Below are 102,500 nucleotides of genomic sequence, written 5' to 3'. Positions count from 1 at the left end.
AGCTCTGCTCTCTGTCTGCCCATCTGGAGACATGTGTTTCAAATCAGAACCTGCACTGCTAAAATGATCCCTATTCTACTATCATCGCTTTTAATGACATCTCACAAGACGTGAATGCAACGTGGATTCGAACAGTTGCAGTAAAGCAGCTGGGTACTTCTGTGTGGAAATCAACTGCCTTTCCAAAAATATTAATAATAATTCTTGTCAGTAGTATTTTTTATTGGTAACATTATAATAAAACTGTGAAAGTGGCAGCGTGACTCTGTGCTACATGCTGGTCAGACAGTTTCTAGAATCACTTGGAAGCGTGAGGAGAGATTTGCTGAATATCCCTCAACAGTGTTTTCCAAAATCACACCACGCCAGTTGGTCAACAGAGGACGATTCTGTTCGCCGACGGCAGGCGCGTTCATCGCCACGGAGACAAGCATTAGAGACACGCCGGCCAAGCGCACATTTGGAACTGGGCGCTTGTAACCCGGTCTCCATGGTGATTGTTTTAGTGCTCGTGTGAACTACCCCCTCTGTGTTCTCCTGTTCTCTGATCTGTGATCTTTTCATAATCGCTAATTATGATTTATCATCTCTTCCAGGTCGTTTTTCTTTTGAGACGTGATTTAAGACAAGCAAACACTTGAGCCAGTGCTGATTCCATTAAAGGTAGGGCGTGTCTGCTGGAGATATTGGAGAAGTAGCTAAAACACTTGTTATGTGAATTATGATTTTCTCTGGTCTCTAATCCTTTGGTCTTCTCAGAACATTGCACACATGTCCAAGGCTTCTGCGCAAGATTATTTATGTTGTCCAGTCCTCTAAAACTATGATCTGGCAGTGTTTGTTTCCAAGGTGAGGCAGAAAAAGGTGTCAGAATTCTCATTTAGATCTCTGGGTCCATCTGCTGGACAACCACAAACTTGCAGCTCTGGCACTGAGATCCTGAAATTCACGAGTGGCTGGAGGTGTGTGGTGTTTCACAACCTAGAAGTGGTGTTTCATGACCTACAAGTGGTGTTTCATGACCTACAAGTGGTGTTTCACAAGGCCTACTGGCTGCTTTAAAAGATCCTAAAGAACTGTGTCCTCCACACTGAGATGAACTGTGGGGATATAAGCTTTGTTTAAACGATGCACTGCCACTCACATACACAATCCCTGCATAGTACACAATAGCACACACACAAGAGTCAACTAAGAGACAGCAAACCCCTCATATACACAGACACACACACACACAGACACACACAGACACAGACACACACAGACACACGTCTCCCTCCGAGAAGGACAGAAGACGCCAGGAGTAATGTGAGGCATGTGTGTCAGAGGCAGTCTAAACACTCGCTATGTCACGCCCGCATGGATCCCAATCTGGCAGTACTACTGTGATCACAGTGTGTGTGTGTGTCTCCTGTGAGTGTGTGTCCTCCTCACTGTATGTATTACAGTGTGTGTGTGTGTGTGTCTCCTGTGAGTGTGTGTCCTCCTCACTGTATGTACTACAGTGTGTGTGTGTGTGTGTCTCCTGTGAGTGTGTGTCCTCCTCACTGTATGTATTACAGTGTGTGTGTGTGTTTCCTTTGGAGCGAGACTTAGTTCTTAACACACACACACTCTGCGGACTGGGAAACACTGATGTTTTCCTGGCCACACAGGAGAACTGCTGACCACTGTCTGCTGGGTTGTCTGAACGTCACACACGACTCTCCTGCTTAACAGCTGACCCCGTGTCAGTTCATCTAAACTGAGTTCCACGAAGACTAACAAACAAGGCTGCTCTAGAATCAGTCACCTCACTCAGAATTGCAGAGCACACATGAAACCACAGGCGGTACATTACTCTTTGGGCTAACAATGTTTCCTGACTGAGAGACTTGGAAATACTCCCCAGCGCTTGTTAGTGTAGCGGCGCATCGCCACGGGCCTCCAGGACTGATGCATTGTGGGCGTGATTCTACGGCCGGGGTTCATGGAGTTGATCCGAAACACAAGCGCCAACCCTCCCAACCTGAAGCTAATGATGATGATGAATCACATCAGTTAGCAACCATTTCATTCACCGATACCTCTCACAGATGGGAAGACACGCACTCACAAGACCAAGAACAGAGAAGTCTTGAATTTACCGAATCATGTTCGCCGGACAAACGGTGATTTATCAAGACACTTCCAAAAACGGCTGAAAGGGACCAGATGTTGAGAGGAACAGAACGAACTCAGACAGCTGGACACTTCAGTCCTCCGACACACGTGTGTAAAATACATGCGTCAGAAAGAAAACGAACGTTAAAACCTGAAGCGGCCTGTGTGTAAACATCTTATCAGGCTTCCACGACATGCTACAATGTTGCTCCACAACGTCCCGACTTTGTTTCAACAATGTAAAAAAACATTCGCATTGTGTAATAGAAAAATAAACCTTAAGCTTTTCACCTGGTGCGAAAGTCTTAATTAAAACATGAACTTGTATTTACATACCGCATTCCTCGCTAAGTCACAGGTGGAGGAGTAATCCATCTGCTTGTTTGACATGCTCAAATGGTTGTGGTGAAATCGCCGCTGACGATAATCACACTGGGTTAAAGATAAAGAGTTATGGTTATTTGAGCAGAGCCATGCAGAAAGTAAACTCTGAAACTATGTTAGTTGGTCTCAATACGTTTCGGTGGGTAAACTAATCAGGGGCCACATCAACAATCGTGCTGTGAGTGCGGGAGGAGCTGACTAAAGCATTTGTCAGATACTTTGTCAGAGTTAATGCAAACAGAGAGTATATTGTAGCCATCTCTCTCTGAAACCTACACTCAGATTAAGCGGCTTCACGCTATTGGCAGGTGTGTATTTCTTCAGGACCAAGCAGAAACAAAGTAAGGTAACAGTTTGACAATAGCACATCAGGCAACCTATTTTCAGCACGTGAACTTTGACTCTTAGCTAAATCGCAGCCAGGACAGGCTGCGATCCATCTTGGAAGTCCATTTTTCAACCCCATGAGGTCCAACTTTTCTTCTTTGTATTTATTAGTTCACCCCCATTTCCCTTCACATCATCCAGGACTGAAACAGGAAGCTCAGATCCATCATGGCCGAGGCGGGGCAACCTTCAGACCGCCTGCTGTTTACAATCCGTCATCCTCCTCCTCGTCACCATCATCATTAACACAGAGCTCGGTCGGATGTGCGTGTTGGAACACTTTGGACTCGTTTCCATCTCGTTCAGTCTCCCCTGAACCAGCCCACGCAGATCTGGAACACTGACACACCATCGCTGGAAGTCACACGTCCTTGGTCGTCCTCAGAGCGCTTGGAGGCGCCAGGTGAAACCAACCAGCTTAGACTGCAAGAAGGGTCAGATAGTTTTCATGCAGTAATGTGATAAGCTACAAGAAATCTGGTGATCACAGGGTGACACTGTTGCACCAGGTGAGTTTTCTCAACAGAGGTTAAACTGTTTTAGACTGCGTGACATTGAGTGACCAATGTCGATTCGATTTGCCAATACCACGTCAGCATTTTATATTAGCAGTCTATACAGTTTTTCCAAGACATAATGAAACATTTATGTAATGTTAGTTTGATTTCAAGCCTTTGCCGTGTCAACTTCACGTTTCCCTTTTCCTCATAGTTTAGTTCAAGATGTCAACACCGACTATATCCAATGATCTCAGATCAGATTTCCCCCTTCCCCTCCTAATCTAAACATTCAAGCATAATCTGATCCAGGACCAGCTCTTGCAGGTTGACGTGAGCTCTGTCTCTGAACAGGACATCTGGCGTCTTATTGTTTTCTGGTCGTCCACACGGTCACACGACTACACTGATGTTATTCTGGATTGATGTTTGCCCACGGGGCTGAGGCTGACATACTGATGACCAGAGCTTCAGTTGTCTACCGCACCATCCCCGTTGATCTGGGAGAGAAATCTGTCAAACACATTTAGGGCCGTAGCTGAATCATTCCTCCCAGCAGGTTGAGGGGCGCTGGTTTTAGGGCGATGGCATGAGGAGGTTCTGTAGTCGCAGTCCGGGTCCAGATCCTGGGGCTGGAGAGATGTGGGGTTTTTTACTGTGGAAATAGGAAACCTTCCTCGAAACCTCTACTTCAAAAAAGACATGCATTTGTTCTTCAGCTTTTGTGACAGACAGGTTTAACTACACAGTTCTACAAAGCCCTAATATATTCCAACATCTTGAGACCCAGGCTGGTTTCAACCTGATTCAGTCCAAATACATTTTCAGACGTGTGGCTTCAAGCTCATGACAGAATCTACATCTGCACACACATGTATCATCTTAAACAACACTTCCAGTCCTTCACTGTACGTCAACGCTTCCAGTCCTTCACTGTACGTCAACGCTTCCAGTCCTTCACTGTACGTCAAAGCTTCTCATCGTATCGTGAGCGCCTCCAGCCTCCTCACACACTGAGTGCAGGTGTGTTCTCCCTGACTATAGAAGTGCTGTCACATGCTTAACTACATACACTGTGTACGGTACCAAAGCCAGTCTCACGAGATATTCAGAGCAGTAATACGGTCATACTGAATTAAATATATGAGTGAGTGAGACTGCATGCTGTGTGTGTGTGTGTAGGGTACAGCTGAGAGCACATGGAGATCCCAACATGTGTTCCAAGGTGACGTCTGTCTCTGTGAAACCTCTACCCCCACTGTCATAGTGTGAGATATGGGGAGGGAGTGTGTGTGTGTGTGTGTGATGCGCTGGGGCCTCTCTACACATGGGACTGCTGTGTCTCCAGCTGTTTCTAATTCCTCCCCATGTGTCTCTCTCAGCATGGGGTAGGATGTGTTCACAACATGCTGTGTGTGTGTGTGTGTGTTGAGAGTGTGTGGGTGTACGTATGTGCATTTGTGCCAAGGAATTTTCCAGAGTATGTGTGGGGGTGTTGGGGTATGTGTAGGGTGTGTGTGTTGGGGTATGTGGGTGTGTGTGTTGGAGTATGTGTAGGGTGTGTGTGTGTTGGGGTGTGTGTAATGAGGTGGGGCTGATGAAGACAGAGGTCCTGACATACAGGCCCCCTCCCGCACCCCGTTTGAGGGGAGATCTCTAAATTGCTGACTTCCTCTCCTCATCGCCCACTTCCTGAGACGGATGAAACAGCGGGATGATGGACTGCCCTCGTTCCCTGACCCCTCCCCCTGTCCCCTGGGTAGGTGGCTGTGAAGAAGAGCAGCTGGCTGTGGTCATCATGTGACACACACACATTACATTTAGCAGATGCTTTATTTATCATTTAGCAGACGCTCTTATCCAGAGCGACTTACAGTAACTACAGGGACATTCCCCCTGAGGCAAGTAGGGTGAAGTGCCTTGCCCAAGGACACAACGTCATTTGGCACTGCGGGGAATCGATCCGGCAACCTTGTGATTACTAGCCCGACTCCCTCACCGCTCAGCAATCTGACACACACACACACGTGAGCCATCCTGGCCTCCTGTTAGGGACTCCTGGTCTGCATCTTCGCCCCAAAGTGTTACATCATCCTGCTGAGGCACGTGAGGAACATCAACACACAAACACACACAGGTGGACTGGAAAGGCTCGATGGGGTTAAAGGAGTGGAGGAACAGACTCTGCCACATCCTGTCGATTGACATTTACTATAACTGATGTCTAATGGAGTCAAACAACCATGGTTACATGGAGAAGGTCAATCACACAGTGCATTCTTGATGTGTGATAAAATAGGACCAGTCTCAGGTATGTGTGGTGTGGTATGGAGTAGGACAGTGTGTTCCGTTATTGACAGAGTTCAGTCTAATGGCTACACCATTCAAATACATTTTAGACAGACAAAACTGTAATATAGTCATATTTATTTAGCCCATACAAAATTAAGACAAATGTAGTTTCACATCAATGAATATATTTAAGAGATCAGTCAGAAGCACGTGCTATTCCAGGATGTTAGACAAACATTCTTAAAAAGTATGAATTTCCAACATCTGTTTACTCATAACCCTGTTCATTAATAAGGCATCTGCATTCGGGCAAGAGGTCATCAAAAATAACACTTCTATGAGATCATCACTGCGGCATGTACAGTAGTATGCATACACACGAAACGATTGCATATTGATGGTAATGGATATTCATGTAAGAGCTGTTATCAAGCAAGAGGAAATTCCATATGTAGTTAATGAGGATGGTAGCATCGAAACGACAGTGACCCCCCTAGTCTCTGTAAATCAAACACACGGCAAGTCCCTGTAAGACCACTGGGTGTAAAATTACGTCACTTTTAGCTCTTTAATTGCTAATATCTTTTTTAGAAAGACCACATTTATCCAATGGCATTGCAAGGCAAGACAATAGGTCCCATCGGCTATGTAAATTTAGTCAAAAGAATAATAATTAGCAAATGTGTTTTTTGGAGAGCTAAAAGTGATGTTGTAATTTTAAACCAGGTCTTGCAGGGTTAAGAGGAATACTCATTAAAGCATCAGCTAACTAATAACATCTGTAAGGTACATTTGCTTCTTGAGGTCAGGTAAGAAAGGACAACTTAGTATTTAGATTTGGAGTTTACACCAGCATCATGTTAGGAACCTCACAGGTGTGAAACCCTGGATGACCACTAGATGGAGTGTTAGTGTAGTCAGACAGCAGACCTGACCTCTCTCAGATGGAAGGCCAAAAAATCTAACCTATTTAAAATAACCAAATGTTCAGTATTTGCTGCATGATCTACAATGTTGGGAATGTTTCATCTCACAGGACATATTTGGAGGGTTAAGTTGTACACCCCAACAATTCTGGAATGTTCCAAAGGTTCTGGAGAACGAATGTGGATGGGAAAATGTTAATGGTATTTGGTCTTCCAAGGTAACTCCAAGACTGTTGATGGTCTTACTGTACACTTACATCTCTAACTGACAGTTATAAGATAGTCAAGATGCAAAATGTGTCAGTTAAAATGTAAAAATAAAATGTCAGTGCTTTATTAATAATCCAGTAAAGTTACATTCTCACTAGCTATAGTCTGGTCAAATATATCTTCTGTTATATATTTTCATCAAAGAACATTGTTCCCCATTTCAAGTTTGATGTTGACTAGTTAATACAAATTCCAGCAATATAATTCAAATATTGTATTACGAAAAAGCTCCCTTTGTGGATTTGACATTACAATGAAATACAATCAAAGAGACGTACTTCTATTCAGTATAACCTGTCGAGGCACTCTGTGGTATTCACACGGTACTGTAAAGAACCACCCAGCATTCACAAGCAGCAGTCGTTACACGCTATAGACCAGTCCACTACCGCACATTACCATGAGCCAGATTGATGCTCCATTAAAAGACGCCCTTGATTCACAGCAGGACGGTTTCCAGTTCAGAGAAAAGCATGCGTCTCCACATTGCTTGGATATAACTCACTGCTGCCAGGGAGGACAGTGGGAGTCAATGTATATTCAGTAGCAGAGAATTCTATAATGATAAAAGCTCCACTCCACAACGTGATCGTGTTTGGATTTACTCTATGGCAGGGTCACACAGGGGGTGTTTGGTCAGCCAAGGCCAATAAGGTCACAGGGTCAAAGTTCACGACTACTATGGGAGTGCAGCAGGCAAGGGGCTCCGTCAGACCGGGGGTTCAGTAAGGGTCCATCCTGATCCTTCTGTGCAGGCAGCAGGTAAACACCATCCCACAGATCTATGACACACACACACAGGGTTGTAAGTGTAAGAGAAAGGGCAATCTCCATGACAGCAAAGAGGAAGCCTGATTGCTGAGAAGGGGGAGGAGTTGGTGGGATGATGGGGTAGTAGTGTTTGGTTACTATGGGAGACACGGTGACATGCGGTCGCCGTAGCAGCAGTGATGGGTTGTGTGTGTATGTGTTTGTGTGTGACTTAACTGCATGCTTGCATGTGAGCATGCGCCTGTTTGGCTGCGTGTGTGTGACAGTGAGCATGCGTGTGCAGGGGTAAAGAACGAGGCAAACACTGAATGCTACCACTCCCTCTGTGGCCCCTGTTGGAAAGATAATCTCCTCACAAATCCTCGTTTAGCCATTTTCCCTCTGAGGAAGTTCCAACAACCTCAAAAGGCTAATCCAGTAATCCATAAATGAGATCATATGATTAGGCTGCAGGAAAGATTAGGATGAAATACTGGATTATGCTGCAGTGGTACAGGGAATAAAAAGAGCAGAAGAGGATTTGTTTGTTACATTTGAGGAGGGAAGGCTTCATGCGAATGACACGTTTGAAAGCAGGACGATAGCCCAGTGTCAGAGTTTGTGTACTCAACTAAGTTTCATAACAGCCACACCTCTTCAACCTGAAACTGGACTTCACTCCTCAGGCTTCATAACTGAGGTAAACTAGTGGACTCAAGTGGCCGCATGACTTCTACCAAATCTGTCACCTAGATACAAATACAGTCCATGTCCTCCTCATAATACTGTCTGGAATTCTGTTGAAGTCCAGGAGGCAGCTGAGGAGAGGAGAGGACATTGGAGGAGTCAAGGACAAACTCAATCCTCAACTGTCAACTGACACAGACACCCTGCCAGCAACCACACCCTGCAGAGGGACAGTCAACTGAACGGTCATTCGTTTATATCCAAATGTAATCGGTAGAAAATGATTTCCCCCCAAAACGACGTGCCATTCAACGAGAGTGTTGCTCAATAATTCAGATAACTGATTACAGAGGAACAGGTTGTCAAGAGAGGGAGAATTGTGTCCATGAATCAAAGCGCTAACAAAGACTGAATCTTACTCTTTTGGTGACTCAGCTCGCTTAAAAAAAGTTTCTATCATTTAAATTCCAATCAATACTTTGTGGGCTTTGAGAAGTGAAACTGGGTCAAGGAGGGGGGGGGGGGACGGTTTGTTTGGATAAGAGGCCGACATATCACATCTCTACTTTATACATTCAGGCCAGGCTTGTTACTTTAGTTATAAACCTTATTTGGGGGCGTGATCAATATTATTTCTTGTCATTGCGTGCCTTTTGTCATTTCCTGGCTATCGCGCACAACAAATCTAAGCTAGTCTACAAAGCTACCAAGGAGCAAGGCAGAAGGAAATAACAAACTCTGGCCAATGAGAGAAGCCCTATTGGTACTGAAAGTGACCCATCACAGCTTCCTCTGCTACGACTGAATCCAGTTTGCTCTACTCATTATTTCTCTGACTTTCCCATCAAAGACAAAGTGAATACTGTTATCAAAGCCTATTGAGCCAGACAGTCATACAGCATTGAGTATGGACACAAGCAAGTTACTGCACAGCTCACTGCAGCGATGGGGTGGCCCTGTGTGAGAGACAGGCAGTGCTTACCACAGAGAGAACACATGCCAACACACGCACAACACCACAACGCAAAGCACAGTCGCAGGGGGTCTGAGCATGCAGACAGGCAATAAAGAACGACAGTTCCCACAATGCACTCCGACCTTGTCCTGTCCCGGTTGAGCAGGGACCAAACAGAGGCTAGCCAATCACACGGCTGAGAAGTCTTCCTCTTCTTTATAGAGCAGATAGATAAAGCAGCCCGTCAACACTGCCCCAGCCAGCTGCAGGAGTGTAGTACCACACACACACACACACACACAGGCAGGCGCACACACAGGCACACACACAGGCACACACACACACACACACAGGCAGGCACACAGGCACACACACACACAGGCAGGCACACAGGCACACACACACACACAGGCAGGCGCACACACAGGCACACACACAGGCGCACACACACACACAGGCAGGCGCACACACACACACACACAGGCAGGCGCACACACAGGCACACACACAGGCACACACACACACACAGGCAGGCGCACACACACACACAGGCAGGCGCACACACAGGCACACACACCAAAGGACAGTTAGTGTGGCACACAGGAGAGGGAGGAAAAACTGAAGGACAACAAAGAAACAGAAAAAAAAACCACACAATTTGATTCAAAAGTTACGACGAGAGGAATACAAGACGAACGGACATTAATAACTGACAGGAAGTGACATACATTAAAGTGAAACCCCAGAGCAGGAAGCCTCTTGAGCATCTAAGATGATATAAACAGGCCATCAGTCAAGACAACCTTAACACACATGGGAACTAAATCAGTTCGATCAAATAAGCTCTCTTAACAGACCTCATTGTGTATTTGGTTATTTTGTGTGTGTAATAATGCATGCAGAGGAACGTTAAGTCACAAACAAAGGATTTCTAAGGGAGTGGTTTCCTGTTAATGAAATGTTTTAGTCCGACATCCCCATGTCAACAGTTACCAGGGTGACACGATCAAATGACTGACTTGCAAGTGGAATTTCATTGGTTGAAGCAGCTGGGCTCTGGGAATACTGGTGGAACACAAAGGTCGGAACTAACATTAAAATGATTGTTTCAGTGGGGGCTACATTGTATGCGACCCCACAAAATCCCCAGTAGGGAGTTTTCAAAGGAAGTGTGGAAGGCCGTCTTCCTGTCACCAGGTGTGGCTGTAACTCCCACATCTTTAGGAAGGCTGTGATATTTCTGACCCTCCACAAACCATCCATGAACAGCAGCATGGCTCCTGTCAGAGGGAGCAACCTTCACCCAGCTGAGCTCTGACAGAGGGAGCAACCTTCACCCAGCTGAGCTCTGTCAGACAGCTGAGCTGGGGATGGGCCACAGGGATCGATACGGCTCGGGAGGTTTACGTGAGACCTTGCTTCACGGAACAGGTCGATGCTAGCTGGAGTGCAACCGTCCCATTTCCTGAATTATTACAAACCTTTTGAGGAGGGAGAGAGAGGGAGATCAAGAGAGAGGGAAGGACAGATAAGGTAGAGACAGAAAGAGAGAAAGAAAGGACAGGGGCAGAGCCTTGCTCGATGGGAGGGAGAAAGTAAACGTTTCCAGACATCTTCAATGGGGCCCAGGAATCATGGCTTAAGAGCTCTGGACTGAAGGTAAATTTAATAACAGACCTGAGTGGAATCAGATAACAGCCCAGAGACAGGAACGGACAGACAGGAGTGCATTCGTGGCGTTCTGCTCTGACCCGTGTCAGGACTGAATGGGTGCATTTTGGGAAATGGAAAGGCCAGTCTCGCTGCGCTTACACAAGCTCTCTCCCTGTCTCTCGCTGATCCCAGGCTTCATTCAGCCGTATGAAGGACAGAGCAGCAGCCATCGTTCAAACTAGAAACCTTGGTGAGCCCCAGCCCGTGCCTGTCCAGGTGTGTGGATGTGGAGGAGGGCCTACCTGCAGACAGGCTACGCCGATGCCCACCGCGCCGATGATCAGCAGGTGATCCGTCAGGAACTGCTCCAGCTTGGTGATACAGCCCCCCTGTAGGACAAAGGTCAGGAGTCCACTTCCACAAAACACATACAATCCCTATTTTGAAGCTATCAGATATAAACCATATCAAAATGACAGCAGGTCAGCTTGACATGCAGTGTGTGTGTGTGTGTGTGTGTATGAAAGGAGAGACGCGACACTGCGGCAAATCAGCTTCAACATAATAAAGGGCTTTCAGCGCTTCAGGGGAGAAAAGTGTGTGTTCCATTAGGTTCAGGCTCTCAGGGGGCAGTTTCTAATGCCAGAGTATGGAGAGAAGGAGAGAGGCAGGGAGAGAGGGAGGGAGAGAGGGGAACAGAGACAGACAAAGAGAGGGAGAGAGGGATAGAAAGAGAGAGAGAGAGAAACTCAGTAACCTCCTAGTTTCCTTTGTGTTGAAGTGCATTCCTCCAGTTGATTCCTACTTGGCTTTTGCTACTCATGTGAGATTCTAGTCCAGGTGAACAGAGCACCTTTCACCTCTAGTCTAGCGTGGGGCGTTTCCACACAGCAGGAGGTAGTGACACATTAACCTGCAGATGTTCCACCTCACTCAACAACAGGAACAAAAACCTTTCAGACGTTTCAGACAGGTGAGGCAAAACTTTGAGAGTGGGGGAGTGAGATGAGACAACTTCTGACGAGTACATATTTGAGCACCGTCCTTAAATCGTGGGCTGGAAGAGTTTTATCGAGGAGAGGTTCACTTTAGTTTCCCCCCTCTAAACGGGCTGAGGAGTGGCGAGTGGGTGAACTGGAGACGTCTGAAAGAGACTACGTCTTCCCCAGTTCTGGGTGTCAGAGATAAAAAGCAGCGACACCTCAAAACCTTTTCTTCATTTCCCCGGAGAGCGTACACTGTTGGAGCCAAGTATCAAGTCAGCCTGGCAAACCCAACGCTGTCTCACTTCTCATCCTACTTACGCGCCAATCTTGTTTGAGTTTTACAAAAACACAAAGGAAAGGGAGAGGTTTACTCAGCGGTACAGACCCAGATGAAACACGATACATTAAAGATTACATTAAAGACTGCTCGTGGTTGAAATAATATCAAACGTCTCTGGTCTGTGATATATTTCATTAAGACACTTCCTCTGCTGTGGAAAAGGCAGATGGCTCTAAAAGCAACTCCACACTGTGATCCGATGGGTTCGGATGAGTTAGGATCCATTAGCAATGACCAGAAAGGTCTTAAACATTAATATCCTGTTCCATCTTAGTAGAGATGTTTCTCTTCAGCCACTGCAGCTCAATGGTAGAGAACATCGATATAGCATCCTTTTATCTTCATAAAGGACACTTGTTGATCTCTCCAAGCATCTATCCCTACATAGGAAGTCAGGTGGCTGAGCGATCAGGGAATCGGGCTAGTTATCAGAAGGTTGCCGGATCAATTCCCGGCCGTGCCAAATGACGTTGTGTCCCTGGGCAAGGCACTTCACCCTACTTGCCTCGGGGGGAATGTCCCTGTACTTACTGTAAGTCGCTCTGGATAAGAGCGTCTGCTAAATGACTAAATGTCATGCATACATCACATCTCCACCTTGTAGATATCAGATATGTATCTATCCATCGTACATTCCTCCACCTTGTAGATATCAGATGTTTATCCATCCATCGTACACACCTCCACTTTGTAGATGTTGGATGTTTATCTACCCATCCATCCATCGTACACACCTCCACCTTGTAGATATCAGATATTTATCCATCCATCGTACACACCTCCACTTTGTAGATGTTGGATGTTTATCTACCCATCCATCCATCGTACACACCTCCACCTTGTAGATATCAGATATTTATCCATCCATCCATCGTACACACCTCCACCTTGTAGATGTTGGATGGGTGGTCTCTCCTTCCACATAGAGGAGTGATGGTCTTACAGCAGCTGTCAGGAACCAGCCTGCCTTCCTTCTCCTGTGAGGTCACGTACACGCTGTGCAGCCAATCATAAGAGTTGTTGCTGCCACAGCACTTGAACTACAGGACAGACCAAAATCTGAATCACTTGTTGAAACAACACAGTCTTTCCTGTAACAAATATAATGTTGGTGGTTCGCATAGTAGGACAGTGATGTGTGCTACAGTGTAGAGATGGTTATGAGGGTCTATGTGAAGGCATTAAAGTTTAATGATTAAACCATTGTGACTTCTGAGGGATTGTGGGAAGTGTAGTCCTTACGTCCTGCTGTAGCCTGTCCACGGCCAGAGTGATGGAGTCCTTCCCAGGCTGAGCGTAGTTCTCCGTCATGGTCTGGTTCAGATTCAGCTTCAGCTCCTCGCTGAGCTGGGAGGGAGAGAGGGGCGACGTGAGAGGATGTGTGTGTCCGTGTGTGTGGTGTGTGTGTCTGTGGCTGTAAAGAGCGAGAACAGATGATATATGAAATCAGGGGTGATTGTGTCACTGAAGGCCTGTGTGTGTGTGTGTATGTTCTTATCTTTAAATGGATCTAATCTGCAGCTCCACTCTATATCCATCAAGATGAATGAGGGCGGTAGACAGAGGATATTGCTACGCTTTTCTTTCTTTTGACTGGAAGTAGAGTGACAGGCAGACGTATCGGAGATAAGAAGGACTCAACTGAGGATCCCTGGAGAGTGAAGTGTGTGGGGGGGTGTGGGGGGGGTGTGTGGGGGGTGTGGGGGGTGTGTGGGGGTGTGTGTGGGGGGGTGTGTGGGGGGGGGTGTGTGTGAGGGGGTGTGGGGTGGTGTCTCGAGAGCTGAGTCACCCAGATACACCAACTAGAACAGTGGTTCCCAACCCTGGTCCTCAGGGACCCCCTGTCCTGCATGTTTTAGATGTTTCCCTGCTCCAACACACCTGATTCAAATGAATGGGTCGTTATCCAGCTCTGCAGAAGCCAGGCTTCTGAGAGGAGAGGAGGTTTCACAGGGTGTGGAGGGGAGGTATGTAGGACAGGGAAGAGAAGAAAGGGTGTGTGACAGTGTGGATCCAAGAGACAGGACAAGCAGATGACTGGAGAAGAGGACGGAATAGCAGAACACAGGGGGAACACAGATGAGATGTGGAGAGAGAATGGTGTAAAATGTGTAATATAAAACAATTGGGTTTTTTCGAGTTGTTCTGTTGTTGCCTACGCCACTCAGCCTCGGTGGCTACGGCCGAACACCACCCGTGGTATATTCCTCAACAACCCCACTCGCACTATATTGCTTTAATATGTGTTGTCCATCTAAATGTAGCTATTTACTTGGGTTGTTTTTGTTTTGATTTGTCGTTTTCTGTTCTTGACACTTTGCTGTTACCACATGTTCCGGAAAATACTGACTGTCGTTCCTTATGTTGTTTTTGAATGGTGTTGTTGATGTATGGTTGTCTGTTGTTGTGCCTCTTGCTTTGGCAATACGGTTGTAATGACTGTCGTGCTAATAAAGCTAAATTGAATTGAAAAATTGAGTTTGGAGGGTGGAGGAGATGAGAGGGCAAACAAGACAACACCAAGGACAGGGAGTGAGAAGGTGGAGATTGACAGAAAGAGAGAGAGAGAGAAAGACATAGGGTCGGGGAGGGGAGAGGGAAAAGAGAGAATATAAAAGGGAAGGTCAAACTAAAATAAAAGGGAGACAAAGAGAATATAACGCGGAGAGGGGGGGAGGGGGAGAAGAGAGAGAGGGAGGGATACAGCTGTGACTCACCCGCTGGTAGTACACATAGGCCAGGACTCCAGCCACCAACTCAATCAGGAAGATCAGCAGCAGGCAGGAGAAGTACTGCAGAGAGAGAGAGAGAGGCAGAGAGAGAGAGAGGCAGAGAGAGAGAGAGGCAGAGAGAGCGAGAGAGGCAGAGAGAGCGAGCGAGCGAGGAGGAAGGGAGGGGGGAGAAAGTGAAATGGTAAATAACTGTAGTATCAACATACAGAACACAGGAAACAGATCAATAGAACCTTTCTTTCCAACGGTCACCCTTCAGAACATCACGACCACGCATCATCGCCCTTTTCGGAAAATGCCAGTTTTATTGTGACATCCTGATTTCAATGTTTCTTCCTCTCACATTGTTTCGCATCCATTACTGGGAGACAGAAGAGGAAAAGCGAGACGGCCTAAGAGTCGCTGACAGACACAAGACGCGTTTTTCAGAGGAGGATGACTTCAAACGGAGAGAATGATGAAGAGATGAACAGATGGAGAGAGAGAAAGGATGGAGAAAGAGGGCTTGATAGTCGATGGCCCTTTTAAGGTGTCGACTGTCAAACGCATCAGGAGTTTGACACGGAACTCATCTCCGTTTCCCTGGGAACAGAATGACAGGGACGCAGAAGGTGAAAGGTCATTCAGACAGTATGTTCTGTCCTCACAGCAGCAGCTCTACAATCACAGCAATATTCATGAATTCATAACAGCTTTGATATGGAGATGATCAAAGATTACTCCACATTCAGGGGTTATTGTGTCGAAGCAATCCAGTATCACACAGCCAACGAACTCGCTCACGATTACATCGACGTAAATTAGATCTGTTAAGTAACATAGAACATAAATGTAATTCTTTATTAAATGGCATCCTTTATGATAAATGACTGTGTGGTCGACACAGGTCAATCAGCGAGCATGACACGGCAAACATTATTAGTATTCTATAAGAGACAGACTCAAAATAACCCATCATCTGAGGGAGTGCCTTAGCTGCCTCATTAGTAAATTACTGCACAGGCCTCATCAACATCCACTATCAAAGCAAAAGGAAAAAAGCCACTGAAGTCATTTTTTCTCTCCTACAAGCGTTTTGTTTTAAAAAAACATGCATCAAAAAAGGCAGGGGGATATTCTGAAAACAGCAGAGCTAACAAGCGCTGCTCGCCCACGCAGCACAACACTGACAGACTAGCGCTTGGCAAGCTCGTCAGATCAAGACCTACAACCTTACACACACACACACACACACACAGAACAAACATTCTGCACTCACACACATTTCAAAACACACACTAAACACAAACACACACACACAGAGTGGCTAATTAGTGAGAGACTGGACAGGAAGTGTTTGACAGCGATGCTTCACAGAGGGACATTGCAGAGGGACATTGCAGAGGGACATTGCAGAGGGACATGAATGAGGGCCATGACAGAGGGACATGACAGAGGGACAGCTGCTCACTGACAGCCTCCTCACATGTAGCCAGGCTGCGCTGGTGGAAAACAAATGATGCTGAAGACTGCTGTCGCACAACAGCAAGGGGAGCAATCATTAGAAGCAACATTAAACGCTACACCAGTTACTGAGACTTATCCAGACATGCATCCAGTTGGCAGGGCTCAAACGCCCACCATCTCAAACTATTCACACCCTTTGGTTCGGTGTCCATTAGACCTTGCTGTACTGGTCTGTTGAAGCTCAAACTCTACATGTAAATACACAGTAGAGTAACCACAAACACACTTCATCTCCATACCCTTATCAACTCCAACAGTATATCCGATCAACTCCCTGATGCATAATTTTAACAGAACACATTTTGTCCTGAATTTATTCCAACCACATCCTCTACCCTTTCCTCCCAACCTCCCCCAACCTTTCTTTCCCCATGCCCCCCTTACCCCATCCCTCCCTCCCCCACCCCTCCCTCCCTCCCCTTCATTTATCACCTAGATGGCCGCTCTATAAATAGTCCTGCCATTGCCCCCCCCTCCCGCCTGCACTCTCCTCTCCTCTGTCTCTTTAAAAGAATGAGGACAGTAAGGGCCTTGTCAGACCATTTGTCAGTTAACAGCAGTTAGCCAGAGGTACTGTGCACGGCCTCCCCAGAGGCTGAGGAACACACTGCAGCAGAGACAGATCTGGCAGAGGAGAGGCCGTCCATGAGACCGGCTTCATTGAGGTTATGAGTCAGGGGGTGTGGAGCGAGGGTTATGAAGGGAGGAGCCAGAGGTAGGGTTTAAATTAGACACGCGTCTTGTGGATAAAGGTGTGCGAGTGTGATTGAGGTGGAACAAACTAAGTCGTTCTGTTATATTAAGACTATACGCTTCCAGGTCATTGAAAGTTCTCGATCTTGTTTAATTCTGTTGAAAGCTAGGCTAAGACTGCAGATGTTCCATTTTCTTTTTTCACAAACACACCTAAACCCCAAAACGTAAGACCCAGGGGCCTTCTGAAACCAGGGAGCTAGAGTAGTCCCCCTGCCCAGGAAGGGCTCTCTCACCGTGGCCAGGCAGCTCCTCTGCTCCCTGATGACAGCACAGCAGCCCAGGAAGCCTGTGACCATGACCAGGACCCCGGCCAGGATGAGGATGTAGGCCGACACAGCGAAGGTGCTGGAGGCCAGCAGACTCAGGTAGTCACTCTTCTCTATCAGGGTCCACACGCCCACGCCCAGCACCGCCACACCCCCCACCTGTAGGGGAGGGAAGGGAGGGAGAGATGTGTGGTTTGGAGGGTAGAGGAGATGAGAGGGCAAACAAGACAACAGCAAGGACAGGGAGTGAGAAGGTGGAGATTGACAGAAAGAGAGAGAAAGAGACAGAGGGTCGGGGAAAGGGAAGAGAGAATATAAAAGGGAAGGTCAAACAAAAATAAAAGGGAGACAAAGAGAATACAATGCCGAGAGCGGGGGAGGGAGAGACAAATAGAGAAATATGACACAACGAGAGCCGGGGATCAAAGTGTTGTCTAGACCGCGATGATTAATCTCTGCAACCAATCCCGGACACACCCCTGGATGTTGCATTGTCCTGGTGGGTTCTTACGCTGTTTTTCCCATCACTGTCAAGGGTGAACGTGCAGGAAATGCCTGAGAGAGTTTCTGCCAGTTATCGTCCCATCCCTTTTCCTTCCCCTGTAACAACACAACAACTGAGTGTTCCAGCCGGCTGGCCTTGGTCACACTGCCAGGAGACGGGCACCAGTCGAGAGCTCAACAGCCCCATTAGATTTGATCCTTAAAATATACTTAAGAGTTTTAGCAGGGATTCTATTTGGGTCGATCTGTGCTTCAATCAAGCTAGGAAAAACAATGGTTAACGATTTGAGGAACATCTTTAATCATTATCAGGGCATTTAATCTGTATGGAGAGGGGGTAAGGGTTCTTCCAGGGTTTCTAAACCAACAACAAAGGGCCAGAGGATGAAGGGCACAGCAAAAGGTCCAAATATCTTCAAACTCTTCATAGTGAGATAAACGCAGCGATCTTCTGGCTATCGTCTTTCCCGACTATTTCTGTATTCCTATTTTCCACCCACTGTTCACTCTTTAAGCTCTCCAGAGCCTTTCTCAGTCCCGCCTCTGTGCCCAGTAGACTGAAGAGTTTTCAGGCCTGAGGGCTCAGTATCCACAGTGTTTCAAACTAACTGTCAAATTAAATATTGAACCAACAAGCCTGCCTGAGAGGAGGCTTCATACAGAGTACCTCACTGCCACAAAGGCAGGACCTAAATAATACATTTAATCTGAGCCAAGTCCATTTTTTACAATCTCTCTGCCTCACTAAATCTCCTCCCTCCTTTCCCTCTCTCTTCTGTTTGGGATGAATCGCTATGCTGATAGGAGAGAATAGACCGCAACGACAGACAGTAATTATTAGGATGGATGCCACAGATATCAAAGGGCACCTGCGCTTCAGGCACGCTGTGTCACACCCCTAGCTGGTACTCACCCAAAACAGGAAGTTGAAGACAAATAGGAGGTACTTGAAGCAGACTGTCATCCAGTCCTCCTGGTTATCTTTGTACGAGGCAGACATCTCCCTGGTCCAAACTCTGGGAAGACAGGAAACAGAACCAAAATGGACAATGGTTGGATGGTTTAAAAAATGTTTGCATAACATAAAAAAATTGAATCCTGTTACCAGCTAACAACGCATTCGGGCAGGTCGCTTGAGGGCTTACAAGAGTTCTTCCAGAAGTTAACTGACATTTGTGAATGACTAACCAAAAAACAGACAGTTTCGAAAGCGAGGAACTGTTTCAACAAACCTCAACAAGGGTGTGGATGGTCGTAAAGGTTTGTTTGGAGAGAAGATAATGACAAGGCCCAGACAGACAGAGACGAGAGCAAACAGAGGAACTCTCAGTTGAAAACGATGGTCCCTCTTTCACACTCTGATAAGCAGCTGTGTCGTTGTGTCAGCCTAGCGAGGCTGATTCCCCTCACACTTACTGCACACTTTGTGCAAAGGTGTCAAGTGTCAAAACAATAGCTTACCGCCGGCGCCAAAAATCATTATTTTTTGTTGCAAGACATCAGGCTACACAACACACACGTTTCACCATCTCCTGACTGACAGACACACTGAAGGCCTTAGATTGACACATCCGACTTGACAACCGCGTTCCAGCTGAGCTTCTAGTCGATTTTTAAATAAGGCCATGTATCTCACTCTCTCAGCTTTCTGTAACTGGACAGTACAACAAACCAGTCTAAGCACCCGTCTACAGGAGGCAGTCAGTCCTGCAGATTAGCTGCCAAACCCTGAAGGACTTGACTCCAATGCATTAAAAAAACGTTTAGGATGATTAGGTATTCTTCTTACTATGCGCATCCACAAACAGAAATCCATTATAGATTGCGGTGGGTCATCTATAAATACTGTTCATAAATCATTAATCAAGTGCACACTTGTGCCACTGTAAACAAAATCCTTGTTGATGCAGAGCACTTCCTGTGCCGCATGCCCACATCAGATCAATCGGCCAATCACTAGGCAGGCAGAGATGCTAGTGGATGCCTAAAGAGGCTTCTGTTTGTTTGTGTTGAAGCTAGGAGCAACAATGACGTCCCGTGAGACGTTCTAAGCAGCTGGTAATTATAGATTAGGATGTCCATCCTAACCAACAGACTATGAACACTTCCCACCATGACACAACACGTGCTTGCTGTTAAATAGAGACAGGACTTCAGCAATATAAAAGTATAATAAAATATTTTTTTTAAGTTATTGGAGATGTCAAAATGAAGCCTTATGTTGGGTCACTGTAGCATGTGGGCTGATCTCGGGGTAGTTTCAGGGCAAGAGGATCTGTAACCTTCCTGTTTTCTCCTGCTACCCCAGCCTGAGCCAGCAAGAGAAGATACCACCATTTCCAAGTCTCAAGACTCGAAAGTTCCACGTAGCCTACTGTAGCCTATTGTTTTTTCTTTCGGTGTAGAGGCCATAATTTATGGTTATGTCAAAACAACCTAATCCATATAATTATTTCTTAAATAAAACTAATATGAAACAATGTTGGGGAGAACATCCGAATGCAGCTCTTGTCGCTTGCATATTGGGAACGAACAACACATTTTAGGCATAATAAACCTGTTCTGCTGTAACATGTTTTTGATCTGACTTGTATAAGGACACTTCTGGTCGTGATGCAGTTCGACGATTCCGACCGCATGCGCTGCTGGGTCGGCTAAATTGATTTCTTACCAACAAAACGTAGCCTACACCGAAATGAGATGGAAATGAGCAGCACTGGGGATGTCGACAGCGTCAAATCTCTCCCTCCGGTGCAGCAAGCAGGAATATCGTTTACAGGCTCTTTCTCGCGGACTTCTACACGGTCGAACTAAAGGACTTTGACCGCAGAAGACTCGCTATAGAACCCCACTGTGCACTTCACAATAATTCGACATCTTTAATTATTATTCGCCTCCAACACATTCTAGGTACACTCGAAGGCCGACCAAAAGAAAAATAAACACCTGCGTTGGTGTTATAAACTCATTGGACAAAAGCCTGTAGGCTATAAAGTTATCGAACTCGTGTTGCTAACAGAAATGTGTAGTTAAAAAAGTGAACATTACGTTCTTACTTACCAGTCCACCGTTTGCGTTTGCAAATAAACGGATAAATAGTCCAGTTACGGTAGTAGCACGGGCTGATTCAATCAAGCTTGTTGCTCCTTGTCTCCAGTCTAGGATGGAGGGTCACTGTGGGGTGAAAAGGAAATGAAACTGCGCGAGGCTTCCCGCCCCCATTGAATTCACTGCAGCGTTTAGGTATCAGTGTCAGTATCAGTGTGTAGCTAACAGATTGATCACATAACTTCTCAAAATGCAAATTACAAGTTAGTAATATATATATTAATATTAGTATAAAAACCTGCAATTATGGCTGTATTTAAATAAGACACATTGTAAATTAGTAACATTTTGACAAATAAACTTAATTAGGCCTATGGCAGGACTTACTTGGGATCTGACTGGAAACAGATTTTGAATTCTGGGAAATGAAAAATATCATGTAGGCCTAGACATTGTATATTCTCACCAAGTGGTCAATGACAATGCAGGCAGTTGTATCATCAAATTGCTCTTTATTATGCAAAGTAATTTGTTGACTGAGTGGCAAACGTTTGACTCCCCAGGCTATTTGACAGTTCAGAGATGACAATAGTTTTTAAAAAGTCATTTATTGACAGACTGCTGAGCGAGTGAAATGTAGGTGGGCTACGCAATGCATGTATAATGCGCAGAGAAAATGCAATCGTGTGAGTGGGAGGCGTAGAGAATGGACTCTTGTTTGGGTTCATAGGTCACTTCCCGTACCGAATTTAGAACCACCCAAGTCGATTAACTCTTGGCGTGGTTTTGCGCCAATCAAAAAAAAAAAAAAATATATATATATATCTTTTCTTTTGTTAAGAGAAAGCAGCAAAATCCTAAATATGCACCTTATTCTAACCATAAATGACTTTCTAAAAAAGGCATAGTTTGCACGGCTTGGAAACCTACGACAATTGCGAGCCCTTTAATCTTTAACGGGCTACTATGAATAGCTGACTGACTACTAACTGCATTTACATTGTCATTTAGCAGACGCTCTTATCCAGAGAGACTTACAGTAAGTACAGGAACATTCTCCCAGAGGCAAGTAGGGTGAAGTGCCTTGCCCAAGGACACAACGTCATTTTGCACTGCTGGGAATCGAACCAACAACCTTCTTAGCCCGACTCCCTAACCGCTCAGCCATCTGACCCCAAACTAGAAAATGCTGTGTCATTTACTCCGTTTGTATTCATATTCACCTTTCAGTTGCAAAAACAAAAACACAGACGGTATGTTGGTGTAACCAGGGTGAAACAGCGTTTTTTAGTTGTGTTGAAATGTCACCAATGCTGATTTAAATGTACCAGTATATGTTTAGGTACATTTGGTAACCTGTTCCTTTGTTGATGTGTTTTTGTACCTGTACTGTAGCTTTAAGAGAAGTCCGTGTTTTGTGACGTGTGTGTGGCGCCAAAGCTCAGAAGGCTTTTTACTGTCTGAGCGGAGGTATGTTGTTGTGTTTCTCGTCATATTTTAGCATATAGGTCGTTTTGTGTACAATGAAAATGTTTAATGTGTAACTAAGTGTGTTGTGAATTAAGTGTGTGAACATGTTACAGCGCTGTTTTGTTAGCTAGCACTTAGTAAATGCACTTTTTGAGAGTTTTTGTTGTGTACATGTGCGTCCGGGTATTACAGTGTTTCCTCTTTATTTGTTTGCTAGGAGGGAATGTTGGTCCCGACTACGACCGTTTATACTATTGACACGTTGGTTTCTTTGGCTCATACAGGTATGAATGTTTTATGTTCTTTATATTATCGATGCTGGTTATGTTTGTGTATATGCAGTGAAGTGCATCTAGTATGTTATTCTATTTATTTTCATATTATTTTATACGTCGGCAGAAGGCTTTTTACTGTCTGAGCGGAGGAGGGAATGTTGGTCCCGACTACGACCGTTTATACTATTGACACGTTGGTTTCTTTGGCTCATACAGAAGCGAATAAATGAGAGAAAGCCAGCCTCCTTTGTGGTCCAGTCTCCCATCCTTCCATTCATCCAACATTCACACCCCCCCAGAACACAACGCAGACGATTACGCCGTTAACGGATGTGCACTTCTATATATTAACACAAGAACTGTTGCACACCCGTTACATTGGTGCCGTGACCTTTCAAGGATTGGTTTAAAGGACGACATCACCTCGTTCGCCGAGGAAGCTGCTGCCACTGGCCCTTTGTGGTACTGAGGTATTTCCGTGGAGAGTGCTCAGGGTTTTATTTTATTTTGAATGGACAATTTATTTTTTTATATAGGCCTATCCACATGTGTCGATGCTGAACGAAGTAGGTGTTTGCACATTGTGGACCTTTTGTACCATCTCAGTGAACTGATTGAGTGCTAAAAAAAAAAAAAAAAAAAGGGCAGTTACAGCACGTTCGTCAATTGTGAAATGTAAAGTACTGATTTGATGCTGTATATATGTTTGCCAATTGATATGCTCTTTTAGTACTGTCATTTCGTGCTCCCAATTTATCCATTGTGATTTCATTGAACAGTTTTTTTTCTTCCATTGTGTTGATAAGGTGGCATTTAATATGGCAGAGGGCAGAACATACTCACTGGGTAGTGGTGCTGAGCGCGTTTCTTTTGAGTGCCAGTTTGGTGTGGGGAGGGGATTTTTGAATCAGCCCTCAGAAACCAGAACACCAGGGCCTGGAGTCACGGCGTTGGGCACCCCCCAGTTGACCTCAACTCGGTATGTAGACCGTGCCATGCCGAGCCACTTCAATCAGAACCCAGACTTAGGTTCGCTCATTACACAGTTAGCTGAAAAGCTGGGTGAGTCCATTACAGCTCAGCTACAGGCTGATAGGAGCACAAACAGCACAAGTATTCCTCTGCCAACAGAGACAACACTGCCTAATGTCAGTGTAGTGCTGCAATCAGCCGCAAAGGAGCCTCCCTTATTCAGGGGTGATGGCTCAGATAAATTTACAGTTCACGAGTGGGAAAATCTCATGACCCTGTATTTAAAGAGACGTGCCATCCCAGTTCACGAGCAATCCCAAGAGATCCTGGCAAAGCTTATGGGCAAAGCAGGAGATGTGGTGAGAGTAAAGCTGCGTAACACATCTATCGATCACGCTACAAATCCACATGTGATTTTTGATACTCTGAAACAACATTTCAGTGAACTATCATACTCAAGCATGCCCCTGTCAGATTTCTATAACACGCTGCCCACACCAGGTGAAGATGCTATGGAGTATTGGGTTAGGCTAAATAAAACGGTGGATGTAGCTGACGAGTGCTTGAAAAGGCAGGGTCGTAGCATTGATGACCCGGGCCATGAGGTCAGCATGATGTTTATCAAACACTGCCCAGACCAGTCTCTCTACAGTGTTTTCAAGTTCGAGTCTGCTGACAAATGGTCGGCCTGTGAAATTCAAGATAGGCTCGATGAGCACATGCAGGATAAGAAATCAAGATCTGCAGCTGCAAGACCACTAAAGCCTAGTGTTGTAGAGCACAGAGCTAATTCGTGCCACGTACCTATACTTGAAGAGGCACCTCTCTTGAACACTGCTGCTCCACCGAGACAGCCTCCAGCCCCTTTGACCACTGCTGGTGTCGACAATGATTGCATGAAGAGTTTGGTAAACCTGTTGGACCGGCTGGTCACAGTGCATACCCAAGTGCCTTCCAACCCCGGCACCCAAGCTGCCATGCCACGCTCTTCCCAGAGAGTGTGCAGGGTCTGTGGGGCTCCTAATCATTCCACTTTGTCACACTGTAATCACGAGAACCTGTGTTTACAGTGCTTGTGTCCCGGTCACTGGAAGAGGGACTGTCCTCAACGGACGAACCAGCACCGCTTTCAGCACAATGGCCGTGCTGGTAACCACAACCAGCAGCCTAACCAGCGCCGCTCTCAGCCTGATGATAGCGCTGGTGGCCAGTCTCAGCAGTTAAACTGTTAAACCCACACCTTGAGGGGCCCGGTGTGGGTTACGTAAATGGAACCCCTTCTGAAACCTGTGACCTAGCTCAGTTATATGAAGAGAGCTGTGCCAATGCACCTAAGGGTACAAAAATAGCCATTCAAGCTACCCAGAGAATCAAAGCTTTCGGAGAGCTGTTTTATGCTCCAGTCCTCGTCAACCACAGTGTGCAGCTTAAAGGCATGTGGGACTCTGGCTCTATGGTATGTAGCATCAGTGAGGAAGCAGTAGAGAAGCTCAGATGTGCTGATGTTTTGCCAGAGAAGCGGTACCCCGAAGAGAACATTGTCTTGATTGGTTGTGGTGGTCTGAAGACCCAGCCTGAGGGCTTTTATGACTTGGAGATGCAGCTGTATGGTGTTCCATGTATTGTATCCACTTTGGTTGTGTCTGGCCAGCAGGATGATCTCATATTGGGCTCGAATATCATCAAATATGTCACTCATGTCCTGAAAGGTGGTGACGAGTACTGGGATCTTGCATCTTTTCATGACCATCAATCTGACCCCGAGATCGGTCACTTCTTGTCCATGTTCACAAATGTCGAGCGCTGGAAGGGGAGCGCAGTCCCTGAAAAGATAGGAACGGTTAAGCTCACCCAGGCTGTGACCCTCCTACCCAAGCATGAACACTTGGTTTGGGGCAGACTCCCTGCTAAGTCGCCTATGTCACCTGGCAGCACTGTTGTCGTGGAGCAGACCAACTCAAAAGCCATGCCACGAGGTGTCCTAGTGGGTCGTCTTGTCACACCTCTCTGGGGTGATAGATGGGTGCCAATGACTGTTGTGAACCCATCTGACAAAGCGATTACACTGAAGAGGAATTGCAAGTTGGCTGATGTGTTCCCGTGCTTGGCAGTCGAGGATCTTGATGTTTTCCAGGGCTCACAGGCAGCTTCGGAGAAAGAGCAACCTGACACTGAGAAACGACAGCATGATGCTTCTTCCGGTGCTAGTCTTTCATCCCAGTCCAGCAAAAGTCTGTCAGAGTTGGGTCTAAGCGACGTCGATGTAGCCTCATGTCAGGTTAGCGAAGCTTGTAGGTCCCAGCTCAAGCAACTGATAACTGACTATCAAGACATCTTCTCCAAGCACTCGCTTGACTGCGGTGAGGTCAAGGGTTACGCACACCGCATCCGTCTCACTGACGATCGCCCGTTTCGCCTACCATACAGGAGAGTCCCTCCAGCCCACTATCAGAAGTTGAGGCAGGCTCTCACTGATATGGAGGAAAAGGGAATCATCAGAAAGTCCACAAGCGAATATGCGTCTCCTTTGGTGATGGTGTGGAAAAAGGATGGTGGGTTGCGGGTTTGCAATGACTTCAGGTGGTTGAATGTCAGAACCATAAAGGATGCACATCCCCTGCCTCACCAGTCAGACTGTCTCGCTGCCCTTGGTGGCAACTGCTTCTTTAGCACGATGGACCTCACCTCTGGCTTCTTCAACATTCCGATGCATGAAGACGACAAGAAGTACACAGCTTTCACGACTCCTCTCGGGCTGCATGAATACAACCGCATGCCACAAGGTCTGTGTAATAGCCCTGCTTCCTTCATGAGGGTGATGACTGGTATCTTTGGGGACATGAACTTCACAAAGCTTCTGTGTTATCTTGATGACCTTCTTGTCTTTGCCCCAACGGAGGAAGAGGCTCTGTCCAGACTCGAAGCGGTGTTTCAGAGGTTGCGGGCGAACAACCTGAAACTGGCTCCTAAAAAGTGCCACCTTCTGCAGAAGCAAGTCCGGTTCCTTGGCCACATCATCAACGGTGGGGGTGTGTCCGTCGATCCAGCCAAGGTGGAAGTAATCAACAGCATGCAGGTACAAGACCTCATGGATACAGATGGATGCACGCCTTCTGTTCGAAGACTCAGATCATTCCTCGGCATGGTGTTCTACTATCAACACTTTATCCCCAACCTGTCTTCCACTGCAAAGCCGCTGTTCGCACTTACAGCTGGTCAGAAGAGGCGAGGGAAGTCAGCTAAGGGTAGAAAGCCCCAATCGGCCTACCGTAAACTCACTGCTGCGGATTGGACAGAGGAATGTGTGAGCGCTTTTGAGCACATGAAGGCCAGGCTGTTGGACTGCGTCATGCTGGCTCATCCGGACTTCGATGAACCATTTATCTTGTCAACAGATGCGTCTTTGGATGGACTTGGTGCGGTACTCTCCCAAGTGCCCCGAGGAGAATCCAAGGCCAGACCGATTGCTTTTGCGAGCAAGACCCTCAGCGCATCACAGCGGAAATATCCAGCTCACAGGCTGGAGTTCATGGCCCTGAAGTGGAGTGTGTGTGAAAAGTTTAGTCACTGGCTGAAGGGTCATAGCTTCACCATTTGGACTGATAATAATCCACTTACCTTCTAACAAAGCCGAAGCTAGACGCATGTGAGATCCGCTGGGTGTCTAAGCTGGCGTCGTACACCTTTGATCTCAAACACTTACCTGGGAAGAAAAATGTGGTGGCAGATGTCTTGAGTCGCGATCCCTTTGCGAGAACCATTGGCCAGAGGCTGCTCAAGGAGCCATATTCCACTCTGACTCAGGAAGCCGATGAGGTGGAAGGGGATTCTGTGCAGGATGTTTTCAGGCTCAGCTGCCAGTCTCAAACCCTCAGACTGGAAAACCATCCACTACCCAGGACGGGGTACGACACAGCCGAGATCAGAGCTCTCTGTCAGGCCCACTGTGCCTGGAATGACACGGCAGAGTCCAGGGCACTCTTCTTGACACAAAAAGTCCAACAACGCTCAAGTGGTCAAGATGCACTGCCCATGTTCTCTGCCCAGGAGCTACAGCTGGCTCAAGAGCAAGATCCAGTTATCTCCAGGGTGTTGCCCTTTGTTTCTGCCAGGAGACGACCGTCTAGGCGAGAAAGGCATGGTGCTGACTCGAAGGTCCTCAGATTGTTGAAGCAATGGGAAAGGCTGGAAGTCCATGATGGAGTTCTGTATCGGGTCTCAAGAGATCCAGTTTCCAAGCAGCGACGATCCCAATATGTGTTGCCTCAGAGTCTAAAGGACAAAGCACTGTCCGGCATCCATGATCTGGCAGGTCATCAGGGCCAGGATCGTACTCTTTCGCTTGCAAGACAGCGTTTCTATTGGCCTGATATGGAAAAGGATGTGAGGGCACATGTAAAATGCTGTCAGAGATGTGTGTTTGGGAAGTCACCGGAACCAGCTGCTCGCGCTCCTCTGGAGAGCATCAAGAGCTCAGCTCCAATGGAGTTAGTGTGCATGGATTTCTGGACTGCCGAAGACAGCAAGCAGCGGTCCGTTGATGTTTTGGTGGTCACCGACCACTACACCAAACTCGCTCATGCCTTCCCTTGTGCCGATCAAACGGCAAAGCAGGTCGCAAGGAAGCTTTGGGATAATGTGTTCTGTGTTTATGGTTTCCCGGCGAGGATACATTCCGACCAGGGCGCCAATTTCGAGAGCAACCTGATTGCGGAGCTCCTCCGTTTGGCTGGTGTTGCAAAATCCCACACGACAGCTTACCATCCGATGGGCAATGGGGGTACCGAGCGATTCAACCGCACCTTGGGCAACATGCTCCGAGCCCTTCCCCTAAAAGAAAAACAGCAATGGCCACAACAAGTCCAGACCCTCACGTTCGCATACAACGCCACCGTCCACGAGACGACGGGTTACGCTCCATTCTTCCTCATGTTTGGGCGTGTCCCTAGGCTGCCGGTGGACGTCATGTTCAGGCGGGTTCTGGACGACCCTGAAGTTGCTGACTACGACACATATGCAAAATCCCTGCTTTCTTGCTTGAAAAGTGCTATGGAGATCGCTCAGAAACATACTTCCTCTGAGCAGCAGCACCAGACCCGACAATACAACAAACGAGCCAAGGGCACCTTCCTGTCAGTGGGAGATCGTGTGTTGGTGTCAAATAAAGGGGGACGAGGAAAGAGGAAGTTAGCCGACAAATGGGAAGATGGAGTGTACACAGTGGTTGGAGTGAATCCAAGTATCCATGTCTACAAAATACAGGATGCCGTGGGACACACAAGAGTTGTGCACAGGAATCTCTTACTGGAAGTGAACTTCTTGCCTCTCTCTGGATTGGACCAAGCCGAGTCTGCTGATGCAACTGATCAGTCGTGGGCTGAAGAGGAGTCTGATAAGGAAGATCGCGTCTCTGATGATGATGAAATGGCTTCAGTGTCTGGAGAATTGACTCAGGGTGAACATGCCCAGGACGTGTCAGATTCCAGAGATGAAGAGGAGCTCTCAATCTCATCACTTGACGACTCACCTGAGTCCGAGTTGGCTGTTGCAGAAGAGCATGCTCAGCCTAGTCCAGCACTCTGTCCTGCTGCTGTTATCAATGACTGTCCATCCATCTCAGTCGCTCCACACAGAGACACAAGGCCAGCCCAGCATGCTGACACCTCAGGTTGCACTGACTCTCATGCACACGCTGAGGATGATGGCATTGTCAGAACACGTGCTGGAAGATTGGTGAAATCAGTGAACAGATTGATAGAATCTATGGTTCAGAAACCATTGTTTGAAAGGTCCAAGTTTTTTATGGACGGCCGTTCCCAGCTGTTTTAAAAGTTGGGCGTGACTAAGTGTTGAAAGTGCTTATGTGATACATTTTCAAAAGGAGCCAACTATGAGGTTTTATAAACCTGCAAATGTCTATGGACTATGTATTTTGGGCCAAATGCTGTGTGACGTACGAGGCGTCACATCAAACTAAGGGGAATCTAGAGATTTGATCAACCTCTTTCTTTCCTGAACCTTGTGTTAAGGTAGCTTTCAAGTTGACTATGTGGACAAGGTCCATTGTTCATTTGTGCCAGGTTGTGTCAGTGCTAGACTTTTTGTACGCCTGTGAAGACATCCTTAAATCAGGATGTTGGTGAATTTCAGGAGGGGTGTATGTAACCAGGGTGAAACAGCGTTTTTTAGTTGTGTTGAAATGTCACCAATGCTGATTTAAATGTACCAGTATATGTTTAGGTACATTTGGTAACCTGTTCCTTTGTTGATGTGTTTTTGTACCTGTACTGTAGCTTTAAGAGAAGTCCGTGTTTTGTGACGTGTGTGTGGCGCCAAAGCTCAGAAGGCTTTTTACTGTCTGAGCGGAGGTATGTTGTTGTGTTTCTCGTCATATTTTAGCATATAGGTCGTTTTGTGTACAATGAAAATGTTTAATGTGTAACTAAGTGTGTTGTGAATTAAGTGTGTGAACATGTTACAGCGCTGTTTTGTTAGCTAGCACTTAGTAAATGCACTTTTTGAGAGTTTTTGTTGTGTACATGTGCGTCCGGGTATTACAGTGTTTCCTCTTTATTTGTTTGCTAGGAGGGAATGTTGGTCCCGACTACGACCGTTTATACTATTGACACGTTGGTTTCTTTGGCTCATACAGGTATGAATGTTTTATGTTCTTTATATTATCGATGCTGGTTATGTTTGTGTATATGCAGTGAAGTGCATCTAGTATGTTATTCTATTTATTTTCATATTATTTTATACGTCGGCAGAAGGCTTTTTACTGTCTGAGCGGAGGAGGGAATGTTGGTCCCGACTACGACCGTTTATACTATTGACACGTTGGTTTCTTTGGCTCATACAGAAGCGAATAAATGAGAGAAAGCCAGCCTCCTTTGTGGTCCAGTCTCCCATCCTTCCATTCATCCAACATTCACACCCCCCCAGAACACAACGCAGACGATTACGCCGTTAACGGATGTGCACTTCTATATATTAACACAAGAACTGTTGCACACCCGTTACATTGGCTCAGTGCTTGCTTCTCCAAACCCATCTCTGTAACCCAATAAGGCCACAGGAACCATTAGGTACTGATGGACTGCTGCATGAATGGGTCTGTGGAGTGGTCCCCTGCTACAGGAACAATCAGTTACCTCAAACCACATTACTGAGAGAGTTAGTGTCCATCATGTCTGGTTTTCACCAGAGGCTAAAAGGAAGGCTGTCCTTGGATGTGATTCTAGGTAGATGCCTAAGCTTATAACTACAGGCAACACCTGTAGCCTATCCTTTAACTTATTTTAATGACCACGACTAGGTCATAGGAAGAACTAGGTGAGACTTTAGATGTCCGAATTCAACACACATTTATTTGCTATATTGGGAAGCTGTTCTGGGCACAACCCACGTCCACAGTGCAACACACAACACGTCTTTTCAGTATTGAGGCATAAAACTGAGAGACAAATGAAGACAGTAGGCCCCTAGCTCTTCAGTGTTTCCCATACAGACTAATTAGTGGCGGTGCGCCCCAGAATAAACACCAGCCGTCACATATTGTTTTTCGTTATAAACATGTTTTTAAGGCCATCTAAAACACGCAGCGTATTCGTTCAGATGCATTTCCTTACCCTGCTTTCCCTCTGTATCTGTCACTCACGCTTCTATCACATACACAGTCACAACACGTTAGCTTGGTACCTACGAACATGTCTTAATCTGCTAGACAAGTTGGTTCCCCATCGTTCTTTTGGTGAGCTGTGTCACGAGCCCACTTACCCGGAGTCATGGAGCCGACCAGCTAAATAGTTATTTAGCACGGAATATGGCTTTTCAATTAACCGCTTTGTTCACCTGGTCTACCATACGAGTTACAGAGGGGATACAGATTATATCATGCCGTTTTTTCACCTGATACGTTTAGCCTACAAACGTTTGAATTATGAAACTAATCTAACTCCATAGGGTACACGTTTGAATTATGAAACTAATCTAACTCCATAGGGTACACGTATCAGGTGAAAAAATTATCATCGGTTTAATAAGATTAACAAGCAATATTTCACCTACATGCTACCAGACGACATTGCTCGTGATCTGAAGGAGACGATGTCCGTCATTATGGAAGGTTGTTGAAGTCCACATAGACACGTTACTGTAATGTGATTGGCTACAATTGGAAGAGACGATCTGATAGGCTGCAGAGGATATCTTTTAGAAAAAATGCATTTGTGAATCTAAGCGCGTCAGGAAAGTTCCAAAAATCCACACGAACGAATGCAGGGATTCACACCAACAAATGCAGGGATTTGTAACTTGTGTTTGCCAGGTTGCAAACGAATGTGTCGTTTATTTGTGAATCGCGTTACACTTGTGAATCACGAAATACATTTGTGAATCGTGTTACATTTGTTTGAATCGTGTTACGTTTGTTGGTTTGAATCGTGTTATGTTTGTATGAATCGTGTTACGTTTGTTTGGATCGTGTTGCGTTTGTTTGTTTGAATTATGAAACTAATCTAACTCCATACACAATACTCCTCCCGACACCCGCCTTACACAGGTGCAGTCACTTAACTAATTATCAGCGCAGCCAATGACTCTGCTCTCCCTAACTTTTAGTGTTAGGGTTAGTATAGTCGTTTATTTATTGCTATCTGTATATTTAGGAATTTCACTTATTAAGCTCAGCATAGATGTAAATTTGTTCCGTGTACTTATATGTTATGTTATGCCAGGTGCTTGCGTTGTCTTGTGTTAAGAATTTCAGTGCCCAGTCTAACCTTGTGTTGTTCTGTGTACCTGACAAATAAAAGAATTGAACTTGAACTAACATCCCCCGTCACTACAATACGTTAACTTGAATTGAAAAGTTAACAGACAAGTTTTCAGACGGTTAAGGTTGTGTATGACAGAACGTAGTTTATTGGGGAGAACATTTCCTACTGCAACGTCACTGTGCGGAAGTGAAACGTAAGGACGAAGCCGCTAGACGATTGTGGTCCATTAAATCAAAATAAAAAGAAGACGGTTGTGGACAGGAGTAGACTTTCAGCTGCTCTACTAAAATCTGTCAACCACTTCAGATTCCTTCATCATATTAATCAATTCGATACCAAAGACTAAACAGCTATTTTAGTTGTAACTTCAGGTATGTGTGCACCATACGTTAACTTGAATCGAAAAGTTAACCCCGTTTCAATGTCTATATAATATTTTTAATTGGTCTGTAATGGTCATTATTTCTGTATGTTTGGGCAGGAATACCATCGTTTCACAAACTTTAGTATGAAGGACGACAATTAGGCAATGTTTCATTTGCTGAAAGTACACGTACAAAATTAAGTTTCACTTTTGATTCGTTTGCAGACATGGCCACAGCCAGCAGTCTTCTGACTGAGGACCAGTTGCTCTGTCTGTCTAGATGTGTTCAGTCAACCTGTGACAATCCCATGTGGACACAACTTCTGCATGACCTGCATTACAAAGTGCTGGGATGGCAAAGACCTGCGCCAGTGTCCCGTGTGTAAAAAATCTTTTGATAGGAGACCGGACCTCTTCACCAACACCTTTATTTCTGAAATGGCTGCCCAGTTCAAGAGGTCATTTCACGTGAAGGACACAGGTTCTGAACAACGTCCGGTCAAGCCGGGTGAGGTTCCTTGTGATGTCTGCACTGGGACGAAGCTGAAGGCGCTGAAGTCCTGCCTGGTGTGTCAGACCTCCTACTGTGAGACTCACCTGGAGCCTCACCAGAGAGTGGCAGCTTTGAAGAAACACAAACTGATCAACCCTGTGGAGAACTTGGAAGAGCGGATGTGTACAAAGCATGACAAAGTGTTGGAGATGTTCTGTAAAAGTGATCAGACTTGTATTTGTGTACTTTGTTTGAACGCTGATCACATGACCCACAAAACTGTCCCTGTTGAAGAAGAGTATGGAGAGAAAATGGCCGAACTTGGAAGGATGATGGCCCGAGTGCAGCAGATGGTGGATGAGCGATCACAAAAGGTTAAAGAGATCAAACACTCAGTGGATCTCAGTAAGAAACAAACTGAGAAATTGATATCGGACAGCGCTGACCTCTTCACTAGTCTAGTGCGATCCATTAAGAAAAACCAGGCTGATCTCACAGCGCTGATTGAGAAAAAGCAGAAAGCACACGAGATGCGAGCTGAAAGGCTCATTCAGGATCTGCAACAGGAAATCACTGAGCTGAATGAGAGAAGTATTGATCTGGAGAAGCTCTCACACACTGAGGACCACCTCCACCTGCTCCAGAGCTTCCCATCCCTGAGCAGCACTCCACATACCAAGGACTGGTCTGACATCAGCGTCCACAGTGATCTGTGCGTGGGGACCCTTAGAAGAGCTTTGTCTGAAATAAAAGAGAGACTGAGTAAAGAGATGGATACAGAAACTAAAAAGTTGTGTGATGCCGAGTTGAAAACTATGCAGAAGTGCTCAGTGGACCTGACTTTTGACCCTGAAACGGCCAATGCTTACGTTGTCTTATCTGAGAATTGTAAGCAAGCCAGAACGACAAACCCAACACAAGTTTGTCCTGATAACCCAAAAAGGTTTGATCGTTGTCTTTGTGTATTATCAAACCAGAGCTTTACATCAGGGAGATCTTACTATGAGGTCCAGGTCAAGAAGAAAAAAGAATGGAGCATAGGAGTGGCAAAGGAAACCATCCAAAGGAAAGAGTCAGTTACTTTGGACCATGATCTTGGATGTTGGACTATATGCCTACAGGAAAACGGCTTTTGTGCTTTCGCAAAACTCCCTGTCTCACTTCCTGTTGAGAAGCCAGAGAAGAAGGGGGTGTTTGTTGATTATGAAGAGGGTCAGGTTACCTTTTACAACATTGAGGCTGCATGCCACATCTACTCCTTCATGAACTGTAGATTCACTGAAAAAATCTATCCATTCTTCTCCCCTCATCTGAATAGAAATGGTGAAAACGCTGCCCCTCTGATCATCTCTCCTGTTATCACACACACTAAGTTTTAGCCAAATACATGTATAGCTCTTTATAGCTCCATAGCATAACATTCTTTGCTTTAGCAAAAGTATTATGTACAGTATGATACCATATTGTTGTAGATGTTTTCACAGCAAAAATGTTATTTCGGCCCAAACCAGAAGATCAGGGAAATGTAAGTGTGGACAAGGAGAAATCATTCCTCTCTTGTTTTATGGGATACAATTAAAAACATATACATCAATGTTTTAAATAAATGCTGTCTGATGTGAACATTTAAAAGATTTGTGTTTGACAATAAATGATTGGTAACCTATGCCCTCCATTTGTTGGTTCTTACAGGCACTTTGTGTGTGTGTGTGTGTGTGTGTGTGTGTGTGTGTGTGTGTGTGTGTGTGTGTGTGTGTGTGTGTGTGTGTGTGTGTGTGTGTGTGTGTGTGTGTCTGTGTGTGTGTGTGTGTGTGTGTGTGTGTGTTTGATTTAGCATAGCTGATAATGCTCATGCATATTTTATGACTTTGTTCATTTCATTTGAAAATATAATTTTGGGGAAAATAAAATGCACGTTTCAGACATGTTCGTCTACTTCAATTGATAGAATGCATTTATTCAGTAGGGGAGAGAGAGAAAGCTTGCTCAGATTTAGAAAATGATTGGATCAATTCATGACTTTGAGAATCTTTGGACGAATGTGGATGCATGGTGGAGATAAATGGGACAAAATGTGAACTCAACATTTTCATCGATTTCTATTATTTTTTCTGAGAGGAATTACGCTCAGCTACATATCATTCTACCCGAAACGATTAGTTGGTGTCCCTTCCAGCCGGCGTTCCGTTCGACAATAAGATCTTGTCATTAGACTATAAGCACGAATGGAGCTTTGATACAAGGACAGACACCGGCGTAGGCTTCAAGGATTCGCCTCCGTGGGGAATCCTGCGAAAGCGTCAAGCGGAGAATCTTATTGGTTGGCCATTGCTCGAGAGCATATTCCGTCCTCTATGGGAAAATCTGGTGGGAAGGTGAAAGAAGGCATCTGGCGCGTGGGAAGTCTAGATTTATAACGTTTTCATCACGACTAGTCTCGGTTGAAATTCTGTGCTTGTTCAATTCCAGTGAAGGCGAAAACATTCAAGTGAGAGAAGTGGGAGCCAAGTTGAACTTTTTAGGCATCCCCCCAAAAATCCGGCGACCCAGAGTCGAGGTTATTGCAACCAGCAGAAGAATGTTAGAATTCGGAGAACCAGTAACCAATGAGCAACAGTAGGAAAAGCAGAAAGATGCTTGCACCAACTGTTGCAGCGAGGGTGAAATTATTTACCATGGACAAAGGATATTTTTATGTTTCAGCGGATGCTCTGCTTATGTAGCAGTGCGCAAAAGACTGGGGACAACTCAGCACATTGGACTCCTCGCAAGTGATGGTCAAGTGTCGATAAGAAACCACTTGCGTAACTTTTTCACAATGGATTACTGGACTTTTGAAATTAACACAAACGTAACACAAAATAAATGTAACAATTTTAGGGTGAACAATAAGTTAAAATACAAAACCAATGAATATCTTTGATATTAAAAGTGTTCCGCTATTGTAATTTTAAATGCCATTGACAACTGAAAGAACTGAAACTGGTTCTAGCTCATCGTAGAAGTGATTATTTAGTGTTTTTTTGTAGCATAATTTTCCTATTAAAAGTTGAAGGAATCTTGTTGGCTCTTATGGGACTAAGGCATTCGCGCTGCTTGCTCTTTCGGAGAAAAATGGCGGATGCAGACAACTCGGAGGTAGGCTACCCTATAAATGATGTAAGAGTGACATTGCTGATAAAGGTTGATCGTTGTGTTCACCATCTGAAACTCAGATTGATGGTTATTCAATCTTTGTTTAGTTTTAGGTTTTAATCTAGTTGATTTTGATGAACTGGTGGATCGGTATCATGCAGGAGTAGCCTAACCTGTGAGTCTCCAAAAACATGAAAATAATTTATATTTTCCAAACCGACCGAAGCGGGGTTTCCTTCATCAATCTAAACAATTGTGTATCATTTTCATTGATTGAATGTTTATACAAAACTAGACGATATTATACCTTTGTATCTTGTGGGACAGCCAAGTCCCCTACAGTATAGTTACGCTGTCCTTGGTTCTGGAACGCACTGAACGCTTAGCCGAACGATTCAAGCCGTCTCATGACCGTCACGCAGGCATGCAATTGAAATGCACGTTTAGTGTTTTGTGCAACGTAATGTCATACACATCTGGAGTTTGGTTACCACGAGACACCTTGCCTTAAATAGAACATTGTGTAACTGCCACTTTTTAGTTGCAATTTTGACTGTATGATGATCCTTCTCTCTCTGTCTCTCTCTCTCTGTCTCTCTCTCTCTGTCTGTCTCTCTCTCTCTCTCTCTCTCTCTCTCTCTCTCTCTCTCTCTCTCTCTCTGTCTCTCTCTCTCTGTCTGTCTGTCTTTCTGTCTCTCTCTCTCTCTCTCTCTCTCTCTCTCTCTCTCTCTCTCTCTCTCTCTCTCTCTCTCTCTCTCTCTCTCTCTCTCTCTCTCTGTCTGTCTGTCTGTCTCTCTCTCTCTCTCTCTCTCTCTCTCTCTCTCTCTCTCTCTCTCTCTCTCTCTCTCTCTCTCTCTCTCTCTCTCTCTCTCTCTCTCTCTCTCTCTCTCTCTCTCTCTCTCTCTCTCTCTCTCTCTCTCTCTCTCTCTCTTTGTAAGATTGCTCCCTCTAAAACCTATCCAGCTGATTCACCTATCAATCTTACACTTTCTCTGTTCTCTCTATCGTCCCCCTCCTGGATTTCAGCGACAGCACCCCGTTTCTACCCCTGTCGTCTCCCTGTCAATCCAGCCTGCTCCGATGCCCAAACCGGTGCCTACCACCCACCCGGTGTCCTGCCCGCCTCACACACCCCACATGGCTGCCCTCCCCACCTACCCTGTCCGGGGAAAGGCGGCCAAGCAGCTAAACCCAGAGGAAATGACATCACGAGACTATTACTTTGACTCCTATGCCCACTTTGGGATCCATGAGGTCAGTCGGGCCAAAGGCCCTGCAGCCGTGAGCTATTCTTGTGTCTGCCGATTTGTGTTTCTTCTGGGATTTCTTTCTGAATAGAATACCGCTTTTTGTCCATTCAGGACTAGCCTAGTATAGATGCAAAATGCCAATCCCTATGCAAAAATAAAATCCGAACTGCATCTAAGGGTGCACATGAAGACTGTACCCGAGTTGTGAGCTTGTGGCATGGGATGAAAAGGAAGGGGAGGGGGGGGTACAGACCTGGTTAGATAAAGTTTATGCCTATGTCTTTATTTAGTATGTGGGTCAGGCTTTTGTCAGCGAGCTAACCAAAGAAGTGTCCTCGTTACAAAAGAGGAAAGACACAAGTGTGACTGGGTTTAAATGGGTTTAGAGAGATGGGAATCAGAGAGTCCCACAAGGCTAGGTGAGACAGACCTGCCGCTGTTTAGAGAGGCCATGCCAGTATGGAGCAGGCTGCTGGACTGGAGTCCAGTCTCTGTTCATGGTCACTATTCAGCTAGTCACCTGCATCTCTTTAGTTAGACATGCTGCTTTAAACCCACATACACAGTAGCCTACATCTTAACAGTAAATCACATGGGTTTGCATTATTGTTTATCTCTTATTTACATCCTTCCAAAGCCTCATAGCTGCAATTCTATCAATTGGATCAAGGAACAAAGTAAATGTATAATGGTAAAACAATAAATCTCTTATTTGAACATCATAGCCTATTTAGATTTTACATTTACATTTACATTTAGTCATTTAGCAGACGCTCTTATCCAGAGCGACTTACAGTAAGTACAGGGACAGTGCCTTGCCCAAGGACACAACGTCATTTGGCATGGTGGGGAATCGATCCAGCAACCTTCTGATTAGTAGCCCGACTCCCTCACCGCTCAGCCATCTGACTCCACGCATTTGCATTTTGAACCTCATCGACGGGCATTCGCAGTCTCAAAACGTTTTAATTTTTTATTTTATTTTTTTATCCCGTTGTTTGTTGCTCCCATAGGAGATGCTGAAGGACGAGGTGAGGACCCTGACCTATAGGAACGCCATGTACCACAACAAGCACGTGTTCAAGGACAAGATCGTGCTGGACGTGGGCAGCGGGACGGGCATCCTGTCCATGTTCGCTGCCAACGCGGGTGCCCGGCACGTATACGGGGTGAGTCTGGATCGTCGTTTGGACTAAACAAGCCCCTCGTTAAGCAGCCTGCAGAAAGGAGCTAAGTCATCAGACGCTGCTAGAAGCTGCTCCTGCTGGCTACTCTGCACTCATGCTAGCTAGCCTCTTCCCTGTGCTCACAACTGACATTCCCGATCAGTGATCACCCATGACCATATATGAGGGAGATGTTTGAAATTGTCAACGTCAAAAAGGATTCCTGGTGAATGTTTTGTGAATGTAGTGTATTTTTGTATGAATGTGTTAATATGAGGTCCCACAAGTAGTAATGGTTACTTTCTACTTAAGTATATCTTAGTCTTTTTAAACATGAGTATCTGTACTTCTACTTTAGTGAAGGATGTGTGTACTTTTGCCATCTCTGAAGATTACAGTTCAGCAGTTATAGATCGGAAAGAAAATAGGCCCTTGGTAATCTAATATGGCTATTGTGTAGCATGTGTCCTTTGTGTGTAGGTCAACTAATGTGGAGTTAAGCATTAATCAAACCTATGTGTATACTGTGCGTCTTCTGCCAACAGATTGAGTGTTCAAGCATATCCGAATATTCAGAGAAAATCATCAAATCAAACCAGCTCCACAACGGTGAGAGAAACGACATGCAAAGACGTGTTCACAACCCACAAACACGTATCGGTATATTATGCTACACAGTGAATCGGTTCAGACTTAAAGTCCGGAAACAGTGTTTGGTTTGGAAATGGTACCTAGTGAACCCAAAAGCCCATAATATTATCATTTAGTGGCCTTGTGTTTATTCTACGACCCAGCACCCTGCTAGCATGCTCACTCACTTTAACTTCAACAAGCCTCACTGTTGACGTTCATCTGAACCGCTATTTCTCCGAGGTCCCAAACTGATTCTAACAGTTTAATTTATATAGAATCCACACTGTAAACAGTCATGGCTGCCTTCTCCTACGTCCAAACAAGACTGCATTGGACTTGAGCTGAAGAAATCATTTGATTTCATCCTTAGTCGTCTTTGTCACACACTCCCTCCCTCCCTCCCTGGCCTCAGTCACGGATGTCACAGCTCATTCTAACACCCCCAGACACAGCCATCAATCAGTCCAGTCTCCTCCTCACTGATTGACAGAGCCAAGTGCCAGAGTTCTGCATGTGATTGCGTAACCGACGTGATTGTGTGAATCTGTGAATTCAGTTGGCATTAAGTATCCGCAGTGTAGGCATTACTTAACCGTTTAGCTTTGGCATTTGGCATCAGGTAGAAGGGTTTTTTTCCACCAGCGTTCTGTATGAGATGCGGAGTGTGGAAATTGGAAAACCGTTAAATGCCAGAAGTGTTCTATGTTTTCCTCCTGCTCACATGTGACTTCCTGTGCCCCGTGTGCTAGTCATTACGATCTTTAAAGGGAAGGTGGAGGAAGTAGAACTTCCTGTGGACAAAGTGGACATCATCATCTCCGAATGGATGGGCTACTGTCTTTTCTACGAGTCCATGCTCAACACCGTCATCTTCGCCAGAGACAAGTGGCTGGTAGGTGTGTGTGTGTGTGTCTCACATGCTGGTAAAAGTCCCCATATATATCTTTCAGAGACAGATTGATATCTGGTTTCTACCTGTGGCTATTTCAAGGACAAAGGGTTGGTACTGAATGATCTAATGTTACTTAGCAAGGTGTACAGACAATACCTGAAATATATATGTATGTATGTGTGTGTGTGTGTGTGTGTGTGTGTGTGTGGGGGGGGGGTGTATATATTGGACTTGTTTCGCCTGTCCAGAAGCCTGGAGGCCTGATGTTTCCTGACAGAGCTGCTCTGTATGTAGTGGCCATTGAAGACAGACAGTACAAGGACTTCAAAATCCACTGTGAGTGGAACTTTCTTCTTACTTTTTTCACCCACCCACCCAGCCACCCAGCCATCCCACATCCACACAACCCCCAGCCACTTACCCACACACACACGCACCACACACGCACACACACCCCAGCATGTCACACAGTTTTGTTTTTAGCTGCCACTGGATTCCACCTCCACTAGTTGCTCACTCTCGCACACACACACACACACACACATACACACTGCCTCTAGGTTCGGCCCTGCCACAGAGGGGGGTATTGAGAAGGAAGGTAGGGTCTACCCACTGTGTTTGCAACCCACACGGAGGAAGGATGTTCAACGTTGCCAGACATGCTGGAGGAGGAGACGGTCTATTTCAGGCCCCCGCTGTCTTTCACCGAGAGAGAATCTGGACACATCGAGAGAGAATCCGGACACATCGAGAGAGAATCTGGACACACCCGAGAGAGAATCTGGACACATCGAGAGAGAATCTGGACACATCGAGAGAGAATCCGGACACACCCGAGAGAGAATCTGGACACACCGAGCGACGCTGAAGGGGTTCTCCTCATGTGCTTCTGCCAAGAGACCTTGTGTGTGTTTCAGCAGATCTTTATTTATACTTCTGTGAATCGCAATTTACCTCCTCAAACAAAGTTTCAAAAGATATGAGTCACACTTCCAATGTAAGGCGTCTTCCCCCAGACCTTCAGGCACTCACTATCTGTATTAGTTTGTCTGTGTGTTTGCGGTAGTGTGTGTCTGTGCGTTCTTGTGTGTTTACAGGTGTGTGTGTCTGTGTGTTCTTGTGTGTTTACAGGTGTGTGTGTCTGTGCGTTCTTGTGTGTTTACAGGTGTGTGTGTCTGTGCCTCTGCAGGGTGGGAGAACGTGTATGGCTTTGACATGACCTGCATCCGTAATGTGGCCATCAGAGAGCCTCTGGTGGACATGGTGGACCCCAAGCAGGTGGTGACAAACTCCTGCCTTGTAAAGGTCAGTGTGTGTGTGTGTGTACATGCGTACGCGCTCTTGTATGTGGGGAGCCCAAAACATTCAGAATGACATGGAAACCAACAGGGAACATACTTATAGGTCTCTGATGCGTGTGTGTCCGCGTATGTTGGTGAGTGTGAGTTTGCGGAGGCTGGCTGTGCAGGCCTGCAGGCTGAATCATAGTGGGTTGACTAAGAACTGTGGTAGCAGGACACATGACTAAGAACCAGGGCCGGCGTTTGCTGCAGGCGAACTATAGCGTGCCATGAAGAGGGGGGCGCCAAATACTGAAGTGCCTCCATTAATTAACCGTCCCGCAACACCAGTAGAGGGCGCCTAGGGTGGGTGGGGGGGCGTGTCTCCCATTTGCGCTCCCGGGGGGGGGGGGGGGGTAGCAGGTCACATGACTAAGAACTGTGGTAGCAGGTCACATGACTAAGAACTGTGGTAGCAGGTCACATGACTAAGAACTGTGGTAGCAGGTCACATGACTAAGAACTGTGGTAGCAGGTCACATGACTAAGAACTGTGGTAGCAGGTCACATGACTAAGAACTGTGGTAGCAGGTCACAGGATGTATAGGCGTCTCCACCTACCCGCTCCTCCAGTCCTCAGCACTGTAGCCTACAGAGAGAGAGGAGGGGGAAAGAGAGACAGAGAGAGGAGGGGGAGAGAGGGAGAGAGGAGGGGGAGAGAGAGACAGAGAGAGGAGGGGGAGAGAGGGAGAGAGGAGGGGGAGAGAGACAGAGAGAGGAGGGGGAGAGAGGGAGAGAGGAGGGGGAGAGAGAGACAGAGAGAGGAGGGGGAGAGAGGGAGAGAGGAGGGGGAGAGAGACAGAGAGAGGAGGGGGAGAGAGGGAGAGGGAGAGAGGGAGAGAGGAGGGGGAGAGAGAGAGGTAGAGAGACAGAGAGAGGAGGGGGAGAGAGGGAGAGAGGAGGGGGAGAGAGAGGTAGAGAGAGGAGGGGGAGAGAGACAGAGAGAGAGACAGAGAGAGGAGACAGAGAGAGGGAGGGAGGAGGGGGAGAGAGACAGAGAGAGAGAGGTAGAGAGACAGAGAGGTAGCGAGGGAGAGAGAGTGTTAGAATGGGAGAGAGAGATATGGAGAGACAGAAGAGAGACAATATGTCTACTTGTGTGTGTGTTTGTGAAGCACCACTTTAGGAACACAATGTACAATATTCACTCACTTCTCACTTGAGAGAGGGTTACCGTTAGTAACATGAGTGCCAATCACAGCCGAGAGTAATCTGGCAGTGTGAAACGCGGCGAAATGTGTGGGATGCACAAAAAAAAAAAGGTACATTTCTGAAATTGAAATGTCACTTACGCGATATCCGCAGTGGATTGTGATGAACCCTAGAGAGATGAGTCCTCCCTATCCTAGCCCGTCTAGACCAGGGAGGGGTCTCAGCAGACCTACCTGCTCCATCACATTATTGATGGTGTGTGTATGGGACCGGCCACGGGTGGGACATATTAGGATTTAACGCCACTGTCCTCGCCAGCAAGGATTGGTCAATGTCAAGGAACATCGTGGAGGGAGAACGAGAACATCCCAGCCTGTGAGAGAGGTCCTGCTTATCTGGGCTGGCTGGATGAAAAGAGCAATCGATTGGTGAAAGGATTAACGTTCAATCCTTGTTTTCCTTCATACAAATGATGGTTAAGGGTTTAGGCGTGGTGTGATTTAGTAATGGTTAATTATTGTTGTGAATTAACAAGCAAACACATCAACGTTATTTAACAGGAGATGAGAATAGGAGGAGGAATGATCAGCTTCAGTGTGACATTATACAGCCTGGGACACAGCTCAGAGAAGAGCTATTCACACGAACCACTGAACCCTGACAGGGAAGACAAACTGACTGGGAGGGAAAGGAGGGGGACAGGAGAGGAGGGGGACAGGAGATGAGGGGGACAGGAGATGAGGGGGACAGCAAAGGAGGAGGGAAGGGCTGGAAGAGAGGAGAGGAAAAAAGAAAAGATAGAAGGAGCCCTAAGGTTTTTTTACCAGAACAATCTACCGTCGTCGGCTCATGTTTTGAATGAAACAAAGCCGTGGTTGGAAAGCATGACTGGATGCTGTGATTCATCATTGCCATACAATCCAACACAAAGGAAGTTCTAGAAGCGGATACAGAGCACTGCACCTTTTATCTAGACAGACCAAGGGTGTTAGGTTTCACTATACATCACTTTTTGAAAACAGCAAATCCGTTATATTTAACGGCCGCATCTTCAGTTATCAAAAAAACGGTCTCACCCAAACAACCTTGTCTCGGAGACCGGCATTTTCTATCCTCCCTTTCTGCTGATGTGAAGGTGAAAGGTCATCCCTTCCTGTGGCCCTAACGTCTCCTCTCTCGTGACCTCTGACCCAGGAAGTGGACATATACACGGTGAAGAGGGAGGATCTGTCGTTCACCTCGGCCTTCTGTCTGCAGATCCAGAGGAACGACTACGTCCATGCCATGGTCACGTACTTCAACATAGAGTTCAGCAAGTGTCACAAGAAGACCGGCTTCACCACAGGTTAGGCCTCATCTCAACACACAACACACAAACCACAGGCTGAATGATTACTTGATAACAAACTGTCGTTTGAAGCTCACTCGTTGAACTCATTCGGTTTCTGACATTGTGCTATGATGTGTAGCTGTGTGACTTATAGATGGTAGTATTGGCACATATATATTTCCCGACTATTTCTCTTACTACAGTTATTGGCTGCCCCCTGGTGGTGGTTTTGAACACTGGTCGAGATTGTTAACGCCCTGTCTCGTTTGCATCTAAATGTGTTGTGTTACGTAACGTTATGTACATGTTTTCTACCACTCTCTGCTTATGTAACTATTAGTAAGCAAGGGTTTTAGTTTGTGTTTTCAACAGCCTCTCTTCAATTTTCCTCTCCTTTCTCCATGATCTGTTTTTCACCCTAACCATCCACATTCTCGTCCACCTCTTCATCCTTCTTACCAACTTCTCTTGCATCCTTACATCTCCCACCCTTCTTACTCCCCCTTTCCTGGCTCATTTTCTTGACCTCCCCTCTCCTCTCCCCTCCCCTCCCCCCCCCCCTCCCCTCCCCTCCCCTCCCCTCCCCTCCCCTCCCCTCCCCTCTCCCCCAGCTCCTGATGGCCCCACCACCCACTGGAAGCAGACTGTGTTTTACATGGAGGAGTACCTGACTGTGAAGAAGGGAGAGGAGATCTTCGGCAGCATCACAGTGAGGCCAAACGACAACAACGTGGTGAGCCTCCCAAGAGCTAGTTCACAGACGGAAGTACTCACCTGCTGAGAAACTGACGTGTGTTTAGAAGACTGGTCCTCAACCCCGGTCCTCAGGGACCCCCTGTCCTGCATGTTTTAGGTGTTTCCCTGCTCCAACACACATGATTCAAATGAATGGGTCTTTATCCAGCTCTGCAGAAGCCTGCTTATGACCATTCATTTGAATCAGGTGTGTTGGAGCAGGGAAACACCTAAAACATGCAGGACAGGGGGTCCCTGAGGACCAGGGTTGGGAACCACTGGTTTAGAAGACCGGTAGAAAGTGGTAGGTCTCTCTAAAAACATATTTGAACTTGTTACCAATTCACTGTGTTAGAAGTGCAGGTTGCTCTCTCCAGTCTCTCCAGTCTCTCTTCCTCTCCAGTCTCTCTCTCTCTCCAGTCTCTCTCTCTCTCCAGTCTCTCTCTCTCTAGTCTCTCTGAGTTCTTAGTTAACTCTCCTCTCCTGTTTCAGCGTGATCTGGAGTTCACGTTTGAGCTGGACTTTAAAGGGCAGCTGTGCGAGGCAGCCATTTCCCACGACTACAAGATGCGCTAGCGAGCCAGTCCCTCTGGACACGCCCTGGGACGGCACACAAGGCCTCCTATTGGTTAGAAAGAGCTGTGAGACGTGTCTGATTGGACGTTTCTGGGACCTGAATGACCCAGCGACCTGAGCAATAGCTATATCGTTTGCCACCGATTTCTTGACAGCTACGTTTTTTTTCCTGGCACAATTCTGAATGTAATATCCTAAAAGAACTTGATTTTAAATTGATTTGATTATTTGAACCGCTGTCAGTGTTTTGAGTCAGGTAACAGAGGAATTTGAATTGAAGTCAACATTAACGTCCTTGCAATGACATTTTCCACTTTACACAGTGGAAGAACCCTGGGGAATTCTTTCATAAATGAAACAATATTAGAACTATGAAAAGGGTAGTATCCCATACAGGAAAGTAAAACTGTTTTCAAGTGTTATGTTGTATTGTGTATTTTGTTAAGTTATGAAGGTATTTGAAAGATACTTGCATGTTTAGGGTTTCAATCTTTCTAGATTTCCGATGTCACAATATGATTTGATCTGCTACTTGAGGCAATTCATTATGTTTCCAACCTACAGTGCCCGAAAGAATGTGCACAGTCACAGTAAGTTGGAAATGCGAATAACAAAGTGGTTTAGCAGGATGGTGTGCAAGAGATGAACAACTGAATAAAAAGACAAATACCACCAGTTATTTAATTAAATATTTGATATTGAATTATGATCAATTCCTAAAAACATGACTAATGTTTGTGATAATGGTGATTAATTTGATCAAGATTACACTCTTATTTACACATTAAATTTCACGTTCACCAAATCAAAATCTGTATTTCTTTTTAATATACAAAAATTTCTTGATCACATTTCATAAACTGTCAGTTCATACATTTCCATTTCTCTAAAACACATTTATACCGTATATTAATAATACATCATGTGTGACAATCTAAGTTATACATTGTATAGACATTGAGAGCTACATGTATGATGTCAAATTTTTGGCACTTTATAAAAACATTAGGCAGTAGTATTCTATTCTAGTTTCACACAGTTACAACTCAAAGCTTTACACAAGTCACAATTACAGTCAAGATTGAAGCATAGATTTAATTGAAACTTGCTTATCCATCCTAAATCATTGTTGTAGGTTATAACTTTACAAAACTTTTCTTGCAAACAAATTTAAACTAAGAAACACTTACTACGTGTGTGTGTGTGTGCGTGCGTATGTGTGTGTGTACCGTGCATACACAAGTTTGTCTGGGGGTCTCCCAAAGTTCCAGTCTGTGTGCATGCGTGTTGTCAGTTACAGCAGGCCTTCTTAACAGGCAGGGCACTCAGGGTGTGTGTGTTGTCAGTTACAGCAGGCCTTCTTAACAGGCCGATCACTCAGGGTGTGTGTGTTGTCAGTTACAGCAGGCCTTCTTAACAGGCCGATCACTCAGGGTGTGTGTGTTGTCAGTTACAGCAGGCCTTCTTCTCAACAGGCAGGGCACTCAGGGTGTGTGTGTTGTCAGTTACAGCAGGCCTTCTTAACAGGCAGGGCACTCAGGGTGTGTGTGTTGTCAGTTACAGCAGGCCTTCTTCTTAACAGGCAGGGCACTCAGGAGAACAGTCGTGTCTCTCACCCTATCCTCCTGATCTTTCAGGACCCTGTCCACAGAAACACTGCACTGAAACACCTCTTTATCGCATGAAACACTGCACTCAAACACCTCTTTATCGCATGAAACACTGCACTGAAACACCTCTTTATCGCATGAAACACTGCACTGAAACACCTCTTTATCGCATGAAACACTGCACTGAAACACCTCTTTATCGCATGAAACACTGCACTCAAACACCTCTTTATCGCATAAAGCACTGCACTGAAAACACCTATTTTTCAGCACAGAATGCTAAGATTCTGTACCCGTAACTATCACCTAGTTTATTAATAACAAAAAGCCTGTGTCAAGTGTATTCGTAAACTCTTACCTGGCCAGATGTGTCAGAGATTCGGCGACGTTGTAGCCAGTGTAAGCACTGACCTCGAAGAATAGCACCTTGGATTCCTACAGAGGGGACAGAGGTCACACATCTTCAGATTAACAACAATCCATCTACTCGTTCCTGACACAAACCAACGTACAGATCAGCCACCCTCCCTTCTTTTCTTCCTATTTCCTTTTAAATTAATCTGTTAAATCCACAAGTCTGAGTTTGTCTTCTGTCTCTGCGGCCTGATCATCCTGAGAACAGTATGAGTCGTTCCCAGCCTCCCTCCCTGCCTTGTCCACGGGTTTTCTCAGACAGTTTGTATTTGCCTCCCGCCTCTGCTGTTACGTGATCCGACTCACCTGAGCTAGCATGTCGGCTTCTTTGAAAGACACCTCCCTCTCCGCCAACATGTCCATCTTGTTGCCTAGGAGCAGGATGGGAACTTCTCCTGCGGCCTCCTGGGAAATGTAGTATGAGAAAAAGATGATTCGATTCCTCCTTCTTGATTTATTGATGAATGAGTTGTAGCCTTACGATGCCATCAGTATGAACTTGTTCATCCCTGCCTGTCCAAACCACAGCTACGCCGCCTTTCATCGTTTAAAACAAAGTCAAGGTTTAAAACCAAGTCAAGGTTGAACTAAGGAGGGTAGGAATCCTTACAGCCAAACACTTCACTTCTGGTATCAAAAGGTGAAAGGTCGTAAGGAGTTTAGGGGTCAGATGGAGGAGGGGGGTCAGATGGCTGAGCGGTTAGAGAATCGGGCCATTAATGAAGGTTGCCGGTTCGATTCTTGGCCGTGCGAAAATGACGTTGTGTCCTTGGGCAAGGCACTTCACCTTACTTGCCTCGGGGGAATGTCCCTGTACTTACTGTAAGTCGCTCTGGATAAGAGCGTCTGCTAAATGACTAAATGTAAAGTTTACCTGAACATTGGCAAGCCAGGGTCTTACAGCCTTGAAGCTGTCCTCCATTGTGACATCATACATGACAACCACTCCATCCGCCTTACGGAAGAACTGCTTAGTGATGCTGCGATACCTGTGACATCACCAACAAGGAGTCAGGAAAGTGGACAGGACTTGGTTGTGACGCTATCATTTGGCTATGTGGCTTTCAGTCAGAGGTATAAAAATAAATGAAGAAAAAAAGTTGGATTATTTTTTCTTGGCTAGTTTATCTGAGATTTGAAAAGTCGGAAATGTAATTTTACCGGGTTATCGAAGAGTCAAGTTTAAGATTAGAAAAGTTAGAAAAGTCATTCGCCAGTTTATCTAAAAGTAGAAAAGATAGAAATGTCATGTTGCTGTTTTCTCCTGGAGTGGAACATCAGGGGTGTTTCCTCACCTCTCCTGGCCCACGGTGTCCCACAGCTGCATGGCCACCTGGGTGTTGTCCAGGGTTAGGGTCTTCACACTGTAGTCAATACCTAACACACACAGTGTTGTCCAGGGTTAGGGTCTTCACACTGTAGTCAATACCTAACACACACAGTCAAGTTCTCACTTAGGACTCCCTTTTACAGGGCTGACAACTTTTCCAAAAACCTTGGCGGGAGATTTGGTAGCACTCGCCCCCCTCCCCCCTGCTGATTACATGCTGAGCTGTAATCAACCCATGTTGTAACGGAGCACAGATTCATAGAAACCTGCTTGTTTAAGCTTTCGGATATATAAGTTAATGTTCGTTGAGGTGTTTAAATGTCTTGTAGAAGAGTTGAGTGGCTAGTTTTAGAAAGGCAACTCTGGGGGTTGAGATGAAAGGGTTAGGGTGAAAGGGTGATTGATCTGACGTGACATAAGCTGTGTTTGCCGGGGAACAGAGACTAGGGCAGTGTGACTCCACAAGCTCTTTCATGTGATGTTCAGCTCCCCCTCCATCTTCTGAACACACACACACACCAACGTAATCTTTAAAGAATGATTGAATAGTTAAGCTAGTTGCTATCCCCTGCACACTTGCTTTCATATCCCCAAACCAAACATGACCTATTATGCCATCATGACACACACGCGACAATAATAAAAGGTCTATGCCACATCCATACCTCTTTTGCAACACTACCATGTGATCCCTCAAACCTAAATAATCACACACACACACACACACAGGTGGCTGCTATATTCTCACCGACTGTGGCAGAGGTGGCAGGGTGGAATCGTCCTTCGCAGAAGGAGCGCAGCAGGGAGGTCTTCCCCACGCTGGAGTTCCCCACCAGCACCACCTTGAACAGCCGCTCAGGGACCGACACCATCCCCTCCACCATCCTCTGACCAGGAGGGACAGAGGGAGAGAGATGGAGAGAGAGAGATGGAGAGAAAGAGATAGAGAGATGGAGGGATGGAGAGAGAGATATGGAGAAAGAAATGGAGGGATGGAGAGAGAGAGATGGCGGGATGGAGATAGAGATGGAGAAAAAAGTAAACTACATGAACTATATACTGTATTTATGTATATATCTTACTATAAAGTGATGACCTTACATGCTGGGTCTCCTTGCCCACCGGCTGTCCGCGGGCCGTGGTGGGAGCTTTCCTGACCCTCAGGAAACGAGACCTCCTCCCAGCCAAGGGGAGAGCCAGTCTGGAGGTCCGGACGGGGGTCTGAGACACAGGGGGGTCCGTGGCTAAGACATCACTCATCTCTGGATCCTCCTCATCATCATCATCGTCATCTTCATCCTCCTCGTCTTCCTCGCTGAGCTGGTGGAGGAGAGGCTGTGGGCCTCCGTGCAGTAGGTGGGGGAGGTGATCCTCCTCGATGGAGATGACCCGACGGAGGGGCCACCCATCTGGGGGGGCGTCCAACATGTCCGCCTTCCTCTCCATCTCTCTCTCCGTCTCCCCCTCCCTCTCTCTGCCCGTCTCCAAGCTCTCCGTCGTGGCTCCCGTCATCCCCAACACCTCTCTCGCCCCGAGGCCTTGCACCTCTGTCTTCCCAGCAGGCCCTGGGGCGGGGTGTAGGCTAACATAGCCATTAGCGGTCCCCAGCTGGTTAGCTGGAGGTGGCTGCTGGTAGTGTGTGGGGGTGTTGTCATCCTCGCTAGAGCAGGAGGAGAGAAGGAAGACGATTTGAAGGTGTTCTATGGGCAGCGCCTCCAGGGACTGATAGGAATCGTCCGACATTAGGGCTCTTAGAGACGGAGAAGAGGAGAAACAGAGGATATCTGATCAAAGAAGGACGGGCCGATGGGTAGGAATGTTTTTGGTGTTGATTTAGGTGTGGAGATTTTCAAATCAAAGGCACTCAAAAAAAGGTTTAAGTGAGTTTTAGAATATACTGTCCATTCAATGCATTATAAATGTGTTTGTAAATAACATACTGTCTATTATCTATTGTATTACAGCACAACTGTAGATATTATGCGTACTAGTTAAATAAATATTACACCCCCAAACTAAACAGTTCCAAATCAAATCCACTTCATAGTGCCTTGGAAGACTTCCTTTGTTTGTTTATTTGATTTGTCTTCAGCATCCTCTGTTTCACCCTTCAGCCACTGTTTCATTCCACAACCTCTCCTCAGGACAGAATCCTGTCTGTCCAGAATCACAACCACATCTGACAGAACTGATTCCAGATCAGAGCAGAGATAAAAGACCCACCTTTTAACCGGCTGGCTGTGCTCTGAGAACAGATCCCCCAGACCAGCTCTCTGTTTCTGCTTCTTCCTGAGGGAGTTCCTGGGTTTCTGAAGGATTGGAGAACTTACATCAGCGTTTTATTACATATCATGATGTTATTAATTTCACGGTATCAGAATGCTACTTCTTCGCCAACAGGTGCTGAAACGTGCCAATCTGTACTCACAATACCGTAGCAGCTGTCTCGTTCATCTTTTAAGTGTTTGTTCATCTCTCTTTAAAGAAGAAGACGGTCAAATGTGGCTATTGTTATAAAACAAGATGTTTAATTGTACATATTCTGCGTGTGTTTGAGTGTCTTTTACCTCAAGAGGTCTAGCTGTTTCATGAGACTCTGCTTCTCTCTCTGAAGACCTTCAGTGACTCTGTACATTTCCCTGAGGGGACAGAGGACACACCAGTGACTGTGACTGAAGCGTTCAGAAGATATACTGTAATTACTAGAGACAGATTTTGTCTTTGCTGTCTGAGCTGGGAAGTTCAGTAGAACAATCTGTAGGGTATGTGTCTGTCAGTGTGTGTGTGTGTGTGTTCCTACATCTCCCTCTCCTGGTGCAGCCTGGCCGCCTGGCCTTGCAGGAGGGTCAGCTGCTCCTGAGCGAGGGCCAGCTCCTGGGCTGTGTTATCCAGTTCCCTGGACAGCTCCTGGTTGGTCGTCTTCAGCTTGACGTTCTGTGTTCGGCTCTCCTGCTGCTCGCTGTTCAGATCCCGACACTCGCGCTCCAACTGGGGAGGCCGCGCCGGGGGAGGGGAGAGACAGTATCAGCCGGGTCAAAGGTCATCTTTATCAATAAAGTTGGATCAATTCTGGAAACCTTCGGAGGGGAATTGTTTCGGATAATAATAGAACACTTTGTGACTGTTTCTCTCTCCCTGTCACTTCTCTCCATCTTCTCTCAGTCAGAGCCACACCCTAAACCTTAATCCTATTTGGCATCCATGAGTGTTCCATGCGTGTTCCATGCGTGTTCCATGCGTGTTCCATGCGTGTTCCGATGACTACCTGAGGGTCCTGTGGCCAGCGCCCACTCACCCTTCTCTGTTTGAGGAACAGATGTTCCAGCTCCTTCTCCTTGCTGGACAGTTGGTGCTCCAGGTCCTGACTGCGTGACTGCAGACGCTCAGAGTCCTGGATGGAGGGGGGGGGGGGGGGGGGGACAGGAAGTGAGGGACGTTACACAGGAAGACAACTTGGCTAGGTGGAGGGAGGAAGGAACAAGCAGGGCCTAAGGAAACTATTTTGCCAGACTATGATCCATCATGAGTGGTTTGTGTAAAATATCTATGTAGATGTATAGTGGTTTATATTCTAGTACTAAGATGACAATAGGATGGATAGTCTGTATCTACATTACCTTGAGTAGAATCCGGTCCTTCTCGTTCTTGATTTGCAGCTCCATCTCTTCGTAGAGTCGTCGTATCTCTGTGTCGTGTGTGGCAGCTTTCCTGAACACAGAGAAAAAGTACACAAGGTGAGCTTTATTACGGAACAAAAACTCAAACAAAACAAATATCCTCCTCGACCGGATGCTGTTCTGGACGTTTAACAAGGGAGACATTGTACCGATTCAGATAATGAGATCTGAGGGGCATGTGTTGGTACAATGCTAACAGTTGTTTACAGTCTCCCACCCCCCCATCTGTATTTACACAAACACACATGCACAGACACACACACATGCACAACTGTACATATGCAGATCATTATATTGTTAAACCCACCCACACGTAAACGGGGAACGTCCAACAAACAGGCCTTTCATTCATGGTTCTTACATTCCTCCAGCATTCTTTAGACACCCTTTAAGGGCTCAGACAACCAATTAGCAAACCTGTAGAAGACTCAAGTCCTCTTAGGGGTACCGCACGGTGCCGCCATGGTAACGTACTAAACACAGCCAACCCCCAGAACACACATGAATACACATCGGGATCATTCTCATCATTCACAACATCCGAACCCAAAAAATCTGTGTCCCGATGGTACATATTATCCGAAGGCGTAGATTTCATGCAGTATTCGTAGTGGCTGTCAGGGTTTTCAGTGTTATATTGTGCCTGGGATTACACAGGGATAAGGGGAGCATTCTATAGGGGCTTACAGTAACCCCCCCCTGGGGCGCAGGGGCACGGCCTCAACGCAAGGCTGCCACACAAACGCGCGTCGCCACAAGTCACCGGCTTCTCCTACAGCTTCACCAACTGTCAACCAGAGCTTCCCCACAGATAATACAGCTGATATAGGTCTCCCTCTGTTCTCCGGAGCAGAACTCTAGGTGAGCGATTTTCAACCCTGGTCCTTGTACCGCCTTGTTCTGCATGTTTTAGATGTTTCCCTCTTCCAAAACACCTGATTCAAATGAATGGGTCATCATGTAGCTCTGCAGAAGCCTGGTAACGACCTTTCATTTGAATCAGGTGTGTGGGAAGAGGGAAACATCTAAAACATGCAGGACAGGGGGTCCCTGAGGACCAGGGTTGGGAACCACCGCTGAGGACACTGGAGCGCATTTTTATTTTTTCCTCCCCACCTCTGGAGGGCGCTCTCCATCTCTCTCCTCTCCTGGTGGGCCTCCTTGATCTGGGAGGTCACCCTGGCCAGGAACTCCTCGAAGTTGGACAGGAGATGAGGCTCGTCTCTCCTCAGCCGGGCCCAGAGACTTCGCACCTCCCCTGGACTGGAGGAGAGAAAGTTGAAGTATCTCCTCACATTTCTTGACCCGTCATCTGGGTAGCAAAAACAACAGTCTACGAACTAGCTTCCAGCCTGTAAAAGGGTATTAAAAATGCATGTGCTGCATCAAGTATGATTTACTTCCTCAGCTACGGAAGGAAATCACACCTAGAGGTCGCACATATTTACGCCAGCTAAGAGAATTCCATTAACATTTAGTCATTTAGCAGACGCTCTTATCCAGAGCGACGTACAGTAAGTACAGGAACATTCCCCCGAGGCAAGTAGGTTGAAATGCCCAAGGACACAACGTAATTGGTTTGGCCGGGAATCGAACTGGCAACCCTCTGATTACTAGCCTGATTCCCTAACTGCTCAGCCATCTGACCTCCAGTATACCAGTACAGCATGTGAATACCAGAACAGCATGTCAACTGAGCTTACTCCTCGAACACGTTGCTGGCTCCCAGACTGTCCAGCAGCATGCAGAAGTGTTTCTCCTCCTCGTCCTCTCCCCTGGTCAGCTTCGCCTCCCATTGGTTCTGGTACAGGGATTCCGGAACCCTGGGTGCAGTGGCGGGACTCTGCTCATCAGCCAATGAGATCCTCCGGCCGTGCAGGAACTGGCCTGAGGACACGCCCACATCAGGAAGTACCACAGCAGTGAGACTGGAATTGTTGTTTGAGTGAATATACTGTATTCATAAACAAGATGATACATCATTCATATCTGGGTCAAACACACTGTACTTTTGATTACAAACAAGCAGATATTTTAAGTGAAGCATTGGAAGTACAGTAGGGATGAGTAAACAATCGAGAAAATCATATTTTTACCCGGGTCAGATATTATAGAGGTGTATGAAGTGACTGCAAAGTTTTTCATTTGACATCATCAACCTATCACAGCAGAGCTACGGGGAAACAGGAAGTCAATTTATCACAGCAGAGCTACGGGGAAACAGGAAGTCAATTTATCACAGCAGAGCTACGGGGGAAACAGGAAGCAGAACCTACTGAACCCAGTAGAGAACTCTCCGAGCGTGAGGTAACCATTACGGTCCACATCCAAGGAATCAAACACATCTTCCAGTTCCTCAGCTGAGAGAGGGAGTTCTCTATGCAGCCTCTGTAGGGATGACACACACACACAGAGACGAGTTCACAATGACAAGGTTCAGTCAATAATCTGCAGTTCACGCATGCAATAATTCACACAGACCCAAGGCTAAACATATCTTCAACACAAAGACTAAAACACACTATTATGCAATATTATAGTCTACGCATATCCTTCTATAATTTGTTTTCCTTCTGCGTGACGGTAGAATGGATCGAGTATTCACCGTAGAATTATTGGTTTCCATTTCTATTTTTGTGAAGTTGTGTGAGTGTTTATTGTTTATGTGTGAGGTTGTGTAACCATGGATACTAGGTTAATTAATTGATTGTTTACGTGTGTGTGTGTATGTGTGGGTGTTTACGCTGTGGGTCTGGGTGGATAATCCATTGAGCAGAGAGCATGTTTCTAAACACAGTGATCAAAAGAATGGTAATATTAAGTGGCTGCTTCAGAGTGTGTGTGTGTGGAGGGTCCCTCATAAAAGACAAATATAAACATGAAAACACGACGACAGGAGAGTAGAGGAAGCCAAGACCAAGAACACAGAGCACTTCCTGTCTGTGTGGAAACATACTCAGTTTCAGAAACGCTATTGGTCCTCAACCTTCTTATTCCCAACCAACGACAACACGTCACAAACACACGCCCTTCTCAGATACAGTTGTTTAAAGATGTCTTGTCTGGTTATGCTTGTGTGGAAGTGTGATTACCGAGTTGCTACAGTCAGAGAGGTATCACTGAAAAACTGTCGTTCTCTTCCTCTGAAGCCAGCTGATGGCCATACCTGGCACATCCAGAACCCTGCTGTACCCGGCACATCCAGGACCCTGCTGTACCCAGCACATCCAGGACCCTGCTGTACCCAGCACATCCAGGACCCTGCTGTACCCAGCACATCCAGGACCCTGCTGTACCCGGCACATCCAGAACCCTGCTGTACCCAGCACATCCAGGACCCTGCTGTACCCAGCACAGGACCCTGCTGTACCCAGCACATCCAGGACCCTGCTGTACCCAGCAAATCCAGGACCCTGCTGTACCCGGCACATCCTGCTTGCCAGCTCCTCTCTCCTGACTCACCCTCATATCAGTGCGTGTGATGAATCCTTTGCCCTCCATGTCACAGGTCCGGAAGAACTCTTTGGTCTTGTCCAGCATGGCGATACTGCCCCAGTCTGAGCCCCTCCGCTCGGGGGCAGAGCCCCCGGACTGGCTCCGGCTCTCCTCCGCCATCTCAGGGACTCTGGGAGCGTGGTGGGGTCGGGAATCAGACATAGCCGCCTCATTGGCCCTGTGTCTTCTTCATGTGGCCCGTGGGCATTGTGGAGAAAGGATGTGACCTTGTGAAGTTAGAACCAGGAAGACTGCAGGAGTTTGACCAATCAGAGGATTAGCTATCGTGCGTTGGGATGCTTTTGTCCTTTTTCTGAAGTTCCTGAGAAGAAGAGAAGAGATAGATACCAGGTTGTGTACGTTGGAAAATGTACTACGAAATGTTCTGCATTCAATTTTTTGTAGTTTCATCGAGGTTACAAGTTTGTGATGTTTGAACTATGCTGCAAGTTTGTCCTGATTCCAGCACCCAAACAGCTGTTTCTGCAGTATACTGAACTGGCCTGACATCACCAGACCAATCAAACATGAGCTCACAGCTTCATCTGGTTCCCAGTCTGTAGCCTACTGATAAGTCCATCACAGTGAATCAGCAGTGATCAGCACACAAACTAAAGCTCCACATTTACCCTTCTCACAAGCCTGACCCTCACAACTTCCCATGGTGTAGGTAAACATACCGTATAGGCTTATTATAATACCCCTTAGCATACAAAACACATGACTACGTTAATTCCTTAGAAAACTAAAATATATGTATAGTTGTGTATATATGTATTTGCAGATGGTTTGAACTCATACGATTTCATTCTAAACTATGAAAATTTTTATTTTGTACTTGTGCCAACTGCTGTCTTCAGAGGAACTTTCATGTGCTTAAAAATGGAAATCAAACCAACATTTGTGACTACTCGGGAGTTGATGCTTGGCATCGCCAGACTATTTCTCAAATAAACCATGAGCTTGCAGATGGGTCTGGTGCCTGGGCGACAGGAGTTCATCTCTCCTTCAGACATCGATGATGTGGAGAGGAAGGGATTTTTGAGGACTGAGCGACCAAACTAGGTAAGGCTGTCACACTCACATTTTCTATTTAGGAAACAAGTGTAATCTTTCATGTGCAGGTCAACACATCTGAAAAATCTCCGTATTGAAATTGGATTAAGTATAAGTATGCAATATCCGACAAAAACTATTCCAGCATATCAAAAAGTTGTGCATTGATCAGAAAGAATCTGGAACGTCTTTGAGCTTGATCTAAAAACCGTAAGATATTTTTTTTCAATTAGGCTAAATGAATGGACTGTGGTAGAATCAACAGGGGTGTGGCAAGGAGTTCCTCATTGAAAGCGAATATAATCGATATATTTTCTTTTTTAGCAGACAAACAACAATCAAACTTGAGTTATTGGAAAATAAAGACAAAGGTCAAATAACTTACCTTCTGACGTTGACGCAGTCAAAAAGAGCCTCGAGACGATGACACGCTTGCAGAAAGAATCAGCCTGTAAATACACATTGACCGTATCTACAGCTTTCTTTGTATCAAGTCTTGTTTCACCACAGCGTTCGAAAAGTCATCCTGCGACCATGTGATGTCATGGGGCAGTCGCCTGGGGATTATTAAACCCGGTTGGATTTCTGCTGCTATGAGAGCACGTAGGCCCCAAATGAGCGTTCTTCCCAGCACGGAAAAGGTATTAACCACGGTGCCACAGGCTACTTCGAAATGTTAGGCTCAGCATCTGTAGCTATGGGAACTCATGGATAGGTTAATGGGAAACGTCGCGTGGGCATGGCGAGATCGACCAGCCGCGAGTTCAAAATGCCATGAGGTAAAATATCAAAGACACATCCGTTTGTTTATAATCAATGAATATTAATTTTTATAATAGAAATCCCAAACATTGTATTACAAGTTTTTTTTTACTGGAACAGTAACTAAAGATGAAAGAGTTCTCACATGTTATGCCCTCCTGTTATAGTCCTATGGTCCACAATCACACATCAACTGAAAATATTTAAAATAACATAGGCTATAATCAACGTTTAGAGGAACAGTCTGTGATGTTTCCAAAATGAAAAACATGAGTCTTTAAAATAGACCACAGACATTTAAAAACAGTTTTACATCGAAATTACTTTGAACACACGTCTCTGGTTAGTGGTCTTTTAATATGGTTCATGTGTTAAAACCTGTTGATTCATGCTTTTTCCAGCATCGTCTGGTCATTTCCCACTTCCTTGTATCTTCTGCAGTAAGTACTCCATCTGTAGATTGAGGTTAGGTTGTCCTTTCCTTGTCTTTTTGCTCAGCATTTGAAAGGTTTCTGTCTTTTTCTGTTTGTACTTCTGGATGGCCACTTCTCTCTGCTGTTTACTCTTCAAGAATTCCTGAAGGAAAAACAGAAGCACTTTATAAAACACTTTCCAAACATGTGTACAATGTGGCAAGAGTTACGGTTAAGGGTCGTTTTGTTTTTGTGGAAAACTTTACTTCTTTCTTTTGTGATCGCTTTTCTTTGATCTTCTCAAACTCTTCTTTGGTCTTCTGATAGGAGGTCTTCTTCATCATTTTCTTCTTCTGACGGTTGCTCATGGGGAGACTGGAAAGACGACAGACAATATTACTGAACCTGCGGAATCTTTATTCAAGTATATCAATTGTCAATGTTTGCATCATGTGGATCATGTAATCAAGATAAACGCAGACCAAGCCAACTCTAGGAAGAAAGACGTTCTTACTCATTACAAATGGGATACCTGATACGAATATTAATTAAACGAAAATTCTGGCAACGCCCCTGATTCAGTCTTCAAATAATTGTTCGCTAGACCTACCTGTCGGCTTGTAAGTCCTTTGTGGGTTCAGGGGCAGAGTCTGTCCGATCTTCTGACGTGACAGGGTCAGAGGGTGTGCCCTGGTCTGGGAGAGTTTCCTCTCCTCGGTCTTCTGTTACAGCTTCTACCACTCCACCCTGCCTGCCCATGGTCCTATTTATTTTGTTCATCCGAGTCTCGTTTTTCAGCTTCTCGGCTTCAGCCATGTACAGATGTTTCAGGTGCTCCGGGTAATCCTCTTTGTAGTGCGTTTGGACACCCGGCGTCTTTCTCCGCTCTTTTCGTAGAAGTTTGTTGTACTCATGTTGCACTTTCTGCTTCCTCTTGAACGCAAACCCCTGACCTGTGAATATAACAATTTCGTAAAAGAAAAATATTGTAGGCTATATTTGATGCATTGAGTACTGCATCCAACACAGTATATCAATTTGTCAAAAGACTATACATATACAAACTTAACTATGCTATATATCTGACATTATTAGCGAACGTCATTTTAAGATATTGGGAAAGCATAGCAACTATGGCCACGTTACCTTCTCCAACGCTTCCATCAAAAACTTTATGCTCGGAAACCCATTTTCTCTTCTGTTTGTTTGCACTGCCGTGTGGGTTATTTGCTGGGTTATCCCTGCCTCCTTTTCCCGTGAATGTCCCTTTAGCCTTTATATTAGAATTTACCGGCGCCATGTCACTGAAGTGTAATTGACATTAGAAAATGCATCTGTTTACAACTATCGTACTGCGTGCATGTGCTTCCTTCTTGTCGCATCGTGATTACGTGACAAAAAGGTAGCTATTCACTTGCAAAAGGCATGCAAGTGGATACAAGATAAATCGATCATTGTTCATTTGACCTTCCATTGCAGTTTACAGTGCACTTTGGTACACCCATCATGGCGTCTTTGTGACGACTAGAAAACTATCCTATTCGTTGTGCAACTACTAATGCCTTGCTAACGACGGGAAATAACGAAATCCTAGTAAGCTCCCACAGAAAGCACGTTAAGGTTTGATAGTTTGTATCTATGGCATCGCATTTCAATTCTCTCGAAGCAATTCGAAATAAGATAGATGAAGTAAAGCAATTCCTTTCTGTTACGCTGAGCATTGCGAATGCACACACTGTTGATTTTTACACTCGCGATGTGTGGGATCAGTTTATGTCTGTTCCACCAGCGGAGTTGCTAGCAGCAATCTCCGGTGCTGCCCACAAGAGGCCGTTAGTTGACTGTGAAATCAAAGGTAAGGTTGACTAAAGCTGCGGCTAACAGCTGTATCAAGAAGAGGACAATGTTACACAAAATCGTTCTTATACTTAATGTAGGCTAACATTACACTGAATGTTTGGGCTAAACTGATGAACTTGATGAAAAACTAAAGCATTTCACGATAATTTGTTTCGCTAGCACTTCGCAATGTTTTAACATATGAAATGACAAAAACAATCCTCTTGTTAAAGTTGAACTTGCAGATAAGACAAAGACCAAGACAACGTTTGGTTTCTGCACTGAAACTAAGCGGCTGGTGAATGTGGACGAGCTGTTGAAAGCTGCCAAGGCCCACTCCCTGTCTGGTCTCGGGGTGTGCATGTCCAGGAACGACCTGCTGGAGTCCCTCAAAGTCGCTGACCCCTCACCCCCGGAAGAAGGTGCTTGATTAAAACGAACCCAAATTCTTGCATGCTTTTTTCTGTTGGCCGATGTTTCGGCTGAGCTGAAATCAAAGGGAATATAATCTTTGATTCCTCTCCAGAGTGCATTCGGTTTTTTTTTTTACATAAAAAATTAAAGAGTCTGAACCCCATGCTACAGTACAAGAGACACAGAATGAACCGTTTTAGTTACCATGGTTTCCCTCAATAGCATTCCCTCCAGATCAATTTAGAAGTTTATATGCGTATCTAATAAAAAGGTGCCTTTGTATATCAGACAATTGCTGTGCACTGTAGACGTATACTTACTGTTCCAGGACCTGTGATCGAGCCGGGGGAGTTTATGAACTCTAAGAAATCCCATGAGGTCCGGGCCATGTCTGAGGTGGTGTCTAGTTTAGCCAGACACTGCAGAGTCAAACAGGTAATGTCCTTTTCTTAATAAAACCCTAACTTAGCATTCATGTATTGTATGGGACAGACCTCAATAAGATATCTATCAACCACCCATGTGCCTCATACTAGTCAGTAGTGTAATTCATTGGTGTCATATTGAGACTTGTATATTACTAGTTTTTCTATTTTAATATTTAATTAAGATTTGTATATGTTTATCGTATGCACCTTCCTGCCACAGTCAATTTCTTGTATGTGTGAATTTACATAACGAATGAAGCTCATTCAGTGACGAATGAAGCTCATTCAGATTCTCAGCGATATGTATGTATAGCAAAATGCTTTTCTGAACTGTCAAAACATCAGCCTGCTTCCTGACTACATCTCCCATCTCCCTTTGCGTCCAGGTGATTGACGTGGGCTCAGGTAAGGGCTATCTGTGCTCCTTCCTGTCTCTGCAGTACGGCCTCAGGGTCTATGGCATCGACTCCTCCAGCACCAACACGCACGGCGCCCAGGAACTAAACAGGAAGTTGAAGAAGTACTCCAGGGCTTACCAGAAACACAGTCAGGTCGGCAGGAAGGAGAGGGGAGGAGCCTGTGCAGGAGAGAAGAAACCTGTGGATGACAACCCAGAGAAAGTGGATACCAGCAAGCCTAGTTGGGTTGAGAAGGCAGACTGGAGGAGAGAGGCCGTGTCCCAGCCTAGCAGCGCAGAATCACGTCCGACAGAGAGACGAGTGACGTCGCAGAACAACCAGGATAAAATCCCATCTCCATCCCTCCCGTCCGTCCCCAATTGGCCCGAGGTCAACTCCGTAGCCGATGGAACCACAGACCCGGAGACCCCAGAATTAGAGGCAGGAGATCTGTTCCTCAGCACCCTATCCGTGGACGCGATCGACCCTGTCCCCCCCAGGACTCCCTCTAGCGAGCTGAGTGTGGAGGAGAGGGAGAGGAGGAAAATGGAGAACCTGCAGAGGAAGGCCCAGAACAGGGCCAACGGGGACAGCGGCCTGTACTCACCTTTGACCTCCTACGTCACCGCGGAGACGGAGCTACGAGAGATCATCTCTGAGCTGGAGGTGAGAGAGTGTCACGACACACTGTGGTGTCAGGACAGCTCTCTCCCCTTCTCTCCCTCTCATTATCTCTCCCACCCATCCCTTTCCCTCTCATTCTCTCTCCCTCTTTCCTTCTCTCTCCCTCCCTCTCTCATTCTCTCTCCCTCTCATTTTCTCCCTATCTCATTCTCTCCCCCTCTCCTTCTCTCCTTCCCTCTCTCCCCCCTCTCCCTCTCATTCTGTCCCCCTCTTTCCCTGTTTTCCTTTCTCTCTCCCCCCTCTCCCTCTCATTCTCTCCCCTTCTCTCCCTCCCTCTCTCCCCCCTCTCCCTCTCATTCTGTCCCCCTCTTTCCCTGTTTTCCTTTCTCTCCCCCCTCTCCCTCTCATTCTCTCCCCTTCTCCTTCTCTCCCTCCCTCTCTCCCCCTTCTCCCTCTCATTCTCTCCCCCTCTCCTTCTCCTTCTCTCCCTCCCTCTCTCCCCCCTCTCCCTCCCTCTCTCAGGATGCCGTCATGGTCGGGCTGCACACGTGTGGAGACCTGGCTCCCAGCACCCTGCGCATGTTTGCTGCCAAGCAAGAGCTGCTGTCTGTCTGCAGCGTGGGCTGCTGTTACCACTTCCTGTCTGAGGAGTACGACCCCAACACACAGGGTAACTACACCCGTTACACCACCTGTCTGAGGAGTACCCCAGCACACAGGGTAACTACACCCGTTACACCACCTGTCTGAGGAGTACCCCAGCACACAGGGTAACTACACCCGTTACACCACCTGTCTGAGGAGTACCCCAGCACACAGGGTAACTACACCCGTTACACCACCTGTCTGAGGAGTACCCCAGCACACAGGGTAACTACACCACCAGGGGAGGAAACAGACAGCACTGTATGCCCTCAGCTTAGACAATTCAGCGCTGCAGTGATGACTATTGAGGATGTATCCATCTAGGCTGTCTGTGCAGCGTGTTCAAAGATGGCTGCCATGTTGCAACGATGGCATGTTCCGTGACGTATCTGTACATTTTCATAATGCTGGTCTGCCGTTAGAAGCAAGTCTTTTGTGATTCATTGCACTGCAATTACCTGGTAATCAGTGGGGCTGTATGAGTTCCCATGGGAACGGTCTAGTCTCCATCTGTGGACGGTGTGGTATTGACAAGGAGACAGAGTAAAGCTTTAGACCACCACTCCCCTGACACACACACACACCGCCCCCCTAGAGAACATATGGTTTCCATCATGCACACAGCAGTTTCAGGGAGAGCCAGGCTCTTAACTCTTCAACCACCTCCTCCAAGTCTGTCTCTCCCTTTCCCTCTCGCTCTCTCCCTTTCTCTCTCCTCTCCATCCCTCTCCTTCCCCTTTCCCCCCTGTTTCCATTTTTCCTTCTCTTCTTTTCATTCTCACTCATCCCTACTTCCTGTCTTGACCAATAGAAGGTCCTGTAGCCCATCCACGAATCTCCTCCCCCCTGTTGGTTTATGCTAATCATCATTCTATGACCTGCGGCCATCTGCGTTGTCACTCATCCAGCCCAAGGGACAGATTATTATCCTAATGCCTCATTTGATAAACACTGATTCTGTCTGAGTGAATCAGTCCATTGAGATGTGATGGTGTTCATACCCTGTGTGCAGCAGAGCTGCCCTCTCCACGTTCCCTCATGGGATCAGACGAGACACGCTGCTAGAGTCATTGAACGGATTTATGGTCTCTGGATGAGTTTAAAAGATTTGAAAATTTGATATTTTCAGCTTTTCATTTGGAGTGGTTGAATTGGAAATGATTTATCTGAATCATAGGGTCACTGTTCTGGTTTAGTGTTTTAAATAATCGCAATTTTGATACTCTGGGTCATGTTTCTTTCTTCCCAACACCAGATTTAAATAAGTTGCTGCTCAGTCGAGGAGTTGAAACAAATATAGCATTGCAGGGATGGTAAGTTTAGTAGCTGCCCTGGATTGTCTTCAGGACTGGAGTAGAGAAAGTCTGCACTGAATTATGAACATAAAAACGCATGGCTCTGACTTCCCTGACATAAAGTATGATTCAATCACACATTTATCATCATTGCTCAGTGCTTGGAAGATTCCAGATCATGTAGTTCCTTCATCGCTTTGATCAAAGCGTCAAACGACCGTGTTCAGAGCTGACAGCCACAGAACCAGCCGCTATGTAGCACCACTCCTCAACACAGCAGTGACCTCCAGCCGCTATGTAGCACCACTCCTCAACACAGCAGTGACCTCCAGCCGCTATGTAGCACCACTCCTCAACACAGCAGTGACCTCCAGCCGCTATGTAGCACCACTCCTCAACACAGCAGTGACCTCCAGCCGCTATGTAGCACCACTCCTCAACACAGCAGTGACCTCCAGCCGCTATGTAGCACCACTCCTCAACACAGCAGTGACCTCCAGCCGCTATGTAGCACCACTCCTCAACACAGCAGTGACCTCGTCTCTCCGTCCTCCATTCCTTTATGAGGCACCAAACCTGCGTCTGTCTCCCTGCTGTGAAGACAAACCCCGCGGGGTGTTTGTGATTGTCCGTTGGAGCCGTGCTGCAGCTGGCTAGCTTGCTAGGCTAGGCTGTTAGCGCCTCGGCCAGGGTTACGCTAGTCCGCGGGGACAGTGGTGTGCAACGTCGGGAGGTTTGATTGAAAACAGTCGTGCAACGCCGGAGGCTCTTCGCACGCTTCTTTCCCTCCCCGTGGGCCGCGCAGCGCATTCTGGGATACGGGCCAACTCCTGTGGTGAACTACCTCACCCTAAATAGAAACCAAACTCACAGAAGGAGCCGAGAAGTGCATTATGGAGAAAGTTACTTAAAATGTTGCTTCCAGGAAGATATCCATTCAAAGCTGTCATATGAAATATCACAAAATATAGCTGACTTTACCATATCACTCATCCACTTATTCCAGTCTTTGAGCCAAGACTCAAGAGACATTAGTAAAATAACCAACGTTCGATCATTTTCGTATCACTTAAACCTTTATTTAACATGGCAGATTAAATGTGTTTTTTTCACTACATTTGTGGCTCTGGAAATCCATTTACTCCAGATCGTCATAAAGCCTGCGTCAATAAGGAGAAGGCAGTTAGGATGATCAGTTAGCGTTAGGAAGCAGTCCTACAAACCATCCTCTTTCTCAGGGCATCTGGGTACAACACGGCCATTCTGAGAGCCCTTTGAGGGCAGTGTGGGATGCAGGAATAACAAGTTCTCCCCATCACCTCACTCCTGCAGACAACAGACCCCAAAACTGCCCACAAACATACCTTAGGAGTCAGGAGATTCTACAGTCGCCCTGTCTCCTTCCTGTGTAGTAAGGACCAAACAAGCGCTCGGTCGCACGCTATGGAATTAGACACACTTGGTTTTGAGTGGGGAGGGCTAGGATGTGGGTAGATCTGTGTTGTGATCTGACCCTGGAGACTTAGCGGTTAGCATGGGGGACGTTAAGCTAACACGCTAGCTGATGTAAACAGCCGTGTCTTGAGACTGTAAGCTACACTTCAGACTTGGAAGAAGCCTGTCCTCTACGATCCACTGAGAGGGCCTGTTGCCCGCTAACATGTGTTGAACAGAAGGGGAGGTGAATGGCTTAGTGCCAGTAGTTATTGTGTTGTGGGCTTTCTAAAGGACTTCAAAGCTTGTTCCTAAGGCCCTTGTTGAACCCGCTGAATGGTATTCATCTTTCCCTCTCCCTTTGGACGTAAGTGGCTTCAAGCTTGTGGTCGGCTCTTTTTAGGGATGGCAGCGAGAAAAAGATGGCGGGTTGTCAATGTCCAAAAGTATAATGTCAAAACACAACTGCTTCTGTCAGTTTTGGCACAGCTGGTGTTAAAAGATATGTGTGTGTGTGTGTGTCCTGTTCAGACTGTCCAGTGCGCGGTGTGTGTGGATTCCCCATGAGCCGGTACCTGAGAGACCAGTCGTGGTTCTGTGGTAGAAACGCCAGGATGTCAGCCTGCCTGGTGAGGACCTCGGCACAGCGCAACATCACAAACTACACAACCAAATGACATCATCACATTTCTACTTGTGAACTCTTAAGTGCCTGAAGTTCTGAGACGTATGTGGATGTTGTGACTTCCTCAGGCTCTGGAGAGAGTGGCAGTTGGCCAAGGGGTGAGTTCAATACAACTTCCTAATATAAAAACAGAATATTTACACAGCAGACAGACTTCCAAGATCAGCATAAACATGACTTCATGTAAAAACAACCGATCATGTCTGATTGCTGTCACAGAAATCTACGCCCATCAACATTAGTGGAAACGTATCAAAACAATCAAATTGTTACAGTCTGAAAGCTACATGTGTATATTTCCTTGAAACTGTAGATTTTTTTTTTTGACTACTCAGTGTTTCACATGAGTTCTCAAGGATGCATTACAACAAACTGGCCACTTTTGTTCTGTGGGAATTCAATAAAATATATGATTGACTGCAGCCATACATGTCTTAGATGTAAATCCTGCTTTGCTGAGCCAAAACTGACACACAACACCACCCTGTCCATTAATGAAAAATGTTCATGAATATTAATGTAATCACAGCCAGACGGATAGCACGTCTGAACTGCAACAAAAGATCGTCCTGATTGCACAGCAAGGTCTGCGCTTCAAGCTCTGAGATAGTTATGAACGTTTTCATTGTGTTTGACCCACACCTTCACCTAGATGAATGTTTCTTTTTATGACTGCAGGGTATGAGGGTATGTAATGTTTGGCTTCGTTACAGATTCAGATGGAGTCCCTCTTTTACAGGGCGGTTCTACACGTCATTTTAAGAGACCACTACAGCTCCTTCAAAAGGTATGTCTCTTAGGACCTTGGAATGTCTCTGGTTGAGAACAGAAGTGGGGAGGTGTGGAGCCAGGTCTCCCCCACTCCCGAGGGAGACGGGTGAGACAGTGTGTGGGACTCCCTCGTTACTACGAGCTCTGCGCTCAGAGTGGTCCCTGCCTTCAGGACCCGGAGTGACGTCACAAACACGGAGCTCACTTCTGGAACTTATCACATCACCACCTCTCTGCTGCTCTGAGGTCCCTCGTGCAGCAGGGGACCGTTGGAGAGCGGTTGCCAAGCGAGGGAGAGAAAATAATAAGGCTGTTGCTTCGCTCACGGTCACTTCTAGTCTGCCTGTGACTTCAGCGCATCGGTTCTACAGGGAAAATCGGATGGCCATGACTCAGTCCACGGCAGGGAGCTGTGTTCTGTGTGAGAGGTTTAAAGAGTGTGTGTGTGTGTGTGTGTCGTTAACAGTGAGAGCCGAGTGGGAGACGTGTATTCCAAGGCCAGCTCGTTTGTGGACTACGTCCGCAAGGCAGTCACAAAACTGGGGCTGGATGAGACAAAGGTTGGTTCTGGAAAACACTTTCTAAAGTTTATAAACTGAGATTGACAAATACAACTTCTGAACTGGTCTGACGAGGGGCGTTCCGGTAGCTCACCAGACACGTGTGCGCAACCCTCTCTCTGTTTCTCCTGTCACACTTCACTCCCAAACGGGCCAGTAAAGCATGGAAAACATCCCCAAAAGACATCCTCCCCTCCTGTAAACGCTGTGCTGTAGCTTCAGAGAGAGGTGGGCTCCACCTCAGAGCCCAGCCAGTGTCGGGGAGCAGGGGAGCAGGGTGTCCTGGCTCCGCTGGGACGCTGCCTGAATAGGGGATCGTCTTACTGCCCTGCTGCAGGCAAAGCATGGGATTAGAAATGTGGAGTGGTTTGGTGTCATCTCTCTCAAGTCTCTCACATGGCATCCTAAAGCACAACCCTTCAACCCCTCTTTACCTTTTCACCCTCTGCCTCCCTCTCTCTCTCGCTCTCTCTTGCTCTCTATCTGTCCCTCTATCTCTATATCTCTCCATCTCTATATCTCTCCATGTCTATATCTCTCCATCTGTGTTCACCAGCTCTCAGACAGTGCCATCCAGGATTACCAAGACACGTTCATACCTAGGATGTGTGAGATGCAAGCCTTTAATATGGTAGGCCCCCACGGTGTCACCTCACTGCCACTATTGTATCACGCCAAACACACTGTCCCTATTGAGAGTGTAGCCCTGTAGGCTGGTATTGTCCTGTTCTTAGTATTGTTATTACAGAATAGAAGATTAAGTCTGGTTTACACTTACACAGCTTCTAACATGCCTTGTATAAGCTGAGAGAATGAACTTTCTGTAAATGGAAGCCTTAATACCGGTCCAGTGATGGAACTGATCTCCAGAGGAGCAACACGACTCTTGAGATAATGATCCTGCTTGTATGACCTAAGTTGTTAACTTCAGTGAAGCTTTTGCAATACGTCCTATAACAATGTTGTGTTACACAGCGACGGCTAAATGAAGTCTAATCTTGTGGTGCACCTGTGTTTACGTTCCCCAGCTGAAGGTAATGCTGGCTCCCTGCATTGAGGGCTTGATCCTGCTGGATCGTCTCTGCTACCTGAAGGAACAGGTAGAATCATCCTCTTATCCCCCCTGCCACCCGCCAGCCCCCTCCTCTCTTCCACCCTCCTCCTCTTTCTCCTGTCTTCCCACGGTCACAAACCAGCTGTTTGCACCCTGACAGACCTCAAACTTCCAGTGTGAAATCACACGTTCACTGTACTCGCACTGACCCTAGTCTTCCTTCTAGACTCTGTGTGTGTGCGTGTGTGTGTGTGTCTGTGTGTGTGTGTGTTCTTGCTCATTCTCTTCTTCTCTTCCAGACATGGATTTTTAGCTTCTCTTAAGGTTCCAATGTTTAAACTTCAACTTCCTCTTTCCAGTAACAAAAACCTGGTGGAACATAAAACTTCTTCAAATTCTTCGGTTAACAGACATAACATGACACTCAGAGTTCTGTATTGACATTTTGGTAAAAAGGTTCAAGCTAGGGCAAACACCATGTACAAAACGGACCGATTGAGGTTTTATATAATTGCTATTGAAGTCTTTAAGTTTACATTAAGGTCAAATAACAGAAAGGTCCTCCAATATCCACCGCTATAACTCAAGTGTATATTTGTCTAAAACCCTCAGCGATTTGCTTGTACTGCACATTAAAAAGGCTTGAGGCTTAGTCCTCCAGAACGGCAGCCACGGGGCCAAACGTAGCGGAAGACATGACTGTTCTCCTTCCCCCCTTCAGGAGTCGTGTCGACTCATTAGCATCGAGGCGTAAACCAACTCCACGGCATACACCTTCTCATCCGGTACAGAACTAGCTAACCCCTGTCAGGTATCAGGACTGATCCTAAACATGGAGAGTTCACACAGGAACACGGGGGAACCGAACTCAATATTTACACAGATGTTCTTCCTCTGGGAAATCATTAGCAGAGAGCTGTTCTCATCACACGACTCCTGGGCTGCGTTCAAAGACGGCCAGGGTTACTGCTAGCGGAAGGGCTGTTTCCTCATGTGTACGTGTGTGTGTGTGTGTTTGGCTCGTCTTGCAGGAGGACGTGTCATTCTCCACTCTGGTGCAGCTCTTTGATCCTGTGTTGTCACCGAGATGTTACGGTGTTGTGGGAGTGAAGACACCAGGGACAGCATGAGTCCCGACTGAGCCGTCAGCCTCGTTCCTGCCGAGACGTTAGCATCGCTGCAGCACAACTGGCCTTTTTCTGTTTAACCTGCTTCAGGTTTTTATGCTGTACTAAATCTAAAAGGAACATTAAACAAACAGTTATTGCAACAAATGTATTTATTCATTAGTGAAATATAAGACTAGTAATCGTACCATTTTATGATTCTTTTGTAAAAAACACAACTAGTAATTACAGTCTGAACTGTAAAATAATGTGACCATTCTTTGGGTGCTCTAATATTAGCATGTTTTTAACCTGATCACGTGACTGTTGGAGAGCTGGGGTTTTGGAATGATGGCCTCGACTTAACTTCCACATTAATGGATTGCTGGAGGGAAGCTAATGTTTTTAATGCTCCGCTTCCACAATGCACTTGTGTTTCTGCCTCAAGAGACAAAACATTACAACCTCATGGTTCCCAAACCTGGAAAAAACATCTGTGTCTTTCATTCTCTGTCTCTGTGTCTCTCTCTCTCTGTCTCTGTCTCTGTCTGTGTCTCTCTCTCTGTGTCTCTCTCATGTATATCATTATTCATATGAGTGCTGCTCCGGATAGAACAATGGCTTTAGGGACAGCTCCCATGTGGGATAGAGTTCTCCTGTCCTGCCCCTTGACAGGCAGGTCTGGAAACCCCATCACCAAGGTCCTGAAGGGGGGGCGAGGGGGCAAGGGGGGGTGGGGGGCAGGGGGGCTCAACCCCTTTAAACAGCACTCACTCTCCTATGTCGTTTCCATCATTTCATAAATCACTCCTTCCTTCAATCTTTCATAAAAGTGCTTTGCACTTCTGTGCAGCCATCATGAATCAGGGGCGTGGTAATTGTACATAAACTTGACATAAAGCAGAGAAACAGGGCAGTTTTCAATCTGTGATTAACATTACCAAGCTCCATTACCAAGCTGGTTTGAATACAGTCGATGGCCTATTATGGGTGTGTTCTAAATGAGGTCATTCGACTTTGTATGCCAACACTTTGAGTAATATCTACGAATATCTTTTCTCATCCACAATGGAAACCATTGTTTTCGTGGAAGACAAAATATGACCGAAACGTCTTCCTGTGGGACACCTCACTCCTCTTCTTCTCCTGTCATGGTGGAAGTGAGGGCGCTTCCTCCATCGCCATCAGCACTGTCATTCGTCTTCTCTGTGTTGTCAACCAGACCATCTGTGTTCATACTTCTGTTGGCATCGTGCACCATGGTGAAAAACAGGGTTGAGGCAGACCCAGGGCCTTATTTTTAACCTCCCTACAGACCGAGGCCTCTGGTGGGTCTGTGCTGTGTTAGGGTCCTGGTCGGAACACAACATCAGACAGTTTGGCACCTAAAGACCCGACCGGACCGCCGCTAACCAAGGACTTCAAGATGTGTGTGTCAGTTTTGAGGTGTTTATGTTGTGAAGGTTTCTGTGGTACTTAGTGAGTCATGGCTGTCGACCTTTTCTTCTCCCTGTAGTTTGCATGCATGTATTACATGCTTAACCACACACAGGACACGTGGACATACAGTTACTAACGCATACACTTGCATGTCCACTCGCTCTCTCACTAAGCCACTTTAAATGAGAGACATGAGAAGCGTTTGAGGTGAAGCAAACAATTGTGCAATTTGTGCCATTTCCCGGCCGCTTCATTAATCGACAAGAGGAAAAACGTTCAGGATACGGCGACGGAAAGGGATGCACTTTGAGACCGAAATAGGACTTTTGGACGAGGAATCTCTTCCCTTTGCGTTTCACTTCCATGTGGGAGTGAGAGGAAATGTGGAGAGACATCTCCCTCAGAATCTGATGATTTCAGATTTCCACCATTTTGACTGAAGAGGGGTTTATTACCTACTTGGCACCACAGAACGCTGTCACCTTTGTTTGGAAAATACTTTCTTGGTTCCTTCCCTTGAACACCTGCACTGAAGCGGTTTTCCTGTCCTTGAGAATCACATGCACGTCAGGAAGCTTGCACGTCAGGAACCTTACTCTCTTTTTTACATGATTTTTTCTTTTTTAATACACTTTTCAACGTAATCATCTGTGGAATCTACAGATATAGACTGAACTGGGCCTTAATATCAAGAACATTTGTAAATGAATGGGCTATTCCCTACACAAAGGTTTTCCTGTTATTAATGGACTTCATTCAGAGTGGTAAAGTGGCAAATGTTGAGGTTTGAGTTCTTATCAGAGACCCTAACTGTCCACAAGAATGTGTAGAAAGGCAATAAAAAGCGAGGGGGGAAGAGAAAGGGTTCATCAGTTTACTCATTCATTAAAAAGACGTCAGTGCAGGAGCCAAACAGGAAGCTTGGTGGTGAAAAAGCCATTCGGGAATCAGCAACTCTAGATTTAGACGCTCCACAGACGCACACACCCTCACACACTCACACACACACTCACTCCTGTTCATTAAGTCCACCTCATTTCTTTCTCTTTTAACTACTCTCTTTCTCCTCGTTTCACACACACTCACACACGCATGCACCAGTCCATCCTTAATGTCTCATGATGACTTCCATCTGAATGCAATCACAGCGTCATCCTGTTGTGGTTGTCAGGAGTGCAAGCAGGTTTTTTTCACGGGACACGCGTAGCCAAAAGCCATTGCAGGAGATGCCAGGAGAGACAGGAATAACACTGGCATCCATAACAACCTCCAATCACACACGATTCTCCAGCTGTGTTGTGTGAAAGTGACGGTTGTTTGGCCTTGCTGTCTTGTGATGGACTGTTTGACGTGTGTTGCTTCTTAGCTTCCATGTCAACACAATGACTGATGCCAATGGAAATTCAGACTTTGTTTACGCACAAATTCTCCAACTCACTTGTCTACATGGGTATTAATGTGGCAAGGGTCAGCCAGTCACGCAAGGTTAATGTTTCACTGTAAACTTCTTCCAAGTTACTTTGAAAAATATTGGGCAAAGTACAGGCAAAAGAAAACAATCTACAATTTTTCATAATATTTGTAATTTTCCATTCTTTAAATTTTTGTAACGGTGATTCATAGTTTTGATTAATCAACATTTGTCATAATGAATATCAAATTAGGCAAGAATAAAAAAACATCTGGAGTTGAGGAAAAATAAAAAAATAAAGATTTGATTTAAATTATAGTACTGGCAACTAAATGGAAATGTGAGAATTTTATATCAATGCCTGCTCCTTTTGGGTAGGATAATTCAAACAGATTCAATCCATCCAATATGAATTAAGATGACTTCCTGAAATGGGATACGTCAACAGGAATCTCTTCTTGTATTTCCCCCAAAGAGCAGTCAAGCCAGGTCACAGGATCATCAGGCTTCTGATTGGTTGATAATCCAGAAGTTACTCAGTTCTATGACTGCTCTACAAAGTGCTTCTTTTGTTCCTTGATCTTAGGTGTGTAAGACTTCACAGTACTGGTGCCTGTGGTTTATAGTTGCTCAGTAAATTGATTAGGGTCCCAAAAGCTTTAAGGGGTGTAATTAGAAACAGATTTTCAGATGTTTTTTTTCCATATCAAATCCAAACACGTCTATCTTTTTCAGCCATAATTTTGTTTTTTTATGAAAGGTAGGGTTGTCACCAAGGTGTGGTTAGCCAAACAGCAAAGGCTCGTTTTGATCAGATATTATTATTTTTGTTTGGGTACATTTGCTTTCATTTTGATATTAATACTTTTCGTATGCTATTTTTGTGAGGGCGTTATACAGGCTGGGTCAGTGTGATAGGGATAGTCTGTTTCCTGTGTGATGGTTATCTAAGAGGATGAAAAACCAGTGGTCCTGTATAAATAACACAAGGAAAATACCATTTGTTACTCTGATGGGTTAAAAGAAAGGAAATCCTGAAAACACATCTAAATTCATCATCTCATTAGAAAGGTTTTTTTTACCCCTAATTAAGAAAGTGTGTTTTACCACAAGGCTCTATTTCCCTTAACAACCGATTTAAATGTAATTGTTCTAAAGTACACGATGCTCCACACATTTTGTTGTTTCCATTTGAGTGTACGTCTGAATAAATATAAATCGTTTTTACTAGTTTACTTTTGACTTAAGAGACCAAGAGGCCCTCTATTGGGCAAATTATGCAACGACTAAAAACCTTTTAGAAGATAATTATGATAAAAGTGCGTTCAATCTCCTCCAACACACAGGGTGAATAAAGACAGTCAGGTCTCAGGACAAAAGCACCGCTGCAGAAAGGCAGGGCTTCCAGCTTCTCTTCCCTCAGTGATTTTGGCTCACAGATGAAACTCAGTAAAGATATGTATCAAATAGAAGGAAAAAAAACATGTTTCACGTGAAATTTAAAGAGGCAAATACTGTACATGTGTACGTCACGTTGTTTGAGTTGAGCTTGTCTTTGTCTCAATTGTATACATATATATTTTTTATAGGCATTTTTATTACATTACTGGACCATGACCTCTACCACTCCACAGTATAGTGACATTAAAAAGATTGGTAAGATTAGTAACATCAAAAACATATTTTTTTGCCCTGCCTAAAAAGACTTGAGTCTATTAATCTAAACCGCATCCATCATCCGGGAGCATGGAGCATGGAGGTAATCAGTCAGGATGAGTAAACACTGGTTACTCCGGTAATGTGTTTGTTCCACCCAGGGCTGTTTATGTTGAGGGAGCAGGAGTCGCCTCCCCCCCCCCCCCTCCCTCCCCTCCTTCCCCCCCCCTCCCTCCCCTCCTTCCCCCCCCCCCCCCCTCCCTCCCCTCCTTCCCCCCCCCCCCCTCCCTCCCCTCCTTCCCCCCCCCTCCCTCCCCCCCCTCCTTCCCCCCCCCCCCCCCCCCCCCCCTCCCCCCCCTCCCCCCTCACTAATCCCTTCATCACTGGGGCAGGGCTGGAGACAGATCTCGTCTCAGTGGGTAGGTACATACAGACAGCGCCCTAGGTACATACAGACAGCACCCTAGGTACATACAGACAGCGCCCTAGGTACATACAGACAGCGCCCTAGGTACATACAGACAGCACCCTAGGTACATACAGACAGCGCCCTAGGTACATACAGACAGCGCCCTAGGTACATACAGACAGCGCCCTAGGTACATACAAACAGCGCCCTAGGTACATACAGACAGCACCCTAGGTACATACAGACAGCACCCTAGGTACATACAAACAGCGCCCTAGGTACATACAAACAGCGCCCTAGGTACATACAGACAGCACCCTAGGTACATACAAACAGCGCCCTAGGTACATACAGACAGCACCCTAGGTACATACAGACAGCGCCCTAGGTACATACAAACAGCGCCCTAGGTACATACAGACAGCGCCCTAGGTACATACAGACAGCACCCTAGGTACATACAGACAGCACCCTAGGTACATACAAACAGCGCCCTAGGTACATACAAACAGCGCCCTAGGTACATACAGACAGCACCCTAGGTACATACAGACAGCGCCCTAGGTACATACAAACAGCGCCCTAGGTACATACAGACAGCGCCCTAGGTACATACAGACAGCACCCTAGGTACATACAGACAGCACCCTAGGTACATACAAACAGCGCCCTAGGTACATACAGACAGCACCCTAGGTACATACAAACAGCGCCCTAGGTACATACAGACAGCACCCTAGGTACATACAAACAGCGCCCTAGGTACATACAGACAGCACCCTAGGTACATACAGACAGCACCCTAGGTACATACAAACAGCACCCTAGGCAAAGATCTCAAATGGTGTGCGTGTGAAGTGTTTTTGTGTTTTCCGTGCGTGTGAACATGGATGCAAAACACAATCCATGCCTTTTGAGATCATACCTGTTAGTTGTAATAGGTATAATTCCTTGAATTGGCCAGTAAGAATAGTCCCACAGTAGCAGTTTGAGGACTGAGGTGATATATTCACGGTATCTTTACCAGAACCGAAACATTGTTTAAAACACAAGGTGTTTGAAACATGACAGATGTGTAGAGTAACTTTTGCGTGACTCTTCCTTTTTGAACAGGGATTCTCATTTGTCACGTCAGATCTCCGGGGAGTTCTTGAGGAAGCGTCTCATCATTAGTCCAACCAACCAAAACAACAACCCAGGCAGTCCTTAAACAGTCCAACAGGTCCAGTTTGAGCACAGGTCATAGTCGGCTTTTGTTCAGGACAAGGGTCAACGCCTGCCAGGGTTAGACAACCTTCCTTCCTCCTCTCTGACTCTGCATCCTTGCTGCGTGCTGATGTCCTCCATCAGTACCATCTGTTTTCTCTCTCTTCCGTGGGGCAGCGGTGGGTTTATTGGTGGAGTGTTTCGACTGAGGGACAGGCTTGGGGGCAGCTGGTGCTCAGTGGGGCCTCGCTGCTCCTTTTCAAACTGACGCCGGCCTGTGTGGAACCGTATGTCTGCTCGCTGCCACTCTCGCTGTGGGATGTCGTAGGAGTTCATTAATCCTCACTGCTCTTCTCGTTTCTCCCTCACTGGGTTTAGTTTAGGTTCTGTCTCTCTCGTCTCTCTCTCTCTGTCACTCTCTCTCTCTCTTTCTGTCTATCTGCCTCTGTCTCTGTCTCTTGCTGTCTCTCTTACCATCATTACCCTGTGATACTATAAAATAAAAACATTTAAGTGATAAAAACCTGAGACCTAATTTGTCTTCAGAGGGGGTTGCTCATGATATTGAACATCAAAGGACAGCATAGGAAGGTTTTGTCTAATGACAGATTATTTGGGATTATGGCCACATCAGATTACTCAAAAACAACTACCGGCCATCCTAATTTAGTTAAAGTGACAGCGAACTATAACTATATTCGCTTAATGTTATTCTTTTTATTTTTTACATTTTAAGGGTTTTTATTCATTTCATACACACTTGATGAATTAATCCAATCCCGCTTTCAGCACCCGTTCTACTCTAAATGATTGGAAAGAGCTCGAACGAAAGATGGTTTGCGCATGCTCATCATCTTGAAACCACACGCGGTTCCAAACAGTGGAGTATCTGTTCCGCGGATGAAAATGCATATAGAACCGAGGACAGCAGAACAGCAAGATGCACTCAGCTGCGAGTTAAAACGAAGACGAGCCGTCCTAGTTTCGTCTCTACTCAACACTGACCCGCTGCATAACAAAATGGGTTAATTTGAATAGAGACCGAGAATCGCAAACTTTGAGACTCTAGCCTGCTTGAATGGGGATTTTCTCCGTGTTGCGGGGCGGCTGCATTGAGAAGACAATACAGAACCAGGAATTGATTCGCACCTAGTGTTTTCTACTGCGTTTCTATAACCTTTTATTATTTTGAGAAATGATTACGGAGTTGGTGTGTGGCGCTGTGGCTTTTGTCCTGTATCTCAATACACTGAACGCGGATTTTTGCTACGATGACAGGTAGGTTACCGCCGTACCTATGGCAACATCATCAGGCACACTTGTCATTCGTTTCTCTTACGTCAAATAAAACGGAACGTGTTTGGCGCACATATTTTGTATGGTAGGCTAAATCGTCACGCTCTAGTGTTAACATGGTTATTGTTCATTCACGACTCATTTGTGTCATTCAGCAATAGCATTCTATTCTCGATTTATCTCTCCAATAAGCAGTCATTGTGTTGCAGCCATATGCTACTTTGCCTAATGCAAATGAGCTATATCTCCTGTTGCATTAGAGCTTTGTTCAAAAGGCTACTTGGACAACGTTGAGGATGTCATCTGCATCGCAAATTTGACTGAAGTTACACAATAGAAATATAAAGATGCAGGCTATCTTATGAATAGTCTAGGCTTCCCTTTAAAGCTCTATGTAATGACATTTTTTAACCATTATTACACCTAACAGCACCGGTAACCCACATGCTAATGGATGTTTTTGTTCAGGCACATTGTTGGAATCTGCGGACAATAAATACGCTTGTCCGCTCATAGCAATATCCCCTCTCCAGGGAATACATCCAAGTGGATGCATTAATTAGAATATATTTGGAGAGCCTTTCCTACATGTCACCACCCATCCCAAAGCACGTGTTTTATAGGGCTCGTTAGTGCTCAACCATCCAGAAAGTAAAGACATTTGTATTCAGAATGTTTGAGTTCCTTCTCGGATGCTTAGCAGCGCAATACTTTGAGTTAAATACTAGCTGTATTTGAAAGAGGTTCTGGTAGGCTACAGTACGTGGCATAATCCTTTATTCTCCTGTTTCTTAGCGTCAGTTGCATTTTAATTCAGAGTAGCGGTACGAGGAAGTTTGAATGCTACATTTATTTAAGATGTGTTACAATGCTGTATATTTGAAATAATTAAAATGTATATTTTCCCTCAGCTCATTTCAGTCTTTAGATTTCATGGAAGTCTTGTAATGCAAGAGAAGAGAATTGAAACGTCAATTAATTTATGGTCCAGCTCAGACAAATGAGCCATTGTTCTAAGTCCATTCAGAGCATAGCAAGTTGGTCCGTGTTCTATCCCTCGAGACTGTCACCGCTGGTGGCTCTGGCTAGCGTCTCCCGACACCTCCTTAGAGTCAGGTGGACTTCAGCACCGCTCATTCACCACTCTACACTGCACTGACCGCGGGCTACTGGGGACTGTGCAGCACACTCAGGGGAGAAGGTTTGTTTTCAAATGTGGGTGGGACAGTTTTTTTTTTGCCGAGGATACGGCTGTTAAATATACTTTTTAAAATAAAAAGTGGGGCGGGACAGGCGCCGTTTTTAATAAGTGGGTGGGATGTTTAATGAACACTACTCCACTGATCTCACTAAACTAGGTCCTTTGCCTTGTGTGTGAGAATGCATGCATGACACACACACACACACACACACACAGAGAGAGAGAGACTATCCATACTTCTATGAACCATGCCAGTGTGTCAGTTGCCCTGTTTAGCGAACGCATGGCGAAATGGTGAAATGCACTGCAGCTCGAAGGGCCTGTTCAAACCCTGTTCATCAGACTGACAATGACACGCTGAAGAGAACCTGCCACGACGTCACGTTGATTAATGACCAACCAGTGTCCTCACAGACTCTCGCTGCTTACCCCTTTCGTTGTAACCTCGGTGTTGGCGACCCTGCGTATATATCAAAGTCACAGTGATAATTTACACTCCAGGGACTGAGACGGGCGTTCTGGTCCGCCGATCTCAGATGGAGAAGCTGAATACCAATCACAGGTCTCACCTCCCTAGTCATTCATCAAACAGCCCCCTTTCACCAAGGTCAAGAGTCGCGTGCTCTCCGTCTCTCTCCTGAGGGTCGTCACAACAGTGGTTGTTAGTAGCAACGGAAAGTGTCCGTTAGCACATCAGTCGACTTTAGGCTTTTTTGGGGACTTTTTATTTATTTATTTTTTACGGTTTGCAGTCTTTTTTTTTTGTTGATAACCTGGACTGCAATGCGGGTCTCTGTTAAACTCCGTAGCTAACCGTTTTATTCGGAAACAGTTCCGTTAGCAGCGGAGCACAAGAGATGGTGCCTTCACAACGATGAGTTCCTGCTCTCCGGGGTGTTCTGGGGCTTCTCTGCTTTCTCAATCACGTCAAGTGTTTTTCCTGGGCACGGCTCAAGGGCTGTCCAAGACGTCTGTCAGCCAATGGTAATATCAATAAAACCCCTCTGTGTGTGAAATGACTTGAGGTTTACTGGCACATGGTTCGAACAAAAGCCCGTCATTTTTCTATAAGGGAAAATTTCAGTTCAATTGGTACTGGGTGTCTGTAAACCGCTGGTCGGTCACAGTAGGCTACACTCTGTTTCCTACAGCTCTGGAATAAAGCTGTTGTCTATGTTATAGGTTGAATATCACTGACAGAGAAAGTTATGTGAGAGAGAGAGAGATAAGTGTTTGTAAGGTACATTATGTGTGTGGTTGCCTTCGTATGTTTTTTGTGTAAGGTGACTTAGCAGCAGTTGGATTGCTTCCTGAGGTCAGAGGTTATAGAGCGGTCAATTCATTTGTTATGACCTTTGAACTTCCTGCTGAATGCTCATCCACAAGGCACTTGACGGGTCAAATAAATGGGGTGTTTTATGATGGCGAGGTGAATGGCATCACCCTCAGTCCTACTGGACTGTATGGCATCACCCTCAGTCCTACTGGACTGTGTGTTTCTGTGTTTGGATGTAGAAGTTCCCATCTTATAGTTCCCACTTCTCATCTCTTCAACAGAGGAAGGATGGATTCCTGAGGAACATCCCAAAGGAAACGTTTCCTCGGTGGCTTGCAGTGTTCAGAGCTGCGTCTCCCAAACCGCCTGGGGGCCACAGTCACGTGACGAAACACCATTTCAGCCCAGAAACGCACTACGACCCCCCAGGGAATCCCAATGAAAACATCCCCTACTTGTTATACAGGAACTAAACTGTTCAGTCTGTGAGGATGGCTGGTTAGGTTTCACTGGGACACAAATGACCATCACATTTCCTGGCACACAACAAACTTCTGATCTATATTGTAGTCTGTAAAAAATAAGGAAAAAAATAATGTTCCGTTTGAAACTTGTCCACCCCTTACATTCTTGTGGAAGATGAGGCTGAATTGTAGATCCCCTCTTGGACACAAGCATTGGAACAAAGAACCAAATAACGTTTAATAACGCATGCAATAAGTCTGGTATCTCATAGCACAGATGGCCTAGTGTCTGAACACTGGATTCTATAGATCTCCTCACATGTCTATGATGCCATGAACTTCAAGGAAATCACAATCCTCATGTCAATACTTTCCCTTCCTCTAAAAAGTGCTCGTTTCCCACGTGTATTGCGAATCCCTCCTGGCTCTTAAGGAAGGAAGTTGTGTTTGTAAGCCTTTACTGTATGCAGGTAGGAGGGGTTATATTCTTGGTTGTATAATTTCTAGGTTGCAGTTGACAAAAGAAAGTGAGATATACATTCAAAAAGGAACCTTCAACAACCGTAAACCACCAACGGCTACAAAAATGGCTCAACAAAGTTGTTAGATTCCCATTTGGAAAACCACAAGACTTACCATGTTACATTCGATGGTTTCACAGCAGTTATCTCGTACATTCAATACTGAGGGTGTGTGTAACATGTTTTCACATCTTACTCACACCCAAAACCATCTTTAAAGTGCCGTATCCAACTGCAGTGGGGGAAGGTGTTATGGTGCCCGCATAACTTATTGTTGTAAGTTTCGATGCATTATGTTAAGTGCTTACTAGTAAGAGTTTCTATGACCCTGGTGCTTCTGGACATTATGCCACATGCTCTCCAAACACAGTGTTGATTGGGTTTTTGTGGACACTGAGTAATAGCTGGTCTAAATCAAGAAGGATGATAGTTAACGTGAGAGGAAGAGGGACTCTGGGATGTGTCCGTGATGGTTTGGGAACAGGGGATTGACAGAGAGGTTAGTGAGCTGAAGAGCTGAGAAGAGAGTGTTTGTGAAATGTGATTTCAGATGGTTTGGAAGCAAGGAGACTTTTGACCACACTACAGTGGTATACCAGCCGTAAATGCTCTTTGGAGGAGAAAGAGACAGGTCTGATGAAATGTGTGGTTTTCTGGCGAAAACACACTCACCAAATGAAGCCCTGTAATGGGGAAGGGTTGCCATGGATAGCCATATTGAAAGACTTGCTTATGGCCTCAGGTCCCAAATGTACTATCCCTTCATATATAGTACACAAACACGTGTTTTTTATTCATTGCTCTCTCAAACTGTTTTCCCATTGAAGTGTTCGTATGTACACCCGGGGAGTATTAATAAAACAATAGGGAGGAGGAGAGGGAGTGTTGAGGTCTTGATTACTTACAGATTTACACTCCAAGCTATTTGCGTTAGAATTTTCAGAGCCATCAGCAAAGTTAGCTGTTTGGTCTGAAACTTTACAAGGGGGGGGGGGGGGTATATTACAGGGGGGGGGGGGGGTATATGGGGCCTAAGTTGTTCAGGAGAGATTTGGTCTTGAGCAGAAGTGTTTGTCTCTTTATTTACTTTGGTGTCCAGCTAGATTTTCAGAAGACAGTATGATTATGTGATCTAGCGTATAAGAAGGACAAAGGATCAACCTTCATTTGATATCCTTATTCTCTTGGATGTTCTCTGTCTGGTCTGTCAAACAGGAAACACTGTCTCAAAACACAGAGGAAGTTCTTCTGACTTGTCCTTGATGGTAAGAGTGAACCCAAGTTAACATTAAAGGCAGAAAGGAATCCTTGCTGAGAAGCGGTATGTGGCCCTCCTGGAAAAAGACATTGGTCAGGGCTGTCAACTAAGCCTATATAATGTTGGGGTTCAGCTGAACAATATCTGTGTTTAGTGTGTTACACAAGCTGTCATGCCACGTATTGTGAAATATGCAGACTGCCACCATAATGTGAACTATGCTGGTCATTCAGCCAGTAAGGGCATGGCAAGTGGGCGAATGGTGCAGGGGCCGAATGACTTTCAAAGTCAGATACTTGTTTGCAAGAAACAGTTGGTTTCTTCACGCCCTGGGCTTTGCATCGCTCGAATAGAAATCACCAGGTCACTAACACTGTACTTTTTTCGTGTTTTCTGTTTGTGAAGAGTGTGTCATTAGTCACCAGCATCAGCCCACATTCATTTCATCGCACTATGAACACTGCAACCCAGCTATTACACACCTGTGCTTTCATAGTTACTGTAAGTACTTTTCATATCAAACAGCGATATAATGCATCCAGTAATATGCCTGGTTAAAGTTCGAAGCAGCCTTCTCCCTCGGCCCCCATGCAGCACCAGGTCGACGTGGACAAGTCTGCCCCGTTTATTTTGAGGAGGTCTCTTCTCATCTCATTGAAGCCTAGTGGGCCGTGGAGATGGCTACCCAGGGCTGGCTCTCTACTCCACGGCCAGGCAACCTGACCCACTAGTGTGCCAAGGCACGGCCTCGGAACCGCAAAGCCCACAGTCGAATGACCCTCCCAGTACACACACACAACACACACATCCCATAACAGTGGTAACCATGGGCTACAGAGGTCGAAAACTAGCAAACGCCACAGAAAAAGACCCACAGAGTTTAGCCTGAGGCACCAGGGCACTGGAGATTCTAGTGTATGGTCAGTGTACCTGTAATTGGAGGGTAAGATAATGTTCGGTAGATCCTTGTGGCCTGGCCTTACAAGTTTTGTGTATCTGCAGCTAATGTTATCTGGCTAACCACACACTTTTAACTCTGTCCCCTTTCACTAATACCTGTCATTGGGCAGCGGGCAACAGAGGGGGCTTGGATTTCCACCACGTAGCAGTTAAGCTTTGCTGTAAGCAAAGCTCCCTGTGCTGGTGTAGCGTTACACTTTGGAACTGGCGTCTGCTTTCCCTCCTCGACTACAAAGGTGGACTTTTTTTTAAAAACACATAGCAGTTGGTGTGTAATTCAAACCCGCCGTGAGATAACTCGCAACCCCCTTTTCTCTTCTTTGTAATCAATAGTTGTCGCGTATCGCGTTTCAGCGACCCTGGCTCTTTCCTCTCCATCCAAATGACCGCTTCAGAACAGAGCCCTGATTTTGCCTGTGCTCGCCGGAGCCTCACATTACCCGGCGTGTCTTGGGTCAGGTCTCTGACAGAGTGGGCCTACAGGGAAGAGAGACATATGCTTTAGGAGTCAGATGGCTGAGCGGTTAGGGAACCGGGTAGTAATCTGAAAGTTGCCAGATTGATTCCCGGCTGTGCAAAAGGATGTTGTGTCCTTGGGCAAGGCACTTCACCCTACTTGCCCCGTGGAGAATGTCCCTGTACTTACTGTAAGTCGCTCTGGATAAGAGCGTCTGCTAAATGACTAAAGGTAATGTAAATGTAAGTGCTTTGAACAGGCACACTGGTCTCCTTACTGAAAAATATTTGTGGATATTCTTTTTAAAGTAAAAAACAAACAAACGAGAACATCTTTCGTGTTGTGTGTGAAAACACAGTTTCGAAAAAAAATGTTACAGAAAGAAATCCAGTCCAGAACAGATCCCTGATTTTCATCATGCTGAGCCTCTCATTTCTCAGTTTTTTTCAGTTTCGGAAGGTTGAAAAAATATATCTGGGAAAAAAGGTTTTGACAAAAAAAAAAATATATATATACTTTTTTGTGTCTTTGTGTGGGGGAAAAAAGTTTCAAAACATTTTTACACAAGTGTGTCTCGGTGTAAAACAGTTGGCGGTATTCCATAATTTTGCTTATCAGTAACATTTTAACAGGAGAGCTGTACATGGGCGTCTGTTTGAGTCGAACTGTCAGAAAACGTGCTTCATACAGCTGCTACCATATAACTCATTCTAGACATCCAGACTCTGTTCCGCATTTCAAGAAGCCTTCCCAGGAAGATAGCAGATAAAAAGTGAATTATGATCGTTCCACAGAGCCTCCATTTGACTGTGAGACCTAATTCACTGAGGCAATTAGTGATATAGTTATGCATCTTATTTGAACCCTTGGTTATGTCTATCGGTCAAATACTCACTGTAACAAAGTTATTTTAACCCACAACACCCTGTAAATACAACCCAAGAAAAACTCTGTAACTTGCTTCACAAAACACAAACTACTTAAAAACTGTAGCACCTTTTTGAACTTTTTGTCTGTCAAAACCTTTTTGTACCAGCATACTTAATGTGTTAATTAATTAGGGGAGAAACAGTGTGACCGAACCCTAAATTTACTAAACATGGTACCCATTCACCTGGTTTTATGCATCATTTACTGACCCTGTCCTTCCCTGGTCGTAAAATATACAGAAATATGCAAACTCTTTCTGGGTCAGGAGAGAGACAGTTATTGAATCCCTAGTGCGAGGAGTGAATTTTTTGACTCTGTGCCTAGTTGTTGCTCTTGTTGGTTAGTGGTAACTGATTTAAACTGTTGTATTCGCTGCAAAATATTCTATTTTAGTTCATCTTATTTTTACTGTTGCTTGCTTTTTCTACAGGGACACTTGCACTTAGAGATTCATGTTGTTTAATTGTAACTTGCTTAACTACATGCTCTTATGGTTCTTCCCTTTGGCACTTATTTTCTTAGCTGTAACCGGGCAGGTTACAGCTGGGGTTTGGAAAAACTTTGGTTTATCTTGATTTAGCTGCTTTTTCACCATGACTCGTTCTATACTCATGATTCAGAAAATAGGCCAAATAACAGCGATTCATATGTATCTCAATGGATGCTCCAATTATTAGCATCCAAGTCAGCTGTTATTTCCTGGACGTTCCGGAGTATTCTCGGTCTTTAATCCATCCTCAGGGAAGGGTCTTGGTCTATTTCCTGTTTCCTTCTAAAGCCACGAAAAGGCTCCACAGATGACAGCGTGCGCAAGTCGATACAGATGTGCATGAAGGTCCTGAAGCCTGTTAGCTGAGCTTGCTGTGAGATTCCCTCATTACTACACGATGGACGGCTAGTTTGGGGATTGATGACAGTGGTTGTTTTCTGAAGAGAGGGGATGAGGGTGTCATAGGCAGTATGGAGAGGTCAGTGTACTCAGACTAAATACAAGGGACGGGCCATTGTGATATATTCGTTTGTTGAAAGCCGGATTTGTGTGCATTGTTGCATCGCTCTCGACACGCTATGGAGGTTTTAATTTCCTCCCACAAAATGGCATCTATTCGTGAGAACTGTACGCGTACTCATCCGACACTAATGAATAGGACTGGATATATGTTTATTGAGTTGCTTTGATGGTGGAAACTGGCTCAGTATAATGGTTACGTCTTCCCTGAGAAAGAGAGCTCATCTCTCATCCTATGAAAACATTGTGACCAGGGGCCAAATCCCCAGAGGAAGGAGCCACATCCCCCACAATGCAATGCTCAAGGAAGGATCATTTATCCCCGCCCAATATAATTGTCAAGTTTATGTTGGTAGGTATACAATTGAATTTCAATGAGCCCGATGTGACTGTTCATGTTAATCCTATTCTTTCTTGTATTTGGTCCACTGGCAAAAATCCATTCCACTTGTGTTGCCATCATCATCATCATCATCGTCATCATCTGCCGCTTGTCCGGGGATCGGGTCGCGGGGGCAGCGACCTAAGCAGGGAGGCCCAGACTTCCCTCCCCCCGGCCACTTCCGCCAGCTCTTCCTGGGGGACCCCAAGGCGTTCCCAGGCCAGCTGAGAGACATAGTCCCTCCAGCGTGTCCTGGGTCTTCCCCGGGGCCTCTTCCCAGTGGGACGTGCCCGGAACACCTCACCAGGGAGGCGTCCAGGAGGCATCCTAATCAGATGCCCGAGCCACCTCAGCTGGCTCCTCTCGACGCGGAGGAGCAGCGGTTCTACTCTGAGCCCCTCCTGGATGACCGAGCTTCTCACCCTATCTCTAAGGGAGAGCCCGGACACCCTACGGAGAAAGCTCATTTCGGCCGCTTGTATTCGCGATCTCGTTCTTTCGGTCACTACCCATAGTTCGTGACCATAGGTGAGGGTAGGAACGTAGATCGACTGGTAAATAGAGAGCTTCGCCTTTCGACTCAGCTCCTTCTTCACCACGACGGACCGATGCAGAGCCCGCATCACTGCGGACGCCGCACCGATCCGCCTGTCGACCTCGCGCTCCATTCTTCCCTCACTCGTGAACAAGACCCCGAGATACTTGAACTCCTCCGCTTGGTTCAGGATCTCCTCCCCGACCCGGAGATGGCACTCCACCCTTTTCCGGTCGATTACCATGGCCTCAGATTTGGAGGTGCTGATTCGCATCCCAGCCGCTTCACATTCGGTTGCGAACCGCTCCAGTGAGAGCTGAAGGTCACGGCCCGATGAAGCCAACAGGACCACATCATCCGCAAAAAGCAGCGACCCGATCCTGAGGTCACCAAACCGGACCCCCTCAACACCCTGGCTGCGCCTAGAAATTCTGTCCATATAGGTAATGAACAGAATCGGTGACATAGGGCAGCCCTGGCGGAGTCCAACCCTCACCGGGAACAAGTTCGACTTACTACCGGCAATGCGGACCAAACTCTGGCACCGGTCGTACAGGGACCGGACAGCCCCGATCAGGAAATCCGGTACCCCGTACTCTCGGAGCACCCCCCACATGAGCCCCCGAGGGACACGGTCGAACGCCTTTTCCAAATCCACAAAACATGTGTAGACTGGTTGGGCGAACTCCCATGTACCCTCCAGGACTCCGCGGAGGGTATAAAGCTGGTCCACTGTTCCACGGCCAGGACGAAAACCACATTGCTCCTCCTGAATCCGAGGTTCGACAATCCGACGGACCCTCCTCTCCAGGACCCCTGAATAGACTTTCCCAGGGAGGCTGAGGAGTGTGATCCCCCTAAAGTTGGAGCACACCCTCCGGTCCCCCTTTTTAAAGAGGGGAACCACCACCCCGGTCTGCCAGTCCAGAGGCACTGTCCCCGATGTCCACGCGATGTTGCAGAGTCGTGTCAACCAAGACAGCCCTACAACATCCAGAGCCTTAAGGAACTCCGGGCGGACCTCATCCACCCCAGGGGCCCTGCCACCGCGGAGCTTTTCAACCACCTCGGCGACCTCAGCCCCAGAGATAGAAGGGCCCCCCCCGATGTCCCCAGACTCTGCCTCCACGTCGGAAAGCGTGTTGGTGGAATTAAGGAGGTCTTCGAAGTATTCCTTCCACCGATCCAGGACGTCCCCCGTCGAGGTCAGCAGCGCACCATCCCCACCGTATACAGTGTTGACAGAGCACTGCTTCCCCCTCCTGAGCCGCCGGATGGTGGTCCAGAACCTTTTTGAAGCCGTTCGGAAGTCATTCTCCATGGCCTCGCCGAACTCCTCCCATGCCCGGGTTTTTGCCTCCGCGACCGCCAAAGCCGCGTTCCGCTTGGCCTGCCGGTACACATCAGCTGCCTCTGGAGTCCTACCAGCCAATAAAGTCCGATAGGCCTCCTTCTTCAGCTTGACGGCATCCCTCACCTCCGGAGTCCACCACCGGGTCCGAGGGTTACCGCCGCGACATGCACCGACCGCCCTGCGGCCGCAGCTCCGGTCAGCCGCTTCAACAATGGAGGCCCGGAACATGGCCCATTCGGACTCAATGTCCCCGGCCCCCCCCGAGACATGATCGAAGCTCTCCCGGAGGTGGGAGTTGAAGCTCCTTCTGACAGAGGGTTCCGCCAGACGTTCCCAGCAGACCCTCACATTACGTTTGGGCCTGCCAGGCCTGACCGGCGTCCTCCCCCACCATCGAAGCCAACTCGCCACCAGGTGGTGATCAGTTGACAGCTCCGCCCCTCTCCTCACCCGAGTGTCCAAGACATGCGGCCCCAAGTCCGATGACACGACTACAAAGTCGATCATCGAACTGAGACCTCGGGTGTCCTGGTGCCAGGTGCACATATGGACACCCTTATGCTTGAACATGGTGTTCGTTATGGACAAACCGTGTCTAGCACAGAAGTCCAACAACAAAACACCACTCGGGTTCAGATCGGGGGGGCCGTTCCTCCCAATCACGCCCCTCCAGGTCTCACTGTCATTGCCCACATGAGCATTGAAGTCCCCCAGGAGGACGAGGGAATCCCCAGGAGGAGCGCTTTCCAGCACCCCCCCCAGAGACTCCAAAAAGGGTGGGTACTCTGAGCTGCCGTTTGGTGCATAAGCACAAACGACAGTGAGGACCCGTCCCCCCACCCGAAGGCGGAGGGAGGCTACCCTCTCGTCCACCGGGGCGAACCCCAATGTACAGGCGCCGAACCGAGGGGAAACCAGTATTCCCACCCCAGCTCGACGCCTCTCACCAAGGGCAACTCCAGAGTGGAAGAGAGTCCAGCCCCTCTCAAGGAGACTGGTTCCGGAGCCCACGCTGTGCGTCGAGGCGAGGCCGACTATATCTAGCCGGAAACTCTCTACCTCGCGCACCAGCTCAGGCTCCTTTCCCGCCAGCGAGGTGACGTTCCACGTCCCTAAAGCTAACTTTTGCAGCCGAGGATCGGACCGCCAAGGCCCCCGCCTTCGGCCGCCGCCCGTCTCACACTGCACCCGACCCCCATGACCCCTCCTGCGGATGGTGAGCCCACTGGAAGAGGGTCCCACGTTGTCTCTTCGGGCTGTGCCCGACCGGGCCCCATGGGAAAAGGCCCGGCCACCAGGCGCTCGCCATCGAGCCCCACCCCCGGGCCTGGCTCCAGGGGGGGGCCCCGGTGACCCGCTTCCGGGCAGGGGCAACTGAGAACCATTGTTGTATTTCTTCATGGTTGGTTTTTTGAGCCACGCTTTGTCTGGTCTTTCACCTGGAACCTGTTTGCCTTGGGTGACCCTACCAGGGGCATGAAGCCCCCGACAACATAGCTTCCAGGATCACTAGGACACGCAAACCCCTCCACCGCGGTAAGGTGGTGACTCAAGGAGGGGCTTCAGCACCTGGTATTCCCAGGCGGTCTCCCATCCAAGTACTAACCAGGCCCGACCCTGCTTAGCTTCCGAGATCGGACGAGATCGGGCGTTGCCAGGCTGGTTTGGCCGTTCAAATGCACTTGTGTTGCATAAAAAACTAATCTCTTATTATCCATGTCATGCTTTTACTAAATCCATCCCCCTCCCAATATGTGACTTACAATTGTGACTCATCAAATGAACTACGGCCAGGGATGTTTTTAATCTGTATTTTCTCATTTCGATGTAGAAGAACTATTACTTCAGGCACTACTCAATACCTCACTGACTTATCCAGCCAAATCCCTTCCTTTTGCTAATGTAGTGATGCACTGAATGCTAACCCTGATGGGAACTTTAATCTTGCACCAGGTACTGTACCAGGGACTGGTAAAATTAGGTGTTAAGGGGTATCTATAAACACAAAGAGGTTTCCATGACAGCTACCCAGTGGATCTCAACTTTGATTGATGAGATGAATCCACATTTGATAATAGGGTTACTTTCCCCTCAGTCACAGATAAACTTTCCACCTTATTTAAATGTATTTCCCGGGGTTATAGGACATCGACCCTACAATAGATGTCATTTATATTCTCGTTTTCGTATTCATGAACGGGTGGCGCTGGAAAGACAGTTGTTGTGATGGGATATGAAGACATTAGTCATTGCTCGAAAACAGGATAGAACTTGCGCGGACGATTAATCTCTTTCGTGTTCTCCCATCTCTTTTCCATTATATTTGTCTGTAAAGCTGTATTGTGTGTCAGAAAAATACACATTTATTTTGTATATAGACCCTGATGGTTTGTATTCAGGACATTGTGCAAGGTTGTTCTTTGATAAGAAAATGCACAGCGGGTACTGCACTGCACTGTACCTTTAGCTGTGTGGACCCTTGCCCCCTGCCTAAAGAAAGCTCAAGCTCCGGGTTTCTCGTTTCAGTTGAATGTTATTTCTTCCTGGACGTCTTTTTGGTGCTCCGTATGAAAAATGAAAAACTATCAAATAAAAGTAAAAACGCTCTCCCTGAGCAGATTGATATCCCCCAGCCTTTGACTATGAAGAACCTGTATTTGTTTCTACCGAAGCACTCAACCAGTTGGGTTTGGCACAGGACAAACATCCTTTTCACTTAACCTGCAGTAGACGTGCTCCAGGGAAGTTCACTTATCACTGTCGTAAGGCACCCAGTTCATCCTTTACCTCTGAGGCGAACCAAGACAGTTTAATCTACAGTACACGCCGCTTCTCGTTTTTTTCCCCCTGCGGTGAGTAGCATCGACCGACCGTGTTATCTGTGCTGAAGATAACATCCATGTGCTCCCCTCCTCAACCACCACCCTATTAAGAAACAGGAAGGACCTTCAGGCTTTTGCCGAGGATGGAAATGACCTGGTTTACGCTTTCTCTCTCCCTAGTGGCTTGTTGATTGTGTGGAAGGTTCACGGTGTGTCTGCTCAATACTATTGACTGAGTAGTTCGTCCTCCTCCCTTCTGTGGTGCTGAGAAAAAGAGAACACGCAGCGCTTCGATCACTGTTAGTCTTTGTGTTGGGAACCAAAGGAGGACATGTCCGTTGTGATCAAAGCCTTCCCAATCCCAAAGAGCTGAACGCACAGTGACATCTATACGACGATGACGTGACGTCTTGGTGTCACCTTTATCCGTATTGGAGTTTCATTGCAGTATATGATGCGTTTTATGGTTTTGTAATGCAGTTTCCCTCAAGCATTTAAAGCAGGACTGTATTTCAGTACCCCCGTTGTTAGTTTGACAAACTTGGAGAACTTTAAACCCCCTGTGGGGAAAGTGCATTTGAAATACTACCGTTACACTGAATAGCCTACTGATGACAATTCATTTTGCCTAAATTATTCATACTTTCATCTTTTGGTTTGATTTCCATTGCTGATGTGGAACCATATGTTGTTTCTATAGACTGCGTGATACTCTGGGCTTTGTAGAATCCTGTTTTGGTACCCTTCATGAACAAACTTCACTGTTGTTAATACTGGAATGTGGCAACTGGTCATGCCCTACAAGAGAGCCCATACAGAATTTGACACAGCTCTTTATGGTCAATTAGCTTAGCATACTTGAGAGTTCAGCAAGTTATCAACTATCCCCCAGCTCTGACTCAACTGCCAATGGTTAAGATCCAACTGTAACACAGTGCAGGATTGCAGCCTTTTTTGTAGATCAGCGCAACTCTGAGTCACTCAATCTAAAAATACATCTACGTCCTTGAATAGCTGCATTTTTAATTTGATTGCAGATTAGCCCTCCGTCGAGTCAGAACAAAACCGAGCTCTCTTTCAACAGAAACAAAACGTTTCTTTGTTCTCCAGATGCTCCCTCTGGCAAAGGCACAACTCCACAGTCATCATCTGAGGATTTGATTTGTCATCAGCAATTATAGGTTTTCCCCAATCACTATGCTCAAATAAAGGCATTCCGGAATTATCTCGGGAACTGCAAAGGGTGCCCAAAACTTCTACAACCACATCAGTCACTAAAGTGCAGTTAAACTTTGAAACATTACAAACCTCTCTTTGTCCCTTAGCTCAGAAACAAGTGTATCACATGCTGTAAACGTGCCTCAGAGTGTGTGAGTTTATAGTGGAACAAATGGAAGAAGAGTGTAGTATTATGGGCTGGCTAATTCGAACCATGGTCTAATGTGATATACTGCCGGCCGTTCGAGTGTTGCCGAGAGACAAACGGGGCCTAGGTTTCCTTGGCAGGAGGCCTTCAACCCAGCTGCTCTCAGCCACAGGCTCCACAGCGCTGGTTCTGCTGAACCCAGTGGCTCTTCTGCGACGCAGAGAGGGGGAATGAGAGGGAAAAATATAGTTGTCATGGAAGCATTTTAGAAAATTATGAATTGGATCAGGCTGTAATGTCCCCTCTGCCTTCCTGCCCGCCAGCTCTCTGCTTGCTTTTTGCGATGTGGCTGGGGAATGGGAATATTCTGGGCTGGTTTTTGAGGGGTTTGTGAGGGGGTGGGTGATATGCGTGTGTGAGGGGGTGGGTGAGGTGGTGTGTGTGAGGAGGTGGGTTATGTATGTGTGTGTGTGTGTGTGAGGGTGTGTGTGTGTGTGAGGTGTGTGTGTGTGTTTTGCTTTGTATACGGTAACTTGATGTGTGTGACCGTTGGGGTGTGTGAGCAGGTTTTGTGTGAACGTTTTAAGACGACTGGACTAAAACAAAAACTGCAATTTCAAGCAATTCATCTCAAGCCATTCCTCCTGGATGGATGCAGCCCCAGGTATCACAGCTGGCTGCAATATCACAAACACTCCACCGGTCAGATTCAAGTGGGAATTTCCATAATTCATAATAAAAGGTGCTAGTTTCATAAGTCTGCGTGCCTTTTCCTCCAGCTCCTTAAAAAGTGTGGGATGTGTGGACAGACAGAGAGAGAGAAAGAGAGAGAGGGAGAGAGAGAGGAGGGGTGAGAGACATAGAGTGAGGGGAGGGGTAAGAGACAGAGAGAGAGGGGAGGGGTGAGAGACAGAGAGGGGAGGGGTGAGAGACAGAGAGAGGGGAGGGGTGAGAGACATAGAGAAAGGGGAGGGGTGAGAGACAGAGAGAGAGGGGAGGGGTGAGAGACATAGAGAGGGGAGGGGTGAGAGACATAGAGAGAGGGGAGGGGTGAGAGACAGAGAGAGAGGGGAGGGGTGAGAGACATAGAGAGGGGAGGGGTGAAAGACAGAGAGAGAGAGGGATGATTGATGCCTGTGGAGAAAAGGGGCAAAGTGTTGATGGTTGCTTTGACATGACGCATTAATATCAACAATAACTGCTAAAGAATAGTGACACAGTACTAGTCACACGTTACGTGATTGATAATGGTGGTGCTGATCGCCTTCGTCTGGAGCAGTTTTGTAAAGTTACAGTAACCAAAGGGCAGCTGAAAAGTTACAGTAACCGAAGGGCAGTTTTAAAGAAATAAAGGTTTGTTTCCCTTTTAAAAGTGACAGTAGCTTCACTGTGTCTGCTTTCATAAGCAGGGCGAGCTGTGAGGCATCCCTACAGTGAAGAATATCTTTATCCCCTGAAGAAAACACTGATTTATGCCCTGTTCCATGGAGGTGGATAACTGCAGAGTCAGTTTTTAATTAAGGCTCTCGTTTTATCAAGGAGGACTCACAACCACGGAGGGAGCAGTTTTGATTAGCCGTCCAGACACACAGATTGTCATTTTTGTCCAGACACTCCAAGAAGCTTGAAACACTTTAGATCTCAACCCCATTGATTTGTGGGTTTTGACTTTGTGTAACAGTGTGCATGACCGGGGTGGAATCGTAGCTGAGTTGCACGGGTGGGTGGGATAAATGGTGCGAAAGTTGGCATGAAACAGGCTTCCCTCGATGGGTGGCCGTTGAAATCCACTTTGGCACTTTTAATTTGGCACAATTTACTAAAAGCCCCATATAAAACTCACAGCATCCAAGGTTCTTATATGGGTCATTAGGATAGGGTTTTTTCACGATGAATTCAGTGCAGTATGGGTCTACTTTCACACGTAATCCCATATTTATTGGGCGAACATTCCTCCTAAGTAAATCCACGTACATTTCATATTAAGGGAACTCTTAGAGGAAAAGGGGAAAACACTTAGCCGTCTTGCTTGTCCAGATGTTAAAGACACCATTCCTGTTATTATCAGTCACTGGTGGTCTTTAGCGTGTAGGGCTGTAGAGGGGGAGTGAGAGGGGCGAGCCAGCTTCAAAACACTAACTAGGTTCTCTCAGTGTGCCATTGCAGTGTGCTTGGGCAAGGTTGACACATGGATCTATGGGGCCATTGGTTCATGTTAAGCACACTTCAGAATGCTGGAAGGTTCATCCTCGTTTTGCTGGAGATACAGTAACATTTATATACTGCTCTTATTGTCATTTAAAGGAGGAGGCTGATGGGAGTCGTAAATAACTTGTCCTACATTGTTTGTCTGACGGGTCTTTAGTTAGTCAAATGTAATCAATTCAACTCTTTGTGAGGCATAAAGGTTAACTCCTCCTAGTATTTTAGCACTCATCTCATCAGCTTTTCCTTTTTTTGGTCTTTTTTATTTATTTTTTTACCTCGGACACTGAGGCATTACTTTTATTAGCCATTGATTTCCCATAGCCTCTCCTTTACGCTGCTAAGGGCTAGTCAGAACCTTTTATCGACATCATCACTCAGTGAGCTGGGTTGCCCCCCGTCTCCGTGGCGACGGCCACCCCTCTGGTGTCCGATCCATCCGTCTGGCTAATGCACGTGATCAATCACTTTCTGGGATGAAGACAAAGACCGTGTAATCAATCTGCCGAAAAATAGATGATGTGCCCTCGCTCTCTGTGATAGTGTTCATCGGTCTATATATCTCTGTTTCATGTGTCAAGGGGTCTGTTTTGAGGTCTTGGAAATCGAAAAATTGGAAAAGGTCTGCCTTGACCCTACCCCGTTAGACTGTATAATGAGGTTTCCCCGTTCAGAGCTAGAAGCCACAAACTAAAGAGGCCCACTTCAAAAAACAGCATCTTAACGACCTTCTCAGTAGAGGGATAAAGAAGCACTTTTAGCAGTGTGGCGCACAGCGGAAGAAATCCTTGATTTCCCCATGTGCTCATGTCAATCACAACCAGTAGTTCTCCCACAACACCAGCCCCTAGCGCACAACACACACGCAGAATTACCCAAACGATCCCCGGAGAGCCAAAACTAGAACCCAGAGCGCTGCAGACTCCCAGACACGGACACTAGGCTGTCCCTGGCTGAGACAGAAGGCTGTCCCTGGCTGAGACACTAGGCTGTCCCAGACTGAGACACTAGGCTGTCCCTGACTGAGACACTAGGCTGTCCCTGACTGAGACACTAGGCTGTCCCTGGCTGAGACACTAGGCTGTCCCTGGCTGAGACACTAGGCTGTCCCTGACTGAGACACTAGGCTGTCCCTGGCTGAGACACTAGGCTGTCCCTGACTGAGACACTAGGCTGTCCCTGGCTGAGACACTAGGCTGTCCCTGACTGAGACACTAGGCTGTCCCTGGCTGAGACAATAGGCTGTCCCTAGCTGGGCTGTTCGCTGTAGCCCTGCCACTAATGACCCACAAGCTGCATGTGCACATGAAAGCAGCTTGCTCTGTGACAAAGGGAGACAGACTCTTCCTGGTGACCTGCTCCAGCAGTTCACCTCTTTTGAAGCTGACAACCACAGGAAGGGATCTGCTTCTCCTGATTGGCTGTTAGAAGGAGACCGAGTCCTAGAGCATGCAGCAAATCGGTCCTCATTAGCTGGCTGTGAGGAAGTGGGCGGGGAGGTGTAATTTTAATCAGGGCCGCATCGTCCAGTATGAACGCAGCCTGGTGCTGTAGTGAAAGAAGCTGGAGAGCAGTGAAGATGGAGGTTAATGGTGGGAAACGTTGTGTTCTTTTGATCCGATTCAAGTTATCGATTTCATGGTTTCAATGATGTCGACCTGCTTTGAAGTTGAGGGAAGTCACATCAAATCTTGAGATACAAGAAACGTTCAATAAAGTGATATGAAAGCTGAGTTCTGTATAACTTGTAGCTATCTCACCAACAGACAATCCCTATCAAGTCCCGATCACTAATGATGTCAAATTCAGTGTTTGTCTCTCTCGGGGGCATGTTAGTTGATGATCAACTGATTGAGTCACCTCTGGTCACCGCTGCCTTTGTTTCAAAATCAAATCAATACCGAGACCTTGCTCGGAAATACCCTGGTAGCTGTAGCATTTTCCTGTTGACTCTGGATGTGTATATTTAGCCTGATGGGAAAGCTACCTAAAAAGCTACAACGCTAGACAAACTGTAACTGAGATACCTTGATAAACACAAAAATGTCACCTTGATAATTACTTACAGTGTGAATTTCAACGACACCCATGGCGACTTACTTGAAAACAAATTACCGTGAAGAAAATGACACTTGGCAGTGCACACACAATATGGATCCTACAGCTATAGTTGCCTTTTAATCACCTGAGCTTGCATTTAAGTGCAGCGTAATTCTCTATCCTCAACAGTAAAGGGAACTTAATTGGCTCGGCAATCGTTTTGCCATGCCTGGTTCGGCAGGTTTAGGTCCTGGGGGAGCAGTTAGATGGATATTTTGAGTCAATAAAGAAACCGCAAACTCTGTGGGAACGCGCTGTTCAAACAATATACCAATACGGTAGTCTTTCGTGTGTAATGTTATTGAATCGCTACCAGCTAGATTAGCTGGGCTGTCCACCTAAAGCACCATTTACATTCCTCCTGCTCTGTTTTCAGATAACTTCCGCTCTGCGCTATCTTTTGATTACGACACGAGAGCGGTTTATCATTTCACATTCCTTTTTTACTGAAAAAGCAAACAAACGCGTTTGAGCTGCGCAAAAACACGCCAATTAATTTCTTATTTCACACAAACCAGGAAGAGTGAAGGGTCGGGCTAAACTAAACATTCATTTGTGTGTGTGTGTGTGAGTGTGTGTGCGTATGAATGTGTGTACACATGTGTGTGTGCGGTTGGCTGCTCTGCAGCTTGGGTCCTGCAGCAGTGTAGCCTATTATGAATACTGTCAAGTGTGTTTATGGATTTTCCTCAACCCATATTTGTGCCAGCTTGGCGTAGACTGTGGGAAAAGCGTTGAGCCACTTCTGACGAGGGTATTGTTGGGCCTCCAGTCTGGTAGACGTGTGATGTTTCGACACACCCACAGTGGCTGGTTCCTGACTTGATGACCTTAAGATACGCTCGACTCACCACAGAGAGAAGGTATGGTTGAGGAGGTCATATGGAGACCATGTATGTTCCGTACGCTGAATCTGCCAAGACGTTGTGCTGCTGTGGAAGTGTTGATGTCACAAAAAGACCTTTGCGAAGAACGTTAGGTATAATTCTGTAGTATAAATACTACACTTCTAGGTATCCCAGACAGTGTATGTTTGCTGGTTGGCCCCTCTGCTGGTTGTAAAGACCCGGTCACACATCTGAGTGGTCAGCCAAGTGACTAACAGGGGGGGGGGGGGGGGGGGGGGGCACCATTAATCAGAGGCAACCCTCTCTCTCTCTCTCTCTCCAATATGCATGTTTGTATGTGTGTTTAAGCTTGTATGTGCGTGTCTCCACATCCAGCTCAAACGCGGAGGATTAGCCTGATTATGGAGTGAGGGACTTCCTCGCCTTCCTCTCCTCCGGCCAGATTGAGCCAATCACAGATTAGAGCTTTTCCAGATGATCCTCTGTCTCACAGGGTCAGGTGCCTCGTGCCGTGACAACAGCCTCCTTATTCCCTGTAGCCCTGCCTGCCAGAGAGAGAGACAGAGAGACACTGAGAGAGACACTGAGAGAGACACAGAGAGACACAGAGAGACACAGAGAGAGAGAGAGAGAGAGAGAGAGAGAGAGAGAGAGAGACACAGAGAGAGAGAGAGAGAGAGAGACACAGAGAGAGAGAGAGAGAGAGAGAGAGAGAGAGAGACACAGAGAGAGAGAGAGAGAGAGAGAGAGAGAGAGAGAGAGAGAGAGAGAGAGAGATTACCTGAACCCTGTCACTCTCTTGGCTACTTTTCAGCCTGTTTCCACCAACGTCTGCTTTGCCAATTACTGTGCAGCTGGGATCCAAGACACCGTGTTTGGAATACATATCGCCTCGTTTTCAATGAGTGCATGATTTTCCTCCATGGCAGTCTCATCCATATTGCACAGACACATGCTCGTAAACACACACACACACACACACACACACGCTCTCTCCTCCCCTTCCACCCTGTCCCAAGCACCAGAGAACCTTAATCAGCTTAACCCTTGACCCTGCCCCCCTTCACCATGTATGTGAAACACTGGGGGGTCTATGATCACTTTCTAATCCTGTTAGCATAGGATTAGCACAGAGGTGATCAGGCACATGCTAGCGGAACGCTGGAAACCACCGTGTCACCTGAGTGTGTGCACCCCCACAGCTAAACAAAGAGGAAATCAGTAGGTTTGGTTTTGGTGGTGACAGATGTTTCTGCTAGAGGTGGAGGTGTATGTTTAGCTTTATTACTCTACTCTTTATTACTATACTACTGGAAGTAGCATAGCCTGTAAATATACACACAGTATGTGAAGCTGTAAGTCCCTATCCAAACTTGTACACATAACCTGCAGGAACACTATGCAGCACTGCTTGGTGATGGTTCACATAATCATCAACATTTTATCTGGCATGTGATAAGGCAGGATTCAGTCTCAAATGAATACAGCCTTTTATTTCTGTGACGCCTTTAGCCAACACAAAGCCTTGGGTAGTGTTCTATAGGTCTGGGATGAGATTAGTGTCCAGGTTGGGTCTGCTGCCGCTCTGTCAGGGTGTTTCATTACCTTGTCGAGTGCTCAATAAGGGAACAGAGATGGAATAGACTTCTCCAGGCAGTGGCATAACAGGTAGGATATCAGAGCCTGGGAGGGAGGGGAGGGGAGGGGAGGGGAGGGGAGGGGAGGGGAGGGAGAGAGGGAATTCAAATGCATGCAATTACCACACACACAAAAACAACCTATGGTCTCATCCAGTTTACATGTTCCTGTTTTATGTTCCTCCCTGAAAAAAATGTGAGGGTATTAATCAGCATCTCATTGCAGAACACAGCCCTCGACTCCTCTATAAATATTTGAGACTCCAGCCAGGCTGCATGTCGACAGCATGTGTACGTGCCTGCACACTCAACGCTGATAAACAGCCGTTGTGTAAACCAGTGTCACTTGTATCATCAACACGGGCTGAGTTATTCCTACCCAGGACACAGCTCCACACTGCAAATACTGCTAGGGTGGATTAGCTGGAGCATGGACTGAACACAGGATGGACAATGCTGTCTGCTTACATTCTCAGCCTTGGCTCGTTCGTTCCTTATTTAGTTTGGTCCTCTGATGAGTGTCTTTTCCAGCTGCCTTTCCTTTATCTTTCATGTCCCTCTCTCTCTCTTTTCACTCCCTCTTTCCCCATCCCTCCTTCCCTACATTTTCATTTACTCATTTAGCAGACGCTCTTATCCAGAGCGACTTACAGTAATACAGGGATATTCTCCCCGAGGCAAGTAGGGTGAAGGGCCTTGCCCAAGGATGCAACGTCAAATACCCGGCATGGAATCAAACCGGCAACCTTCTGATTAATAGCCCGACACCCTAACCGCTCATCCATCTGACCCTCCCTCCCTCCCAGCCAGCCATAGATGTGCAGTAGACAACATTTTTTATTGCCTGTTTGAATATTGAGAACTTTTCACTTTAAACGTCCCTTGAGTATAATTAATGGTCATGTGATATTTACTAAACGGGTCATGCCAGTATTGAACGCCTGACTGGTCTGCCTCTCCAGTAAAACCACATCAGTACTGTCCCTCCTTCCACATATTCATCTGAGGTCAGCTTCTGCAGCTCTGCAGTTCTGCAGCTCTGCGTCTGCAGCCGACAGCTATGTCGTGCCCTGAGGGAGAGTTCCTCACTTCCCAGGATTGTTTTGCTGAATGGGTCAAAACAAGTGTTGGTTTCTCAGGCTGCGCAGCGCTGAGAGACGGGAGGCCGGCTGGAGCCCAGGCGCCTTCTTGTTACTCTGTTCCTCCGCGTGTGAGGACTCCACAGGAAGCATGACATCACTCTGTTTACCTCCTCTCACTTCCTCCTGGACAGCGCTGCCTTTCCCCCCGGACTCTTGTCACGAGGGCCAGGAATGAGGAAATCAAACACAAATGTACTTTTTGCAAAGAAAATACAAAAGTATAACGCAAGTCTATATACAGTGCCCTCCAAAAGTATTGGAACAGTGAGGCGAATTCCTTTATTTTTGCTGTAGACTGAAAACATTTGGGCTTGACATCAAATAATGAACGTGAGACCAGAGATCAACGTTTCAGCTTTTATTTCCAGGTATTTACATCAGGATCTGATGCACAACTAAGAAAATATCACATTTTGTTTGAATCCACCCATTTGTCATGTGAGCAAAAGTATTGGAACAGATATACTTAAAACATATTTAAGTGAATAAGACTTAATATTTAGTTGCAAATCCTTTGCTTTCAATAACTGCAGCAAGTCTGTGACCCATTGACGTCACCAAACTTTTGCATTCTTCCTTTTTGATGCTTTCCCAGGCTTTCACTGCAGCCTCTTTCAGTTGTTGTTTGTTTTGTGGGGTTCCTCCCTTCAGTCTCCTCTTAAGCAGGTAAAATGCATGCTCTATAGGGTTTAAGTCTGGAGATTGACTTGGCCAGTCTAATACCTTCCATTTCTTGCCCCTGATGAACTCCTTTGTTGTTTTGGCAGTGTGTTTTGGGTCGTTATCTTGCTGCATGATGAAGGCTCTGCCAATCAGTTTGGTTGCATCTTTCCTTAAATTGGCAGACAAAATGTTTCTGTAGACTTCCGAGTTCATTTTGCTGCTGCCATCATGTGTTACATCCTCAATGAAGATTAATGAGCCCGTCCTAGAAGAAGCCATGCAAGCCCAAGCCATGACATTACCTCCACCGTGTTTCACAGATGAGCTTGTGTGTTTGGGATCATGAGCAGTTCCTTTCTTTCTCCAAACTTTAGCCTTTCCATCACTTTGGTAAAAGTTAATCTTTGTCTCATCAGTCCATAAAACTTTGTCCCAGAATTTTTGAGGTTCATCTCTGTACTTTTTGGGAAATTCCAGCCTGGCCTTCCTATTCTTCTTGCTAATGAGTGGGTTTGCATCTTCTGGTGTAGCCCTTGTACTTTTGTTCATGAAGTCTTCTGCGAACAGTAGATAGTGATACCTTCACTCCTGCCATCTGGAGGTTGTTGCTGATCTCACTAACAGTTGTTTTAGGGTCTTTCTTTACAGCTCTCACAATGTTTCTGTCATCAACTGCTGATGTTTTCCTTGGTCTACCTGTTCGACGTCTGTTACTTAGTACACCAGTAGTTTTCTTCTTCTTCAGGACATTCCAAATGGTTGTACTGGCTATGGCCAATGTTTCTGCAATGGCTCTGATTGATTTTCCATCTTCTCTAAGACTCACAATTGCTTGTTTTTCACCCAAAGACAGCGCTCCGGTTTTCATGTTGTTTTCACCTCTGAATACAGTCTGCATAGACAAAACCTATCTTACCCAATCTGAACCTGAGTGTAGACATTCAGTGGTATTTATTGATTGAATAATGTATGTAATAGGACACACCTGGGCAACAAAACACACCTGTCAGTCATATGTTCCAATACTTTTGCTCACGTGACAAATGGGTGGGTTCGAACAAAAAGGTGATATTTTCTAATTTGTGCATCAGATCCTGATGTAAATACCTGGAAATAAAAGCTGAAACGTTGATCTCTGGTTTCACATTCATCGTTTGATGTCAAGCCCAAATGTTTTCAGTCTACAGCAAAAATAAAGGAATTGGCCTCACTGTTCCAATACTTTTGGAGGGCACTGTATATTGTACCTCCAGGGATGCACGATAAATGTTTTTGCTCTTTGAGAGTCTTGGAAGCCACGGAACCAAGACAGGACCACTCATCCATCTTGTTTGTTTTGGTGCTTTCTGTATCGTTTCCCCTCTACCTCTGGCAAAATAGTCCCATTCTTGCCGGTCTCCCCAGAGCTGCCCGGTCTCCCCAGAGCTGCCCGGTCTCCCCAGAGCTGCCCAGTCTCCCCAGAGCTTCCCCCTCTGTCCCCAGCTCCCTAAAGACCTAGAATGTCTCTCTCTCAATCCTCTCTGGTAATAAATAATTGAAATATTCAAATCAGACCCCTCTCTCTCTCTCTCTCTTTCATTCACACACTCCTCGGCCTTGCCTATTGCTGCCGGGGTACAGAAAGGAATGCATTAGCCATAATGGTTTGTGGTTGGGCTAGGTGTGTGTGTGTGTGTGTCTGTGTGTGTGTGTGACAGAGCTGCTGATGGCTTTATTGGGCTTGTCCCTGGAGTAGGGAGAGATAGAGTGGTCTCCCGTAGTGATTTCTCTTAGCGAGGGGGTCTTTTGTATTCTGTTGCCGTGTGCAGGGCAGCCGGGCGGAGGGACCGGCTCCCCCCTCAGAATGGGAAAGTACAGGAGGGGGGTGCTTTTCGATATTCCTTTTGAGATTTTATTCTCTCTGTGTTTCTCTCACTCTCTGCTTATCTGTTTCTCTCTCCGTCTCTCTCTCCCCGTCTCCCTCTCTGTCTCTCTCTCCCTGTCTGTCTCTTCCTGTCTCTCTCTCCCTCTCTGTCTCTCTCTCCCTGTCTGTCTCTTCCTGTCTCTCTCTCTCTCTCTCCCTCTCCCTGTCTCTCCCCCCGTCTCTCTCTCTCTGTGTATTTCCTATAATGACTGAAGGTAGCAGGAGTAGACACGGAGCTCTGCCCTTTCTATTACCCTGAAGTACGCTAGTTAGCTCTTGGAAAGAGAGGAAAAATAAGGCACGGACTATGAAATTACATTTGAAACTTGGAACCAATTCATCCTGGTTCTCTTCCAGTCCCGGCCCACCTAGCTACCTTTTGTGTCGGTCTATTCAGG

At 46.3% G+C, this 102,500-nt stretch overlaps 7 protein-coding genes and 1 pseudogene across 13 annotated transcripts in view; 4 read left to right on the top strand and 4 right to left on the bottom strand.

Annotated features, from left to right (window-relative positions):
* Nucleotides 1–5,822: 5,822 nt before the first annotated feature.
* On the bottom strand, nt 5,823–31,889 carry tspan11 (tetraspanin 11). Of its 4 annotated transcripts, none has more exons than XM_047022480.1 (10): nt 31,866–31,889; nt 21,094–21,207; nt 18,947–19,049; nt 17,497–17,688; nt 14,987–15,061; nt 13,512–13,616; nt 13,151–13,309; nt 11,246–11,332; nt 9,434–9,553; nt 5,823–7,680 (listed from the first exon to the last, which is right to left on the bottom strand). In XM_047022480.1, exons 3-9 carry the CDS (start codon nt 19,031–19,033, stop codon nt 9,479–9,481), a joined length of 780 nt encoding a protein of 259 aa, XP_046878436.1. In that variant the 5' UTR covers nt 19,034–19,049; nt 21,094–21,207; nt 31,866–31,889; the 3' UTR covers nt 5,823–7,680; nt 9,434–9,478. The 4 variants fall into 4 exon arrangements, with proteins under 4 accessions (XP_046878436.1, XP_046878438.1, XP_046878435.1 ...); XM_047022482.1 differs by lacking the exon at nt 31,866–31,889 and adding an exon at nt 21,469–21,864; XM_047022479.1 differs by lacking the exon at nt 31,866–31,889 and having other exon boundaries at nt 21,094–21,415.
* Nucleotides 31,890–33,166: 1,277 nt separating this feature from the next.
* Nucleotides 33,167–35,098, top strand: LOC124469453 (nuclear factor 7, brain-like). Its single transcript, XM_047022766.1, is given in 2 exon segments — nt 33,167–33,201; nt 33,203–35,098. Coding segments are annotated over 2 exon segments (1,644 nt in total). The 3' UTR covers nt 34,812–35,098.
* A 700-nt stretch (nt 35,099–35,798) lies between these two features.
* prmt8b (protein arginine methyltransferase 8b) lies at nt 35,799–46,313 on the top strand. The gene is made up of 10 exons (XM_047022933.1): nt 35,799–36,570; nt 37,594–37,821; nt 38,831–38,986; nt 39,529–39,592; nt 40,366–40,508; nt 40,757–40,844; nt 41,698–41,813; nt 44,195–44,345; nt 44,942–45,063; nt 45,558–46,313. The coding sequence occupies exons 1-10, from the start codon at nt 36,505–36,507 to the stop codon at nt 45,639–45,641; spliced, it is 1,218 nt and encodes a 405-aa protein (XP_046878889.1). The 5' UTR covers nt 35,799–36,504; the 3' UTR covers nt 45,642–46,313.
* Nucleotides 46,314–46,493: 180 nt separating this feature from the next.
* Nucleotides 46,494–57,863, bottom strand: cracr2ab (calcium release activated channel regulator 2Ab). Its single transcript, XM_047022799.1, has 18 exons — nt 57,609–57,863; nt 56,135–56,489; nt 54,949–55,060; nt 54,376–54,559; nt 53,789–53,935; nt 52,613–52,703; nt 52,291–52,386; nt 51,796–51,983; nt 51,563–51,634; nt 51,424–51,472; nt 51,219–51,304; nt 50,097–50,745; nt 49,744–49,882; nt 48,961–49,042; nt 48,540–48,654; nt 47,972–48,070; nt 47,610–47,686; nt 46,494–47,282 (listed from the first exon to the last, which is right to left on the bottom strand). The coding sequence occupies exons 2-18, from the start codon at nt 56,327–56,329 to the stop codon at nt 47,195–47,197; spliced, it is 2,469 nt and encodes an 822-aa protein (XP_046878755.1). The 5' UTR covers nt 56,330–56,489; nt 57,609–57,863; the 3' UTR covers nt 46,494–47,194.
* Nucleotides 57,864–58,019: 156 nt separating this feature from the next.
* Nucleotides 58,020–59,794, bottom strand: ccdc59 (coiled-coil domain containing 59). The gene is made up of 4 exons (XM_047023279.1): nt 59,545–59,794; nt 59,009–59,351; nt 58,665–58,773; nt 58,020–58,561 (listed from the first exon to the last, which is right to left on the bottom strand). Exons 1-4 carry the CDS (start codon nt 59,696–59,698, stop codon nt 58,397–58,399), a joined length of 771 nt encoding a protein of 256 aa, XP_046879235.1. The 5' UTR covers nt 59,699–59,794; the 3' UTR covers nt 58,020–58,396.
* A 169-nt stretch (nt 59,795–59,963) lies between these two features.
* Nucleotides 59,964–70,148, top strand: mettl25 (methyltransferase like 25). Of its 3 annotated transcripts, none has more exons than XM_047023149.1 (12): nt 59,964–60,253; nt 60,471–60,659; nt 60,980–61,086; nt 61,466–62,143; nt 62,624–62,771; nt 66,007–66,104; nt 66,229–66,258; nt 66,874–66,947; nt 67,398–67,491; nt 68,048–68,122; nt 68,520–68,591; nt 69,577–70,145. In XM_047023149.1, the coding sequence occupies exons 1-12, from the start codon at nt 60,037–60,039 to the stop codon at nt 69,673–69,675; spliced, it is 1,881 nt and encodes a 626-aa protein (XP_046879105.1). In that variant the 5' UTR covers nt 59,964–60,036; the 3' UTR covers nt 69,676–70,145. The 3 variants fall into 3 exon arrangements, with proteins under 3 accessions (XP_046879105.1, XP_046879104.1, XP_046879106.1); XM_047023148.1 differs by having other exon boundaries at nt 59,971–60,253; nt 60,974–61,086; nt 69,577–70,147; XM_047023150.1 differs by lacking the exon at nt 68,048–68,122 and having other exon boundaries at nt 59,971–60,253; nt 60,974–61,086; nt 69,577–70,148.
* Nucleotides 70,149–76,645: 6,497 nt separating this feature from the next.
* Nucleotides 76,646–102,500, top strand: part of tmtc2a (transmembrane O-mannosyltransferase targeting cadherins 2a) — a 51,248-nt gene continuing 25,393 nt past the window's right edge. For both annotated transcript variants that reach the window (XM_047022718.1, XM_047022719.1), the window contains exon 1: nt 76,646–77,051. In XM_047022718.1, coding sequence (XP_046878674.1) covers nt 76,969–77,051 — 83 coding nt within the window. In that variant the 5' untranslated portion in view covers nt 76,646–76,968. The remainder of the gene's footprint in view (nt 77,052–102,500) is intronic.
* LOC124469821 lies at nt 88,974–89,092 on the bottom strand (annotated as a pseudogene).

The sequence above is a fragment of the Hypomesus transpacificus genome, chromosome 7 (genome assembly GCF_021917145.1).
Source record: "Hypomesus transpacificus isolate Combined female chromosome 7, fHypTra1, whole genome shotgun sequence".
NCBI classification, from domain to species: Eukaryota; Metazoa; Chordata; class Actinopteri; order Osmeriformes; family Osmeridae; genus Hypomesus; species Hypomesus transpacificus.
The sequence above is the reverse complement of the archived record's forward strand: the minus strand, read 5'-3'. Positions and strand labels throughout refer to the sequence as shown.

Coding starts and splice junctions, on each gene's coding strand:
- prmt8b (XM_047022933.1), top strand. CDS start 36,505: ATGGGACTAAGGCATTCGCGCTGCTTGCTCTTTCGGAGAAAAATGGCG. Junction 39,593..40,365: donor ATCAAACCAGCTCCACAACG/GTGAGAGAAACG, acceptor CCCGTGTGCTAG/TCATTACGATCTTTAAAGGG. Junction 40,845..41,697: donor CAAGGACTTCAAAATCCACT/GTGAGTGGAACT, acceptor GTGCCTCTGCAG/GGTGGGAGAACGTGTATGGC.
- ccdc59 (XM_047023279.1), bottom strand. CDS start 59,698: ATGGCGCCGGTAAATTCTAATATAAAGGCTAAAGGGACATTCACGGGA. Junction 59,352..59,544: donor TGATGGAAGCGTTGGAGAAG/GTAACGTGGCCA, acceptor TTATATTCACAG/GTCAGGGGTTTGCGTTCAAG. Junction 58,562..58,664: donor AGCGATCACAAAAGAAAGAA/GTAAAGTTTTCC, acceptor TTTTTCCTTCAG/GAATTCTTGAAGAGTAAACA.
- mettl25 (XM_047023148.1), top strand. CDS start 60,037: ATGGCATCGCATTTCAATTCTCTCGAAGCAATTCGAAATAAGATAGAT. Junction 60,660..60,973: donor CCCCTCACCCCCGGAAGAAG/GTGCTTGATTAA, acceptor GTATACTTACTG/TTCCAGGACCTGTGATCGAG. Junction 62,144..62,623: donor AGATCATCTCTGAGCTGGAG/GTGAGAGAGTGT, acceptor TCCCTCTCTCAG/GATGCCGTCATGGTCGGGCT.
- cracr2ab (XM_047022799.1), bottom strand. CDS start 56,329: ATGTCTGATTCCCGACCCCACCACGCTCCCAGAGTCCCTGAGATGGCG. Junction 52,387..52,612: donor AGGACCGGATTCTACTCAAG/GTAATGTAGATA, acceptor CCCTCCATCCAG/GACTCTGAGCGTCTGCAGTC. Junction 48,655..48,960: donor GACACCGTGGGCCAGGAGAG/GTGAGGAAACAC, acceptor GTGATGTCACAG/GTATCGCAGCATCACTAAGC.
- tspan11 (XM_047022480.1), bottom strand. CDS start 19,033: ATGTCTGCCTCGTACAAAGATAACCAGGAGGACTGGATGACAGTCTGC. Junction 13,310..13,511: donor TGGACAGGCTACAGCAGGAC/GTAAGGACTACA, acceptor TCTGTCCTGTAG/TTCAAGTGCTGTGGCAGCAA. Junction 11,333..13,150: donor CCAACATCTACAAGGTGGAG/GTGTGTACGATG, acceptor TTTGTCCTACAG/GGGGGCTGTATCACCAAGCT.